Source organism: Gossypium raimondii, chromosome 9 (assembly GCF_025698545.1).
Source record: "Gossypium raimondii isolate GPD5lz chromosome 9, ASM2569854v1, whole genome shotgun sequence".
Taxonomy (NCBI): Eukaryota; Viridiplantae; Streptophyta; class Magnoliopsida; order Malvales; family Malvaceae; genus Gossypium; species Gossypium raimondii.
The window spans coordinates 46,264,660-46,404,724 of NC_068573.1; the positions used below are offsets into that span (position 1 = coordinate 46,264,660).

At 31.8% G+C, this 140,065-nt stretch overlaps 17 protein-coding genes across 33 annotated transcripts in view; 12 read left to right on the plus strand and 5 right to left on the minus strand.

Annotated features, from left to right (window-relative positions):
- Window positions 1-12,347: 12,347 nt before the first annotated feature.
- On the plus strand, window positions 12,348-21,708 carry LOC105800360 (uncharacterized). Its single transcript, XM_012631446.2, has 18 exons — window positions 12,348-12,976; window positions 13,877-13,987; window positions 14,112-14,168; window positions 14,316-14,392; window positions 14,475-14,574; window positions 15,082-15,155; window positions 15,369-15,469; window positions 15,549-15,652; window positions 15,824-15,877; window positions 15,986-16,041; window positions 16,124-16,162; window positions 17,367-17,508; window positions 17,710-17,894; window positions 18,331-18,398; window positions 18,567-18,639; window positions 19,257-19,318; window positions 19,485-20,748; window positions 21,116-21,708. The coding sequence occupies exons 1-18, from the start codon at window positions 12,896-12,898 to the stop codon at window positions 21,375-21,377; spliced, it is 2,910 nt and encodes a 969-aa protein (XP_012486900.1). The 5' UTR covers window positions 12,348-12,895; the 3' UTR covers window positions 21,378-21,708.
- A 2,677-nt stretch (window positions 21,709-24,385) lies between these two features.
- Window positions 24,386-29,020, minus strand: LOC105800361 (uncharacterized). 7 transcript variants are annotated; one of them, XR_008188950.1, is made up of 13 exons: window positions 28,852-29,020; window positions 28,656-28,739; window positions 28,111-28,206; window positions 27,932-28,007; window positions 27,741-27,836; window positions 27,547-27,620; window positions 27,331-27,438; window positions 27,058-27,195; window positions 26,605-26,710; window positions 26,048-26,256; window positions 25,402-25,500; window positions 25,156-25,274; window positions 24,386-24,708 (listed from the first exon to the last, which is right to left on the minus strand). XR_008188950.1 is itself a non-coding variant. In XM_012631448.2 (12 exons), exons 1-11 carry the CDS (start codon window positions 28,903-28,905, stop codon window positions 25,432-25,434), a joined length of 1,110 nt encoding a protein of 369 aa, XP_012486902.1. In that variant the 5' UTR covers window positions 28,906-29,020; the 3' UTR covers window positions 25,014-25,274; window positions 25,402-25,431. The 7 variants fall into 7 exon arrangements, 3 of the variants coding, with proteins under 3 accessions (XP_012486902.1, XP_012486901.1, XP_052477353.1); XR_008188953.1 differs by having other exon boundaries at window positions 24,386-24,717; XR_008188952.1 differs by having other exon boundaries at window positions 25,156-25,500.
- A 752-nt stretch (window positions 29,021-29,772) lies between these two features.
- On the plus strand, window positions 29,773-32,019 carry LOC105800362 (malate dehydrogenase, cytoplasmic). Of its 2 annotated transcripts, none has more exons than XM_052620721.1 (7): window positions 29,773-29,886; window positions 30,474-30,632; window positions 30,710-30,885; window positions 30,968-31,245; window positions 31,317-31,452; window positions 31,526-31,637; window positions 31,728-32,019. In XM_052620721.1, the coding sequence occupies exons 2-7, from the start codon at window positions 30,500-30,502 to the stop codon at window positions 31,826-31,828; spliced, it is 936 nt and encodes a 311-aa protein (XP_052476681.1). In that variant the 5' UTR covers window positions 29,773-29,886; window positions 30,474-30,499; the 3' UTR covers window positions 31,829-32,019. The 2 variants fall into 2 exon arrangements, with proteins under 2 accessions (XP_052476681.1, XP_012486903.1); XM_012631449.2 differs by lacking the exon at window positions 29,773-29,886 and adding an exon at window positions 30,045-30,343.
- A 4,840-nt stretch (window positions 32,020-36,859) lies between these two features.
- Window positions 36,860-41,676, plus strand: LOC105800363 (E3 ubiquitin-protein ligase PRT1). Of its 2 annotated transcripts, none has more exons than XM_012631450.2 (7): window positions 36,860-37,148; window positions 38,300-38,328; window positions 38,406-38,585; window positions 39,232-39,621; window positions 39,715-39,891; window positions 40,401-40,525; window positions 41,077-41,676. In XM_012631450.2, exons 1-7 carry the CDS (start codon window positions 37,000-37,002, stop codon window positions 41,521-41,523), a joined length of 1,497 nt encoding a protein of 498 aa, XP_012486904.1. In that variant the 5' UTR covers window positions 36,860-36,999; the 3' UTR covers window positions 41,524-41,676. The 2 variants fall into 2 exon arrangements, with proteins under 2 accessions (XP_012486904.1, XP_012486905.1); XM_012631451.2 differs by having other exon boundaries at window positions 36,961-37,148; window positions 38,241-38,328.
- Window positions 41,677-43,636: 1,960 nt separating this feature from the next.
- On the plus strand, window positions 43,637-46,115 carry LOC105800367 (2-hydroxy-palmitic acid dioxygenase MPO1). Of its 2 annotated transcripts, none has more exons than XM_052620390.1 (4): window positions 43,637-44,072; window positions 45,482-45,544; window positions 45,639-45,710; window positions 45,831-46,115. In XM_052620390.1, the coding sequence occupies exons 1-4, from the start codon at window positions 43,716-43,718 to the stop codon at window positions 45,900-45,902; spliced, it is 564 nt and encodes a 187-aa protein (XP_052476350.1). In that variant the 5' UTR covers window positions 43,637-43,715; the 3' UTR covers window positions 45,903-46,115. The 2 variants fall into 2 exon arrangements, with proteins under 2 accessions (XP_052476350.1, XP_012486909.1); XM_012631455.2 differs by having other exon boundaries at window positions 43,642-44,072; window positions 45,786-46,115.
- Window positions 46,116-54,214: 8,099 nt separating this feature from the next.
- Window positions 54,215-57,802, plus strand: LOC105800365 (cyclin-dependent kinase inhibitor 5). Its single transcript, XM_012631453.2, has 3 exons — window positions 54,215-54,854; window positions 57,049-57,252; window positions 57,335-57,802. The coding sequence occupies exons 1-3, from the start codon at window positions 54,343-54,345 to the stop codon at window positions 57,402-57,404; spliced, it is 786 nt and encodes a 261-aa protein (XP_012486907.1). The 5' UTR covers window positions 54,215-54,342; the 3' UTR covers window positions 57,405-57,802.
- A 5,134-nt stretch (window positions 57,803-62,936) lies between these two features.
- On the plus strand, window positions 62,937-67,154 carry LOC105800366 (cyclin-dependent kinase inhibitor 5). Its single transcript, XM_012631454.2, has 3 exons — window positions 62,937-63,566; window positions 65,960-66,163; window positions 66,287-67,154. Exons 1-3 carry the CDS (start codon window positions 63,064-63,066, stop codon window positions 66,354-66,356), a joined length of 777 nt encoding a protein of 258 aa, XP_012486908.1. The 5' UTR covers window positions 62,937-63,063; the 3' UTR covers window positions 66,357-67,154.
- Window positions 67,155-67,199: 45 nt separating this feature from the next.
- LOC105800369 (cytochrome b5) lies at window positions 67,200-69,105 on the minus strand. The gene is made up of 3 exons (XM_012631458.2): window positions 68,814-69,105; window positions 67,762-67,828; window positions 67,200-67,624 (listed from the first exon to the last, which is right to left on the minus strand). Exons 1-3 carry the CDS (start codon window positions 68,898-68,900, stop codon window positions 67,374-67,376), a joined length of 405 nt encoding a protein of 134 aa, XP_012486912.1. The 5' UTR covers window positions 68,901-69,105; the 3' UTR covers window positions 67,200-67,373.
- Window positions 69,106-70,408: 1,303 nt separating this feature from the next.
- Window positions 70,409-71,576, minus strand: LOC105800368 (cytochrome b5). The gene is given in 3 exon segments (XM_052620769.1): window positions 70,409-70,843; window positions 70,981-71,047; window positions 71,335-71,576. Coding segments are annotated over 3 exon segments (453 nt in total). The 5' UTR covers window positions 71,479-71,576; the 3' UTR covers window positions 70,409-70,601.
- A 1,670-nt stretch (window positions 71,577-73,246) lies between these two features.
- On the plus strand, window positions 73,247-79,538 carry LOC105800370 (26S proteasome non-ATPase regulatory subunit 1 homolog A). The gene is made up of 13 exons (XM_052620768.1): window positions 73,247-73,678; window positions 74,322-74,391; window positions 74,814-74,919; window positions 75,127-75,238; window positions 75,315-75,483; window positions 75,664-76,139; window positions 76,250-76,385; window positions 76,477-76,725; window positions 76,943-77,163; window positions 77,251-77,509; window positions 77,668-77,905; window positions 78,010-78,521; window positions 78,866-79,538. Exons 1-13 carry the CDS (start codon window positions 73,524-73,526, stop codon window positions 79,190-79,192), a joined length of 3,030 nt encoding a protein of 1,009 aa, XP_052476728.1. The 5' UTR covers window positions 73,247-73,523; the 3' UTR covers window positions 79,193-79,538.
- Window positions 79,539-80,288: 750 nt separating this feature from the next.
- LOC105800371 (60S ribosomal protein L13a-4) lies at window positions 80,289-82,386 on the plus strand. The gene is made up of 4 exons (XM_012631461.2): window positions 80,289-80,662; window positions 81,045-81,161; window positions 81,269-81,356; window positions 81,982-82,386. The coding sequence occupies exons 1-4, from the start codon at window positions 80,391-80,393 to the stop codon at window positions 82,123-82,125; spliced, it is 621 nt and encodes a 206-aa protein (XP_012486915.1). The 5' UTR covers window positions 80,289-80,390; the 3' UTR covers window positions 82,126-82,386.
- A 2,140-nt stretch (window positions 82,387-84,526) lies between these two features.
- Window positions 84,527-86,211, plus strand: LOC105797976 (probable pectinesterase 29). The gene is made up of 5 exons (XM_012627838.2): window positions 84,527-84,874; window positions 84,955-85,108; window positions 85,199-85,405; window positions 85,507-85,754; window positions 85,841-86,211. Exons 1-5 carry the CDS (start codon window positions 84,669-84,671, stop codon window positions 86,007-86,009), a joined length of 984 nt encoding a protein of 327 aa, XP_012483292.1. The 5' UTR covers window positions 84,527-84,668; the 3' UTR covers window positions 86,010-86,211.
- Window positions 86,212-88,445: 2,234 nt separating this feature from the next.
- On the plus strand, window positions 88,446-92,152 carry LOC105800372 (protein PHR1-LIKE 2). The gene is made up of 6 exons (XM_052621509.1): window positions 88,446-88,846; window positions 90,484-90,560; window positions 90,846-90,900; window positions 91,201-91,279; window positions 91,360-91,429; window positions 91,532-92,152. Exons 1-6 carry the CDS (start codon window positions 88,657-88,659, stop codon window positions 91,793-91,795), a joined length of 735 nt encoding a protein of 244 aa, XP_052477469.1. The 5' UTR covers window positions 88,446-88,656; the 3' UTR covers window positions 91,796-92,152.
- Window positions 92,153-93,398: 1,246 nt separating this feature from the next.
- On the plus strand, window positions 93,399-96,850 carry LOC105800373 (myosin-binding protein 7). The gene is made up of 4 exons (XM_012631463.2): window positions 93,399-94,241; window positions 94,743-96,064; window positions 96,316-96,497; window positions 96,641-96,850. The coding sequence occupies exons 1-3, from the start codon at window positions 93,617-93,619 to the stop codon at window positions 96,373-96,375; spliced, it is 2,007 nt and encodes a 668-aa protein (XP_012486917.1). The 5' UTR covers window positions 93,399-93,616; the 3' UTR covers window positions 96,376-96,497; window positions 96,641-96,850.
- A 986-nt stretch (window positions 96,851-97,836) lies between these two features.
- On the minus strand, window positions 97,837-98,961 carry LOC105800374 (ethylene-responsive transcription factor ERF062). Its single transcript, XM_012631466.2, has one exon. It carries the CDS (start codon window positions 98,923-98,925, stop codon window positions 97,978-97,980), a length of 948 nt encoding a protein of 315 aa, XP_012486920.1. The 5' UTR covers window positions 98,926-98,961; the 3' UTR covers window positions 97,837-97,977.
- An 8,196-nt stretch (window positions 98,962-107,157) lies between these two features.
- On the minus strand, window positions 107,158-112,496 carry LOC105800375 (purple acid phosphatase 15). 2 transcript variants are annotated; one of them, XM_052620433.1, is made up of 8 exons: window positions 111,955-112,496; window positions 111,561-111,752; window positions 110,844-111,174; window positions 110,121-110,281; window positions 109,735-109,925; window positions 108,775-109,059; window positions 108,072-108,189; window positions 107,158-107,564 (listed from the first exon to the last, which is right to left on the minus strand). In XM_052620433.1, the coding sequence occupies exons 1-7, from the start codon at window positions 112,226-112,228 to the stop codon at window positions 108,079-108,081; spliced, it is 1,545 nt and encodes a 514-aa protein (XP_052476393.1). In that variant the 5' UTR covers window positions 112,229-112,496; the 3' UTR covers window positions 107,158-107,564; window positions 108,072-108,078. The 2 variants fall into 2 exon arrangements, with proteins under 2 accessions (XP_052476393.1, XP_012486921.1); XM_012631467.2 differs by having other exon boundaries at window positions 110,070-110,281.
- A 17,907-nt stretch (window positions 112,497-130,403) lies between these two features.
- The window catches only part of LOC105800376 (ENHANCER OF AG-4 protein 2), a 15,936-nt gene continuing 6,274 nt past the window's right edge, over window positions 130,404-140,065 (plus strand). For 6 of the 7 annotated variants that reach the window (XM_052620842.1, XM_052620841.1, XM_052620840.1 and 3 more), the window contains exons 1-11: window positions 130,404-130,900; window positions 131,517-131,593; window positions 133,720-135,612; window positions 135,702-136,221; window positions 136,336-136,444; window positions 136,735-136,847; window positions 136,941-137,128; window positions 137,585-138,218; window positions 138,300-138,768; window positions 139,445-139,540; window positions 139,639-139,732. In XM_052620842.1, the coding sequence (XP_052476802.1) occupies window positions 130,793-130,900; window positions 131,517-131,593; window positions 133,720-135,612; window positions 135,702-136,221; window positions 136,336-136,444; window positions 136,735-136,847; window positions 136,941-137,128; window positions 137,585-138,218; window positions 138,300-138,768; window positions 139,445-139,540; window positions 139,639-139,715 (4,284 nt within the window). In that variant the 5' untranslated portion in view covers window positions 130,404-130,792 and the 3' untranslated portion in view covers window positions 139,716-139,732. The remainder of the gene's footprint in view (window positions 130,901-131,516; window positions 131,594-133,719; window positions 135,613-135,701; window positions 136,222-136,335; window positions 136,445-136,734; window positions 136,848-136,940; window positions 137,129-137,584; window positions 138,219-138,299; window positions 138,769-139,444; window positions 139,541-139,638; window positions 139,733-140,065) is intronic. The other variant, XM_012631473.2, reaches the window with a different exon arrangement.

Sequence of the window (140,065 nt, forward strand, 5' to 3'; positions counted from 1 at the left end):
TTTTGTCTCTTTTAGTCATTGAATTTGTATTTTTTGTAAAATCACATCAAAATAGATGGAAAATTTAACGTTTGTTATTGTTGATGTGGCATACATGTGATTGGCACATAAATGACATGTAAGCATATAATAAAATTTTAAAAATTTAAAATATTAAAAATATTTTCATGATTTTAAATTTTAAAACTAATTTTTATAATTTTTAATTTCAAAAATTAATTAAATGTGTATGTGTCATCCATATGGCAATCCACATGTATACAACGTAAGCAAAGTTAAAAGAATTAACTTTAACATTCATTTTGAGATGATGACAAAACATACAAGTTCAAGGATTAAAAGAGTTGAAAAATAAATAAATAACTAAAATGATTTTTTTTAAAAAGTTAAATGGTCAAATAAATCATTATGCCTTATATAAAATACATAAGCTCTCTTTGTAATTAATTTGTTTATTAGTGGAAATTGAGGATAACACCTGCTCGTGGGTCGGGCTACCCGGCTCGACCCGAAGGTCCGCTCAAAAAGTGAGAGGGTTTGGGTAAAAATATAGGTCCAAAAAATGGGTTTGGGAAAAAAATGCTTGTTTGGAAAACGGGTAGGGCTTCAGGTGAAGTTTTTTGCCTGGGCCCAACTTGGCCGAATATACAATTTTTTTTTCCTTTAGTTTTTTTTTGCTATTTTCTTGTTTTTTTTTTTACTATTTTGCTACTTATTTCACTATTATGTTGCTACTGCTTTGTTGTTATTGTATAACTCTTGTTTTATTGTTAAATTTGTTGCTATTTTAGAGATATTTGCTTGTTAAGTTGCACCTATTTTAGTTTTATTTAAGTATACATATTTTTTAAAAATTTATTTTCAATTTGTTAAGAAACATTTATTTTGATATTTTTTATTATTTATATATTATATTTAAAAATTTATATAAATAAATTAATACGGATCGGGCCAAAATTTTAACATCATTCGAGCCAAGTTTGAGTAAAACTTTAAACCCATTTTTCAAGTTGGGCCAGACTCGAACTTAACAAATTACCTAAAATTTTGGTTGGGGCAAGCGAATGAGAATACGCCTAATGTGATTAAAACAATGGGAAAGAAAATCCATATCATACTTCATCCAAGTGAGTGACAGCCATTTGGAGAAACAATGTCCATGTAATTGGCCTTACATTTATATCACAATAATTTACTTTTAATGATACAAAGATAAAGATAAGGTTATAAGTACTGGTCATATAATATATACACCTCATTTATGTCATTCATTGATTATATGCTAGAGCTAGAGTTAGGTTTATATTAAATATATATATATTGCTTAGCATATAATTTATTATTTCACCAAAAGTTTTATATAAAATTATTTGTCAATTATAGCAACACCAAAATTAAGTCAAAACTAGAAGCAAATTGTTTTTCCATACAATTATCCGTAACAAAATTAAGTCAAAATATTCCTTTACATGGTAACAACTAACAAATAGTATTTATATTTCATAAATTTATAATTTATCACTAAATTAAATCCTGCCTTATCATTAAATATATAAAAATTATATTAACTTTTAGGGACTGTAAATAGGAGTTTTTTTTATTAATTTAGTCATTCAAACTGGTTACTCCATTATAAATGATAATAGAATGTTAACTATGTATTAGTATTTTCATGTTAATCACTCTAAAATTAGTGTAAATTACTCTTTAACCACTTTAAAAAATGTTATTTTATTTTGGTCATCCTAAAATAATACGTGAAAATGCACTGTTACTATTACATTTAATGGAGTGATTAATTTAATCAATTTTTTAAGTGATTAAAGAAAAAATCTATTTAAAATAACTAACCGAATAACTTACTTTAATTTAAATTAAAATATTTTAATTATGTAAGAAGAATAAAAGATTTGATATCGAACATCATAACTTATTCACTATTGAACTCAAAAGTTGAGAATCATTGTTTACTAAAAAAACAAAATTGGTGTTTTGCTTTGAATTAGTGAAGTCAATTATGTAAGAAGGATTCTGCTTTTTTACCTAGCTAACTCAAATGAATTAATTATGTATGAAAATACCCAAGTTTGAACTTATTTATGTAAATGATATGTTATTTATAGCGATCGTCGATATCGCTTGACATATCGGTGGCACTGTCCCCTCATCAATAGTCAATCATGGGTTTTTTAAATAAAAAAAATTGCGTGTCACCATTATATCAGGTGGCACTATATGTATTTTGCAAAATACCTGTTAAATATAGGTATTCAGGGAGGGAAGAAAAGAAAAAAAATACTTTTTTAATAGGTATCGCCGGTTTGTCAAGCTGCACCAGGGAATTTTTAAAAAAATAGGTGTCACCAGTGTGTCAGGCAACATGATAGGAATTTTCAAAACAAATGTGAAATAGAAAAAATAAAAAGAAACAATTGAAATAGAAAAAATAAAGGGGAAGACCTGTGACTAATGTTTGCTTCATAGGTGGTTATTGTCTTTTTGATTTGTTAATGCCACCATAGTGGATGAAATATTATTTCAAAAAAATAATCTTAAATGAGAGAAAGATAAGGAGACGAGAGAGAGAGAGAAAGTCAAATACAATAAATGAAAGAGAATAACATATATGTAAAATAAAAACCCAAATATGAGGAAGGAAAGAGAATAACATATATGTAAAATGGAGATATTAAAGAGAATTAAATTTTTTATGGAAAATAGAAAATCAAATATGGGAAGAGAAAGAGAATAACATATATGAAAAATAGATATATGAATTTTCCATAAAATATTAAATTCCCTTTCATATATATGTTATTCTCTTTCCTTTCCCATATTTGATTCTCTATTTTTCATATATTCTCTTTTCTTCTCCCATTCAAATTTTCAATTGAAAGCATTAGTCGTCATACTCAATAACTACTGATGTTGCCGTTTATGGTGGCATTTTGTGCTGATTTCAATACCAAATAAGAGGTTTCCTCCTTCTGATTGACTTTTATGGTTCATACTCCCAATAGCCGTCTCCAAATCTTCTAAAACAATAACCAAAGCTTTGAACTACTTTTTTTTACAATATCTTTTTTAAACGTCATTGGTGCCACCTGACACAAAGATGAAACCTAAAAAAATATATTTTTTAAAATTTTAACAAGTGTCGCCAATATTTTTTTTCCTTTTCTTTTTCCTCCTGAATATCCGTATTTTTAATAAGTATTTTAAAAAATACATACTAGTGTCATCTGGCACAATAACGACACTCAAAAAAATTATTTAAAAAAATCGATGATTAGCTAATAATGAGAGGACAGTGCTGCTGGTGTGTTGGGCAATACCGACAATAATTGTGGAGAGCTAACCATTTTCGTACATAAAATTTGAGTTTAATTTTTTTAGTAAGTTAGATAAAAAAAAAAAACTCAACTCTAAACTCAATGAAAAAGACAAATAGAAGAGGGTATGATGTTAAAGAATCCACGAGGGTAATTAAAAGTTCAAAAATAATCTTATTTATAAATTTGCAAATAAACTAAATATATGAAAGAAGTCAAAGATTAAAAAAATAAAATTAAATGAAAAAAGAGAGGAAATGTTGGGTGTAGGTGTTTTGTTTTCAATTTTCAAATACGGGTTATGATTTTACAATTGATAGTAATTGACATCATTATTCAATTTTGCTCTTCTTTTTCTTTTTAGTGTGTTTTATTGACTTTTATTTCTTAAAAAGAAACCTTACACAATGGGGGTTTTTTACAAAATTATTATAAAAAAATAAAAAATAACCTAAATATTATAACTTTTTTTATTTACCAAAATATTATAAATTTTTTTATTTACCAAAATATACCAAAAAAAAAACCTGACAACAGCCTGATCAGGCCAATCACATTGGCGGCACCAATGGTGCTAAAGGACTAAAATGTTAGTTAAGAGTAGTTTCAAGGATCTGACATGTAAATTTATCATTTTAAATTTTGAAAGTGAATTGATGCTACTGTACGTGTGGGGCGCACTAAAATTGAAATGTGGCTAATTGCCTTCTAAGCCCTCCTTATTTATTATTTTCTTTTTATTCTCCTTTAACTCACTTTTTTATTTAATAAACAAGCCCTCAACTTATTTTTGTAGTTAAATAAGCTCTTAATCTATGATTTTTACTCATAAAAGCCCTTTATTTTATTATTAAATTAAATATATTTTACCTAAAATAAAGCTATTTAAAAAGTATAAACTAATTCGCATTTTATGTATTATTTTGATAATTTGATGAGAATAGTTTATTTAAAAATTTACTAAATAGAGTTATTAAGAGTATACAATATAATTATAATTTATTTTTCTATTTAGGTTACATTTATGGGTGATCAGTTTTATTATTACTTCGGTTTTTCAATAAGGCATGCCTGGTATTTCTATTAATTTTTAATTAAATCTAATATTAGTTAAGTGATAATTAAGATACTTAGAATTCTAATTAAGTAATAACTCTATTTTAATTTAATAAACTATTCTCATTTAATAACTCTATTTTCATTTAAAATATAAAATTTACTGAAATATAAAATTTGTAGCTTCATAATATCTTAAGAGACTATTTTAATTAAAATAGTCTAACATGTTTATGTTATAAGTCTATTAAGAATATATTAAATTTGTAAATAGATAAAATAGTTTATGTTTCCATTATTAATTTTCCTTTTGATTTAATATTAGTTAAGGGAATATATTAAATTTATAAAATTAAAATAGTTTAATTTAATTTTTAAATTAAAATAGAGTTAGTAAATGAGAATAGTTTATTACATTAAAATAGAGTTATTAAATTAAACTATTTTAATTTTATAAATTTAATATATTCCTTAACTAATATTAAATCAAAAGGAAAAAATAATGGAAACATAAACTATTTTATCTATAAACATAAACTATTAAATTTAATAAATTAAAATAGAGTTATTAAATAAAAAAGTGAGTTGAAGGGGAATAAAAAGAAAATAATAAATAAGGAGGGCTTAGAAGGCAATTAGCCATATTTCAATTTTAGTGCGCACAGGAGCAGGCGAGCAGCAATTAACTTTCAAAATTTAAAATGGTAAATTTGCATGTCAGGTCCTTGAAACTACCCTTAACTAACATTTTAGTACTTTGGCACCATTGGTGCCGCCAATCTCTTTGGCACCTTTGGTGCCGCCAATGTAATTGGCCTGATCAGGCTGTTGTCAGGTTTTTTTTTTGGTTTTTGTTTTTTTATATATATTTTAGTAAATAAAATCTTTTTTATAATATTTTGGTAAATAAAAAAAATTATAATATTTTGGTTATTTTTTATTTTTTTTATAATAATTTTATAAAAAACCCCAGAGGTCTAAATTTAGACCATCCATTAGAGGTGACTAAGAAAATGTCAAATTTTATAGCTATAATTTTGTTATTGACCCAATTTAACGAGATGTTCTCGTTTCAAGCTCTTAAATGAAGATAAAATATCAATTCAATCTTTACTTTCAAGTCTCCAAATAAATGTCATTTTCTTCAATTGTGTTATTAACTACAATCTTGAATATTAAACTAAGATGAATTTACTCTTTTATCAAAATTCATTTTTGGCATATAATAATTTTATTTTGATTTCTTAAAATATTTATAAAATTTGAAGTCTAATTATTTTACTTTATGAAGATTAAAAGGTTAATCATTTTATTTAATTTATTAGAATTTATTTTTTCTGAAATTAAAAATTAATCTAATTAGATACATGTTTAATCAATAATTCAACTAACTTCTTAAATAAAATTTATCAAGATAAAATTAAAAATAAGTACGGATTCTAAATTAATTAAAAAATAATATAATTGCTACAATAAAAACCCCAAAATATAAATTAAATAATTATTAAAATAATAGAATTAAAAAAAATGTTGAGGGTCGGTTTTGGGATATCTCTTATTTAGGTCCCTCGATTTGAACTTTATTTTAATTCATAGTTTTAATAAATTATTGATTTAGTCATTACTTTTAATTTTTTGAATTTAGTTTACAATCTTATATGGTTCTTTTTCTTAATTAACTTAGAACTCGTACTATTTTTTAACTTAGTTATTTCCGGCAAATTAAAATAAAAATTAAATTCTCAATTTTTATGAAATTCAGAATTAAATTTAGTAGGGCTAGATCTAATAATACCTGAATTTTTGTCTTTAGGGTTCAACTTTAAGAGTCCAAGTTGGGTGGCTGGCAGCATTGACAAAATTAAATTGGTGCGCTTTTTTGCTGTCAATGGCTTTTATAATTTTAAACATATTGAATAATTTATATTTGCATAATTGATACAAAACAAACTCACTTTTTAAAAGAAAAAAACAATTTGAAAGCTATCATTGGATCCAATAAAGAATTAACAAGTTTAGTTTGTAGGATCCCTTCATTTGGATGAATTCTTTCAAGTGTCGTCTTTAGGACGTCGTTCTGTCTCTCAATAATGGTAGGTAGTATCTTCCAATAAGGGTTTTGTCTCCCTCCGCAAAGAGTCATGTATAGTTCACCGAGAGGAGTGCCTCGACCGTACATGGACGTACAACCATCCACCAAGGGTGAGGCAACTTGAGCGCCTCGCCCTTGGTGGGATTCGAACCCCTGACCTATTGGATATAGGTTAATTGTTGCGGTATCTGGTACCACTTAGGTAATGATACTAGATACCTTCCATTGTTAAGGGACTAAATCGATGTCCCTGAGAACGACATTTCGAAGACTTTTCTTGCAGGAGTCGATCCCCCCTTAACAATAGGATTATTTTGTTTAATTGGATAAATTCATGTATGATAATATGCAAGGAATAATTATAAAAATTACATTAATATCCTTTAAGTAACTAAATAATATCTTATAATTTTATATAAACTTAAATATTGGAATTTAATCATAATATATAAAAATCAACTTTAATACAAACTTTTATAAATAATTTTTTTAAAATCTGTTATCTATAAATTTTGTATTAATTTATTCTTACGTTTAATATTAAATATATTTAATAGATTAAACTTAAGAAATTATTTGCAAGCATAATTGTACAGTATTTTTAAAATTTAAAAGAAAATTATATAATGAAAAAATTATATAATTTTCTTTTAATGTTTACCTTGTTGGCTTGGGTAACGTAATCCACACAACACGTTCTAGCAATGGCTTGGACTTATATTTTTAACTTTGGGTTAAATTCGCTTGCTCGTTTTATTGTTTAAAATAATAATAATAAATTAAAAATATTTTTATAATTAAATTTAAATATAAAATAATTTGTTATTATTTTAGTGAGATGGTCCATTTGACGAAAACAAACTCAAAGCTGGAAATTCTTTTAAAATTGGATCTCAGAGAGCTCGTTTCATCCATAAGCATCTCTAATGATATTAATGTTTCTCTAAAGTTTGAGCTTTCTGCTCAATATATATTAAATCATATTGGCTTAATGCATTGTTTGATACTTGAGTTTGACATTTTTTTTAATATAGTACTGTGTCATTTTTGGTCTTATAATGTAGTACTTGAAAATAACAATATTAACTTTTTAGTGTTTAGTTCGGGTTTTAGAGTTACTTTGATGAAAAGTCATAATTAGCCAATAATATTAGAAATTATTTTCATCAAATCCATCCTAAAACCCAATTAGATTACATCCATCGAACTATAGTTGACAAACTAAATAGATCCACAACTAGCACTAAATTTATTCTATTAATAAAATCATGAAAATTCAAACCTAATAATATTAGCTATTAAATTTCGTCAAATCAACTTTAAATTCCAAATCAAACACGAAAAAATTAACATTGTTATCATTGAGTACCAAATATATATAGCTTTTGTCAAATACATGTACTTGATTGGACAAAAAATAACATAGGTACCACATTAGAAAAATGTATCAACTTGGGCACCAAATGATAAATTAAACCAATCATATTTGAACAAATACTTTTAAATTTAATTCAGAATATTTATATATCAAAAGTACTTTTTGTCGACACATTTGAAGCAAGGAAAAATGTTGTGGTTGAAATAGGGACCACAACTTCAGGCACTGCTTTATTGTCGTACTTGCCTATTCTCAGAGATGGCGAGATTTAAAACAAAAGCATTGGGTTATCTATTTTGAAGAAATTTGGATAAGTTGAAGTCTAAAACATGAAGACCAATTGAGATAAAATTAAAGACTTGAAGGTTTGTTACTGGTGGATCAAGTTTGATTACTTGCGGAACAAATAAAATCACTTTCTATATTTGAAGACATTGAATTACACCGAGACTCTTATGTTGATTTTTAGCTTTACTTTATAGAAAAGTGATTAACTATGACTCTTATGTAATCAAAACTTAAGTAGTATATAAACTTGAGTTTTGACAAGGTTAAAGTGAACCGAGAGATCAAGAGAGTACAAATTTGTTTAAATTAGGGACTTTTATGTGTGCATTATTTTTGTAAGCAATCAAGAGAGTTCTCTTGCATTGCAAAACTAAGCTTTTGAGGGGGAAGTTTCGTAGGAAAATGATCTAGTCTTTTGTACAATGACGAGGTCGGTAAATTGGTGAGAGTTAGATCGGTGTTAGGACTTAAATCATTGGTGGTGCCGTGAGAAAGATATTGGATCGTTGCTCTGAGCCTGCATACATAGATTAAAATCGTTCTACGTAAACAATCTCTGTGTTCATCTTTAAATTAAAAAAAATTGACATATTTAAACTTAAGAAAAACTATCATTTTTATTTCATAAGAAAAGAGAAGATTTCTAGATTGAAACTTCTAAACAATTTAAATATTCTATGAATTAGGATGCTTTTAAAAAAAATTTATTTAGAATCAATAATATTATTTTCTATTGTTGCTAATCTTAAAAAATTCACATAAAACCAATTTTTTTCACTTTTTTTTCCTTTCCTTCTCCTTTTCCCTTTATTTCTTCACTATCGATTTGACTGGTCGATTCAGCCGATTTGTAAATCAACTGATTCAACTTCTTATTTCAGATTAATAACTTAACTGATTTTCAATTCAACCAATCCAACCATCAAACCCAATCCAATTTAAAAAACAGTGCTCCCCATACTCCACCAAATAGAAAAGAAAAAAACCCCAAAACATCTCCCATTTTACATATAGATAGATGTTTTTATATATATTTAAATTGACACCATAAAGTAAAACTTTTATTTGTTTTTATGTGATTTAGTTTTAGACGTTATAATTGAAATTTAAAATGTTTTTTATTTGTCTAATATTTATCCCGTCACTGTTACAAAGTCTTGAAATCACTCAATAAGAGGAAGATATTAAGCTATAATAATGTAATTAAGAAAACCAAACTAGCCTTTAAGTTTTGTCAACTATCCTTAATGTCCTATGTCTTACAAGAAGACTTATTTCTCTGTTTTTATATATTACTGCAAATTTAATCCATTTTATTTTTGTTTGCTTTGAAATGGTGTTTGTACTTTTTGAGTGGCCTATTTTTAGCCTTTAAGATAACCCCTTTTTTATAATTACACCTAAGGTCATTAAATTATTGAAAAATTTACATTTTGGTCACTCAACTTTAAAAAGTTACAAACTGGTCACTAAACTATTCGAAAGTTTCCATTTAAGTCACCGGGTTGTTAAAATCATTGTTATATAGTTTTATCTATTCTCATTTATGATTTAGGTTTTATTTTTCATGAATCAACTTTGAACGTCAAGAATCTTAGAACTAAAATCCAAACAACTTTCTTCTCTGATCTCCGATACTAACAGTCGGATTGACTTGTATATAAGGTATGGGTATTTATCTACTATACCAATTAACGAATTGTCGCTTGGAGCTCGCTAACTGGCTTAAAAAATAAATTTAAATGCCCAATAACTTAAATAAAAACTATAAAAAATATAATGTTATTAAATATTAAAAATATTAAATTTGATATAAACTTATAAAAATTATAAAAACTGATAAATATTATTAAAATATATATTTTATAATTTTTATAAGTTTATATTTTTAATAATATTTATATTTTTTTACAATTTTTTTATTATTTTTAAGAATTCTAATATTGTAACACCCCAAATTTTGGGGTTAGAAGTTTTGAGCTTTGGGGTTAAAGTCAGTGAGTAGGTTGTGCTATTGTTTTTAGTTGCGCATACAAGTGATAGAATGAGCCTACCGGTTAGGTGGTTGGTAGTGTGTTAGTGTGCTTTTGGGTTTTGAGTTCAAGTCTTCAGGAGTATTTTGAGAGACCATTTTTGTTTTGTTTTAAAGGTTTAGATAAGTATTTCCTTTATTTAGTGTCATATTATTATTTTTTTATTATTTATTTTTCTTAATGTTTATTTTATTTTTTATTTTGGTTATTTTATTTTTCTTCCTTGTTTCTTTCCTTTTCTTTTTGGCTTTCTTGCGTCTTTTGAAAAGAAAGAGAAGAGAACAGTTTTGTTTTTGGTTTCAAAAAGCTTCGGGTTCATATCGAGGTTATCAACGTCTGTTGATTAGTTTATAGCGTCTTGATTGTGAATCAGGTCTGGGTTCAAAAGCTTTTCCTTTTTGTTATTGACGAAATTCTGATTTGGTTCTGTGAATTTCGACATGGTTTGTTGGTTCTGTGGTATTTTTGTATGTTGTTGCTGGAGTCAGCACGTCGAAAGCCTCGGACAGCCATGTTTAGAATCAACTTTAAAAGTATTTTCATCAATTTTGCTTTTATAAATAAACGGTTTGAATTGTAAGTTTTATTTTGAATATTGTGGTATGAATTTTGAGTTATACGCACGTAAGCGACTTTTGGACTAAATTTATTGTAATATTGAGATTTTACAATGGAGAGTTTTATGTAACTTAAATACCGTATGTTTTCTAGCTGGTTAAACTCAAATTTTACCCACGATCATTTCGGTGATCAATGTAACCTCTGAGATTCGGTCTAAACTTCTAGGCTGAGTTTTGGGGTGTTACAAATACATTTTTAAAAATTTTAAATAAATTTTATTAAATTTATAGTTTTTTATAATATTTATAAGTTTATATTAATTTTAATATTTTTAATTTTCTAATTTATGGTAAAAATATTGTATTAAACTAGAAATCGTCCCCATTTGATTGATCCATTAATTTATTTTAATGGTCAATATGGTCAATGATGAAAATTATTAACGAAAAGGCTTAATTAATTATTGACAGAAATTTAGTTAGATACAAATTCAATAAAAAACTTAATTTAGTTAAAAGCTTTTTAAGCGTAAAATTAAAGTAGAAGAATATTTTGAATCATTCAAGTTGAAGTTATTTCTAGAAGAACTTGTTGAATGTTTTGGGTTGTCAACTTTTATTATATTTGCATTAAAAGTTAATATTAATAAGCATAAAATAAATAAACTTATTACTACAAAATCCAATGTCAAGTTTGGGTTCTGCCATTGGGAAGAGGTCAATAGAACATATGTTATTTTATTTAGACGAAGGATATTAAAATTTGTTACAGTCCTACATGCCAAATGAGATTCCACCCAACTTATGATTCAATTTTAATATTATAAAACTATTTAAATAATAAATAATAATTAAGTTGAGAGTTTATGGAGTTTGGTTTTTTATATTAATTACGTATTATATAATTTAATTATTATTTTTACAGGAATTTTAACTTTTATTATTTCTCACTATTCTATTGTACAGTGTCGACTTCGAATCTCCACCGCCACAAATTAAAATTAAATATATATATATATATTATATAAAAAAAAGCTACCCCACCGCCCCACCTCTTCTCTACCTCAAGGACCAAACCAAACGAAACAAAACACTTTTCTCTTCGCGATTTTAGAAAAATAAAATAAATATAAAAATTAATTCACATATTCATATTGTATTTTTATATTATGTAAATATATTAAGTATCAAAACTAAAATGACTTTTTAATTATATTGATATACATTTTAGTATGATTTAATTATTTAAATTTTGAAGTACGAATTTACTAATATTTATCATTATAAAATATATCAAGCTTAATTCAATTAGTCGGTGAAAACGTCATAAAAAGAGAGTGAATTTCACTAATATTTTACTTCCAACTTTGATTGTGGTTTGAATTGTTTTATTGTGATAATATTTTATTATCAAGTTATTTAATATATTTTCTTTATGTTTAATAATTTGAATAGTATTTTTAATTATAAAATAAAACATTATTGAATAAGATTTAAGAATAAACACATAAAATCAAACATATAAATTAGTATAAATAAATATAATAAAATTGTCCAATACAAAATACAAAGTATTCTATATATGATTGAATAGTTACGCCAAGAGCTTTTTTCTACGGTATCATTCCAACCTCAGAATTTTCTGTTTAAATTTTTCCCTGGAAAAATAAAACCTTCAAAATTTTTCCGGTATAATTGGTACCAGCTGGCGATCGAGGAGAGCGAGCTGCAGCCTTAACAAGCATTGACAAGCCTCCAAACGGCGCTTTCTGCAGTCGACACGCCCACGCCACGCCACAGCTCCGCCATCTACTATTTAATTTTCCTTTTTTTAAAAAAAAAAATTTCTTTATATCCAATCAAAACGCCACCCCTGCTTTACGCTGCTCTTCTTCTTCTTCTTTCATGAAAAATCTCAAGTCCTCGAGATCTCTGATCCCGCAGTTCTCTGATTAAGCATTTCGATTTATTTTTCGAGTTTGAAAAAAATAACTTAAGGAGATCTTTCAAGAATAAGAGGCAGTTTCTTCCTAGTTGTTTGCGTTATCTTCGGTGATCGTTTGTGCGTTGAGAGATTTATAGCTGAAAAAGAAGAAAAAGGAAAAAAAAGAGAAGAGTAAATTATTCGACTGGAAATTGAAATTTGATTAGTCGACATGGTTACTGGAAATATATTTCATTGCAGAAAGAATTCATGGCCGCCTGAGGAATATGTTAGCCGTCACACTTTACATTTGGTAATCCTTTTTATTTTTTATTTTTTATTTTGGTCCTCGTATATATATTGGCGGAGGAGAGAACTCTGTTGATCATTTTCTAAGTTGATTTTATTTATTCTGTTTGTTCAATCAGGGAAAAAAAAAGTGTAAAAGCAGAAGAAAGAAACTAGTGCTACTATAAAAAAATTTATCAGGATCAATGTTTGTTTTTCCTCGGAACTAGCTGCATCCTGATTGATAAGATTGGAAATTTATTTATCGAAAGATGGAAAATTTACTTACTTTTTTAGCTGTCTCCTGATATTGTAGATGGATACAAGACGTGCTTTAGCAAATATTTAGTTTACATTTTTTACTTTTAAATGTTGATTAAGGAATTTGGCTGTTTCTTTGTATTAGCTACTAATCAAAGCTTGATATCAGTCTTGCAACTAATCATAATTCAGGAAAAACTTCAGAAAAATTAGAAGCTTGACTGGTCTGTTGTAATTCCTGTTTTCGATATGAATGGTTGATTTTAACAGCTAGTGTCTGATCAAATCCTATAAATTTTGAAAAAACAGTTGAAAAAGAAGTTTTGAACTTGATGGTTATGTCACATGATAAAGTTTTAAGTCTCAAATGTAGGGAAGAGACTGATCATGTCCGGTAACATCTCGAATTAATAGGAGTTTGTTCTTCCTGATATTTTTTCATATTTGACGATCTTAAATTCAGTAATTATGCCATATGGAGTGAGTGTTTATTGCTGAGTAGGAGGATAAAGGATGACGTCTTTGTTTGATTAGATTTTCTTATTAAAATGGCACATCGATTCTATCTAAAACTATTTTTTGACATGATAGTTTTAGGTTTAGTTCGAGATGAACTTCTAGCATTCTGCTATACTAATTCTGCTGGTTTTATACTCCTATATAGTTTGATTTTGATAGTGCTGGTCCACCAAAACATGCTTGGAGAAGGCGATTAAACAGCCATGCTAATATTCTAAAAGAATTCAGTATTACGTTTATGGAAGCAATAAAGATGGTAAGCGATGGAAAACCCTATTTGGCTGATTTAAGATACAGATAATTAACTTTTGTAGCAAGTGTGCATGCTATCCCCTTTCCTGGTTACCTCTTCTAATTGATCTTGGAATTTGAAACCTTAGGTGCGATTAGGTATACGACTATGGTCCTACGTTAGGGAAGAGGCATCTCATGGCAGGGTAATTCTTTGTTCTATTTAGTTTGCAGCTATTTGCTTCTTTTTTCTTTTTCAAATTTTGGAAGCAGGCAATTTTTGTGGATATCACAACTGCAGGATAAAGAATTTTTCTGAGTAATTTTTTATGTTGTGGCATGGTTATGTGCAGAAAGCACCTATTGACCCTTTCACCCGTGAAAGTTGCAAGCCATCTGCATCTCAAGGAGTTCCATTGGGAGGAATGGGGTATTTATGTGGTTCAGCTAAATGGTTTGGTTTGTACTGCTGGAAGGTTTTATGCATCTGATTGTGGCAATTTGTGTTGCAGGAGTGGGAGTATATCCAGGGGTTTCAGAGGCGAGTTCAGACAATGGCAAATTGTTCCTGGAACTTGCGACTCTTCACCTGTTATGGCTAATCAATTCTCTGTAAAGCTCAGCTCTTCAACTTGTTTACTTGTTGACGCCCTCTTCTTAGTATTATTTTAATTCTAGGAATAATCCAAATAAAAAAGTATGCATGCAAAATAAGATTGCTGTACTTATGGTTTCAGGGTTGCCATTTGAACATATGAAATATGCATTGAACTTGAATATATGTTCCTGTAAAGACAAATTGACAAATTTTCTTTAAAAGAATTTTCAAGTTATCATTTAGATTTAATAATGTGATTTTCGTTTTTCAAGGTATCATTTGGATTTAATAAAGTTATTTTCATTTTCTCTTTCTAATCTAGCACCATCAAATATGGTTTCTGTGGAAAATTGAATTTTGAATATGATCTTAGTAGCAGATTATAGGTGCTCCAAGCTAATTTCTTGAAAAGTCTGAAAGTCTCTCTCCCCAACCCCCCTCCCCCCAGTTGAGGGCAAAAAAGAAACATCAAACCGGCTTTTTCTTTCTCATAATGGTTTTATTCTTTTTCTATGCTGCAGATATTTGTATCTCGTGATAGTGGGAATAAGAAGTATGCATCGGTTTTGGCTCCAGGACGACATGAAGGATTAGGGTAAGAAGGAAAATCTCTTAAGTTCTAATACAGTTATTCTAAAAGCTGCTGGTATAAATATGCATGTTGCAAAAGAAATAGATTTGAAGAAGAAAGATTAATTTGAGATTCCTGTGACTTGTGGCTTGCCTAGATTGAAGAAGATTATCTTGCTTTCGTCATAATTTTGAAGTTTGGTATGGAACAAGTCTAATTTCAGTTTCATGCTTTCAGGAAAGCTAGAGATGAGGGTATTTCATCATGGGGTTGGAATCTGAGTGGCCAGCATTCTACATATCATGCTTTGTTTCCTAGAGCATGGACAATATATGATGGTATCATTCAAGCTTTCTTTGTTATACATATCAGTTTATTTTTCTCTGGATCGTGTTTTATAAGGGTCTTTTTTTTCAGGTGAACCAGATCCTGAACTAAAAGTGTCTTGTCGTCAGATATCACCTTTCATACCCCACAATTATAAGGATACCAGTCTTCCGACAGCTGTTTTTGTCTACACAGTATGTTTACTAAGATCTAATGTCAGGAACTTAAGTGACTCGTTACACTTAGCCCTTTTTGGTCTCTTCTGCTATTTCAGAATTAATTTATAATTGGTTATTTACAAGACTATTTTATAGCTTTTTGTTTGTTTTTTTTTTCTTACAAGGCCATTATGTGTTCTATTGCAGTTGGTGAATACTGGAAGAGAAAGGGCAAAAGTCAGCCTACTCTTCACATGGGCGGTAAGTTAATTTCTGGGTTCAAGCTTGTTTAATTTTGCATTTAATTTTACACTATCAATAAAAAGACTGGTTCTTGCATTTTTCAGTAATCGATGTTTGTTTCTGCAGAATTCAATTGGTGGAGTTTCACACTTATCCGGAGATCATGTGAACGAACCATTCATGTGAGTATATTTATTGTATGTTCTTTCTATTTCGACTATGTGCATTGGACACTTATTGACTTCCTTCTCTTTTATTTGATAGAGGCGAAGATGGAGTCTCTGGTGTACTTCTTCATCACAAGCAAGTCATGAAACCTTAATAGCTATATATATGACGGTTGGTTTGCAGTTTTCACCTGTTTATTTCACTGTTAGAAGAAGTGAAAGGGAACACAATGTATTAAGCACCTTTATTGCTTCGTCTAATCCTGAGCCCCTTTCTTAATAGACACAAGCTCAAAAATAAGTAGGGCTAAAAGAAATGGAAAAAAAAGAAGACGCAAAAGTTAAAGCTGGATTCTGACATAAGCCACTTAATCATGCATCACTAAAAACTTCAAAAAAGAAAAAAAGATAAGAGGTTTTTCCCTCATGAAACTCAGTAGCTTAATTAAGATACATCATTTACTAAAAGAAAGAATGAGCAATGCATTTTTTGTTATGAGACTGTACTTCTGTTGCTAGCAGAAGTTGTTAGAGTGGTTTGGCATTTTTCTCAGGGATAAAAAGCTCCTAGAACTCACTCAATTTACATTGTCTTGTGGCAAACCTGCATTTACTCTCAGTTTACTGACAATTTTAACTACTGGATAGAATATTATAAAAAGCGGGATGGGGCTCTTTTTCTTTTTTGTTACAAATGGGGGGACATAATTTCATTCCTAGGTAATGTGATGAGAAATCACGAGGGATATGTCTGATTATTGCATTTTTCTGAAGCATAGACGAGAGATAATGAGTATGCCTGATTTGTTAGATGTGAAAAGGCATAAATCATTCAGTTTACCTTGTCTTATGACACACCTGTTTTCCTTATAAACCTTCTAGGTCTTTTAGATGTTTGAAAGGTAATTTGGAGGCTTTCTGTAACAATCCAAAGTTCAAAATATTGGTACTATATTAGCGGGTTATTCTTTTACTTTTATATATATGATCAAGAAACTAGATTATTTCTTAAGAATTTTGTTAATATGCTTAATATATATTCTGAAAAATCTAGTTTGTCTTTTCCCTGAGACCTTGAATTCTGAAGATTGTTGGAATATTAAAAAGTTTGCTTTTGACCTCTATTATTAAGATTTTTTCTGAATTAGCACTGGAACTTTCCTCCGGTCCATGAGTTTCCTGGACTTTTTTTCATTGCTGCATTGTTATTGTTTGTATGTTCAGATGAATTATCATCCAGCTAGCCTGCTTGCATTCTGCTTTGGTGCATAAGTTATAAATATATTTCTAACACAACAAATGGATTCAAAATGTTCCTAAGAATTGCAATCATTTCTCAGGACTGCTAAAGGGAACCCCCCTGTTACTTTTGCCATAGCTGCATGTGAAACCCAGAATGTCAACGTGACAGTCCTACCATGTTTTGGTCTTACTGAAGGTCGGTCTGTAACAGCGAGGCAGATGTGGGATAAAATGATGCAGGTAAGTTGTAAACTTCCTACCTTTAATTTCAGCCATGGAACTTGTCAACCTTGGATATATATTCAATCTCAAATTTGTAATCTTACTGTACGGATTACTAATAGTGCTACAGTATCCTTTCCAAGTTTGTTAGAAATTATTGCCATGCTATGCCTTTTCCTGACCCATTTACGAATTACATTGTTGTTTTTGTGGCTAAAGGATGGACAATTTGATCGTCAAAATTTCAATAGTGGCCCAAGCATGCCTTCATCACCTGGAGAGACACTATGTGCAGCGGTCTCAGCCTCTGCCTGGGTGGAACCCCATGGAAAATGTACTATTGCATTTTCTCTTGCTTGGTCTTCTCCAAAAATAAAATTTTTAAAAGGGAGCTCATACCATAGGTATATTTACAATGCCCTTTTCCCTTTTTCCTATTAGTGAATGCCAACATGTTTAATTGCTGTGTTTTACCAGATCCTGGATTGGATTTTTGTGATGTTGCTTCTATTATGCGTCTTGCTTATAATCAATTCATAACAGATGAAAGGCCCCAACATGAATCTAATGCCACAAGAAATTTCACACTTCAGTGTTATAGGAAAACAGCAGTTATTAGTGTCTCTGGTTCCTGCTATCCTTACTATGTTTTCCTTGTTCAGTAGGATTGAAGGCTTGTAATTTGCTTACTTTTCATTTTATTTACCCCAGGAAAGCTGATTAACGTGTTGTTTTTATATCAAGGAATGCTGGCTTTGCTTGTTCTCAGTTACATCTTTATGTCAGGGTGGTATTACGATTAGATGATTATTTCTGAGAAGTTCTTTTCTTTTCTTACAGGAGATACACAAAATTCTATGGCACTTCTGAAAGAGCAGCTTTGAACTTGGCGCATGATGCACTGACAAGTATGCATTTGGCTTAAATATCTTCCATTTTCTGGCAGTATTTTATATCTCAAGTCATTGACTGTAGTCATGCTTTCCAATATGTCTTTTTCTTTCGGAGTTATATTGTTTAAGAGATTTCTATTATCTTCATTCATCTAAGACCTATAACATTTGGATTGTTCTTAGATTACAAGCGGTGGGAAGAAGAGATTGAAAAATGGCAAAGTCCTATCCTCAACGATCAAAGGCTGCCAGAATGGTAACATCCGCTGCAACCTTCTGCTTCTCTCCTCATCCTTGTCTTGCATTTTGTTCTGTATGCCCCTCTACTTTTAATTTACTGGTTTTGTGTCCAAAAAGAATTTTTCTTCCATGTAACAAGGCCTCCTCTTGGTCATGTGGAAGCTAGTATATAAGAGAAGTGGTATATGAATATGATGTGTTACTCTTTCTAAATGGCTTTCTAATTCCTGAATGCTTGCTTATGCTATGTCAGCGCTAAAATAGACTTGAAATGTATCCATGATCAGCACATATTTGTCTTTCCTTCTTGGCTAGAGACTAGAAAGAATGTGAATACGAAAGAGGGTATGGGGTGGATTTGAGACATCGGAGTCCATGCATCTTTGACTCTTTCCAGGGGCTCATGGAACTTTAGTGTATTTGGTTAATGCCTTCGAAACTCTGCATAACCATTGTTCAAAATATATCAGTCTCAGCAAATACAGCATTATTGTAGTTTATTTTTGGTTCTATACTGTCAGTTTGTGCTTATAAGCAATGACATTACCTCTGAAAAGGGAAGGGAGTATGTATTTAGTTGCATATTTCTTCATATTTCCTGGTAATTAGCAAACCCTCTTTATGTATTTTCAGGTATAAATTTACACTGTTTAACGAGCTCTACTTTTTGGTTGCTGGCGGAACTGTTTGGATAGGTACTTATGCAATGTGCCCTGCTCTTTTTACATCTTGGTTTAGCTTAAATTTATTTTGTGCACTGTTCTACGTTCTGCATCATTTACTTGTATCATCTTGTGTAGCAGTAACTTATAACATCTTAATCTTTCTAGCTTAAATACAAGTTACATAACCACTTTGCAGATTCTTCCTTGCCATCTACAAATGTGAAAAATGATCAAGATTCACCAGAAGATGCACAAAGGGTAGATGTAAAAGTAACTGAAGCTGAAGTGAACCGCAGGCATACTACCATTTCTGAGTACAGTACGACTAGTGGCTGTAACGGTTCTACTGGTGATGTGTTAAAAAATAACAGTGATCCAGCTGTTACTCAGAATAAAAGAAACAGCAATAATTTGTCAGAGCACTTCAAATGGCAGGATCAACTAGATGACTATGACGATGTTGGTAGGTTTCTGTACTTGGAAGGAGTGGAGTATATCATGTGGAACACTTATGACGTGCACTTCTATGCATCTTTTGCCCTTCTTGATCTTTTTCCCAAAATTGAACTTAATATTCAACGTGACTTCGCCAAAGCTGTTTTATCTGAGGATGGAAGGAGAGTGAAATTTCTAGCAGAAGGTAATTATGGAATTCGAAAAGTTAGGGGAGCTGTTCCTCATGATTTAGGGACTCATGATCCTTGGAATGAAATGAATGCATATAACATACATGATACAAGCAAATGGAAGGATTTGAATCCCAAGTTTGTGCTTCAAGTGTACAGAGATTTTGCTGCCACAGGAGATATGCAATTTGGAGTTGATGTTTGGCCTGCTGTTCGCACTGCAATGGAGTACATGGAACAATTTGATAGAGATGATGATGGCTTGATAGAAAATGATGGATTTCCAGATCAAACTTATGATGCTTGGACTGTCCATGGTGTAAGTGCTTACTGTGGTTGCTTATGGCTTGCAGCTCTCCAAGCTGCCGCTGCAATGGCTGAGCAGATAGGTGACAGGTTCTTTGCTGAAACATGCAAAACTAAATTTTGTACTGCGAAATCAGCATTCGAAAAGAAACTGTGGAACGGCTCTTATTTCAAGTATGACAGTGGATCAAGTAGTAATAGTAAGTCGATACAAGCGGACCAACTGGCAGGGCAATGGTACACAGCGTCTTCTGGCTTGGCTCCACTTTTTGATGAGTTCAAAATAAGAAGTGCTCTTCAGAAAATATATGATTTCAATGTGATGAAAGTTAAGGGAGGTCGGATGGGCGCGGTAAATGGGATGCATCTCAATGGAAAGGTGGATGAGACTTGCATGCAGTCGCGTGAAATATGGACTGGTGTTACCTATGCTGTAGCGGCAAATATGATTCTTGCTGGAATGGAGAAAGAGGCATTTGCTACAGCTGAAGGCATTTTCATTGCAGGCTGGTCAGAGGAGGGTTTCGGGTAAGTCTTTAATATGACTCCAATTCCTCATATTAGTTCATATGATTGACATTGTTGGTATTTATGCAAAAGAAACATGATAAGTAATTTCCTTGGCCATCAAAAACATTGGTTTGTATAGTTCAAGTGATCAACGAGATACTAAATGGCCTGTGCTATCTCCTTTGGTGATTGACAACCTGATTTTAGTCATCCTAGTGATACCGATAGCCGGACTCCTAAACTGCCCTTTATTTTTAGGATCGTGTACTTTCACCGAGATTAGCCTTCGAAACCTTCTTATAAGGGATATGAAAGTTAACTTCCTAGTTCCTACTTTTTGTGTCCTTTTCGATTTTATCTAAATCCCATTTTCTTTTTCAAACAGATACTGGTTCCAAACTCCGGAAGCATGGACAATGGACGGCCATTTCCGATCCCTTATATACATGAGGCCTCTTGCAATATGGGGTATGCAATGGGCACTCTCTATACCCAAAGCTATACTTGACGCCCCTAAAGTAAACATGATGGATAAAATCCTGATATCTCCGGCAACGTTTTCATTGTCTCTCACCGAGACCGGAGTTAGAAAGATTGCTAATAAAGCCAAGTGCTTTGGGAATTCGGTATTGCATTGTGCATGCTGATCATCATACTCATGCAGAACCCCGACATGTTAAATTAAGTTGTCATCGGCTTCCCCTTTAACCCCATTTTCAGCAGAAATTTGAAGCTGGTGCAGGTTAATAGGGAAGCTGGGAATAACATAACTGAGCAGCAAAAACGTGGCCTAGCAAACGAAAAATAGTGATCCATTCTGATAACTAGGACTTGTAGCACATTTTTTTCTTCTTCATATTCTTATTAAGAAAATGTGATTTTTCCATTGGTTGAGGTGTATCACTGAAAACCCGACCATTTACATATTCACTTGAAATTAGGCGATAATCCCAGTAACATCTGACCTTTTTCTGATTCCGACACCACGCATATATTATATTCGCTACCGGTAAAAAATTGGTATCCATTATCTGATGCTATTATCTTTACGCTTGTACTATATATATTTAATATAAAAACAATTTTAATTGTATAAGAAAAATCATCTATGTACTGGGCGTAAACTGCCAAAGATTTAGGATTCATACTTCCCTCACCGGATGTTTTAGTTGTTACCGTAAACTATATTTTTATTTTAGTTTTAAATTTTATCTTATTTATCCCATAAATTAGGAAGGAATTAAGACAATCTTAGATGGATTAGGTAAGAACTTCGATTGAGATATAACATCTGATTTCTGGTGAATATGTCGTTTTCGAGAGTACCAAGTCATTCCCAGGATTTTCTCTTTTTATGTGTTCCGTTACGTAGTACGTTCCCCTCATTTTGTATGAGAAATATCTACCATTCATCATGTAGTATAATAGGTGTACTATAAATTTTAGTATCGCCGTTTTTCATGTACTCGTATAGTCAATGGCGTTTATTTTATGCCTTAGTTAAGGAAATTCCTTATAAATAAGGATGAGTTTTTGCTGAAAGGGCTTCACTTATCTTTTTAAGACGCTCTGCAAGTGCTCTTGTAGAAAAAAGAAGTTTTTTAGACTTTTTACAATATTTCTTTTAGACTGAAATATGTATACATATAAGAAAAAATTCATGAGGTTTTTAAATTCTTGTTATTTCTTCAATTCTTAGTTATGGTTTTGTTTTATGTTCACTCAAACCAGCAATGACACAAGTCATACGCTTTGTCATTGCTATATCGGTAGATCCTATGTATAAGAAATCTTATGGTATTAGTTGACGACGACGAATTTGAAAATTGCAGCTAAGCATTGCAACGAAGTAAACTGTAAAAATAAATAAAAATATAATATAACGATTAATTCTTTCAATTTTAATCATCTAGAAAGAATTTGTCCCCAAAGCTGATTATTGTCGAAAGACGTGGTAAAATAAATAAATAGTAGATTAATTAATTCTTTCAATTTTAACCCTTAAAAGAAAACCTATCCTTCAAATTAAATTGCAAGGCTCATCCAACTAAGGCGAGCCCTCAAAAAATTGGAGCATTTGCCCGAGCAGACGGTACTCTTTAATCAAAGGAGAAAGGATAATTCGCTTTGTACTCACGGCGTGGCTGCTTGATTGAACACAGCGTGCAGCCCCCATTTTTAACAAAGATGGAGGAGCTTTATCATTACCCGCATTAAGTTGTGTGGGATCTGTAAGAGCGACCTGACGACGCCTCTGATGCGAGCAATGTGGAGCAAAGTCTTTACTTCAGATCCGAGCGATAATTATTTCACTTTTCTGAGCAACCGATAGATGAAGAGTGTGAATTTGACACTTCAGAGAAGGAATTCATGATGGTAGAAGCATGTTAATTCTGGCTTTCTTTCTAGCTTGGGTAATGGGGTTGTTAAGCGTTAGTGTATTTGAATTTTGGTTAAACTACATAGTGCTAGATTATGGATAAATTTTCGTTTTTATTTAAGTTATTAAACTGTTAAAACTGATGTTATAAGGCATTGTTTGTACTAATCGAATGTTTTTTTTTCTTCTCTTTTACAATTTAATTTTTTTTTTCATAAAATAACTTTGAACGTTATGAATTTATAAACCAAAATTCAAATAGTTTTTTTCTTGGATATTCGACACTAACTGTTAGATCGACATAAATCTAAGGTTTGTTCTTCTATTCATCGATAGGTACTATCCATTGTATTGATTGTTGAATCATCGATGATTCACTTACGAGTGATATCACTTGGAACTTGATGGTAGAATTTTTCTTTTAAAAAAAATTTTACGAGTCTAGTGATCTAAATAAAAAATTTTAAATTGTTTAGTGACAAAATGAAATTTTTGAATAGTTCGATGACTAAATTGTAACTTTTCTTAGTTAAGTGATCAAAACGAAAACTACTAAATTGTAACTTTTCTTAGTTAAGTGATCAAAACGAAAACTTACCCATAATTTAATGACTAATGGTGTAATTTACCCTTAAATTTTCAATTATTAAATATAACTTTGGGTAAACTACATTCAAGATCACTAAATTATTATTAAGTTATGTTTTGGTTACTCAACTTCAAATCGTTACAAAATTTTTATTTAAATCACTAAGCTATTAAAATTATTGTTGTATGGCTTTTTCCTTCATACCACCTATACCAACATAAAGCTCTTTCTCCTTCTCTTTTACAGTTTAGTTTTTTTCATGAAATAACTTTCATCGTCATAAATTTCCAAACCAAAATTTAAATATCTTTCTTTTCCAATATTTGACATTGACTATCAAATTGGTTTGGATTTAAGGTATATTTTACTCATCAATTGGTACTAATCCACCATATCGATCGTCGAATTATTGCTAAGAGCTCGCTAGTTGAAATTAAAAAAAAAAAACTAAAGTTCAAGTGACTTAAACAAAAACTTTTGAATAGTTCAGAGACCATTTTATAACTTTTGGATTAAGTGACCAAAATGTAAACTTATCAATAGTTTAGTGACATTAATTATTGTTTACTTTATAATTTTTTGGGTATGATTAAGGTATTCCTTATATCCATTTTTTTGGTCAAAATCAAGGTATCCACCGTTGATAGCAGTAATTAATCCCTCACTGCGAGTGCTCTCCAAAGAGATAAACAACTGATTATAAAATATATTTCATTCCCATGAGTGAAGATCGAACCCCGACATCATAGTTAAAGGATGAGATACTCTTTATATTCATTTTATAGTTTATGAAGATTAATTTATTTTTGAAGTCGGTGCCCTTCTCAACAAAAAATACACTATACCTTACCTTACTATTGCTGCATCGGAACTTCCTCATCGCAATTATTTCCATCTCCACCAAATAATTTGCTGCATTCATTTTATAAACGTCGATGGCATCCTACATTGTGATGTTGGAGGTAGCTACCGCGGTGGCAGCTGCTACTGCTGCATCATCCACCCTATGCTGTGGATACTAATAACCAGATGTCATGGATGTGGGATTAATCGAAGGGTTATAATTTAGGGCCGTAGAATGGAACCATCATGAAAATGGAATATTGTATTTTCATTTCTACTTAAATTTCTATATTCCGCTCATCATCAATGAAATATGCTTCATCTGACTTCCCGTATCATCAATGAATTATTTAACGCACTTTGTGTTAAAAAATTTAATTAAATACAAATTAATTCTTTAAACAATGAGTTTGAAATATTTATTTCCTAAACTACATTTCAAAACTAAAATTTTAAAACCCAAAAACTAAATTTAATTTTCAACGCTACATTATTTTTTTCTTTATTCGGAATTTCTGAAAATAATATTTACCAAAAACAAACATTTAAGAATTGAATACAAAAGGGCAAAAAACAAATCTACATAAAGTCAAATGGTTAAAGACAAGCTAACCTTGAAAAGCATATAGATACAATCATCATAAGGCTCAATCTTCCTGTCTCATCTGCAGTCTCTTAGCCATATGACACCCGAAAATAGCCAAATTTTATACTTGATGCAGCTACTAATTCCTAAAAAAAACCAACATTTTGTTCGCCGGATCAACCTATCCAACATCATTGAATGACCAATAAAGAAAACAGCTTCATAGATAAGAATATATCCCTTAGTTTCCCGGTAATAAAAGATAAATCATACCAGGCTGCTGCGAAACTGTCTTATTTCAGCTTAGTCGAGCTTGACATTAGAGTACAAAAGTGTGTCCCTTGTCAGTGGCATATTGAGAAGGAAGTAAACCTGCAGTAGTGAAAAGGAAAATGCAAATGAAAAAAGGATATATACATGTCACAGTTAAAAGAAATATAATCAATCGAATAAACGACTCTTACAGCCACACCCCAATAACTGAACAGTCATTAAAACTCCTCAATCAGTGAACAGTATAGAGGATGTGGATCAATATGGACAATGATGCAACAGACCAAAGCCTTTGCCAATGAAAACCTAGAGAAAGAATTTTCTTTTTCCCTTTTCCAGAGGGTCCCAATACTTTTTCTTGGATCCTATAGCCGGTCACTCTTTTGCACCCACTAAGTAAAACAAAGTCTTGCTTGAAATCAATCATCAGAATTCAAAGCAATATAAAAACCGATTTCTCTGAATTTTTAACTAGCTGGAAAAGCTGGGGTGAAAGAACTCCCAAAGTTCATTAAAGTACGATTATTTGGTTTTACGAAATTGGATTTAAGATGGAGCTCCAGTATTACAAGAAATGTTTAAAAACAAAAAACTCTAGGAACCACGCAAAAGCTGGAACCCAACTTATATTTAAAACAGATCTTACCCCCAGGAGAGTTGCGATGAGAAGAACAACTCCAGTTATCCATGCAAGGGTTCTTCGAACCAAAACTTGTGCAGCAAGGGTGGTATTAGTTGGAGTTTTTGTTTCTGCCAACCAACGTGGAGATGGACGAGAGGTAAACATCACATTTATCAATGGTTTTGATACTGGTTGAGATGCCCCATTAAAGACAAAAACTCCAACAATTTGACCTGCCCAATCAGCGGTTAGAGTTTTAAAAAAAAATCAGCAGCCAGGGATTGAGGGGGGCCGGAATAAATGCTGCCAACAACTCAAGAGAAGAAAAGCAATCACTCTAAATTTTGTGAATAATATCATCATCACAAATGTTCAAAGATTTCAACATAAATTGCTATGTCTAGTTTTACAAAGATATATAAATATATATATGTACATTACTGTGTTCTTTACCAAAAGTTGCCAGTATGTCTGCCTTTGCATTTGTATACACAGAGTATGTAATAAATGTAAATCTTAATCAAATGGTTTAACTGAAGACCTTTTTCATTCTATGGGAGTGTGTTCAATACTTTACCAACCTTCATATGCTGTCTGCAGTGAATCAAAGATCTTTGGAAGTGTGGCAAGCAGAAGCCTCATTCCTAGCTTATCAAAACCATCAGCATCCTGCTGCTCTTGCAAAGCCTGTATTATATATATTGTTGGAGACATTAAGAGGATTACCAAGTAGGCAAGTAATGAGGAAGCAAACATAAACAAAAGGCAATACAACTACAGACATTAAAATAACATGAAGATACATGACCAAATAGAAAAAAAAATAAGCATGTCCGATGCTTGAGGCCCATAATTAGAGAGAATCCAAGAGAGTTTTAATTGATATTAAACACCATCATGGAAAGTGAGATGAAAGGGATAAAAGAAACCTTCCCACTTAAACATGATGGTCTCCAAGTATATTTTCAGGCAAGACATCAATGCATGAAAATGAAATACTACTATTAGCCAAATGAAGTCCATATGTTTAGCACCTTAATCCCATCAAAAGAACCCACTATCAACTCAGCAGGTCTATGCAAAGCCTGTGACAGATCTTCATGCATTTGCATTGCTTTCCTTATATTGTGGAACAGAGCAAACAGTTTTGATGCAAATTCCCTGTGTACTTTCTGCAAAAAACCAAAATCAAAAGCACTCAATTGGGTAAATAAGAATTCAAGACAAAATATGACTACTACCATGAAACAGCGCCAGTCAAAAACAATTCATAGAACAGCAGCTAAATATTGGTTCCTGAATAAGACCTTTGACATTTGAAGGTCCACATCGTCACCATTTTCCAAGGGAATTGCCAATATTCCATGCAGTGGCTTAGTAGCATCAGGTACATATGATCCACCCAACCAAGATGCCTAAACACATTTAAAAACCAATGTCACATGTGTGACCCAGATAAACAATCAAAGGGAATATAAACAACCCAGAAATTAACTAAAGCAAGCCAAGAATAATAAACTAACAAAGTCATTGATCTCTTCTTCAGTGTAATCTCTTAGAGGCTCGTCCAAGGAAATAACAGATACTTGCTCTTCATCTACAAGAAAATTTATGCAGTGAACAAATACTATGAATGTATGCATTCAGGGAAAATCAAAAACACAAAAAAGTTATGACTACATCCACTAGTTTTATGTATTGATAAAAGGTCAGGTACCTGGAAGCTGAATGTCCACTTTACTTGAACCAAGACCAACACTACTCTTCAAGGCTTTGTGGAAGAGAGCATTCTTGGGTCCAACAACAAGAGGATCTGAAGACCAAAGAACATTTATTTAAGCAAAACACTTGAGAGTAGTAAGGGGAGAAGAATCAGAGGAAATGATCTTTTATGAAAAGAGAAGGTACCATCAACTCCACTAACTTCAAGCATAAAAACAGCACGAGGTCTATCGAATGGATTAGAAATGAGAACCTCATTCAGCTGCAAAAAAGCGTCGGATATCTTTGAATTAAAGCTTCTAAGAAAAGAAATAGGAAAACTAACAAATTTATTACTGAGAACTGGTAACACTAAAGAGCGTGACCTTAGATGAGCCAGCAGCTGAAAGTGTAATGGGTGGTGGAAAACCAAGCAAGATTGATGCAGTCGCACCAACTTCAGGTAACAACATTGGCTCTGACTGTTAAAAGAGACATGACAAAGGTTATTCCAATATCAATAAGCCGCATATATATACATATGGGCAAAGTAATTTCCCCTACTATCCAAAGTCCATCTAAGAAACACATTGAAAAACTTTATATCATATAAAAATGGCAGACTGGCAGAAAATGATAGTAACATCAAATTATCAATACAATCTTTAACATTAATCAATTTAAAACTAGTAATAATACGAAGAATAAGAAAGCTCTTATACATTGTAAAACATCTACATAAAACAAAATCACTAAATTAAAATACTACATAAGTTCCAGATGTTATTTTACAATTTTACATATTCTGGACAATTCAACTTAACTATCCACAATCTCTTAATACTTAAAATCTTCACCAAATTATAATTCTTGAAACCTAATTATAAATGAATGAATTAAATTAGAGTATAAATAAATAACTAAATAAAACCTGAGAGGCATCGTTAGAGGATGGAGCGCGAAGGAATTGATGAGTAGGACTGTCGATGAAGAAAACTGATCCAATAGATTCAGCCTACAGTAACAAAAATCAGAAAAAGAAAGAAAGAAACTGAATCAATTAAAAGAAATATTACAATCTGATATAATTATATGAAAATAAAACAAAAGATTTAGAGATAACAAACCCTAGAGATTGAGAAGAGAAGTGAAGAGATCAGGAAAAAATCTATAATCTTCATGGTAAGAAAAATGATTGATTAAGGGAAAGCGCGAGAGCGATCTGTGTTCTGGTCTTTTACCAATTTAATCTGTGTGGAAAAAAAAAATGGTTCGAAGAACCGTGTGGATTGATGTACGTATTTTACCTACAATTATTATAAGCAAAATTAAAATTGTTATCTAAAAATATTATAAGCAATTAATTAATTTTTAAAACTAAAAATATTTTTATAATCTTTATACTTTTAAATAATTTTAATTAATTAATTATTTTTAATTTTAAAAATTAATTAATTGTTTATGTAATCAGCAAAGTTAACAATTAAATTTTCTTCTTTTTTTTGAGTGATTCCACAAAAGTTTAAAAAATTAAATAGAATTAAAATAACTTTTGTAAACTTAAAGTTTAAATAAATTATTATGTCTATTTTTATAATATTAGTTTGCCTCTTGAATTTGTTCAGAAATTTCATACTTTTTTGACGTGATTAGCACTTTAACTTGTATTCCATCACCTAGGTTAGTACCTATAAACTAACACTATTCATTTTTGCTAATGTGAAATTGATAATTAATCTATTAGTGACACATGATAGTTATCAATATGCTACATGGAAAATATAAAAAAAACTTTAAAATATATAAATTAATAAAAAAGTTATAATTGTTTTCACATTAAGAATGTACCTAAATAAAATTTGTCTTATTCTTTTTATTCTTTTTTTAATTTATGCTTATCACATCGTATTCCGAAAAGCTGCCACATATTATCACTAGATTAATTACCAATATCATGTCAACACAAATTAATAGAGTTAGTGTAGAGGTATGATAGGTGATTGAATAAAAGTTCAAGTACCAATTAGATATTTTTGGATAAATTGAGGGGCAAATACATATTAACACTTTTAGTTACCAGTGCTGTCCGTACGTACTGTTCTTCTTCCTTAGCAAAGCTGATTGGTTCCCGTGAAGAAAACTTTCTGTATTTCAATTGGCCTGTAAGTATAGGAAAACCCATCATTGCACGTTTAGTTGTTAATGAAAGCAAGCTTCCATATACTGTTTTATTTATGTTCTTTGTCCTTCACCCATTTTCTTGACAATCATATGGAAGCTAGATTCTTTTCTTTATAGTAGAGAGCTCTTGATGGTTTTTTCTTTCATTCCTTGCACACTTCCTTTTAGCATCTGATTTCCTCATTGTGATCATCTCTGAGGATTCTTACACCAATGATATCATATACATACATATGTATATATAGTCATGAATTCAACAGAGGCCTTTATATCATCGTTTGATTTGGGAAAGCATGGAACAGGAGTATATTATTTTGCTTCAGAAAATCTTGGTAGTTCTATTTTCTGTAACTTTGTTCTGGAAGATAATCAAGCACATGTGTGGTCTATTGATCATAGAAAAAGAGCCTGTGACGGTACTCGTTACCGGCGCTGCAGGCAAGCTTGAAGCAATTCTTGTCTTTTCATCATCTTTTTTCCTTTATCAAATATGACAAATTGTGCACATAAATCATAAACAGTTTCATTTATGCTTATGTAGTTTCAAAAGTTTGATTTTCTTCAACAGGACAAATTGGCTATGCTCTTCTTCCCATGATTGCTAGGGGGGTCATGTTAGGCCCTGATCAGCCTGTAATTATTCACATGCTTGATATCGAACCCGCAGCTGAGGCCTTGAATGGAGTCAAAATGGAACTGATTGATGCAGCCTTTCCTCTGCTCAAAGGTATATATACGTCTCATGACTCCCATTTTCTTGGTTGAAAATTTCTTATGATTTCTCGTCATGTTGTTTCGAAAAAGATGTTGTTGCGACGACCGATGTTGTCGAAGCCTGTCAGGGCGTCAATATAGCTGTCATGGTTGGCGGATTCCCACGGAAAGAAGGTATGGAAAGGAAGGATGTGATGTCCAAGAACGTATCGATTTATAAAGCTCAAGCTTCGGCCTTGGAACAGCATGCTGCCCCTGACTGCAAGGTGAGAAAACCAGTCTAATTACCAATACAAATTGTCATGAAATTTGACATCAGATATATTAGTACCAGTTCTTATCATCCAGGTGCTAGTGGTTGCCAATCCAGCCAACACCAACGCACTTATCTTGAAAGAATTTGCACCTTCAATTCCGGAGAAAAACATCACTTGCCTTACTCGTCTCGATCATAACAGAGCATTAGGCCAAATCTCTGAGAAGCTAAACGTTCATGTTAGCGATGTGAGGAATGCTATCATATGGGGAAATCACTCGTCGACTCAATATCCAGACATTAATCATGCAACTGTCAAAACCACAAATGGAGAGGAATCTGTTAGAGATGCCATAGCAAATGATAATTGGTAACAAGAAACCCCTAGTCTATCTTGATGCTTTTTAATAAGTTTCCAATCATTCTAATAACTCTTCCTAGGTTGAACACCGAGTTCATTACCACGGTGCAGCAGAGAGGGGCCACCATTATCAAAGCTCGCAAGCTATCGAGTGCATTGTCAGCTGCAAGTGCTGCTTGTGATCATATACGTGATTGGGTTATTGGAACACCCAAGGTGGTTAATCTTTATTTTTACATTGCTTGCTGTATTGACAACTCCATTGTTTACTTTGGGTTCATTTGTTCAGGGAACATGGGTGTCCATGGGAGTGTACTCTGATGGGTCATATGGAATTCAGCCTGGCATCATTTACTCCTTCCCAGTTACATGTGAGAAAGGACAATGGTCAATTGTTAATGGTAAGTTGCATTCGCTTCGACCATGCCAAAATTGATGCATACTTGAGGCAATGATTTGCTTATTTGAGAATATTTCATTGCAAATGGCAGGGCTCAAGATAGATGAATTGTCGAGGGAAAAAATGGATGCAACGGCGAAAGAGCTGATGGAGGAGAAAACACTTGCCTATTCTTGCCTGATTGATGATTAAGTGAATGAATAGTTGGAGACTAATCAGTAACTAATGAACTCATGAAAATCATTATCATAATAATAATAAGGGAGATAAGGCATTTTGTTCTAACTTTGTGTTTATTTGCAGTGAACATCTGTCTTTATACATAAATTTGCAAAATTTCTCATTCACGTCAATACTACGTTAATTGAGGATTCCGAAATAAATATTGGATACCAATGTGTCAAATACGATAATTTTTTAAGTATTGAAAGATGAAATTATATATATTCTATAATAACAATTGACACAATTATGGTAATAAATAATTCTAGCCTAGTTAAACTTGTGTATCAAGAATTGGTCATAGTGGCAGTTGACCTGTTAACTGATTAAACTGGTTGAATCCATCAGTCAGCTCAGTTAGATTATTTTGTTTTGTTCTATTTTTAATAATTTATCTAATTAAATCGGTCTAATTGGTTTGACCATTTTTAGGATAGACTCTTTTCATTTAGTCGGTTAGTTTAATGTATAAAGTAACTTTTAATTCTTGAATTTGATAGTTTTTCATTTTGATACTTAAATTTTTTTTATATTAATCTCGAAACTTGACAATTTTTCTAGTTTAATCCATGAACTTGAATTTTATTTAGTTACATATGATTCCACATCATCACCCAATTTTTTAAAATATATATATATTTTTTTCTTTATAATTTGTAATTTTTTATTTTTTATTTTATATAATTTTTAAAAGATAGGTGATTATGTGACACAATCTTAAAGTGCCATGTTATCACTCTTGAATGAAATCTAAGTTCGAAGATCAAACTGGAAAAATTAACAAGTTCTAAGACTAATGTGAAAAAGTAAAAGACGAAGTCGAGAAAAATTATTAAATTTAAGAACTAAATGTTGTTTTATCTCTTATTAACACATTTACTAAAAGTGCCAAGTTGAAGCTTTTGGCTAGGGATGTAAATAAAGAAAGAGTTCGATGAATCAACATGAATAGTAGACTTTTGTTGATTTATATTCTTTTGTTAAGTTAAATACACAAAATTTCATCAATCTTTCCAATTTTCAATCCTTCAAATTTTCTTTAGACCCTACCATATTAAACTAATAGATAAGCATTAATGGTGAAAACTCATAAACTTTTGTTAGACTCGATATTTAGATTAATTCCACCATTTATTCTCTGATTTAAATTTTAAAATCATTAAAATATTAATATCATATCAATTAAATTTTTTATACACTAATCATTTAGTTTGTGAGATTAAATGTGAAATCAAATTTGTCAAAATACATTGATAACACTTGTTTCAAATAGTATATATAAACGCGTGCATAAAGTTGAAAAAACACGTGCATAAATAATTGTATGGACAATTTAAATTTAATATGTTGAAAATTAACTCTTAAAATATTTGATAGTTAAGCTCAGGGATGAATTTGATTAATATAATATTGATATTTTGAGGATTTAATTAAAATATTTTAAAATTTAAATATCAATTTAAAATTTTGATAATAGTTTGCAACATATCATGCAATTAAACCATCAATATTTATATAAGCTTCCTGGAATGCATAAAAAATTTGTCTTTTCAACTTTTCCCACCTTCCACCATTAATACATCTTGTTTTATTTCTTGTTCTCTTTTGCGTACCATAAACTAAAGACCAGACTCAGTGGTCCGCCTGCACCTCTTCTTCATTCATTCATGGATTACCATCCCTTCTCCATTACTGGGCGGGGGCTGCTTTCTGTTTCTTTTTCATAACAATTCCATGGCGGCTGCTTCTAACAAAACTTTCACTCCGCAAAGCAACTCAACGAACACACACTTTACCCTCCTCTTCATCCTTCTTCTCCTCCTCGTTTCGCCGGTCTTTGCTAGCCGGCCGCCGCCAGCCTGTCCCTCTTCCTGTTACGACCAACTTTTCTCATCATCATCATCATCATCTTCTTCTTCTTCTTCTTCTTCTTCTTCTTCTTCCCCAACGTCAGCTCAAAAACCGGCCTCGAATTCGCATCCGTTTCAGGCACCGACGATCGCCGCCGCCGAAGGCAGTCCTAGAGATCGACGGTTCAAAGGTGCTGCTCACGAGGTGCCTAGTGGACCGAATCCTGAATCCAACTAGTAAGCTCAAAAGGAAGCATCACATTTCACCACCACTACAAGCTGCTTCCATTGTCCTCGTTCTCAAATATTCCCCTTTTTTTCCTTCTCATTTTACACTTTCCTTTGATGTGTTACGCTGGTACATGTAATGTATGAAATTTTTGTTAAAGGATAGATAAAGATATATAAGGGTTTTATCCACTTCATTTTATTTTTTTAGTTAGTATGGCATGTTATGTTTTTCTCAATATGATTTTATTCGGAGTTAGTATTTATTCAATAATTAAAAAATTAATTATAAATATTAATATAAAATATTTTAAAGTTTTTAATATTATTTGAATAACGCTATGAGCTCTCATAAGTAATATCGATTTCAAACATGGTAAACGTTAGTTTATAAATTAAATTAAATTTCAAGTTGTTAGCTGTTATATGTTGGATTTTGATAATATGTAATTGGAGAGATTTGATTTTGTTTTCAATTATTGAGGTTAATTAGTAATCAATCTGTCCCGACCTCATTTCCAATTGCCCATTGAATGCCCCAAAAAGCATAGCCATGGCCTCTATAAGTATGATCTCCATAACCACACTACCCCTGTTAGACTGGCACCTAGCTACTAAGAGACCTCCATCGTGGTCCCGCAAAATAGCTCCATGGCCCATTAGTTGTCCATACTGCGCAGTGCTGGATTCAACATTAAAGTTTCAGATCAACTGACCCGTTCGCTAATCACTAGGACAAGCTATTTGAAGTCTCAAACAGCTAGACGTTGTGCACAATAAAAGTTGTGCATGTAATTACCAGTAAAGTCAATGAAGGGTCTCACTTTGGTAATAAAAGTTTACTTCTCATCCCCAAAATTTTCTAGCATCCAGGGAGCATCCTAGTCCAGTACGTAGTTCATTTTGTTCACAAAGCAAACACCAGAGTCCACAACACGTAGGCACGTGAAAGGCTTAGTAACTTCGCATGCATGAATGATCCTGGTAATGACTCATGTTCGTGCTCTTTAGATGTTTCTTCCAAAACAAAAAGCTTTACAGATTACCCAACTGATGGGGGATTCTCATGTCACGGCAGTTCCATGCCATAAGCGTCACTTAATCTTTGGTGTTAATCATATTGTGATCAATTGTCTTCTCACGGACTATACTCTTTTTCTCCATATCTATCGGCTTTGCCCCAAGTTGAGACTCATATAGCCCATCACATGAGTAAACGCATGTGAGATTTGGTTACCTATTTTCTTATCTATTAGCTTTGCCCCAAATTGAGAATCATATTCCATCTCCTGAGTTTAGTTTTGCTCGTATTCACCTCTATCTGACCCACATATTTACAGCCCAAAGGATGCTCAATGTAAATTTTAATATTTTGATACATGTATGTATGTTATAGTTTAATTATTTCATATAGTCAACCAAATCACTAGTTTAAGAGAAAACTTTTTCTTAATTTAAGGTTTTGGATGAAATTATATTCATAGTTTAAATTTCCACTACTCAATCTTCCCTTCATTGTAAAAAAAAAAACTCATATTATATTTATATTACATCTATATTATTATTTAAATTTTTAACTAAATTAGTGTCACGAGTTAATTGACTAACAATTTAATTAGAAAAGATTAATTTACCCTTCCTATTAAACAATTATTATTATTGTTTGATGACATTTTGCTTTTATTATTTTATATAAATTTAAATTAAATATAAATAAAATTATCATATACATTAATGATTGAACACATATTCAATATATAAACAAATTTTTATCATTACACTAATAATAATTAATAAATATTTTTATATAAATTATTTTCTTTTATCAATATAGTGTATATAAATAAGATTATTAATTAAATTATATCACAAATTAATTTAATATTTTAAATACGTAATCTTTACTAGTAGCAAACAAAGCAAACCGACAAATCTCTTCATAGGTTGAGAAAATTAATGAAAATACTTTATTGGAACAATACTTTAGTTTGAGACAGAGGTGCAGCAGCTACTCAGTTTGCTCTAGGCTAGACTTAGAAGTTAAAATTTTCAATACCAAACCAGCGTAGGCTCATTTACTGTTTAATATATAAAAATAATATTATATTTTTATAATTAAATTTAAATATTTTTTATTATCTTTAAGTAATAAAACAGGTGAATTGGGTGGCTGGGCATCCACCTACAGTCAAATGTAAATTTAATTCAATTCATCAACATTTCTAGTTTGAGAATTCATTTAAAATATTTTGAAATTGAAAGATTAATTTAAAATTTTGATTTATAGTTTAGGGAGGTATGATGAAATTAAACATTTTATTTCTATCTAATTTTAGTAAATTACACTGTCACTAAATTATTAGTAAATTTATATTTTAGTCACACAATTTTAAAAAGTTACAAAATGGTTACCGAACTATTCAAATGTTTTCATTTAAGTTATCATACTGTTAAAATCGCTATTATATGACCTTTGTTCTCACTGCTTGCTCCAATCTAAATCTTTTCTTCTCTTGTACAGTTCGGGTTTTTTTTTCATGAAACAACATCGAGGATCACAAATTTATGAACTAAAATCAAACAACTTTTTTATCCAATCCTCCGTGTTGAATGTTAGATCGACTTGGATCCAAAGTATATCGATGGGTATTAATCTACCGTACCAATCATCAAATCGTCACTTAAAACTTACTAGTCAAACTTTTTAACCTAATAATCTAATGACTTAAAAAATAATTTTCGAATAATTTAATATTTAAATGAAATTCTCCTTCTTCTTTTTTAATAAGTTACCAAAATCTAAACTTTGGGCTAGTTTGCACATCTAATTTTCACGGTCTTAACATTTTCTCCATGGATAACACATTTTTTTAATTTCATTTTCATAGTATAATACATAAACAGGGAAAAAAACATTAAAAAAAAAAATCTGTGGAAGCAGAGTGTGAAAATAGGTAGGTCCAAGTAGGGCAGAGCTCAGAAACGCAAAAGGCGTCTTCTCTTCCACCAACTTGTTGGCCTTCTTCTTTCCTTTCATCTTTCTTTCCTTTTCAGAAAAAAAAAATGGAAAAAGAGGAGAAAATCAATGTTAATATCGATGAAACCCTAACAGAAACAGAGAATGAAGAACATGTTGAAGATGAAAAAGAAAGACTTGATGCTAACCTTCCACCTGAGGAATTTCCAAACGAGTTCCAATGTTGCGTTTGCTTGTAAGTTCCTTTTCCATTCCCTCCTCCTCCTTTTCATTTTCATTTCCTTTAATTACAGCTTATATTATTGATTTTCTTTTCTCTTCTTCATGTGTATGTATTTATATATTGACGATTTATTTAGCATGATTGTTTCGAGTTTATCATCAAATTATGTGATCTCTGAGAATAATCTTATTCGAAGGATAGTTTAATTGTAAATTTTAGAATTTTAGGAATTATATTTATAACTGCAAACTCTAGGGTTATATATATCTGATTATATGTTGAATTTAGGTTTAGAAAGTAGGAATTGGAGCTATTAAGTTATCGAGGTTCGAAACATTGACTGTGCTATGTATTAAGTTGTTTTGTCCCTCTTTTTGTTAGATAAGTTTTAGAAGAAAAAGAACTTAAATAAAGCTCAATCTTAGCGGGTTTTTGGTGCCTCTAACTTTAATCTCAGCTTTATTTATTGGTTTAAGCATGTTGTGAATTCTTTGAAGGTTGAAAACTGGAGCTTTCTTTTAAGCGATGAATCTCAGTATAACGATAAGCTTGTCAAAACCAATATTCCACATCTGGCTGTCTTCTAACTGTAGCAACCTTATGGTTGTCTAATGGCTTATTTGTAATCATTTGCAGAAAGTGTGCCTATCCGGGAACTTGTGAAATTTGACAAAAATGTGGATAATGTCCTTTTCTATGGGAACTTGTTTGCTTCATTACTCTGTTCCTTTATTTCTTGTAATACCAACATATATAAATCATAATTCGCATTATGCTTGTCAATTCTTTTCAAGTCAAGTTTTTGGGTAGTTTATGAGCAAATAAGAATCATAATACCCATCAGTGATCCGAAGTTAATAGCTACATTGTTCTGGTTCTTCATTTTTCTCAAAGTACCGTATCTGACATCTGTGTCTGACGAATATTTGGACATGAGTATGGGATATGACCCTTCTAGGACCCTCCAAATAAATGAAAAATCTTAGAAAATTTTTAACATATTTTGTCTGACGCTCACATCTAGTAACTTAGGTTAATAGTTTAGTCACAAATCCTATATGGTATATGACTTCTTACAATTTGTGTGTACTTTGTGGTTATTAGTTTGTTGGAGCTCTATTTCCTTGGATACCTTCTCAAGGTGATTTCCTTTTGTGTTCCAGGGAACTCCTTTACAAGCCTGTTGTATTAGGTAAGAAGGCAAAATGCTCGACTAACTTCTGATAAGTAATTTTACCTGTAAGCCACCTTTACTTTCCATATTTGCAGCCTGTGGCCACATGTCATGCTTCTGGTGTGTCTATAATGCAATGAATCATGTTTATCAGTCAAATTGCCCCATTTGTCGGTGCCCATTCAATCATTTCCCAAGTGTCTGCCAATTGCTGCACTTTTTGCTTCTGAAGTTGTATCCTATAGCCTATAAGAGAAGGGAAAGGCAAGTCCAAGGTACCGTTGTTTCTTCTTTCTCATTTTCTTTAAATTCTCAAAAATCTGTTAACAAATTATAAGTTTGGCGGAAAAAGGTTTGTTTCTATCATCTTTTAGTCAATGACCCAACTCTTCTGAAAATTTTATTGAAGTTCTTAATTCTCAGATGGTGGAGAAGTGTTTAGTTTTCTTATGAAATTGATCTCTTCTACTAATGGTAAATATTAACACTGGTGAAATCCAACTTTGCTTTAGAATACCAAAGATACTTATGCTTTCAATTATGCGAATTATGAACTAGTTGCATAATACTAATATGCTCCAGTAAGATCTGAGGAAATCTGTAAGATGCTTGGAAGAAAAACTTTTAATCGTGTTGCTGAGTTCCACTGAAAGATTTGTGATAAAGAAATTCACATATTAGAATGACTTTGCTACCAAAAACCAGGGAGAAGATATTAGCATGCTGACTAAAGATTTTTATTATTATAAGATGGGAAAACTTTTCTTCACAGATGTTGTGATCAGTTTCATTAATTACTTTGGTGCTTGCTCATTTGAACCCCCCCTCCCCCCAAGAAAGAAACTTCCCCACGTTGGAAAATGATGATGCTTTGTGTTTTCTTTATTTTTTTTTATGTCCTTTTCTTGTTTCCTTGTGCAGAAGAAGAGAATGAAGCTGGCCGATTCTCACTTCAATTTGATAAAAATTTAGTTGAACCAATGCCTTGTGAGAATTCAGATATTTTCGGGAATAACCAAAACCAGCCTCATCTTGAAATGGACATTCATTCAGAAAGTTGTTCTAAGGATCAGGAATCTTCCTCATCCAGAGATTCACTAAAAATGACCATGCAGGATGAAAATGGTATAGCAAATAAACCAACGACATCTTCAAAGGACCCTGAAGTTTCTAGAAATGAACCCAACGAAGGAAAGAGTTGGATCCAAAATGAGTTTGAGCATAAAGATCAAAAGGTTTCTATTGCCGATTTACTCTGTGCTGCATGCAAGAGGCTGCTTTTGCGACCAGTTGTTCTCAATTGTGGCCATGGTAGTATATATTCATTTTATCTGTTGTCCCAAAAGCCAAAGGGTTAGAGGATATTGTTGTTGATCATTTACTTTAGTTTCTTCTTTGTTGCAGTATATTGTGAATCTTGTTTTCTTATTCCAAAAGATGAAAACCTTAGGTGTCAAGTCTGTAAAAGCTTGCAACCAAATGGATTTCCTAGTGTTTGTTTAATTCTGGAGCAATTCTTGGAGGAGCACTTTCCTGAAGAATATACAGAAAGACAGAGGACTTTACTCAAAGAACACAGTTGTGAGCATCTTACTCTCAGAATCATTGATGATGTTTATCTCATTTATTTTGACCATCAATTGAATTAGGCTATTTGGATCATTTTCACTTTGCTTTCATGTCCTGTGAAAAGATAGAATTTAAACCCTATATTCTTTTCTCTTGGTTTCTTTTGGGGACTTTATCAAGAGCTAAATAATTATAAGAAAATGGGGTGGAAAAGCTAAATATTTAATTAACACCTGAAGCTGCTTGGGTTGTTCTTGGCTTTCTCTCTCCCCTCAAATGCTTATGCATCTGCAGACACTCAAAATACTCTTATGCTTTAATTGAATCTTTCTTGATGAAAAAAAAAATTGTCTTCTGTTTCATGCATTGTTAACCTGACAAGACAACTATGTGTGTTTTAAAGTACTTCCTCTGTTGGTGACACTCCCCACAGGCTTGAGCTTCATAGATCATTTTGATTAATTAAGTTTTACCACCTTGTTTTCAATTTAACTCATTTCTGCCATTAAACTTGGGCTCAGGTTCAATACAAGCTCAACGAGATGCAAAGCGGTCAGCAGCATCAATGTCCATGGATTTCTACTCATCATGGTTTCTTGGCAATGGGCCAAAAGTTCATATCGGAGTGGGCTGTGATTATTGTGGGGTAAGTTTTCAGTAATTAGTACTAAATTAGCGTAATAGGCTTTCCAATATTGTATTCCTTTTATTTAGTTCATTATTGATATGATAACTACAGCATCTCTTTTTGGCTTTTGCACCAAAAAAAGTAAAAATAATAATAATAACCTTTTGTTAGAAATTTATTTCATCATACTACTAGAGTATGCGAAACATACTATAACTGATTTTTGAGAAAGGAAAAGAAAATCCCTATGTCCCCTTTCTCCCTCTACTTACATGCTTGATATTGTAATTACAGGTTGAGATCTAGAAATGGTTATTATTATCATAGCCTATGGTTTTATTAGCATTTATATTCCTATCATGCTCACCAATTTAAAGCTAAAGCTCTTTTAGGTTAAGTCCTTGTTTGTTTGTTTTATATCCCGCGGTTGGAGAAATTTCTTCTGTCATTTTCGATGCCACCACAAAGTGGATGGTGGGTGATGCTTCGATTTGTAATCGCACACTGTTATGTCCTGTTGTTGGCAGACACGTTTAATGAATATGCCAATTTCTTACAATTTGTTGCAGATGACTCCAATAATAGGGGAGAGATACAGATGCAAAGACTGCGTGGAGAAAATAGGTTTTGACCTATGCGAATCATGCTACAAAGCTCCGGCTAAGATCCCTGGTCGATTTAATCAGCAGCATAAACCCGAGCATCAATTAGAAATTGAACAGCCTTTAAGCCTAAGTGAATTTATATCCAGGCTGACCTCGGAACAATCCGATGATGATATCTCAGATGCACCTGGACATACCGATGATGCTTCACATATGCCTATGTTGTCAGCCAGTGTTCAACAAGATGAAGGTGATGGTTCTCAAGACCCTGAAGATGTTTCTCCTTCTCTGATTTTATCAGTTGATGTGTCATTGGATCAAGAGGATGACTCTGATGATCCAAATGATAATATTTCATCAGATACGATAAATCAAGGGTTTAATCCTGTTAATTCATGCAATTACTCTTAGAGAGTATGCATAAAAAAAGTTTAGGGCTGGAATTTATGTATTTATAATTTCTTCCCCCCCCCCCTTCCTTTTTTTCCTAACCACAGAAAAAACAGTTGTGTAATTCATAATCCGTAATGGTGATAAAATTATTGCTTAGATTTTATACTTCAATACTTTGAAAAGCATGATTTTACTTTTATCTATATCACTTTTTCATATTGGTATTCAAGGTTTATTTTTATAATTTTGAAGTCCCATATCATCGGATTTAAACTAAATTTATTGCTGACGATTTAATTATTTAATTATAATTATTGATATAAATTCAATACCCAATACCATTTTTCGAATGCAACACACATGGAAGGAAAACGAATTGGATAGCATTATACATTAATCTTTAAAAATACAATATTTTTCATTTAATTAAGGTGTTAAAAAATAAAGTTTAAATCATTAATATTTTTGAGGTGCTAAGATTAAAATATTATCGTTTTTTTAAATCCAAAAGTTAAAATATTACCATCTAAGAAAAGCTTCATATATTATTTTTTTCAACAAACAAAATAATTGCCTTGCTAGCTCAATTGGTTGCAACTTTTTGTTACTAACACAAAGGCGAACCTGCCGGACAAATAAGTTATTATTTATTTTTTTATCTGTAAGTTGCACGCAAATGTTACCGCGTGATTTCCAAAACAAACGTCGTTAATTCCTAGGCGTCTAATGGGGTAATTTCAAAATAGTCACCTTTGTTTGCTTCAAATTACATTTTAGTCACTTATGTTTGAAATGTTACATTTTAGTCATTTACGTTATCGTTTTTGTTACAAAATAGTCACTGAATTGTTAACGACTATTAATGGTGTAGCGGCAATCTGATATGACCCATTATTTCATCATATCAGACTAAAATTTTAGATCAAATCACACAACTAATCCCTATATTTTTATTTTTAAAACAATTTAAATTTTTTTCTTTTATTTCTTTACTCTTTACTCCTTTGATTTTTTCTCTTCTCATATTCTTCACTACATAATATGTGTCTAAAAGTTGGAGGTTAAATGTTAAAATTAAAATTTTAATCAAATGTCAATTCATCACTGCAAAATAATTTTTATTTTATTCAAAGTAAGAAAATTTAATAAAGCTATTTGATTTTCCTCTTTTTTTCGTCCTCTTCCCCCTTTATTCCTTTTTTTTTCCTTTGAATCTTACAATTCATGTCTTCTCACCTCATAATCCCTCGTTTTTCCTTTTAGTTTCTTAGAAATTTTTGTAGGGTTTTCCTTAGTTGGGCATGTAAGGATATGTTACTTACAACTTTTTTTTTTCATTCTTTTTCTTGTTTGAATCTTGTGTTATCTCATCTTTATTCATCAAATTAGTGTCATATAAAACATTAATTTGATCTTACCAGATGCTTAGCTTTCCCAGCGTAGATTTTATAGTTTTTGTAGTCTTAGCATTTAATCTAGATTCATGTTATTGCTTGCTTACTTATTTCTCTTATTTCAACTTTGAGTTTTTATTACTGTTCAAGATTAACTTAAGAATTTTTGTTGTGTGTAATTATTAATTTCACTCTAAATTTTCTTTAGCCCCAAAACATGGGGTCTAGTACACCAATTAAATTTAAAATCTGTTAAATTTTAACATGATTCATTCAACTGTAGAAAAAAATGAGTACATATCTCAACACCCCCAAAACTGAAAATTTGTCTGAAGATGGTGAGGATGATGGGGTTAAAATTTTAATTTTAACCTTTTAACATTTAGACACAATATTCTGCAATGAAGAGTATTAGAAGAGAGAAAAATAAAGGAGAAAAAATAAATAAAAAGAGAAATTTAAATTGTTCAAAAAAATAAAAGTATAGGGACTAGTTGTATAATTTAATCTAAAATTTTAATTTGATATGATGAAATAACGGGCTACGTCAGATTGCGGTTACACCATTAACAGCCGTTAACAACTCAGTGACTATTTCATAACAAAACGATAGCGTAAGTAACTAAAACATAACATTTCAAACATAAGTGACTAAAATGTAACCTGAAGTAAATAAAAGTGACTATTTCGGTAGTTTACCCGTCTAAAACCCACTTCAAATTTAACCCTACCAAAACAAAAACCGGTTTCTTCTATTTCACACTCTTGATTTTTTCCCGAGAAAATAAAAACAAACAGAAAATAACTCTTTTCCAGATGGGAAAGCCACGATTGTTGGATCTTGAGAACCATTTTGCGTTTTATGGGGCATATCACAGTAACCCAATTAACATTTTGATACATACTTTATTTGTCTGGCCGATATTTTTCACATCTCTTATACTTTCCTACTTCACCCCAGCTTTCTGTGATCTTTCTCAATCTGGGATTTTTCCTTCTGGATTTAATTATGCTTTGGTTCTCAATTATGGATCTGCTTTTTCTATTTTCCTAGGCTTGTTTTATGTAGTTTTGGATAAGAAAGCTGGGTCTTTGGCCGCTTTGCTGTGCTTAGCTTGCTGGGTTGGAGCTAGTTTCATCGCTGCAAAACTTGGCTATTCTCTGGCCTGGAAGGTAAATTTTTGTTCTTTTGTTGTAAAGTATCAGCCTTGGTTTGATTCAATGATTGGAATTTTCTGAATGAATTGTCATTGTGGTAGATTGATTTCTTGGGTTTTGCATATTAAGTTCCGTGTTGGAATCTTTGTACTTGTCGGAAACCTTTTCTTATGGAAATTAGAGAGAGACATTACCGAACTGTTGAGTACGACACTTCGAAGATTTCTCTCGAATGAGTCTGCACCTTGAGCTAACCTGCTCTTTGAAACCCCTCACTTCACTCACCGAGGTATATGTCCCTTAGTTTCCAACAAAATCAGCATGTTTCGGGCCAATTCCAAACCTCAATGCTCTCGAGCTCCCTATTTCTTTATCGCAGAATGAGTTCACCGATGAGTTCCTTTAAGTTCAGCCATCGACTCTACGATTTTGATTTATTGTTTAATGACTTCCTTGGTGAAATTCTCGTTAATAGTAAACCGGTTGGCACATTTGTTATAGTCACCAAAATCCCCATTAACCTAAAATATTGAGGCTTTGTTTAGCTTGAATGCAGCTTTGTTTCTCTCATTGGAGAAACGTAAGAGCATTTCCATGGTGCTGTTAATGTCATGTTGATACCCAACTATTGAAGCTACAACCCCAACCTCATTGCACTGTTAACAGAAACCCGATCAAACCCCAAATTTTCAACGCTATTGATCAACCAAAATAAGCCCATTATCTTCAATAGAAAACGTTTTAGGTGAAGTTTCTGTTCTCACTTTGGTTTCTTAAGGGCTTATTCATTCTTCTGAGTCTGTGCCTGCTACAAACTTATAATTAAGGAACCCAAATTTTCTTGCATTTTGCTTCACTTTCTGGCTAGCCAAACAACCTACAAAACAAAATTCCACCCCTTTCCTTTTCTTAGCCCTCCCCCATGATAAAAATAACAAAAAAAATTTTCACCTCAAATCTTTATTCACAAAAAATATTGGAAGCACATGGCTCGAGGCCTGCAAAATCTGCTTGTGCACAAGTGAATCACACTCAGGTTTTGCTTAAATGGAAATAGCAAAGAAAGGAAAGTGGAGACTTTGAGTGGGAAATGAAGCGTTTAACAAAATTTGGAGAAGCTGAAAGAAGAGAAATCGAGTTGAAGAATTAGAAATGCTTCATCGAGGGATGGATTGGTTGTGGGTGGTGGTGGAAGGCGAAGAAAACATGGATTATACTCAAATCAAAACAGCTAATCGAAGAGTAACTTTTCGTACAAAAGGAATAGTTACTTGTTATGTTGAAGAACTTGTCTATATTGCTTCTCGGATTGCAAACATAATTTTAACCTTTTATGTTTTCAGTTATGTACATTCGGTTATCCACTTTTGCCAAACATGGTTTTCCTTTCATTTCAAATCGTAACTCCATACTTTTCTGTTCAGGTTGTGCTGGTATCTCAATTGCTTTGTTGGACAGGACAGTTTCTTGGCCATGGAATTTTTGAGGTGAGCAATGTTGTAACCTGTACAATTTTTTTTTTTTTTGCTTTAATCATCTTTTCTCGACTCTTTTAAAACCACTTGCTTATATTCGTCATAGAAACGAGCACCCGCGCTGTTGGACAATCTTGTTCAAGCTTTACTAATGGCTCCTTTCTTTGTTTTGCTCGAGGTAGGGCGAAGTACCTTTCATGTTCCTTCATGCAAAGTTATAAACAGTGAGATTTGAGCTTTTGATTTGGTACAGGTTCTTCAATCATTATTCGGATACGAACCATATCCTGGTTTTCAGATGCGCGTAAATGCAAAGATCAAAGCCGAAATCGAGGAGTGGCAGGACAAGAAACAGAAAAAGGTTTCTTAGGTTACATTGTTGTAAGCTGTATGTTTGGTAACGAGTAAATTTAGGTTTAAGTATAATGTACTGTTGTGGTATAAGTGTTGTAAGGCAACATTGCATGGATTTTAATTATCCGTGAAAGCATTGCTATGAATTGAACAATATTTTGGTGTCTGGAGTAGGACCAGAGATGTAGTATATAATTATAATGCATTTATGTAGGTAATTTTAAATATCCATTCTAGACTGAGTTTGTGTTCTGAGTCATTTGGATAGACATTAACTTTTTTCTTTCACGTCGAGTGTGTGTGTGTGAGTGTCCTATTCTAATACAGATGATGACAGTATCATAAATAATTTATGGATCTTGAAAAAATGGAAGATCCAATGAGTTCAATTTTCAATCCAATTTCTTAAATTTTTTTTAATTAGTACTTACGTGACCCCAAATATATATCAACTTCAATCATAATAGGGAGGTTTTACACTCTGGATCGTAAACCCAAATTCGATCAAATTTATACAACATTTTGCTTTGATGCAAGTAGGTTGAGTTAGGTTAGGTGAAATGGGTTTGATTTTAAAAAGTGGGTGTTAGTTCAAATTGATTTTATTTTAAAATGTTCAAGTCTAAGCCCGAACTCAATTCAAAAAAATTTATTTAAATTTAACTATAAAAGTATATAAATATAATCTTATTTTATATTTTTATTATTATTTCTAAATAGTAAATTGTCCAAACTAGATCGGAAATATAAACTCAAATCTGATTCAAAGTGGGTAAATTTGATTAATAAATATCTCTAGATACAATTTAGGTCAAATGTTTGCTATTAGGCATGTACTTTGCATAAGTTGTGGATTTAATATGCGCACTTTAATTTGATCAATTTTAGTCTTTGTATTTCTCAAATTTTGACAATTTAACCTGACAAAACAGTAGCAGTTAAATACTTTAGGTTAAAAATTACTATAGTCATGTATTATGTGTAGAGTTAGAGATTTAGTTCATGTTCTCTAACAGGATCATTCTTAGTCATTATATATTTTTTTTTCGGATTTCAAAATTTTAGTCTTATGTAAACGAAGAAAGTTAAATCTATTGACTGGACTTTCTGTAAATAATATGCGGATATGACAAGCTGACATGGCATTACACATTTGATAATATGTTTGACGCATCAAATTTTAAAAACAATAAAACTTAACTTGATGAATTTAATAATTGCCGTTTGGTTAGGACTAAAATTTAAAGATTCTAAAAATACAGGGATTAAAAATAACTAAATTAAAATACAAATACTAAATCCATGACTTATCCAAAGTACAGGGTCTACTAGCATAATTGACCTGCAGTTATGGCTACTCTACTCTAATTTCTTGAACATTATGTAATTGCTATTGGGATTATTGTCGGTGCTTGTTTATAAGGACACGGTGAGAAATTAACATACGACCAAATCCAACACATGGAAAAACATTTTTTATTTTATTTATTAGATTAATAAATTCAACCATTTAAAATTAAAGTTTGGTTTGGTGGTTAACAAAATGGGGAAAGATGGATTAGGTTGTAAAATTAATAAATCAAAAGGAATGATAAATACAATTAAACCTTTTAAATATGATAACCCTGTATTTATTTCTAAATAATTTACATTATACTTATTTTATGATATTTTAGAAATTCGCAAGTACTGGAGAAGTGGTTTGTGTATATGATCAAGTCAGGTAGGAGAATATAAGAAACTTGATCCACTTGCACTCCAGCTTTAACCCAAGGAACCCTAATTGTCATATTCAATCATGTTTTTTCACTCTCCCCCCAACTGGGTTCAACTAATGATTCCTTTGCTTTTAGTGCATGATGGTGATGGATATAAATTTTCAATTGAGATAATTAATTTCTTAAAGTAAAAACCCATTATTATTATTATTAAGACAATTGACAAGGTTTAGGGAAATGATGTTTCTTTAATTGCAGTTCTATTATATTATATTTATAAGTCAATTGGGATTAGTGAAAAGCTTCAAAACAAAGCAAAAACTTGGCGTCTTCACGTGCGCCCCTGTTTCAAATTTAATGTCAATTTCTATTTTGCAGATTTAGCACTTATATTTTAATTTCATCAACTTTTGTCTTTGTATTTTGTCGATTTTGAAAATTTAGTCCATGGTTTTCGACCGAATCATTTTTAGTTGTTATATTTTTTGAATTTCAAAATTTTAGTTTTAATATAAACTACATTCGTTAAATCTATTAAATTTTTTTAGTAATATGTGAAGATGACAATCCGACATGGCATTACACGATAATATGTTTGACACGTCAAATTTTGAAAATAATAAAACTTAACTTAATGAATCTAATAGTATCCATTTAGTTTGGACTAAATTTTAAAATTCTAAAAGTACATGGATTGAAAATGACTAAATTAAAATATAGGTACTAAATCGATAACTTATTCAAAGTACAGGGCCTAATTATAGGATTTGACCTAAAATTAAATTTGATTATTTTGAAGACAACAATATTATTTAGTCTAACTTATTTGCATTTTGCTGCTTTATTATCATTTGTCAATAAAATATTGTAACTTTTATGAAAATTTTGTAATATGAGATATAAAAGAGATTTAAATATGTTTCTTCTCCTTTATTCATTTTCTCCCTTCCAACAATTTTCTCCTTTTTTTTTCTTTTATTCACTTCACTTTAGTTTGCATGTCTATTTTGTGAATATTATTGGTATCTTCATGGGTTGTAATGGACAAACATCAATACTTATCACCATCGAACCTACACTGATCACCAACATTTTCTCTTGAAAAGTGCATTGGTCGTAGATACTTAAATAGCGACTCTTTGTTGTCTTATTAATTTATTTTTGTTTTGAGGGTATTTTAGAATAATAAATTATTTCACAAATCTATTTTGACCCGTCTAATCTTTAAGTTTAATGTGTTTTGTGTTATTTCCCATCGATTGACAAATCTTCCCATTTTCTTATAAAAAATGGCGGAAGCTTTTTGTCTTGTCCTGTACAAGTTTTAGTCTTTGTTTATGTAAGTAATCTTGCTTTTGCAATTATTTTAGTGATAAATTTGTTGACATCCTCTCCAATTTGTTAGATGTTCGATTCTTTTGTTAATTTTGCTGTCGCTTTGGACCCTCTGAGATTGGTTAGCGTGACTTAAACTCAAGCTACACTTAAGGCAGTAAACACCTTTAACCATCAGGCTATCACACGAGATTTAGGAATTGTTACCAACACTTTTGTTATTATGGATGTTAGAAGTATAACACATATGATTCGCTCATGTAGTTTTTAGTTTCATATTTCTTTGTTAGTAAATATGATAAAATATCATTAATTTAATGTTTAAATTATAAACTAAAAAATAATTACAACTAATTTAGTGGTTAAAACATGTTAAAAATTACATATTATTTAGGGTTAAATTATTATTTGGGCCTTGAATTATAATTATTTTTACATTGGGACTTGAACTTTTTATTGATTCAAGTTAGGTCTTAAATTTGACAATTATTCTCATATTAGGACCTGAACTAGCAATTGTTCTCACATTAAGGCTTTAACTTTTTTTTGTCCAAGTTAGTTTCTGATATTGGTAATTGTTCCCATGTTAAGGCCTAAGCTTGACGATTGTTCCCACATTGAGGTATGAACTTTAGGATTTTCAAGGAAATATCAATGATTAATTTGGATGAAAAAAAGTTCAAGCCTCAATGTGGGAATAATTATTAAGTTCAGTGTCTAACTTGAACAAAAAAAAAATTAGGCCTCAGTGTGGAAACGATTGCCAAGTTTAGAGTCTAACTTGAACCCCAAAAAAGTTCAAACCCTAATATGAGAATAATTGTCAAGTTCAAGTCCTAAAAAATGATTGAACCCTATTTTTATTTTAAAAATAAAATAACATTATTATTTAATGAACTTATAATATAACTACTCTATTTACATTCCCTCTTCATATATCAAAACAATAAAGATAAAAAAAAAATATGAACTTGCATTTTGCTCATCCTTTAAATATTATACAAATACAATTTTTTAGAATGTTATATCTATTTTATTTAGGTAAACTACATTTATGGTCACTTTTATTTCCTCATATTACATTTTAGTCACTTATGTTTGAGATATTACGTTTTAGTCACTTACGTTATCGTGTTGTAATATTTTAGTCACTGAATAATTAATTACCATTAAATATGTAACGTTAAACTGATGTGGCACGTTAAATTATTATTTAAAATAAAAATTTTAAATTAAATTATTAAATTGATTCCAATATTTGTTTCGTTTTCATTAATTTAATTTTTTTGTACAAATGTTTGACCTATCAACTTATGGGTGTGAGTTGCACGCGCTCCACAAAAAGGGCGTGGAGTGTGTGGGAATTAGGAGTCCTCGTTGTCATAATTTTGGGGCTTTGGGCTTTTGAAATTTTTTTAATAATTATGAACGAAAAGAAAAGAAAAAAAGTTGAAAGTAGCGCGTGAAGGAAAGATTTTGGACTTGGGATGGGGACAGAATCCCGTGAAAGAGAGGGAACGACCATTATTGCTTCACTGATTTTAATTGTTTTTTACCATATCACACGTCTGGGTTAATTGATATGAATTAATTAAATTATTATATTATTTTTATCATTTTTAATTATTTATTTAATTAGCTCAAACTAATTAAGAATTAGTGATTTTGGTGGTTTGATGGCTGATTTAGTTCTAAAAATATTAATTTTTTATTTACTCTCTAATTATTTATGGTTAATTTTTTTACATCAAATGTCGAATTTAAAATAACTTGAACTTAATTCAAATATCCCAGATTGAACCTACTCAAACCCGCTCGATTGTTACCTCTATTATTAATCATACAATCATTAGTTATACAAATTTAATCAAATGAATTATAATTAATTTTACATTCAATGATCCAATTGAGTCGTTTCCTACAAGTGTAATGACAATATGTGCATTTGCATTTACCTAATTATGAACGTAACCGAATGATTTATACTATTAATCATATAATAATTAATTATACTATTAATAAAAATAAACTTTGTTGGTTCAATTCCTTAAACATTTGCGTGAAGATTGTGAGGGTGACCTCCAAAAGACCACTAACACGTGATTGAGCCTTGCAAAAATTATTTTAAATGCCAAAAAAATTAGAAAGAAAAAGAAAATAATAAAGCAATATCTATACATAATTTTGAATTTTTATTCAATTTTCAAGCAAGAAAAAAATCAATGGAAAAAATATGTCATTAAAGTTTCTCTGCATGGTTCATTGCTCAAGCAATTTAACGTATAGTATGATAACATGTTATCTCAAGTTTGAAGTTCATAAAATAAATGTTTTAGATTTATTTTAAAATCCAAAAATCACACCGTAATCGACACCCAAAATTAAAGGACAAAATGCACTTTTTTTTACATTACTCGGGGTTTTTTAGTTACTTTATGAAAATTTTTGTATTAAAAGTTTAATTGTATTCAACTCTATTTATTTAAAAAAGATAAATTAGTCATTATATATTAGATCAAAGAGTAAATTGATTATTTCTATTAAAATTTTCATCTATATTTTACTATTAAAACTTGACATGGCTGATAAAAATAACCAAATAGTTTCACATGGCATGCCACGTGTTCCTCATTTTGATGTATAACGACTAATTTTTAACAATAGAATTTGATGAAATTTTTAATAGAAAGACAAATTTGCTCTTTGATCTAACGTATAAGGATAAATTTAATCCTTTTTTTATACAGGGGGCAAAATGCAATATGATTCTTAGTGCAAAGACCTCTATGGTACTTTTACCGTCTTTTTGGTCTTATTGTAATTTTATTTATTTACTTATACAATGTACAGGGTAATTTTATCCAGAAGAATGATAATTATAATTATGATTATAGATTGTATAATTCAAATAATTACAATAAAAGTCAAAAGTTACAATACTAATAATAACAATATTGATATACCTCCTTTGGCCTAAGCCACACGGCATTGTAAGCCGCCTGTGGAGCACCCACGAACACCCTTTTGCTCACCACTAACTGGCTAGTCACCAGGAGACCAGTAGCATGAAAGGCTTGATTCCGACTAACCTCCCATTTTCCTGAAATGGATCCTGGTTGATCATAAACCTCTGGTTTTCCCCGAATGGATTCTTTCGAGCATCCAACTATTCATTTTGGAAGGATCTCGGCCACTAGTCCCTCAGGACATCCACCCTTTTATTGAAAATGTGATTCTTTAAGCCACCACAACTCAAAATGAATGACAGAATATGTCTTATTATAGACATCCTTCCCGTGCATTCCACAATAATGATCTAATAACAAGACCGCCATGTTACCACTACCAAGCACAGGACCTCCCTTATACATATATACCTATTGACACGATGAAGAGGGGGATTGACTCTCCAAAATTCTAGCCTCCACATTGTCCTTTGCATCCTTAGCTTCCTTGCTCACTTATCACCTCTAGCTCTCATTTTTCGACACTATCACATTCACCTCCATAATTCCTCCCTTGTTGATTCCCTAATATCAACAAATATATTTCCCATACAATAACAATATATTTAAACTTAAACCAAAATGTATTTATAATCATAGTAAATAATTTACATAAGTCCAAATTTCAAACTTAACAATACCTTTCTTTTTCTTTTTTCTTTTTTCTTTTTTTTTAATGAAAAATTAGATCAAAGCTCATTTTTCCCTTATCAATATCATTAAGCAATACTTCATTAAAAATATTTTTATTTTAACATTTTTAAGAGAAATATTATATTTAGTTTTATTTAAAATGATAATAATTTTAGAAACACATCTAATACAAAGAAACATCCTATGTAACATATCTAATAAATTGCCATTTGTTATCGTATAAAATTGACATGTATAATTATTAATTAATTAAAAATAATTAAGGATTTAGAATCAATTAATTTAAAAATACTAAATATTCATCATACATTAATTATCTAATAAACATATCTTTTAATAATACTATATTTTCTTTCTTCTCCGACCAAAATTTTTTTATGACAATTATATTTTAAAACGTATTAAAAGACAATTTAGTTTTCCATATTAATTATGGTCTACATCATAATTTAAAAAGACATTTTAATTATGACCTACGGTCTTTTGAAGATAAGCTTAGAAAATTAAGCTATCACTAATCTTAATGAAAATTATCATCAATCACTAGTGACGATCTAGCATCTTCTTCAAGCCAGCATCTCACATAATGCGAAGAATCTTCCAGAATAATCAGTTTTTAAATTATATGATTTATTTCTTCAAATTCATATTATTCCCAAAATTTAATCCCTAATATACATATTTAACCAAAATAAGTAAAAATCGTGATTTTAAAAATAAAATTATTCTATCACATACAATTATAATTTTAGTAAATTATTTTTCAAGACATAATCTTAATGAATTTTATGTATATAAAGTGTGTTCAATTGAACGCACTTTCACTTTCTCTATTCTAAAAACAGTCTATTTCTCTAATTAAAATTTAAAATGACCTAAAGTCTTAATAAAAAAATTAGCATATTCTACTAATTTAACCCAATAAAATACAAAAATCTTTATTAATCTTAAGTGAATATTTGAAAAGAAAAATAAAATCAAAATGTACTTTCCACGTGGCCACTGAAAAAAGGTATCCAAAGCTTAATGTTCTTCACGCATCTCGCGAGATGATGAGATATAGGTTTTCATTTGTAAAATAAAACTACAGTCTAACTCCAGATTATTTCTCGGCATAATTTGTAATATTAAAACCTAAAAATAACTATGGAAAATAAAATTCAAAATTGTTGCTTTTTTAATAAAGATAATTTTTTGAAAAAAAAACAAATTTACATATGTGCTAACGTGATAATTTTAACAATTCCAAACTTTTATACTTTTACTAGTAAAAGGTAAAAATTTCACTAATAAATTATTAAATAATTATTATATTAATTTTATTAAATATTAAAAGTTATTTTTATAATGTGCTAAATAATTTATTTAATATACTAAAATTTCAATATTATAAACGACGTCAGGTGTTTTATTTATTTAATTGGTGTATCAAATAATAATCTTAATCAAATTTATTAAATATTTCAAATGAGTGATTATGTGTTAAATTAAATACATAATTTAGATCATATTTAAATTAGTTCACAAAATTTTAAATTTATCTAAATAAAAAATAAATAAATGACCTTTTTTTTTTAAAAAAAATTTTATAACAAACAACTGTTTACCCATTTTCTTTATTTGTTTTTTCTTTTTTCGTTTCCCTCTTCTCTCTCTGGCTTTGAGAAATCTCAAGTTTTCAGCTTCCTTTCCTTCAAAAACCCAAAACCCTTGAAGCGAAATTTTCAAACCCCAAAATCCCAAAATGGGGAAGTACATTAGGAAGGCCAAAACGGCAGGGGGAGTTGCCGTAATGGATGTCTCGCAGGCTTCCCTCGGTGTTCGGACCCGAGCCAAAACCCTCGCACTTCAACGCCAGAAATCGTCGACTTCTCCGGCTACGGTTGCTTCGGCTCCGGCTTCAGGAGACGGCTCGTATCTACAGCTTCGGAGTCGACGGTTAGAGAAGCCGCCGCTTGTGGTGCACCACCATGATTCGAAGAGGCACAAGCAGCAGCAACAGCAACAACAGGGGTGTAAGAAGGATAACTTTGGACAGAATCCTAACCCTAGCTCGAATTCTAGGGTTCGAGTGGGTAGCGAAAAGAAAAAGAAAGGTGAAGTTGGAAGCCAAGACACTGTGCAAGAAGACAATGGAAATGATAATATTATTAACTACAGCAATCTTAACAACGATAATAATAATGAAAGCAATGATTTTGGTGGTGTTGAAACTTCTTTTGGAGAAAATGTTTTGGATATTGAAGCTAGAGAGAGGTTGGTTCATTTCTTCTCTCTTTTTATTTCTTTTTTATTATTTTTCGCATTGGATTTGGAATTTTGGGTTTTAATTTTTTCTATTGGAGCTTTCATTTTAATTGCTTATTCCTTTTAAGGAAAAACCTCTCGTGGCTGTTCGATTTTCTTTTATTGGGAAACAATACAGAGTTTTGATGTGAACAACACTTAATTTTATTTTATTTTTTTTAATTTTAGAACCCAGGAAAAGTAGAAACTTTTACTTCAACTGAGTTCTTGAGTATGTAGTTTTAGGAAGAATTTTAAGTATTTTGGACTATATTTCATGTATTTTTGTTAGACCATGCATTTACCCCCTTGCCTTTGATGGCTTGGACACTTAGGTTCCCCACAAAACATGAAAAAAATTAAAAAGAAACCTTAATTCATGTAGGGATTCTGCTATAATAAAATATATTCTAACTAATAGGATTTCTTGCTTTGCTACTATGGGTTTTTTTTGAGTCATTCCAACTTCTTTTTGTTTATAGGCTGATTGAGCTCTGGGTTCTAATTTAGTTCTATTTTCCCCCCAAGTTTTTTGCAGTGCTTTTTTCTAGCAAGGTTTAGAAATTATCTTTATGATATAAGATTCCCTTGAATCAATTGCTTAGAAGAAGTATTCTTTGTTTGTGTGAAATTGTTGCAATTTTATCTCTGATCTGTTTCTGTAGTCTTTCCCTTGCAGAGAAATTAAGTCACTCGACTTATATCCTTTATTGCCTCACAAGCAAAACTTGGCTATTAATTGTTCTTGCTGTTTTGGGTGCTTCTGCATTTTGATATTTTGAATTTGATGGAAGCAAGTAGTTGTATTGTGGTAGAAACCCTTGTTTCTGAAATAAAATTATGCCATTACCAGCTATGTTACTGGGACTTGGTGTAAGTGTCGGATATGAATTAATTTATGTGCATTGTATATATATTTGTTCAATTTATTCTTAGCTTTTTCATGTATTTGGAAAATCATATCTTCGTATCTTATAGACCCATATCCATATGTTGGACAAGGGTGTCATACAAAAGTATTTCAAGAAAAATGAAGAGCCTGAAGAATATAGATTACCAGCCTTCCCTTGTCACTCGCAACTTTTTCTGTTTTGTTAATATAATTGATTCCTGCCCCATTTTTTTCCCTTTCATTTAAACTTATTATGCTTTTAAAAACTTGGGTTTGTCTAATTCTGTGGTGATATATATTAAATATCTTTAGGCCCTTCCATTTAGGTATTTGTAGGCATCTATGCTGCTAAATTATTCTAATGGAAAGAAACAAAACTATTTCGTGTTTGCCAACTGAGTATTAACTGGAGTTGCGGGTTTGATGTAACGTTCCTCCAATTTAATTAGTTAGGGTTTTTTTTTTTTGGGGGGCATGGGTAGTTTAGGAAATGTACAAAAAAAAAAACCATTTTGTGTTTGTTTTCTTTTTTTCATAGGGATAAATGTTCAATTTGAGCTTATCTCTTTGGAAGGTGTCTAATTTACCTTAATTTTCCAAACTTGAGCATAGGATATTCTGACAAGAGCCTTTAGTTAGTGGATGTCAAATCTGATCATGTGGAGATTCTAATAACCAGAAGATTTGTTTTTGTGACTCTTCTTTGCTTGATACTTTTCAAGTTTGCTGCTTTGCTTTTGCTTTTTACTATTTGCTTGATTAAGCCAAATTACTATGATAAATTTTATTTAGTTTCAGTTGTCACCCCTCTTCACCCCCCCCCACATTTTTTTTTCCAGAAAGGGCTCTGTCGGTTAAATTTGACTCCATGTGTATCGAATGAAGTGAACTCCATGTATTTGTAAAGCCTTTTCTGCTGAAATACTGGTAAATGAAGCATGTCCATGTAGAAACAAAATACAAAACAAAATGAAAATGGTGGAAAATCTTTCATTTCACCCCCTTTGGTTGCAGAGCCATTTTGCTTGAATGTTTGACAGAAAGAGTCTCTTGTTTTTATCGTACACTGAAATGCTTAAACATTTTGAGCTTTATTCTTCAGATGATTGGTATGGTCTGGCTGTCCATTCTAGGTTGTTTCTTTTTTCGGGAGGGGGGTATTGTAAAACTGAAAAAGGGAAAAGTTAATTCCTTTTGTACTGGCATCCTGGAAATGAGTGTTTTTGTGTAGATTCTCTCTCTTTTCATTAACTGATAGCTATTGTGGTGCAGGGGCACTAGGGAATCAACTCCATGCAGCTTGATAAGGGACCCAGACAGTATAAGAACCCCGGGTTCAACTACTAGGCCAACCAGATCAGCCGAGACTAACCAAAGAGTACAGAATTCAACGCGGCGACACATCCCAACATCACATGAAATGGATGAGTTCTTTACTCTTGCAGAAGTAGACCAGCAAAGACAATTCATCGAGAAGTATGGTTGTTGGAAACTTCTGCAGAAACTCTTTAGTATACTGTGGTTTATGATCTGATTAAAGATGTGGGGTTATTTGCAGGTACAACTTTGATCCAGTTAAAGATAAGCCACTTCCAGGACGTTATCAGTGGGAGAAAGTGGACCCCTAGACACCATTAGTGTTCCATCAGCACTTAAATATTTCCTACTAAATTATCAGTTGATCTTTAAGTTAGGTAGTTTTAGCTAGTAGGAATTAGCCTTAGTTGTAAAGGTGACGGTTTTATTTCCATTTTCCATCACCCTTAACTGTTAAAAAGAAAAAAAAATGTGTCGACTAATGGTCTGTAACATAACGGTAACGAGTTACAAGAAAGAAAAAAAAAGAGTCTAACAGATCATCTTGAGAAGGGAAGGGAAGGAAGGTGTGGGTTTAGAGTTTAGGAAGTTTTAGGGTCAGTTGATCTGGTACAGAATTTCTTTGTATTTTCCTCCCCTTGTTTGTCTATACTTGTAATGATGGAACTTTGAGACACTCTTTGGACTAAACATGATCCCTTTCCTCCTATCTTTTTGTCTTCTTTTTCTTTTTTGCACTTTAGTCGTTTCATGAACTCAAAGATGATGATGATGCAGCCCGTAGGGAACAATGTTGTTTCATTGAGGCGTGACTGACTGCTTCCATGGGGTAATCTTTCCTTTTAAATGGCTTTAACCCATTTCAGGTACATGCTTCTATGGGAGAATTGGTTAATTAAAGAAGCTCAAAAATGGAGGACAAAGGTTACACGATTCAAAGGGGTATGTTTTAATCTTTTCTTATTTGCTATGCTCTATTTTAATCATCAATAATCATTGCCATAGTTAAATTTGCACATTTAGACGGATTAATAAGATATCCATTTACTTATTTTATTATTAATAAATTTGAGTATTTATATTTATTTACATAAAATTGTTAAAAATGATCCCTTTAACTGAAATCACATTTTATTAAGATCATTGCACAAAAGACCCTTTATCGGATTAAACACAAATTAATAAAATCAGTCAAATTTATGTCGAAGAAAATGTCGATTATGTCGCAAATGGAGGAAGAAAGGGTAATGGTTTTTATTTAATTAAAAGAAATCAAATGAAGACAAATTTCAAAATATTTAATTCAAAGAAATTATGAGGAGTTAATGGGGGGTTGAGGGTGATAGTGGAGGTGGGTGTTATTGCTGAAGTCTCATTGGATCAAACTGAAAGAATATTCAATTCCCAATGATTTTATTTTCCATTGTTTCCAAAGTAATTAAATGAAGAGGGTGGGCTTTTCATCTTTAAAATTCACAACTTTCCACTGGAAATTGATTGTCACTGCCAACGTAAAACAAAAACAAAGCTTCCTTCCACGTGTAATAGGAATTCAACACCGACACTCACTTCACGATGTAAATTATATTTATAAAAAAATATTATTCAATTTTTAAATAGTCCTTATAAAACCAGATAAAAACAAAAACATCATTATAATATTTATTATCTTTTATTTTTTTTTTTAACTTTTTCTTGCTTGATAGAATATAATTTCAAACTCATATAACCCAACCCGTAGATCAAATCTTGGTATTGAGTATGAATGAACTTACTTTAACCAATAGTATAAATTAATTATATTTATAATATTATTTTTATTTATGTAATATGTATCAAATTTTCATATAATAATCCAAATTATGGTTTTCATCTAAAATTCTTTGATTAAATTCAAAGTTTTATTTAAAAATATCAAATGGTTGACCTATGAAATGTAAAAGAATTTTAGATGTTTATTGATATTGGGAAAGGTTTGGGTCATTGGATTTAATATTTGTTGGACTTTTACTTGTAACTGTCAACAGTAAAATCCTTCAAAATAAATTACAGAGAATCGAAAGTAGCTTTAATGGAGCCTCTGCCACACATTTGCATAACTCTGCCATTTTCTCACACATAAAAGCATTCTAATCATTTCTTGAAATAAATATGAATATATTACCACATAACAAAAAATAATCTTCAAATTACAATGTAGTATGGAGAGGTGAATCTTGAGGACCAAACCTGTATATTGTATTTTCCACTCTAATTTTTTTTAAATATTTATGTTTGACTTTATATATATATATATATATGTGAGTATAAATATTAAACGCATGCTTATATTTGTCACTCATATTTTAATATAGTAAGTAGCAATCGAAAATAGACTTAATATTTGCACTCAAAACAAATATTCTATCTCCGTTATGGTCGTGTTTGAAATGTTAATATTGTTAAAATAGGTGGTTGCTAATTACCAAGTATAGTAGATTGTTTAAATAGAAGTGATGATTACTCACTATGATAAAGCAATAATACAGAGGATTGTTTACACAGTTCGGTTTTCCTTTGTTTGTGGAGCCTAACTCAGTGAGTAAAACTACTATCTTTAATCCCAACACAACAATTTATTTAAGTTTTATCACACCTGCAGCATTGTTTTTGTATCCGAAGATCTAGATCAATCACCTCTAAGTTCTCAACTTAGGCAATAAACAAAACTTGTTTACTCTCTCAAATGTACTCTCAAGATACGTTCCACTATGAATAGATAAGTGCTCTCAATACTAAGTTTTGAAACTTATATAAGTCTCGAATATATAGAAGTTCAAGACTTACTAACATACTAGAGATTAATTTTAATCCAATCTCCTATAAAATGGTAGCTAAAATAGCAAGATACGATATATTAATAAAGACCAATATAGAGTGGAATGTTGGAGATATGTCTTCAATGGGATCTCAATTCAATCTCTACAATTTAAGGAATCTGATTGCTTGATCCCATTCAATTTAATCTTCAAGATAAGGTTCTTCAAATAAATTGATCTTCATAATTGGGTTTATTTGAAGCTCAAATATTTTATTTCAAAAATTGACAACTTCAAATATGACAAGTCACAACATGTCTCAATGTTAGGTATAATAGCCACTTCTGTTGGCACTTTGACAGCCACATCAAATTCACTTGCTTCAACAAGCTTTAATTTTTTTTTAACAAAAATCAACTCTTGTTGAATCGAGTGGTAAAACATTCGAGACAATGCAGAATCCCAATTTTAGCATAAAAGAGTAATTTTGTTCATTCAATCTCTTAAAACCAAGGTCACCATTAATAAGTAGCTAACAACAAGTATCTCACTTAACAAGAGCAGTTTTATGATTACCATCATTCAAACCTCACACAAAATTTCTTTCACGTTAACTGGATCGAGAGAATATTGTCTGAAATAGCTAAAGGAATACTGTATCACAACCATTGAGTTTCTTTCCAATTTTATTAATTTATGAACTGATAAATATCTTTAACGACTCTAACGAAATAAATGAACTATTTGAAAAAAAAATAAAGTCTTTTAAGAGTTTATTTTATACTTTGAGTAGTAACTGAACTAATCGATAACCCTATCAACCAATTTTACTTTGTCCAAATCGACCTTACAAAAAAGAATTAAACCATGTGCGGAAAAGAGAGGAGAGATCAAATGTCCTCTTCTTGAAATATTATGCAGTGCCGCTTTACTACTACTATTTTCCAACCTCACCAAGCCGGAGTAAGCAAGGTGAGAGAGGATTCCCTTATCGAATGCCTTTGCTTGTCTTGAACCCCTCTATAAATGATTGGTCACTTGAATCAGTCGTTGTGGTATCCCCAACTTCTTGCAAAGTATCTTCCAAAAAGTCACGCCTTACACGATCATAGGTCTTCTCCACCAAATCCATCTTAATAGCTATCTACCTTATTTTGCCATTTTGAGTTCTTTTAAAGTGAATCACTTCTTGGGATGGTTTCTTACATGTTTATCAAACACAAGTTATCCAAAAGGACAACTGTTTATAGGGGTGTAAATAAGACACTGATGCTATTAAGTGATTTGTGTTTGACTCAAAAAAATTGGAACTTAATTTGGTAATTATCGAGTCAAGTTTGAGTAGCTCAAGCTATCAGTCAAGTTGAATTCAAGCATAGTAATATTTGACTCGACCAGCTCGCAAACATTACTAAGCTTTTCATATTTTTATTTTATTAAATTACGACATTACCCTTAAAGTATATTATTAACACTAAGCTTAATCATTGAGCCAAGTTCGAGCTTGAGTACAAAAATTGATAAACAAACTTATTATATCTTGAACTGAACTTGAACTTAAAAACAGATATTCGATCGAGCTCGAGTTGAACATCGAACTCCAAATTTCAAATCGAGTTCAAAATTGACAATATTCAAACTCGACTCGACTCAATTACACCCTAATTATTTACCTTCACCACAAATCCTATGTCTTATAAAATACCTAAATCTCTATAAACCAAAGTTTTGACCTAAATTCCTTCATCTTCGTAATCCAATAATAAATTTAACCATTCACATCATTACATTTTAAAGGAATAGCTAAAATCATATCATTCTCATTGTAAAAAAATTATTACATTGTCCTTATAATTATATTTTTTAGGTTAAAGGAAAATAATTCAAACCTTTGATTAAAAAATTCACTTCTATAATTTTAGAAAATAACCATTTATCTGTAAAATATGATAAAAAATACACTAATCCCTCATATTTCTTTATTAAATATTTGCAAATAAATGGGTAACTTTACCCTATATTAATTTATCATTTTATATTTATTTTATCGTCTTCAATCTTTACATTTAATAGTTTTCAATTAAAAATAATAAAATATAAGTAATCATAAAATAAATAAATTATTATTAAATTAAACTATAAATTGCATTATATTCTAATATAATCATATATTAAACATTATATTTCTCAATTATAATTACAAAAACGCATTCAAAATTGAATTGATAATAATAATATCTAGAGACTTACATCATGTTTGGTTGGGGAAATGGAATAGCCTTCCTCATTATTTATTGAATGATAAATCATTTCTTTGTTTGGTTGAACCTAATACTCATTCAATGAAATGTCCATTACTTCCTTATCACTTGTCTTTTTGTAATAGTTATTTTTTGGTATCACTAAAGAATGACTATTTCATGCAACATCGAACAACAAAATAAAATTAATTTCCAAATTAGTCCTTTAAAACTTGGACTTAGAAAATATAAAAACAAAATATTTGAAATATTTTAATATAATTTAATATAAAATATTTAATTTCAAAATATAATTTTAAAAATAATTATATTAAAAATATTATTAAATTATATATGGTTATTTTATTAAATTATATTTAATAATTATTATATTAAAAGATGACTAATTTATTTATTATTTATTATTAAATTATTTTTAATAATAATCTTATTAAAATTTAATAACAATAATAATAATCGTTCACCTAAAAAAAATCTACTAAGGGTACTCTAATCATTTCAATTTTTTTTTATGATGTTACAACTCTATTCCATTATAATGAAATAAAAGTGTATAAATAAATAATAAGAATGGTGTACAGATCTCAAGAGAGTTTTACGAGAAAATTTTAAAATGGTATATTATTTCTAGGGTTCGCATACTCTCCGTTATGTTACAAAATGTAAAATATCACGAGATATTGAAAAGGGCAGTGGAGCAGTAAAAACTCGTAGCCACCTGAAAATCTCCCCGTCCACCCTTTTTAAAAAAAAAATACTATTTTTATTTATTTATTTATTTATTTCTTCTCTCTCTCATAAGAGAGCTTGAGCCTTGAGCCTTGAGCCTTGAGCCTTAAGCTTTAAGCTTCTTTCTTCGAAAACCAAAACCCAAAACCCTTGAAACAAAATTTCAAACCCCAAAATCCCAAATGGGTAAGTACATTAGGAAGGCCAGAACGGCAGGGGAGGTTGCCGTAATGGAACTCTCCCAGGCTTCTCTCGGGGTTCGGACCAGAGCCAAAACCCTCGCCCTTCAACGCCTACAGCAATCCTCCACTTCTTCTCCGCCTACGGTTGTTTCGGCTCCGGCTACAGGAGACGGCTCGTTTCTCCAGCTGCGGAGTCGACGGTTAGAGAAACCGCCGCTTGTGGTGCACCACCATGTTTCGAAGAGGCACAAGCAGCAGCAACAGGGGAGTAAGAAGGATAGCTGTGTGCAGAATCCTAACCCTAATTCGTATTCTAGGGTTCGACCGTGTGGCGGCTCGAATTCGGAAAAGAAAAAAGGTGAAGACATTGTGCAAGAAGATAATGGAAATGATAATATTATTAACTACAGCAATCTTAACAACAATCATAATGAAAGCAATGATTTTGGTGGTGTTGAAGCTTCTTTTGGGGAAAATATTTTGGACATGGAAGCTAGAGAGAGGTTGGTTTTCTTTTTCTTTTTTCATCTTTATTTTTTTTATTTATTCCATTGGAAGTTCGGGTTATTGTTATTTATTGCTTATTCTTATTAGTGAAAAATTATTGTGGGTGTTTGATGCTTTAATTGGGGAAAAATACAATTTTTATATGAAATACATTGCTTATTTATTTATCTCTTTTAGAACCCAGAAAAGTAGAAACTTTTACTTCAGCTGAGTTCTTGAGTTTTGTAGTTTTAGGATTTTAAATTATTTGGACATTTATTTCATCTATTTTTGTTATACCATGCATTTTTTTCACTTAGCATGTATTTGGGTATGCTGGGTAGAGTGGAAAAGTGAAAGAATAGAAAGAAAAGAAAAGTAGAAAATGAAAAGAAAATTAATTCTAAATGTGGTTGATATGAATGAGAAGTGATGAAAACAAAATACAATATATGATTTTTTTCATGCTCGTGAATAAAATGACTTATTCTAATTTGTAATGATTAAGTAGAGTAATAAGACGCAAGGGATGCAAGTTAAGGATATAAAATTATATTTTTTTAAATTTTAAATTTTAAATTTTTCTCATTTTTCTTTTCATTGATTGTAAGGAAAAATATCAATTTTCTATTTCCTCCCAAGCCAATTAATTAAAAGAAAAAATTTTCTATCTTATTTAACTTTTTATTTCTTAATTTTTACCCTTTTACTTTTCTTTACACCTTATCAAGCAAAACCATCTTGAGCCAAATATACATACACATTGTGTCAAAAATATATACACACATATGTTTGTGTATATGAACCTTTTTCCTGTCGAGCTTCTGCTGTAATAAAATATCTGTTGACTAATGGGATTTCTTTTCACTTCCATTTTCACATTATTTCCATATTTCTTATTTGGTTGAAGAAAGAGTAATTCACCCTTAAAATAGAGTTCCTCTATGGGTGTTATTGAGTTATTCCAACTTCTTTTTGTTTATTAGGTTTTTGTTTATTAGGTTTGATTGAACTCTGATAAATGATGAAAAATCATCTCTTAGCTTTGGTTTTTATTATATTTTATGTTTTCTTTCTAATGCCTTTGTGCTAGGAAAGGTTTAGAAATTATTTTTATGACATAAGGAGTAGTGTTCTTTATTTGTCTGAAGATGTTGCAATTTTATCTCATCTACCCTTGCCGAGAAATTAAATCTAGTCTGCTTATGTCCTTTTGTTGCTTCACAAGCTAAAGTTAGCTATTATTGATTCTTACAGTTTTTAACTACTTCTGAATTTTACTGTCTGATTTTGATGGAAGTAGATCTGACAACTTGTGTACCCGTCTTGTGTTCATTCGTTTTTCTCATGATGTAGTCATGTTTAAATTATTTTATATTTTTATAAATTTTGATACATAAATAATATGCATTATATACAATATGCAATATTTCTGTTTTCATGTTATAATTATGTTATTTGCTTGTATCATGGCATAATATAGCAAGTAGCCGTATCATGGCAGATACCCTTGGTTCTGAAATAGAACTGTCATTACCAGCTTTTCCTTGTCATTCATCACTTCTTCTCTGTTAATATAATTGATTTCTGCCCCCCCCCCCCTTTTTTTTGTTTTCCATTTAAACTTAGAATGTGTTTAAAACTTGGGTTTGACTAATTATGTGGCTATATATATAAAAATATGAATATATTTTCCTTTGTTAGGTATGTTAGGCATCTTTGCTGCTACATGATTCTAATGGAAAGAAACAAACCATGTTGTTTTGCATGTGGTGGATGCCTGATTTTTTTAAGATCAAAATTTACGCAAGACATTTTTCTGTTTGTTTCCTTTTTTTTTCTTGGGGATTAATATGCTAATTGAGCTTTTACACCTTTGGAAGATACAGTTCTAAGTTACATTTATTTCCATGCTTTGAGCATAGGATTCTGACACGAGGATTATGGTTGTTAATCTGATTGTTCTTAGATTTGAATAACCAGAATGTCACTCTTTGCATGATATTGTCCGAGTTGTTTTATTTTGCTTCTTTTTTTTCTCGTCTTTTTACTATATGCTTGGTTAAGCCGAATTGCAATGATAGATTTTATCTCATATCAGTTGTAATCAGACCCCTTCCATATATTTTTTAATTCTTTTCATTGCGGACCCTTTTTGCTTAAAAGTTGACACAAAGAACCTCTTATGTCTATTGTACACTAAGGAAGTCTTAAACATTTTGAGCTTTTTTCTTCAAATGATTGATATGGTGTGCTTCTCCATGCAATGTTGTTCTTCTTTTTCTTAAAAAAGGGGGGGGGGGTGTGCTTTGGGGCGAATATTTAATCTTTTTAAACCAGCTTTGTAGAATTGAGTGTTTGCCTGTAGATTTTACTTTTGATTTACTTATAGCTAATTGTTTTTATGCAGGGGCACTAGGGAATCAACTCCTTGCAGCTTGATAAGGGACTCGGAGAGTATAAGAACCCCAGGTTCTGCTACTAGGCCTCCCAACTCAGCAGATACTAACCAGAGAGTACAGAATTCAACGTGGCGACATACACCAACATCACATGAAATGGATGAGTTCTTTTCTCTCACAGAAGAAGACCAGCAAAGACAATTCATTGAGAAGTATACTATATCTCTTTCACCCTGTTTCTCACTTTTGTGATTGTTTGAATTTTTTGCACAACTCTTTCTTGAATCACTATATTGTGGTTATGATCTGATAAAAGATGTGGGGGTTATTTGCAGGTACAACTTTGATCCAGTGAAAGATAAGCCACTTCCCGGGCGTTATCAATGGGAGAAAATGGACCCCTAAACGATCATTAACATTCCATCAGGACCCATATTTCCTGCTAGAATCTCAGTTGATCTTAAAATTAGGTATTTTCAGCTAGCAGGATTTAGTACTAGTTGTAAAGTTGTAAAGGCTGACGGTGTTAGTTCCATGTTCCATCTCCCTTATTTTACTTGTAAAAAAAGTAGGACCTTTGAAGAAATGTGTCGACTAACTGTTTGTAACAAAACAACGGTAACGATTTACATATACACAAAAAAATACGAATCGAATCCTTTGTTTAACAGATCATCTGAGAAGGGAAGGGAATGAGGGTGTAGGTTAGAGTTTAGGAGCTTTAGGGTCTGTTGATTTGTTAGAGTTTCGTCCTTGTTTGTTTATACTTGTACTGATGGAACTTTGAAACACTCTTTGGACTAAACATGATCCCTTTCTTTTTATCTCCATGCGAGACACTGGTTACTTTGGCCATTTCATGTCCATGCGAGACACTGGTTACTTTGGCCATTTCATGAACTCAATGATGATGATGCATCCCGTGACAATGAGCAGATGCTGTTGTTTTATCGAGTCATAACTGACTGCTTCCATTAAACCTCTCATGTATAAAATGGTTGATGGTATTTCAGGTACTGGTGGGGATAAGCTTTCCTATTGGTAATGCATTGGAAGGTTCTTGTATTTCATTATCATGTCCATTTTGTTACTTTAATTTTGTTTCTTGGGAGAATTGTCAATTTAAACAGGCTAAAGATGCTCAAAAATGGAGGATAGAGATTATTACATGATACAAAGGGGTATGTTTTAATCTTTTTCTTATTTGCTATGCTTTATTCTAAGCATCAATATTTTCAGCTTTATGGATTGTTCATACTCAAAACAGAATGGACTTCAATTATTGTATTTAAAATCAGGGTTACAAAAATGCAGGTCCTTAAAATTATACCAACCAAACTTAAGCTATTTGAGCCTTTTCATAGAAGATAAGCATAAATGAAACCCAAGTTTTTTCCGTCATTGTAACACAATCTACTCTTTTTAAGACGATTTGGTGTAGTGATGAATACCAAGGGCTAAACACAAGATGGCAAGGGGAACTAAGAACTGAAGGAGCTTGATGATGAACTCGGATGTCTTGTCTTGATTATAGTGTGGCTGGTTTGGGGGTTTATATGTCGTCTTCTTAGGGATAGTTGAGATGTCGATCTCTCCGACATAGTATTGATCCATCATGTCTCGTGCACTATCACTGTGTCCAACATCCTCAAAATCATCAGTGGCATCCTTCCCTGTAACATACACAGGCAGTAAAACCATATCAACCTCTTTGCACAATACTACATTGCTCCGACACGTCATCCACGTATCATAGGCAGTATACATAATGATAACGGAAGTTGGATGAAAATAGACCCAAAGTTTGTACCTGTTGCTGATAACAACACTTCATCGCCACCGGGATGGTCTTCCAAAAATTTTGTCACATCGTAAACCTGTTGCTCGAATGAGATTGACACTAACATGAATAAATCGTGCTCTTCAAACATGTGAAATCTATTACTATAGACACGAAGTACGGAAGTTTGTCGCTTTGGATTGAACTCATCTTTGATTGCAGCAGATAAGGGTCTTGTTTTCTTTTAAAGATACTAAAACCCGAGGTCAAGTTTTACAACATAGGTGCATATACGGAGAAGAGCTTTTGGTTTTGGAGAGATCATAATTGCATAATCAACACCACAAGAGGCATGAGGAAAAGCCCTACCCTGAGACACCTAGGTTCAAAGTTACCCTCTTCCTAGTTTGGTTCTAGAGGCTATCCGGAACGAACCCTTTATGACCACTATATTGATGGTAACAGCAAATGCCTAGGTTTACTTGGTGTGTGTTGGATATGGATATGTATCTGACATGGGTATGGTTAGTTTTTCTAAGTTTTTCCATGAAGGATACTTGAAGGTCATATCTTTGTATTCGTGTGTGAGACACAAGTGTTGGATACAGATACTCCATGAAAAATGAAGCATCGAGCAACATAGTTGAAAAGTTCTCGAACCTTGATGTTCTCACAAACAGAGGGATACTGATAATTTTAAATCCTGGGTATACTAAAATTCTCAAACTAGGCACTACCACAACTCGTTAAGCACAACAGCATAAGGCCTTGCATCATGGCTTAGATGATGATGAGCGTGTGTCGAATACAGATTTTAACTAGAACAGCTTAGTTCAATTGCAATGTAAACAATTCAAATCCCACATCGATTAGGAGATTAAACTCCCACATTCAAAAAGCTGCTCCTAATGGGTTTCATGGGATGAATAAAAAATGCCATGAAAATTTTAAAAAAGAAATTAAAAAATGAAAGCTTGAAAAAGTTGAAAAATACCCAACGCCAACATGCAAAATCCTTTAATTTGACATTAGAACGAACACATTAAGCCATTGTAATGAAAAACAGGGAGAGAAAAAAAGACCTTGCCGTTGATGATGAGCCAACAATCTTTGGGGGTCTTGTGCTCAGAGACTTGAGCCAAAGTGAACACCTTTCCATCACCAACCATTTTTCCTTTTGCTTCTTTTTGGGTTTAACTTTAACCCCTCTTTCTCTCTCAATATCTCAGGTTTGTATAAGCAAGAGCAAATATATATGTAATGAAGGAGTGAAAAATACTGGAAAAGAGGGATCTGAGAGAGAAAAAGTGGGCAGTTTTTAAAATATTTATTGAAGCAGTTAAATTTCTGTGGGCTAACCAACTAATCCATAGGCTTTTCCACTGGTTGAATTTATAATAAATGTGGGAGAAACAAACAGGGCAGGACAAGTCATATTTGCAATAATTTGCTAATGAAACCGACGCATCTTTATTGTGGTTGGATTTCTTTCCTTTTTTTTTTTAAATTCCCATTTTGAGTGATCACAAAATAAAATTAAATTGTACCAAGAAATAAATGATTGAAAATTAAACCTCTAAATGCGTAATTGCACGTAATAAAACTAAAGATTCATACGCTTGTAATTATACATGATGAATTTCATTGAAAACGTGATGTGTTGGATTTAAATTTTATGAAAAGAAATTATAATATATATTCTATATAAAAATAAACATGCTTATAAATATAATAATTTGAAATTTTAACAGAATTTAATCTCTACCAATTGAAGTTCACTTTTTCTTTATGTATATTGATACTTCTATGTTCTTAATAACTCGTTTAAATGGTATATTTTACAAATTGTTGAACATAAAACCTTTTACATAGATATATCTTGAACAACCGTCAAGTTTTTCGATCAAAAACTTCAAACATTAACATTTCTTTATAATAAACAAATTTATTAATATCTTTTAATTAAAGATAATACTCAAAATAACATTAATCGAGTTAATTGAGCTTGTTGTCTTTCATTCAAAATATAATTCAATAAAATCTAACATTTTTAAGTAGTTTTAAGGATTTGTATGAAAATAAATGTATATACTCTTTTTTTGAATGTGTACAATTGAAAACAACAGTAACGATTTTTGCATACACAAAAAATATGAATCGAAGTACTCTATTTAACGGATCGTCTAGAAGGGAAGGGAATGAGGGTGTAGGTTAGAGTTTAGGAACTTTAGGGTCTGTTGATTTGTTGGAGTTTCGTCCTTGTTTGTTTATACTTGTACTGATGGAACTTTGAAACACTCTTTGGACTAAACATGATCCTTTCTTTTTATCTCCATGCGAGACACTGATAACTTTGGCCATTTCATGAACTCGATGATGATGATGCAGCCCGTGACTATGAGCAGAATGATGTTTCATCGAGTCATGACTGACTGCTTCCATTAAACCTCTCATGTATAAAATGGTTGATGGTATTTCTGGTACTGGTGGGGATAAGCTTTTCTTATTGGTAATGCATTGGAAGGTTCTTGTATTTCATTATCATGTCCATTCTGCACTTTTTAACTTTGTTTCTTGGGAGAATTGTCAATTTAAACAGGTTATAGATGCTCAAAAATGGAGGACAGATATTGTTACATGATACAAAGGGGTATGTTTTAATCTTTTTCCTATTTGCTATGCTCTATTGTAAGCATCAATATTTTCAGCTTTATGGATTGTTCATACTCAACAGAATGGACTTCAATTATTGTCTTTAAAATCAGGGTTACAAACATGCAGGTCCATAAAATTATACAACCAAATTTAAGATTATTTGAGCCTTTTCATAGAAGATAAGCATAAATGAAACCCGAGTTTTTCCAGACTTTTTAAGACGATTGGGGGTAGAGATGAATACCGACGGCTAAACACAAGATGGCAAGGGGAACTAAGAACTGAAGGAGCTTGATGATGAACTCGGACTACTTGTCTTGATTACTGTTCGGGGGTTTATATGTCGTCTTCGTAGGGATGGTTGAGATGTCGATCTCTCCGACATAGTATTGATCCAGCATGTCTCGTGCGCTATCACTGTGTCCAACATCCTCAAAATCATCAGTGGCATCCTTCCCTGTAACATATACAGGCAGTAAAACCATATCAACCTCTTTGCACAATACTACATTGCTCCGACACGTCATCCAAGTATCGTAGGCAGTATACATAATGATAGCGAAAGTCGGATGAAAATAGACCCAAAGTTTGTACCTGTTGCTGATAACAACACTTCGTCGCCACCAGGATGGTCTTTCAAATACTTTGTCACATCGTAAACCTGTTGCACGAATGAGGCCGACACTAATATGAATAAATCGTGCTCTTCAAACATATTGTGAAATCTATTACTATAGACAAAAGTATGGAAGTTTGTCACTTTGGATTGAGGTCATCTTTGATTGCAGCAGATAAGGGTCTTGTTTTCTTTTAAAGACACTAAAACCTGAGGTCAAGTTTCACGACATAGGTGCATATACAGAGAAGAGCTTTTGGTTTTGGAGATCATAATTGCATGATCAAACACATTAAGCCATCATAATGAAAAACAGGGAGAGAAAAGAAGACCTTGTCATTGATGATGAGCCAACAATCTTTGGGGGTGTTGTGCTCAGAGACTTGAGCCAAAGTGAACACCTTTCCATCACCACCCATTTTTCTTTTTGCTTCTTTTGCGGTTGAATACTTTAACCCCTCTTTCTCTCTCAACATCGCAGGTTTATAAGCAAGAGCAAATATATATGTAATAAAGGAGTGAAAAATACTGGGAAAGAGAGATTTGAGAGAGAACAAGTGGGCAGTTTTTAGTAGTGACCTGGTAATAATAAATGTGGGAGAACAAACAGGGCAGGACAAGTCATATTTGCAATAATTTGCGAATGAAACCGACGCAATTTTATTGTGGTTGGATTTTTTTTCCATGTGATTAATTACAAAATAAAATTAAATTCTACAAATAAAGGAAGATTAGAGATTCGAATGTGTGTAATTGTACGTGATGGGTTTCATTGAAGATGTAGTGTCGAGTTAGATACCGAAAATTTAAATTTAAATAATCTTTTGTGTATGAAAAAATTATGTACCATAAATATCTATGAATGATATTATATAATTTTAAATAATTTTTATATAAAATAGATATGCAATTTTAAATAAAAACATAATAGAATTTTGATGTCTACCATTGAAAGAAAGTTCACTCTTTATTTTTATTCGACGTCTATTGGTGCTTCTATATTTTTAATAACCCGCTTAGATGATATATTTCCCAAATTCTTGAGCATAATTTTTTTAAATATATATATATATATAGAACAACTATAAAGTTCTTCAACTAAAAACTTCGGACACTAATATTTCTTTATAATAAGCAAATTTATTAATACAAAACTTATAATTGAACATTATATCTTTTATTCAAAGCACAATTCAATGAAACTCGACATTTTTAAGTAGATTTTAAGGATTTAAAAAGCTTGGATGGGCTTTCTATTAATGGCAAAATTTAAAGATTAATACCTTTCCAATTATGAAGCAAATTAATGATTGGAGTGACTAAGATTCAACATTATTTTCTATATCTTACAATGCATTTTGTTTCATCAACGATTGTCCACTGCAACTTAAAATATAAACTCTATATTTATTGTAGGTCTCATTATGTTTGTTATTCTTAAGATTAACGTGCATGGAGAGAACAACGTTCAATTAGACATTGTCTGTGCTACATAGTCGTTAAAGCTCATTAACATGTCTTTTGTTAAAGGATCAGTAATCATTAATTCGATGTTAATGTAATCAATTATCACTTTGTTTTTTTCACCACTTTCATTATTTCTAGTAAAAAAATAATAATAACTAAATCATCGCAATATTTGTAGTTGATGGCTTAGACAGAATTAAGAAACCCTAATATATATATAAAAACACGCTTCAACTGTACTTTGTTTAAGATGGTCTCAAAGCAATAAATAAACTTGACTTCCATAATAGAAGTACTCATCAAAGTCTATTTTGCACTCCATACTTGTGTTGTATGTATACCATATCGCATATGAGGAAGGTAAGAATAATTGAGTTGATTTTACATTCCTCAAATTTACCAGAAAAAGGAACAAGATTAGCGTTGTTGATTGGAAACAAGCAAAACACATAATTAATGTATTAAGTGGGAGTATGACTTCTTCAACAATAAAAATATTGTCTCAATTTTATCGTGAGTTTTTTCTGTCTATTCTTATTGAAAACATTTGTTATGCTGAAAATATAAGCAAAAATATCCGTCAAGCACAACATTTGATTGCCAAAAGCCTCGTACAATAGGCCATGCTTGTTAGACTGACAACTGGCCATTGTGTAAAAGGACTTAATTTACAAAGGACTTAATTGTGTAAAAAGAAAAACTTCCGATGCTAATGTTTAAAACTTAAAAGTTGCAAAAATCGATTTCTTTTCCTTCAAGACAAATGTGTATTCTTATTTCCCTCTTCGATCAGATTCAGGGGAAAAAAATTGCTCCTAAAATATCCAGTTTTTTCTTCCTAAACCTAAGCGAGTATTTTCCATTGCTTTCTTTCTCCGTCATCGCTTCATCCTCGGCGTTCGTCTCCGAATCGTCGCCGGCTCTCTTCTACTGACGAGATACGAAAGCTAAACTCTCCAATTTACCCCTTCTTTTTATTCTTTTATTGGCGGAACCCCTCCAAAAAAAAAAAAATAGAAAGTTAGGGTTTTTTTTATTTTGTGGAAGGATAAAAATGGCGGCTGCTGCGGCGACGATGGTTAGTTCAGCTGGAGGGTTGCTGGCGATGCTTAACGAGAGCCACCCTCAGTTAAAATATCATGCCCTTTCTAATTTGATTAGCTTCGTTGACCAATTTTGGCCTGAGATCTCCACCAGCGTTCCTATCATGTAAGTCTCGAGTTTTTTTCTGCTGTATTTTTCTTTGTTTAGCTAGGGTTTAGGCTTTGGTTGTTTTGATCTGATTGTTAGGTGGGAAAATTGAATGAACAGAAGTGAAGAAAGTTCTTTTTGATGTTTTGATTTAGTTACTCTAGAAAAGACCGAAATTTAGTTTGAATTTAGTAAGTTAAGTTGGTAAAATTCAATTTTTGATTGAGCTTGGGTTGGTTTACTTGTTTGTGGAGATTTCGCATGTTTAATTTTTTTGGTTTAGCTGGAAAAGGTGAAATTTGGATTCAACTAAATTGTGGCCTTTCTGGGCATTTAGTAATCCATTGCTTTAGTCAAGCTATATGTTCTGCACAAGTAAGTTCAAATTAGGAAGAATTGAATGCAACTATTTTGCAATGTGGGTAATAGTTTGATCACTTAGGACATTGAACTTTTGAGTGAATACAAACAATGGGGACGATGATTTTTGAAAATTTCCACTGGATTATGAGTCATTTGTTCACTTTATTTGGAAAATTCCATTCATAGTTTTGTAGAAGTTATGTTGCCTGCATTCTGCAATGGGAGTGTTTCTGGTTCAAAAATAGTGCACTTTATGAGTTTTGGATGTGAATACTGATCATATTCCCGTGTTTTTCAGAGAAAGCTTGTATGAAGATGAGGAATTTGGCCAGCATCAGAGACAACTTGCTGCTTTGCTTGTCTCGAAGGTCTTTCTCTTGTCTATCTGTCTGTATGCATGTTCATGTTGGTGACCAAATGCTTGTCGTAGCATGATTTCTGGAAATTAAACCACTTGGGTTCTTCTAGTAAAGGGGAAAAATCTGCACTCCTTGATTTACATCTTTTGCTTTTCCTGGACAAGTTTTCCTACTCAACGTTGCTGATTTTGCAAATATTAGTGACCCCCAAAAAATGTTCCACTTCTGTAAACTAACAGAAAAAAGTGGTATAATGTTAATATATAATTGTCAAAACAACGCTGCGGTTATATTTGTGGAACATTATTAGCATTGCTTTTAAATTTGTAGATGAGAAGTAATAGAAGTTTATGCTTTCTCTCTTATTTTTTTATTTGATTTTGACTTTGTTGACTTTTCACATATTTAAGGTATATTCTAATTTTCTTCAGGTCTTTTATTACTTGGGTGAACTCAATGATTCATTGTCTTATGCTCTTGGAGCCGGTCCCCTTTTTGATGTTTCCGAGGATTCTGATTATATTCATACTCTTCTTTGTAAGAACTTCAATTCATTTGCTATATCTTGTGATCACTAACAGCAGGTTGATTAACTGAAATTTGTTAGCATGTTGGTTGTGGTTGTATTTCACTGCATTTTATTTATCTGGCTAGTCTCAACATTCATTTAGTGTTGATTATATTTATTTCATTTGTTTTAAATTGGGTATTCCAAGCAGCTGATTTTTGTGCTCTTAATTTTAGCCAAGGCAATAGATGAGTATGTCAGCCTTCGGTCAAAGGCAGCAGAATCAAGTAATGAAGCAGCAATGGTTGACCCTAGGTTGGAGGCAATTGTAGAGAGAATGCTGGATAAGTATGTAGAGCTTTCTTTCTTATCCGATGACATATTTTGGAGTTAGTTTTGCTGTCTTACTATTTTTTTCATTTAGGTGTATCATGGATGGAAAATACCAACAAGCCATGGGAATTGCAATTGAGTGCCGGAGACTGGATAAACTTGAGGAAGCAATAACAAGGAGTGACAATGTTCATGGGACCTTAGCATATTCCATTAATGTCTCTCATTCGTTTGTGTATCGCCGAGAATATCGACAAGAGGTAAGAAGTTTAGTAGTTCATAACATCTGTAGTTTGTATAAATTGCATAGCCACCTTTTTCTTTTGACAATATTATTAGAACAATTAATATTGCCTTATTAGTTGCTCTTTTCTTGGAATTTGGTGCAACCTAGCAAATTCTGCAAGATCCTTAATGCCTGTATTCTTTGATTCATGCAGGTGCTTCGGCTTCTTGTTAAAGTTTATGAAAAGCTTCCTTCTCCCGATTATTTGAGCATTTGTCAGTGCCTCATGTTCTTGGATGAACCTGGAGGTGTTGCAAACATATTGGAGAGACTTCTTCGTTCTGAAAATAAGGAGGATGCTCTTTTGGCTTTCCAAATTGCGTTTGATCTTGTGGAGAATGAGCACCAGGCTTTTCTCTTAAATGTAAGAGATCGCCTTTCAGCTCTCAAATCTCTGCCTTCAGAATCCGTACAGCCAGACTACAGTGATCCTGCTACTGCTCAAAATGAAAATTCTACTGCTCCAGAGGATGTTCAGATGACAGATGAATCTTCTGCTGTTACAAAAAGTGTTCATGAGGCAGATCCTAAAGAAGTTATGTATGCTGAGAGGCTGACAAAAATCAAAGGAATTTTGTCTGGAGAGACATCCATACAATTGACTCTGCAGTTTTTGTTCAGTTATAACAAGTGAGGCATCAATGTTTTTTGTGCTATCTTCCAGTGGAACTAAATTATCACGTTTCTTTTTTATATTTACATTACAAGCTATTGAATAGTTTGCATTTGTCTCGTCTTAGATCTGATCTACTGATTTTGAAGACAATAAAGCAATCTGTTGAAATGAGGAATAGCGTTTGTCACAGTGCCACAATCTATGCTAATGCGATAATGCATGCTGGAACAACTGTTGATACTTTCCTGAGGGACAATTTGGTAAGGCGTTTTTCTGGCCTCATCTTTTCTTTCACTCTTTTAGACTATTGTATGTATTGGGTGTACTTAACCTTGAGGCTCTGATCAACAGGACTGGCTGAGTAGAGCCACCAATTGGGCTAAATTCAGTGCAACTGCTGGGCTTGGTGTTATTCACAGAGGACATCTGCAGCAGGGGAGGTCTCTGATGGCTCCCTACCTGCCCCAAGGTGGGGCTGGTGGTGGTGGTAGTCCATACTCTGAAGGTGGGGCTTTATACGCTTTAGGTCTCATTCATGCCAACCATGGTGAGGGCATTAAGCAATTCCTTCGTGATAGCTTACGCGGCACGAATGTTGAGGTATATGATTCTCTTGGTCTCTAATAGCTTCTCTTTTTATTACCCATAGATCTTTAAGTAAAGAGAAAATTTTAAGTGCCAACTTTCCATCTACTCACAAGAGTACATGCTTGTCAATTTATTAAGCTCGATCCCATTGTAGTTGGACCGTCCAATTGTTGGACAAAATAGCATTACCCTTGAGTAAGTCTGAAGTCAATATGGGGTACTTATGCAGGTTATCCAACATGGAGCATGCTTAGGTCTTGGTTTGGCAGCTCTGGGGACTGCTGACGAAGAAATATACGATGACATCAAAACTGTGCTTTATACTGACAGTGCTGTCGCTGGTGAAGCTGCTGGCATCAGTATGGGTTTGCTTATGGTTGGAACTGCAAGTGAGAAGGCAAGCGAGATGCTTGCTTATGCACATGAAACACAACATGAGAAAATTATCAGGTAAGGTTAGACTTTTGTGCTCTTGGTATTGAGGTGGATTTTATTGTGCTAGCGGTCTTTACATGTGTTGTTCCAATACGCTCTCAGGGGTTTAGCATTAGGGATAGCTCTTACAGTTTATGGAAGGGAAGAAGAAGCGGATACATTAATTGAGCAGATGACTCGGGATCAAGATCCTATACTACGTTATGGTGGTATGTATGCACTAGCATTGGCCTATAGGGGAACTGCTAACAACAAGGCCATTCGTCAGCTGCTGCACTTCGCTGTATCAGATGTGAGTGATGATGTTAGGAGAACTGCTGTTTTAGCTCTGGGGTTTGTCCTTTACTCGGAGCCAGAGCAGGTATGTGCTGCTTTACCTCATTTGTGTTGGTGTGGTATGATCGATATTTATTTCCCCTTTTACCCCATGTTTTTCTAACTCTAGTGTATCTTTGCAATTTGTCATTGGGCTATAAGAATTTCTGAAGATCTCATTGTTTTGCATGTTTAATTCTGCAGACTCCTCGAATTGTCTCCTTACTATCTGAATCATACAACCCACATGTTAGATATGGTGCGGCACTTGCAGTGGGCATTTCATGTGCTGGCACAGGATTGAGTGAGGCCATATCATTGCTAGAACCCTTAACATCAGATGTTGTTGATTTTGTTCGCCAAGGTGCCCTCGTTGCAATGGCTATGGTCATGGTCCAGACCAATGAAGCCAGTGATTCTCGTGTCGGAACATTCAGGCATGCTGTTATTCTATCTTGTTATTTTTCTTCCTGCCTTCTCGATGTGCAACTATTGTACGTATATGTGTGTTATCTGACTTCTTTTCATCTCCTTAATCTAGGCGACAATTAGAAAAGATAATACTTGATAAACACGAAGACACAATGAGCAAGATGGGAGCAATCCTAGCCTCTGGGATCCTTGATGCTGGTGGGAGGAATGTAACCATAAGATTGCTTTCCAAGACAAAGCATGACAAAGTCACTGCAGTTGTTGGTCTTGCAGTTTTTAGCCAATTTTGGTATTGGTATCCTCTCATTTATTTTGTGAGCTTGTCATTTTCACCTACGGCTTTTATTGGACTGAACTATGACCTGAAGGTTCCAAAATTTGAGTTCTTATCACATGCAAAACCTTCGCTTTTTGAGTATCCAAAACCAACTACTGTGCCCACCACCACATCTGCTGTTAAACTTCCAACTGCTGTCCTATCAACTTCGGCTAAGGCTAAAGCTAGGGCTAAGAAAGAGGCAGAACAGAAGGCAAATGCTGAGAAATCAACTGGAGCAGAGTCTTCTGCTGCTGCTAATACTGGAAAAGGGAAATCATCTAGTGAGAAGGATGGAGAAGCCATGCAGGTAAGATTTGTGAAGTTATCCTTAATTCTGTGGCTATATCTATACTATCCATTTGAGACTTTTTAAATCTTTCGTCTCGTATGATTTTTATATTATAGACTGGCCATCATTTCAGTTACTTGGGGATTTAATTTATAGTTTCAGAATATTAGGATTTACTGTAACTCGTAATTAGATTCTGTTGCAGTTGGACCTAAATTTCGTTACAACTCTAAGAACAAGGGACGAAATATGAAGTGCATTGTTGCTAATATTATGATGCTAGTTTGATATCAGACCAGGTGACAATAAACCGAAACTTCTGTATGCTAACCTTCTGTCATTGATTCTTTAATATTGGACAGGTTGACAGCCCTCCAGAGAAGAAATCCGAGCCTGAGCCATCATTTGAGATTTTGACCAACCCAGCAAGAGTGGTTCCTGCTCAGGAGAAGTTCATCAAGTTTTTAGAAGACAGTCGATATGTGCCTGTGAAGTTGGCACCATCCGGATTCGTTCTTCTCAGAGACCTGTGCCCTAATGAACCGGAGGTGCTCTCTCTAACAGATGCACCCACATCCACGGCATCCCCGGCAGGTGGATCAACAGCAGCTGCAGGACAACAGAGTTCATCAGCCATGGCCGTTGATGATGAACCTCAGCCTCCTCAGCCATTCGAGTACTCATCCTGATTTTACCCAATCCTGGAACTGAAACAGGGCCAAGAATACTTTTATACTTGAGCAGTGCCTTTTGACATCATAGCTGTTCAACCTAGAGTGAAACTAGGAGAACTGATGCTCGATTCCCATCCTCAACTTAGGGAGATTCTGAGTTTAGATTACATCATTCTTAATTCCACGAGGATATGTTTTACTTGGATTAGGGTTGAACTTAATTTCCCTTTTCAGGCATGAGTGTGCGTTTTAAAGGATGTTGGTCCCATTGTTGATTGTTCCCTTTTTATCTTGTGTTTTTATTCCTTTGGAAAGATAGTTGTATACATTTATACATGTTCAACCGTTATTCCCTTTTCAAGGTTTGGTTTCAGCAATCATTTTAGGGTTTAGCTGCAAAAAACTAAGATTTGCTCCCTCGGTTCATCAAACGATGTCTGATTTTATTATTTTCATAGTCGTTGAAACCGAATCACTGGGTCATGTTGGTCTGAACAGAGATTAAATTGGTTGGACCGTGAAGAGTTATGGATCGGAATAAAAATAAAGAAGGTTAAATCAATTGAATTGGATTTTATAATTTTTTAATGTATAAAATTTTCATTTTTATAAACTTTTAATAACTTGTTTAATTGAAAATATATGAGTGGATTGGTTTGGTTTTAAAACCTTAATCATCTGTGCTTAAATTGGAATTGGGTTTTTCTAATTATAAAATTATATATATTATAAATAAAAAGTCTAATTAGGTTCCCTAAGTTTTCGATGGCATTAAAATATTTGAATTTCGACTTTCTACTTTTTGCTTTGATTGGACTATTTGGAGTTGATAATTACTAAATTAAATTCAAAGGTTTTTTATATTTATGAGTAATGGTCATTTTTCATATTCGATTATTTGTAAGATTTATCCTAAAATATAAAGCTTCCAAAAATAAAATAAAATAAAAACAGAAAGAAAAAGAAAAGGATTGTTTTTCTAAGTTGAAAATGGTTTGTAAAATTGAGTAAATGGGCCCTGAAATTATGATTTTGGATTTAAGCCATTTTATATAAATAAAAACCTAAAACCCAACCCAATCTAAGATAAAAAATGAAAACCGAACCCTAAAAACCCTAGTCAGGAATCGATATATTTTTGTTAGAATAGCATCAGCATCAGCATCAGCAGCAGCAGGCCTAAGCGATCAACCAACCAAAAAAGATAAACAAGATGGTTTCAGGGTCAGGGATCTGCGCCAAGAGAGTGGTTGTGGATGCAAGGCATCACATGCTAGGAAGGTTGGCTTCCATTTTGGCCAAGGAGTTGTTGAATGGCCAAAAAGTAGTGGTTGTTCGATGCGAAGAGATTTGTATGTCGGGTGGTTTAGTGAGGCAGAAGATGAAGTACATGAGGTTCTTGAGGAAGCGGATGAACACTAAGCCTTCTCATGGCCCCATCCATTTTCGTGCTCCTGCTAAGATCCTCTGGCGCACCATTCGTGGGTAATTTCTCTTTTTAACTCCCTTCTCTCTTTTGGGTTTCTTTAATGAAGGTTTTATTGTGAAGATTAGTTCTATTATTTGGTCATTGGATTTTTTTCATTGTACAGTTTTGGATGAATTTTCTGTGTTCTCGTTGTTGTTTGGTTCTTGGGAAAATATAGGAAAGAAAGGAAAAAGAACTTATGAGTTTTGCTTGAGAATATGATTGCTGAATTTAGTGAATACTATAAGCTACAAGTATCTATGAATTTTATGCTGCTGAAGAAGGGTATTTTGCTTTTAATATGTACGGTTTATAAAGTATAAACACTGCTTTGCTTTGACTTGAATTATAGTGAACTTTAACTTTCCTTTTGATTATTGATATCTGTTTTGGTTAAAGCATGATTCCCCACAAGACCAAGCGTGGGGCAGCTGCTCTTGCTCGATTGAAGGCTTATGAAGGGATTCCAGCTCCATATGATAAGACAAAGAGGATGGTTATTCCTGATGCTCTCAAGTCAGTTTTGAAGCCGTCGTTTACTTCTTTCACATAGTTTAGAATTTAATTGCTTCAATGGCCAGTTATGTTTAATGTTTTTGTTCCTCTTTTGGTTTTTAAATTAGGGTTTTGAGGCTTCAGAAAGGACACAAGTACTGCTTGTTGGGCAAGCTTTCCTCTGAGGTTGGATGGAACCATTATGACACCATCAAGGTGAAGATTAGTTACCCTGTTCAAATACAACTTGTCTTTCAATGCTTTTTGCTTGACTTTTACTTTGGAACTATTTATATATTCATGCACGTGTGTGTGCATGTGTGCATATATATATTCATTTATGATCAGTTCTTCCTTACTTTCCTTATATGCAAGGCATTGAATATTGATGTTGGCTTGTTTTTGTTTAAAATTTATCAGTGCTTGAAGCTTATTTTTAGTGTGGTGCCAATAGAATAATTTTCTGATTAGTAAAACTCGGAAAAAGTTTTTAAACAAAATTCTTACATGGAAAGAAAAGAAAACATCATTTTTATGTTTTGTACTCTCAGCCTATGTTGCTCAGGTTCTAGTATGAAATGTCTTACTCTAACATGCGTATCTGACAGGCTGGCATTGGCCAACTTTTTCTAGGATATTTTTCTTATATTTTCACTGTCATATCCTCAAGTTCATGTCATTATTTCCATAAATGTTATTTGCTTGGATGAATTAGGCTTGTTATTTGTTGTGTGATTTTGAACTGTTTTAACCTTTTTGGTAATATATACAAGTATCTACACCCTGGGCCTTTGAGTTTATAACATCTTGTTACTCACGGCTGACCTATTCTTCTCTCCAGGAGCTCGAGAGGAAGAGGAAGGAAAGAGCTCAAGTGGCATATGAGAGAAGAAAGCAACTCACTAAACTTAGGGTTAAAGCCGAGAAGGTTGCTGAGGAGAAGCTTGGTGCCCAGTTGGAAGTTATTGCTCCTATCAAATATTGATTCAAAGATGATTGAAACATATTGGTTACGTTTCAGTGCACTTCCATAATGTGTTTTTGAGTTGCTCATAATTTTATTCCCCCAATCGTTTCAGGTAGATGCCATGCTATATATGTTCGTATGTTATCTCGGTGTTTTTCCTTCTTTGCTTGAGAAACATTTCTGTTTTCTAGTTTCTGTTTTTTGATATTTAACGTTTTTCGGGATTTGATCATGATTTTACTAGAACTAAGAGTCCAATAGTTTTATCATTTGAGCAAACGACTATTAGCCTTTTACATTTTTTTGCGTACACCCTTTTCAGGTTGGTCATTTTGGCATCCGATTTCAACTGCATGATATAATGTGTTGTTTGCCGTTATACCGTTAATGCCTGTCAGAGAATGTCCGGTAATTTACCAATTTGACCAAACGGCTTATCCGTTGAATACTCCTGTCATTGGTTTCCTATCTTCGCATCTGATTGCAACACGGTTGACGTTACATGCATGTTAGGTTATTTTCAGCCATGGATCAGTCTTTAGTTCTTATTTATAAGGTGGGAATTATGCCATCAAATTGTAGATATGCTTGATGGGTTTTGCCAAAGTCATAATGGTGATCGAAGTGTTGAATCTCAATTCAGTCAATGTGCTCAGAAAATTAACATCTCTAATGGACTTCATCTGAAATTTACTTAGCTCGGAACTTAGGATCTATTTGATCTTATGAAAAAATAGAAAATTGAAAGTATGAAAGCAGATTTATATTTGGTTTTAAGAATTATGATTCTTTTAATTTGTTAAAAGAAAACCAATTCTCCGAGATCAACAACTAAAATAAGGTTATGTGATTTTACTTTATAATATAAATAATACATTGACAAATAATTATATTAATCTGGTATGAAAATAAATGTATACAATTATTTCTTTAATTGTATGCAACTGAACTAAAATCAAAGTTTTATGTATACATATTAATTTAAATTTAAAATTCATGTGTATAATTGTATCAAATCAAGATTAATATATTGGACCAAAATTTATGTGTAAATTAAATATTTATTCTGAATGAAATAATAAATTAGAAACATGGGAATACCAATAAAAGAGGTGACCATTTTTCTTTTCCGAGTAGAAAATTTAAATTGAAGTACAATTTAATACATGGTATGAATGGTTGAGACCATACCCGCTGTAGAGTAAAACGTAAGAAAGAGTGGAACCCAAACATTTGACATCAATGGGAATGGGCATTAGTCATTAAGCTAATACGTAAGGGAATGGGTGTTGGTCATTAGGCTTTCACTAGCTGATGCGTGAGATTAGAACCAAATATAAACCATGTGCACTTACTATATTTTGTAACCCTAATTATAGCTTTTGTAAATTAAAAGGAAACAAGGAAATGTGATCATTTCGTAATTTGTATTTGTCAGGAGAAATTGGGAGAGAAAAACAACTGGTATTATGGTGGACCTAACCTAAACTAATAGGAGCATGTAAGCTCAAGGATGGTGGAAAAGTCAAATAAAATAAAGGATAGATAGAATTGTTGGGGTTAAGACTTTATCCATACTTGGTTATATTAGTTGAGGAATTTGAGAGAAAAATTAATTATAGTAGGTGAAATTATTCACATCTTTCATTCCTAAATCCAACTTTTTCTAAAATGAAACATAAATTTGAAGGCCATGTATAGACATGGTAATTTTAGATTGAAAACGTGATATAATAAAATCTATATAAATTTAAAATATTAATCTCGTTCTTACCATACTTGCTCTTTTGATACAATATTTAAAATTATTCATAGTCCCTCATTAACCCTTAAATAGGAGTATAATGCGTTTCAATACTCGAACCTTAACAACAATATCAATGCTAATCAAACTAATACTCAATCGATTTAAAAATAATACTGAATTTAACATGGAAAAATAATAATAAAAGAAATTGAACATAGGAATGGGTCAAAATTGGTATACAATAAATTATTGATGTATAAACTAGATTTCCTAACACTTGCAAATGCATGCGGTTGTTTTTTAATGAAGAAAATTAAGCTCAAACTCAAGAAGAAAAACAAGAATTAAGCAAATTGATTGGAGATAGCATTCCCTATGGATTATTATTATTAAAAGGACAACATTAAAATTAAAATTAATATAAAAAGGTATCCTTTTTCATTTTAAATAGGTTCACGTTTTATAAAATTTCCTTCAATTACACCATTCTTAATATTTTTAAAACTATCGTCTCAAAAGAAATTCAAATCCAGACAACAAATCTTAAGAAAATAAGAAGAAGAAGAAACCACTAGAAAAAAATGGAAGTGAAAGGGAAGTAAAGAGAAAATTAAGGGTTAATTGAAATGAAATGAAAGAGAAAAAATTAGGGAAGAAATAAAAGGAAACTAAATCATATACATAGTTATCACTGATACTTTCCCGTAATTGACTTTCAAGTTTCCCTCCAAACTATTTGACAGTTTCTCCTTTAAAAACTTTTCTAATTTCATTTCTAAAATCCCACTTTTTACATAAGTTTGATCTTCACAAGATGACACTCAGTTACTGCTTCTTTTACACTCTAACCATTGCTTGTTTACTGTGTTTTCAACACAGACCAGCAGAAGCACAATGCAAAACATTATTTGTGGATCAAAAAGGGCGTGGTAATTATTCCAAAATTCAATCAGCTATAAACTCCATTCCATCAAATAATCTGTACTGGTTTTGCATCACTGTTAGTGCTGGTACTTACAGGTAATTCAATTATTTACTTATATATTTTCATTTCTTAATTCATTTTTCTGTTTATTTACTTGAAAATATTATGTGTATAGGGAGAAGGTAAACATTCCATATGATAAGCCATATATAATTCTTAAAGGAGCTGGAAAAAGAAAAACTATGGTGGTTTGGAATGAGCCATATCTAGTTTCTCCAACTTTCTCATCTTCTGCTGATAATATTGTTGTCCAATCCATTAGTTTTGTGGTACGAATTTAATCTTTTTTTCTTTTCTTTTTTATATAATATAAAAAATACTTATTTTTCTCTTCTTTTTGTTTGTATATGAATATGAAGAATTCATACAACAGTCCAAGTAGTAAAAACCCTAGGGTGCCAGCAGTTGCTGCAATGCTTAGTGGAGACAAATGTGTGTTCCACAAATGTGGATTCTCAAGTGTTCAAGATACTTTGTGGGATGCTGCTGGTCGCCATTACTTCAAGGATTGTGTCATTGAAGGAGCTGTCGATTTCATCTTTGGTAATGCACAGTCTCTCTATGAGGTAATCCATGCAAACTTAAAATTCCAGCTCATGCAAATTCGAAGAAAATGAAATGATGATTGCAATGCGATAAGGGCATGAGAATTCGTTACTATTTGTAGGGTAGCTCGATACGTTTTCTTGGTGAACTATTGGAGCCAGGGATAGCAGGTTTCATCACAGCACAAGGAAGAGAAAACCCAAATGACTCAAATGGATTTGTGTTCAAGAACTGCAATGTGTACGGCAAAGGCACAACCTATTTGGGCAGACCATGGAGAGGATTTTCAAGGGTCTTGTTCTATAATTGCCAATTTTCAAACATTATCCATCCTAGTGGTTGGGATTCTTGGAACTTCGTTGGCAAAGAGTAAGTTTGAATTCATTTTTATGAGCTAGATGACATCTAATAAGTTTGGAGTTTGAATCTTAACATGTAACTGAAATGGTGTGTAGGCAACTTATAACATATGCAGAGCATGGAAACAATGGACCTGGATCAGATACTTCAAAGAGGGTGAAGTGGGAGAAGAAGCTGGATGATGGAACTGTGTCTAAGTTTACAAGCATGTCTTACATTAACAGTGATGGCTGGTTACAAACCATGCCTACTAAGTATTTCTAGTCCTTGCTTCTTATCCAAAGCTCGTTTTGGTAGCTTTTTGTAATATCAAAACTATTCTACAATTTTTATCCTTTGTCTTTTTCTTTTTTAGTCCTTAATGCTTTTCGACTTTCTAAAAATTAGTTCGATTGAAATCTTTATTAATAGTATTATGTTATGTTTTAATATTTATCTATTGAATTTTAGTAGTTTTAGTGTGAAATGTGATTTTGAAATAGGATTATGGTGAGAAGTTTTACATTGAATTGTGCAATAATAAGTTTAAAAAGTAATGAACTTCTTAAAATAAAATAGTTATCTTGATTAGCTTTTTAATTTTTATAATTTTTTTATTTCCTTTCGTATTTATTTTTGATATAATATCTAAAAAGATGTGAAATGTTGGGGTGAACTAAAAAAGTTCGCATAGAGTTGGATTTATAGTTAAGTGTTCTATAGTAAGAGTATTTATGAACCTTGTAGACCATTTCTATGGGGGTGATGAAGGGTAGATTTCAATTGGTAGAATAAAGCCAGCAACCCCCTAAGGTCATCCTCCATTTGGAAGAAGTAAAAAATGAATAAATATAGTGATAATTTGATTCTATGTCGCTAACGTAAATAGGAGAGATTATTTCTTTATTTGTCTTTAGACAAAAAAAAAAATCCCTCCCCAACTTTTAAATAAAAGGATAATGTGCTTCAATGTAATTGAACCCACATCCTCATGTATTAGCAATAGTATCGATATAAATTGAGCTAAGACTTAAATCAATAATTTTTATAATTGTTAAATAGTTGTGATTGGTAGAATGATTTTTCAACTCGTATTTGTTTCTAAAAATGCTAGTAATTTAATGAAAAGCCTTAACTATCTTTTGGGATGTCGAATCTTATCTTAATTTCGTAAACTGGGCCCACTTTTAGGGGAAGAAATTATGGGAAAGAAAGGTGGATAAGATATAATTTGTTTCTTACAAGTTACAACTTTTCACCAACTACGGTTTGGAAGAAAAGGAAAATAACAAAGAGCTTCAACAACTGAATCCAATTACTTGATTAAAATATCAAATTATATTGTTTTAAAATAGTTATTTATTTTTTATAAAGAGGTAGGCAATGACTATAAAATAAAAATATTAATTTTTAAACAATTCAACAAATTAGCATATTTGCACTTTAATCCTTCTAAATTGGCTTCACCCCAGTAAATGTTGGTGTTTGCTTTGGTCTTGATTCCTGTCGATGATCAAAATCTAGCCGTTTGAACTATTGTTGGCTCCACTCTTGTTTGTGCAATAGACTAAAACCCTTTGAGCTTGGTTTTGTTGGATTCGATTGAGGTTCAACTTTATTAAGATCAATGAGTAGGTTAGTTAAAATAATAACAACCCATCAAAAGCTAGTGATCGATACACAATGAGTGAGACAAGCCTAAAAACCTTTTAAAGGACTTTTCCTTACATACCACAAATCCTTCAACCATCTTCTCAATCCAGCCCTCAAAAATTGACATCAACGGGCCTCAATGCCCTTTGTTTTTATTATTCCGGGTTGGGCTTGCCAACCATTTTTGTAGGAGTTCCATCACCTCTATCCACTTTGAATTTCTGTGCATATCTTTTTGTCAAAACATGAAAGCTTTCACTGTTAAACAGAGGCCCCAACGTTGTTAACATTTCCAAGTAATAAATGCAAAAAGCTCAAACAGTAATGTGTGATGTCATTTCATAGGACTGCTGTGGCAATGCAATCAAAGCAAAAAAAGAAATACAAGGAAAGGTTGTCATTGTCAACAAAACAAAACAACACAAAATATTTCTTTTAAAAAAAGAAAGAAAAAAAAACAAAGCAACCCCACTGTTACACTTTTCCCATGTAATATTGAAACTTCATCATCATTATCAGCAGCGGAACCAGCGTGGTTGCCATTACCGGTTTTGTCCCAATTGACACGGACGGATCTCGGGTCGGAGTTCCGACAGCGGTAATCAAATCCACCGGAGGAAAGGAAAGAGACAATGGTGAAGGTGGGGAGGAGGGCGAAGATGAGGAAAGGAAAGGGACGGGGTGGGGTGGGGTGGGGAGAGTTTTTTTATTTTATTCAATATTAAATTTAAATTATTATTATATTTTTAAAAAAATATTTATGTTGTTTTATATATTTTTTACATAAAAATTTAATAATTAAATGATTATACGTAAAATAAAACAAGCCAACTAGACTGCACATGATTCCTTCAATCTTACAAATACATTATACATAGACATACATATAAAATAAATAAAAAAGAGTACTCTTTTTGTCAAAAAGGGCGAAATGAAAAGGAAAAAATAGTTCAAATATTTTATATGAATTAAAAATTCATTAATTTAGCATAATAAAATACTAATAAAATGAATTAAAAAAAAAAAAGAGGAGAAAAAAGAAGAAGAGGGAATTGAAAGTGAGACAAAGACATCGCTGTCTTAACCTCTGCAACGCTTCTAAAGTCACTCACTTCGCTTTTGTAATTCTCTCTCTGTGTCTCAAATTCCGGGGCTCCGTGCCCCGAATACGAAACCGAGCAAAACCCAACTCTGATTTACTCCTAATTGGTACTGGCCGGGTATTTTCCATCACTTTCCTGGGAAAAAAAAAGCATAAAAGGAAAAAGTTTCAGGAGAAATGTACTCAGCTATTCGGTCGTTACCGTTGGATGGAAGTGTAGGAGATTATGAAGGGTCGTTTGATGGAACCAACTTGCCTAGCGATGCTTGTTTGGTTTTAACAACGGATCCCAAGCCTCGACTCCGTTGGACAGCTGAGCTCCATGAACGTTTCGTCGATGCTGTTACTCAACTTGGTGGCCCTGACAGTGAGTTTTTATTTTTTGCTTTCAACTCCAGAGATGTGATTTTTTTCCCCTTTTTGTTTAATATATATATTTTTTCCCATTCGATTGGATAATAATGATTTATCTTAATGTTAATTGAGGTTTTCCATGTTTTTTTAGTGAAATTTTGAATGATGGGTCAATTTTAACTCTCTAAAGCTTTTAGTTCTTAAAATGTAGGTTGCCCTTTCTTAACTTTTTTCTTCTTCTTGTTGCTTTAGATCTTTGGTTGATGTGATATAATAGTGATGAGATTTGGTCATTGGGGTTCTTTGGGGTTGATTGTTGTACGTTGGTTTCTTTGTGTTAGCCTTGCATTTGAGGCTTTAGCTTCCTTTTATACTTTTATGTGGTTGAAACTTTTGGGTTTTAAAGTTTATGCCTTTTTGTTGTCAATTTGTGTTGCCATGGATCAAAGTCCCTAATTTTTTTTGTTTTGTTTTTTTAACTCATGGTATTTTGCCCTTTTAAAAAAAAATTATTGTTGAACTAATTGGGGATGTCTGATATATAGTTGTTTTATAGGCGTAATTGAAGTGATTAAAAAGAGTGTTCTTTGCCCTTTTCTGAATGTAGAAGACATGTTTTTTAATATCAACATTGACTTAATTTCCAGCCACAATTGTTTTCACTGTAACCATTGTTCTGATTTAGAATCATGTTCTGTTTTTGATACCATTAACATCATTTGATAATCAATGGCGACATCTAGGATAAAAATACAATCAAAATTCAAAAGGACAAATCCTTGTTTAGGAGCCATTATGTTCAATAATTTTGGTACACGGTACTTTTGTTGGAAGACAAACTAGAGTAACTGAGGTACTGTTGCCTGGTCTGGAAAGAATATTCTTGGTATTAGTATCGGGCAAAATAACCGGGTTTGTGCAGAATGTTATTTACGTTGTTTAAGTATAGCTTGTAAGAAACAATTGTGCAAGCATCATACAACTAGGTTTTTTCCTTCTTTCGGAAATATGCAACATTCATTTTTTAATGCTATGCTCAAGCAACTGGGATTTAAATGGATTTCTAGCTCCATTTTTGGTGTGGAATTGTGACGATACTGCTGACCTAAATAAACCATATGCTGTAGTTGTAATAATGATGCTTGTGGGCTTGAGTTCACAAAATGAAGGGAAAGAGTACGAAAGTAGTTTCTTTTGTGAGTGGCTTGGGTCAAGTGTCAATGTCCTAAATAGAACAAGTTATAAAATTACGAGTGCTTTTATGATGGCCAAATGGCAACCACCTAACCCTTAGGCATCCTTTTGGTTGATTGAGGCTTACCACTGCTGAGGCAAAAGCTTATCAAGCTTCTTATGCTCTGAATCAGAAGTTGGGACATTATTTCCGGGTCTATGCTTGGCTTATATTCAACCAAAGATGTAGATGATTTATGCCCTAACTTCTCGAACAATAATAGTTGTGTCATGGTTTAATATTGTCCCTTAGACAGGGTGATCATATGTGCTTGTCTGTTTGAATTTTGGAATGATCTTTCTTGAACCAAACATAGCTGATCGACAAAGATATTAAAAGTCAACATCGTGTAGCCTTCTGTTATATTGAATAAATCTCGATCTTGCTTACTTGTTTTGTCTTGATATGCATTGCAGAAGCAACCCCAAAGACTATTATGAGAACAATGGGAGTAAAAGGCCTTACCCTCTATCACTTAAAATCACACCTTCAGGTTTGTAACAATTGCCATATCTTTAATGGTCATTAGCTCTAGTTGTTCCCTACTTTAACTGGTGCTGACATGTCTTAAGCCCCTCTCATTCTATGTCAACTGTGGATCTTTTTAAGAAAAACAAAGAGTTGGAGCAACATAGATCAGAATTACTAAGCTTATTGCGTGTTTACCGTGCGCAATTAATATATGCATGTGTTTGAAGTAGGGAGCTTTGCCACCCATGCTACTTGAAATTCTAACCATTTGTATTTTCTACTTTTACTTGTCTACCTTTATATGCAGAAATACCGGCTGGGGAAACAATCTTGCAAGGAATCAACTGATAATTCTAAGGATGGTATGTGCATTATGTAGTCTTGGACCTTTGATGTACTTATGAATCATGACCGAGTACCAAATTACCAAATTTTTTTGTGGACATATATACCTCTTTGGTTTTTGATAAAATTACCAAGTTTTTCTATCTTTATTTGCATTTAACCTCTTTGCAAGTGCTTTCCTTTCTGCCACGAGAATGTATTATTATATGCAGTTTTGATGGTGGTCCTGCAAATTCTTGTGTCAACTAATAGATGCTTAGATAGTAATTATCATGCTCTTAATCGACTGATAACAGGATGTTTCGTTCGTGTTTCAGCTTCTTGTGTTGCAGAGAGTCAGGACACTGGTTCGTCTACAACATCATCATCGAAACTGGTAGCGCAAGATTTGAATGAGTATGTTATTTCTTCTCTGTTTCACAATCTTGTTACTTTCTCGGGCTTTGTATGAATGCTGAACTTCATCTTCCAAACAGTGGTTACCAGGTTACTGAAGCTCTTAGAGTACAGATGGAAGTGCAACGAAGACTACATGAACAATTAGAGGTTGGTTATATTGTACTTTTCAGTAACATTGGCTTTTTCCTGATATTTTTACGGTTAATCTCGGGCATGTACATGCCAACCTAATCGTTTTTCACTTTGCAGGTACAGCGTCGTCTTCAACTTCGGATTGAAGCACAAAGTAAATACCTACAAACAATACTTGAGAAAGCCTGTAAAGCTTTGAGCGATCATGTGGCTGCTTCTGCTGGTCTCGAAGCTGCCAGAGAAGAGCTTTCCGAACTGGGAATCAAAATTTCTAACGATTTTCAAGGGATGGTCCCTTTCGATAACATAAAATTGCCTTCCTTACCCGAACTTCCTGCAGCTTTAGAGAACAAAGCTACTACTACCGGTATGCCAGCCTGACTCGGTGACTGCTCTGTTGATAGCTGCTTGACTTCTACTGAAAGTCCTGTTTCACAGACTGGTATTACGAGGAAGAGACACAGGCCCTTGTTTGGTAATGGTGACCCTTTGCCTTTAGATGACAATTTAAGGAAAGAAGTAGAGTGGGTGATGCCTAATATTAGTTAATTGGCAGAACATTTCCATCTTAGAAATGCTACCTCGTTTCTCTTATTATTATTAATTATTATTTTGTCACACTCTAAATATATTTTTCTCTTTTATCACCTGCATCATGAATGGTGTGTATATACTAAAAGCAGATCCTTTTGAATATAGGGTTAAATCTAAAACTTCCAATTGCCTTCTCTAAGAAAACCAGTTCAATTGCTAATTCATTTGATTTTTAGTTTGGTTCAATTGATTCCGAGCGGTTTGCTGGTTTATAAGGTTAACCCCTCTTTTTGAATTGATACCCTAAGTGGTTTTTGGTCCAATCAGTCTATACGGTTTAATTTAAATAGCATTGTTTTTCTTTGCTTTAGTGTTGAAAAAATCGGATCAAAATCTCGAAAGTATAGTTTCAAGATTGGTTTCATCGGCCGGCAAAAAACCGGATTAAACCGATTTTCGTTAATTTTATTATTTTTATTAATATTTTTAGTTCACTATTCACATATACCATTATCAAGGATAAACACCCTTAACGAATGACCCAACGTTGGGTTCTATTTTTAATAAATGATGAAATTTGAATGATTAGCTCTTTAAGTATAATTGTTATGGAATCACTAACCTAAAGCATATAAGCCCCATATGTGATATGTTATTTTATTTTACAAAATTCAAGTTTGACTATTTTCATTTTATAATGTATTATATTTTTTATATAATTTAGTTTTTTAAGGAATATAATGTAATTTATAACCCTTAAAATTAAATATATAATATTATATCTAAAAATAATTAAATTACTTGTGTTTAAAAAACCAGAAAAATGTATATATTTGAAATAATTTAATGAAAAGGATTTAAGTTAATTATGATAGTTAAAAACCCATATTTTTTTTTCTTGAAAGGGAAAATTAATTCAATTACTCAATAAATGAGGCCATGCAATATGGGTAAAGAAAAAAATAACAAATATTCGTCATCAACGGTGAAAGATAAATTTCGTCAATAGGGCAAAAATTTTGGTCTCAAGTGCGTTGACAAATCAACTTTGTCACACTTCAAACATCATATATTTGGGTGACTGCAAGCACCTATCATGATAAAAGAAACAATCTCGAGAGCCCGAAATAGTAAGAAGAATCAGCAAAAGAAACGAACATACATATGCAAAGCAAAGTTAAAATTTATATAAGAGTTCATAAAAAATATTTATTAAGCAATGAAAAAGAATAAAAAAAAACAGATAAAAATTAGAGAATACGACATATTTTAAATAAAATCCAACTTAAAACAAATGCGAGTGCCGTTGATACATAAATAGAGTCGAAATCGACCCGGCTTACAAAATAAAACGACGACGTGGAGTCCACGTCGGAATCGTAACCGAACCTTTAAATAACGAATTCTCAAAATCGGGAAAACATTTAAACATCAATCAAATGGACTCAAAAATAGGAACTTGACAAAATAAACAACAAAAGCTATATCTTTCTCTTTCCAATTTCTTCTTCGATCCTTCCCCGACTCAATGATCAACCCCCTGTGGCGTTTTCTCGATCGCCATCATCATTGAGTCAGTCAATAAAACCAACTCGGGGGTGAGTTTACCCGCATTGAAAAAGCCTTTCTTTTTTCAATTTGAAAAAATTCCGTCCTATCTTTTTATCGATGGCATGCGAGGTTATAAATTCATGGACATTCAATGGCCTAGCGGGTGCTTTCCTTGATCTTTTCATTGCTTATATATTGCTTTGTGGATCATCTATTGCTTATTTGGCTTCAAAACTTCTGGGTTTATTTGGACTGTCCTTGCCTTGTCCTTGTAATGGATTGTTTGGGTACCCAAACAAGAACATTTGTGTCCAAGCCATGTTAGTTAATGACCCATCATTTAAAATCTCTTCTGTTCAATATTCTGCAATGAAAAAGCTCCCTTTTGATTCAATCTGGAACAGCTTTTACGATGGAGAAGATTATGGCGATGAACGCAATGACAGCCAATCGAATTCTGAGAAATGGCAAAACGGGAACGTTGAAATGGCAGGGGAAGCTTCATGTAGTTCATGGCATGAGAAGAAGGAGATTGTTGGAGCTAAAAAAGAAAGCTTTGGGTCAATTCCTAAAAGGCCTGGGAGGCCTAGACTTGGTTTTAGGAGGCGTAAGAGAGCTGCTAGTGATGGTGGTGGAAAGACCTTTCCAGCATTGTACGATCCTTTGGTTTGTTTGAGCTCTTCTGCTAGTGTTGGTGCTAAACTTGGGACTCCAGCCAGCATCACTTCTGCTAATTCTGAAGGTAATGTTCTTTTTTGGATATGTTGGAATTTCATAATAAGGATTGTTTGGATGATTGAAATATGTTGATTATGATTAATTCACTCATTTAATAATGCTTTGATATCTATTTGGTGACACCTGTTTGACTAGCAATGCCTGTAAGGCTAACCCCATGTTTAGGATTTGCTTCAGATAATTGAGAATTATTAGATTCTTAGAACGCTTTGAATGTAATCTGATGGAGTAATGATGATTTTATACTATCGAGTTTTGTGTATGTCCAAGTGGCAAATCCATTTGTGTTTGCACTTGCAATCGGCTATGTTGCTCCGACTATTCATTTTTCTTGAAATCCCAATATCCAATGCTTATTTGGACTTTTATATGGAATATGACCCTCCAACAATCCTCACATCCGAGTCTGAGTAACATAGGCAGCAAGTGTGCCTTTGCTTTTTAACTTGCGTTCCCTTTTCATGTGCTAATACCACATCTAATGCGCATGGTTATGTTTATTTAGATGGAAAGGGAAGCTCAAAAGGAATTGGATTGCTTAAACAAGGTTCTCATGGTTTTGAAACGGATGATGATCCTTTTGCTGTGGCTAAGAAGGAATTAGCAGTAGTTGAGTCCAAGTGCGGCGGTGACAAAAATTCAATTAGAGTCTTAGAACAAGCTCTAGATGAAGAGCATGCTGGCCGTACTGCTTTGTACCTTGAGCTTGAGAAGGAGAGAATTGCTGCTTCTACTGCTGCGGATGAGGCTATGGCAATGATATTACGTTTGCAAGAGGAGAAGGCAGCCATTGAGATGGAAGCTAAGCAGTACCAGAGGATGATAGAGGAAAAAACCGCGTTTGATGCTGAAGAAATGAACATTCTCAAAGAAATTTTATTAAGGAGAGAAAGGGAAAAGCTTTTCTTGGAGAAGGAAGTCGAAGCTTACAAGCAAATGTTTTTCGATAAAGATCAATTCGATATCGATATGTTTGACGTGGCATCCATGCAGGAACAAAAGACTTTGAATGAGGAGCCAGTGCTAATGTCGCCTCAGTCTGTTGGGGAGAAGTTTGAGATCACATCTTTTGAGTCGCCAAATCAATCTTTTGATTTCGGGAAAGAGTGCCCAATTCCCAGACTCAATGAAGGTGCTGGTTTGAGTTCTAGCATTGAAAAGAAACAAGCATATCCATCAAGAAGTGACCATGAGTCGACTACTCCTTGGGAATCTGATTGGCACGAGAAATCTGGTGAAATCAGTTCACACCAACATTCGATAGCAAAAGCAACTGAGGCTAATATAGTTTCCTCATTTAATAATGAAAGAATGGCGAAGCGTGCAGAGGACTTACATGGTTCAGATTCCAGTATTGTTCGTCATATTCTCGATGTTCATGTCATTAATCAAGAGAGAGGAAACAAAAAGGACAACAGATCAATAACTGTTACCACAAACTTGCCTAAAACATGTGATAATCCAACCACTGGTGGGTTAGAAATTGAGCCTGCGAGGAAAAGAAACAGTTTAGAAAGACCTGGTGGGTTACCGCCAATTGGTCCTTCACGAGTCAAATCTTCACCTTCCATTTCTCGTAGAAATTCCACGTCTGCTTTAGATTATGAAAAGTTTAAAATCGATAATGAAGTCGGTTTACTTAGAGAAAGGCTAAGGATTGTACAGCAAGGAAGAGAAAAGCTCAACGTACCTGCAGGGCGCAAGGAAAGAGAACAAGTTCAAATGCAAATAATGGAAAATCTTGCAAATCAACTTCGAGAGATACGACAGTTATCAGAACCCGGGAAGGCTTTGCAACAGGCCTCTTTGCCACCTCCATCCTCTAAGGTGCTGTATTACTCTTTGCATCATCAAATCTATATTGCACTTTGTTTTGCGTGATTCGTTCTTCTAGAATATTACAGTTTCTACTTTCGTATACAGTAGTTACAAAAAATCCACACCGAACTAATACTTTGAACTATATTTTTACCTTGGTAGAAACTAGAAAGAGACCCATGAATCTATGCATTAATTCCCTTTTTTTGGAGCTAGCCCAGTAACAACTTAATTGCTTGCTGGAGCTTGTATAATTTCAGGTCAAGTCAAAGAAAAGATTTCGACAAGGTGCTCCTTTAGGAGCAATGAGAAGCATTTAAGAGAGATGATGGTACTTTTGAATTTCGATAAACAAGATGAGCTACATAATTTGATTCATTGGCTTCGTTTGGTGTCAGCTGATATCTTTCAAAGGCTTCAATTGCAACTTCCGACTTCACAAGTAAGTTATCTGCTGAAACTTTTACATGTTACGGAAATATTACTTGAAAAGAGATATATACACTCATACATACATATATATATACATGTTAGTTTCATTTTATTCTTGTAGAATCCATTTTTGACTACTTGGTAGCTCTTTAGGTTCCTCAAAGAAATGAGCTTCTGTTGATCACACTCTCTGTAACTACCACTTGGACTTACAGATTACGGGTTTTGAGTGCATTTGAATGGCATTCGCTGAGGTTATTATATGTAGTAATATCTTCAAGGGGGAATGTATTAGAAAACGTATTAGAAACAATGAAAGAAGTTGTCAACTATTGTATTGAATACATTGTTATTATTACTATAAATAATACACTGTCACCATATTTTGACTGCATCTGTTGGTTTTGTAGTTGAAAACTACTCAAGTTCTTTTCCTTTTCCTTGTTCAACTTATATTAAAATTTGGTTTATAGCTCCTCCTTAGCTATGTTACTTGGCTCGGGTGTGTGAAATAAGGGTATGGTCACATTTTCTATGTTTCTTCATGTATTTAGAAGATCTTTGAAGGTTATATCTATGTATTCATGTATCAGACATAGGTACTTTCAAGAAAAATAAAGTCGAAACAACGTAGATCCATAATGTTCAAGATCAAGTCTTTTTTATTAGTTGGTTGATTTATAACGGATGTCGATAAAAATGTGTATATATACATAATTGTTATGGTGCTATTTTTTTTTTCTTAGCTAGAATTCGAATCCTGAACTTGCTGATTACCATGTTACAAGAGGGGTTATATCAACAAATTATATTATGTCTCGGTTCATGTATCCCAATTATTTTCTACAACAGATTGAAGTTCATGTGTGTATATATAAATGAATTATTGTATTTCATGTTTTATTCATATAGATATGATGAAGATTAGGTTTGGCATTGTTAAGAAATTGTTTGTATTATAAGGGGAGGCCAAAATATATACATAAAAAGATTCCTTAATTTTACTTTTGGTTTATTTGTTAATCAAATTCTTAAAAGTGGAAACATACTGGGCCCTTAAAAGCATTCAACCTTTTATAGCCTTTTTATCATTTAAACTGGGCTCATGAACCTTGCAATATTAGACAAATGAAAAAATATATACAATATAATACTAAAAAATAATATGAATATAATACAACTAAACCAATATTTTAAAATTTATATAGTTGAATTTGTTAATATATATATATATATATAAATATTTATGTAACACAACAAAATACACAATAGCATAAATTAATGAAGCTCATTAAAATTTTAATATATTAAAAACAAGAAATGAATAAAAACAATTTACGATGAACATGTTCGGAATTCAAACCTTGACATTTGCATTTCTTAAAACAGTTTTCTTCGTATACAGAAAGTTAGAAAAAAAACATACCTGAGCATATATGAAAAATTATCAATTTTTCTTTTTCTTTTTTCATTCAAATGAAAGGAAAATTTCATGAATCAGAGACCAAAAGAGCATCCCATATGATATCCATGTCCAAGGAAGGCAACCTACTCAGCTGTACACCATCAACATCCGATGATAAAGCCTCCATATTTTTTGTCGTATTTCGGTTCAAACCCGAAACTCCCTCCTCGGCCGGCATAGTTGTCGTTGTGTCGAGATCGGACTTCTTGTTAACCGTACTGCCTTGCGATATGGCCTGCAACTTAGCTTCAAGAATTGCAGCGGTGTTCCCATTCAAAGAGTTGGCCATAACTTGATCCTTAAGGTCCGGAAAATTCAACTGTGCATATTCACCACGCAATATGTAAGCTGCTGTGTCGTATGCCATGGCGGCTGCTTCTGCTGTGTCGAAAGTACCTAACCAAACCCGAGTTCGATTCCTGGGCAACCTTATTTCAGCCACCCATTTACCCCAATGCCTTTGCCTTACCCCTCTAAACAGTTTCCCAGGCGATGAATAACCCTTCTGGTGCTGGTTTTGAAACCTTCGTCCACTGTATTTCATGGGGTGAGTCTTGGTAGTGCTAAGCCAATAATCACTAAAACCTTTGGATTGATCATTTGTGAAGCTCTGGTTGATTCTAAGCCATTGTTGAGGCGTCTGCAATGGTGGGTTTTCGTTGATGGGATCAATGACTGGTTTTGATGGACCAAACAGGGAAGTTAAATCTGGGAATTGTGACATGGTGGTCGCCATTGAAGGAGAAGGTTGAGCTTGGTTTATTGGATTAAAACCATGGTTAATGTCCTGGTTTATGAATCCAGGGACATTTTTTAACAAATTGGATCCTGGTGTTTCCTCTGATGATGAAGAAGCCCATATGATTGGATTGTTGAAAAATGTTGAACCTGTTGTTGCCATTCCATAACTAAAAGATGGCCAATCCTTGTTCATAAAAGTTTCCATTTTTGGAAACTTATCTTCCAAGCTCATAAATTTTGGCCTAAAATCACAACAACAACAACAAAAATTAAGAAAGGGGATAAGAAATAACGCAAACCAAAAGCACGTTCCTTTATATAAAGTTTAAGCCATAGTAATTGATTAAATTATTAGTAATTTTATGTTTTGGTCATTAAATTTTAAAAAGTTATAAATTAGTTATTGAATTATTTAAAAATTTTTATTTAACTCACTGAACTATTCAAAAAAATTTATTTAATCCATTGGGCTATTATGATTTTTTTTTTAACCTTGACTAATAAGCTTCAAGTGACGATTCAACAATCAGTATGGTAAATTAGTATCCATCGATAAGTAGAAGAACATAACTTAGATCCAAGTTGAACTAACGATCAGTGTTGGAGATTAGAGAATAAAATTGTTTAGATTTTAATTTGTAGATTTGTGACGTTTAAAGTTGTTTCATGGAGAAAAATTGAACTATAGAAGAGAAGAGGAATGTGAACTTTCGATTGGTGCAAACAGTATAAACAAATAAGACCATACAACAATAATTTTAATAGTCTAGTGACTTAAATGAAAATTTCTGAATAATTTATGAAAATTTTTGTAACTTCAAATATAATTTATCTATAAAAAAAACTTGGGTTATTTTCAAGTTTTGGTTGACATTAAAATTTTAACCTTTTTTTTTTCTGTTCGTAATAAATTTTATTTTCCGAAACCTCATATATTATAAGTTAATGTGTGGGTCAAAGTTTGTGGAATTTCAAAATCCCTGCACATTCATACTTTGCCATAGTCATCTAGGGTTCTTAAGATGCTGTATACGTAATCTGCAATGAAATTGACCACATCTTCAAATTCCTTTACTTTCCATGCCACAATTAATATTAATATTATTATCAGTGCATGAGAATGTGAAACGCATTATACTCCTATTTAAATATTATTTTATCATATCTACTCTTTTTAATACAAAATTTAAAATTATCTATAACTCCTTCCCAACTCTTAAATAGGAGAATAATGCGCTTAAACGCATTCAAACCCACATCCTCCTTCATTTGCAGCAATATTAATGATAACCAAACTAAAACTCAATCGATAAAAGATTATTCACTTATAAATCCCATTTGGATTCAAATTTTCTAAAGTAATATTCAAAGAATAGTATAAAAATAATCTATTGTTATTTTTTTTATTTGATGTATATATAGAATAAATAAATAAATAAAAACTAAAGGTCCAAATCTTATAACCTATGATATAATAATATCCTAAAGAGAAAAAACTTAAAATTGATTTTTTTTAATTTTGTTTGCAAAATATATGTAAATTATATAGACCGGATTGAATAAGGCCTTCAAATGTTGACACAATCGATGGATCTGATCCATGGCTGTGTCACTGAGCTTCATTATCAATATTATCATAAACATATAATAATTAACTTCAAATAATTGAACAAGACTTGCTTAAATAAGTAATTAATTAAATTAATTTTGTATTTCCATGAGTTAGTCATGGCTGCTTTCTATAGATCCGATCCAACCCATTATTTTTGTTTTCTTATTTTACATTTTGGTTAAAAATAAAAATTAATTTTTTATTATCTTATCCAAATATATTAATTTTATTTTCCAATTTTATTATTTTTATAATTGATTTTTGTCGATTTGATTTTCATTTATAAAGAAAGAATCGAAAAAAAGTAAATTGAATGTGTAATCATTCAAACCAATAAACTCGATTTGTTTTCCATTTTATTATACAAGTTAATTTTAAATATTTAATTTAATTTGTGTTTAAAAATAAATTTATATTAATATTAATACTAATACTAATACTTATTTTTATAATTAAATTTAAAGAAATTATTTTAATTGAATGTGTAATAATTTAAACCAATAAATTCGATCTAATCTAAATAAAAAATAATTTAATTCTTAAATAAGTATAAATATATTGTGGAGCAACAATTTTTTGATGAAAAAAAAAAACCAAATAATTCTGTTTTGGGTGAGATATAAATTAGAGAAATGGGTGCAGTTGATTTCTGAAATATAAAAAGAGAAGTGGCAGCACATGGCTCTTGGCCTAACTTAAAACGCTTGTTATGGTTATGCCTTTCTAATAATAGTTTGATTAACTTTTTTGCCCTTTTTTCTTTCCTATCACATGTAATTACTAAAAAGTACGTCAATTTTCATCAATTGCAAACAAAATTTTAAAATTTCAATTTAACCCTTAATTTTATATCTTTTATTATTTTGGTCCTTATTTTTAATAAAATTTGATTATTTATCTTTTTAAAAATAAATTGTTTGTTTAATAAAATACTGATTAAAATATTATTTTTAACGATTTAGCATGACAACTTACGTGATAATTACTGAATACTTCAGGCTAGCATTTGATTTTTTATTCATTAAAAATTACATTAAATTACATTAATTTAAAATTTTAATGACTAGCATGATGTATGAGAGAGAAGAGAGGATGATAGCAATCTCTTCATCATTGTATGGTGCAACTACTCCTACCATTTTTGACTTAAATAACTTCCCTTTTTTGCTTTTTCTTTATTTATTTGATTAATTTACCCTTCTATTTTCGTGTGCTTTTTTCTTCTTCAAAATTCTTCCCCTAAAATCTCTCTTTTAATCGTGTTAAAACTGCGAACAGATCACAATGCTAAAAAATTTACTACAATAAGGTGAAAACATGAAACCCTTATATCCATCTACAAAAACCATTCACCACCATCATCATTATCACGAGCGAAGTCAGAAAATTATTTTTAAGAGGATTAAAATTAAATTATATATTTTTATTATCATAAAAATATAATTTTATCATTTTAATAATTTATATCTTTATCATATTTAAATCATTAAGTTAAATTTTTATTATTTTAAAAGATCAAAGTGTAATTTTACCATTATTAATTTAAAATTTTATGAATTATAAAAGGCTTAAATGAATTTTTTTTCCATTTTAGGGGGGTCGGCCTCTGCCAGCCCCTTCACTCTGCCCTTGATCATTATCATTTTTTTAATTGTGTTAAATTATTCTATTTGGTCCAAACTTTTTAAAATATTTCTATTTTAGCTCAAATAAAAAACATATGAAACTGTATTTTATTTTTCACATGGACCAACTCATTTTAACATTGTAAAGCAAGAAAAGAAAAGAAAAACCTTCAATATGGATAAGTTAAAATGCTTATAACCAGGGGTGAAGTCAGAAAATGTTTGAAGAGGGCCGAAATTAAATTGTATTTTTCTATGATTGTAAAAATGTAATTTTATCATTTTAATAGCATATATTTTTATAATTTTTAAAAGATTAAATCAAATTTTTATTATTTTGGGGATCAAAGTATAATTTTATTATTACAAATTTAAAATTTTAAAATCTCTAAAGGGAAACTTTCCATTTTAGGGGGGTCGGGGACCCTGCCAACCCTCCTGGATTCGCCACTGCTTATAACCTGAGATAATAGCAGGGTTATCAAAGTCTAAAGTATTAAAAATGTGAGTGTTTAAGTTTGAGTTTTATCATGCATAAATGTTATGTGTGAGTTTTTTTTTTTAATTATTTCGAGTTTATGTCGCATCATATATGCCTTGTTTGGATATATTCCGATTTTAAGTTTTTTGTGTTTTGTATTGAGTGTAGTTCTAGTTGATCGAGCATATCTTATTTATGTTATGTACGATAATTATATTTATAAACTCTTAAAAACTTTACCTATAACCAAAGGCGGAGCCAAGGGTTGACAGGGGCCCCAGTCCCACTAAAATGGAAAATTTCAACTTTAGTTCTTTTATAATTTATAAAATTTTAAATTAGTATAGGGTAAAATTGCATTTTACCCCCAAATGAAAAAATTTTGATTTAGTCCTTTAAAATTATAAAGATATAGGTTATTAAAATCAGAAAATTTCATCTTTATTATTGTCAAAATATACAACTTAATTCGACTCCTCAAAAAATTTCGACTTCGTCCTTGCCTATAACTCTCATTTTCATTATTATTTCATGAATGTTCAATATACATAAAAAATTGACATAAGCATAAATTGAACTCTCTTTTTTACGTATCCTATCTATGTTATTTTTATGTAAATTGAATTTAGCTCTTGTATTTTTATTTCTAAAATTTAGTCTCTTTAATTTTTAGATTTTAAAATTTAAGTCAAACAGTTAATACTATTAAGATTATTATTTTAAATATTTTAAAAATAACATTGTTAACAATTGAACCTAAATTTTAAAATCAAAAATAAAAGAACTAAATTCTTGGAATAAAAATATAGCAACTAAATTTTAAATTTGTGAAAATACATGAACCTATATCGTATTTTAACCTACTTTTATTACAATAACATTTAAATTATATATTAATGTAAAATTTAAAAATTAATAATACAATAATAAAAAACCTTATCTTGTACAACTTACTTGCCTATATAATATATGTAACGATCATGACCTTTCACCAATACAAGAAACCTAAAAAGAAATGAAATATTAGGATTGGGATTGCACTTTTTGTGCTTTATTTTAGGAATTATAATTATTATTTTGATTAGTTTAATGATGTCCAATGGAATCTATGAGACTACATTAGATGGATGAAAAGGACAAGCGCCACACCAATTATTCCCTTCCACGTGTCAAAAAGTTTGTGGTGGTGAATTGTTGACCACAAATTTTATTTTTATTTTTATTTTTATAAAATGTTAGATGTGACTCTCTCTTTTAAGCAATTCATTTTTTAATCATTTAATCAAGTCATAAATATTGGATTTATCCAACAAAAGAAAATATTGGATTTGGTTTTGGATTAAAAATTATTATCTACACTACATAGTTTTTCTTTTTAAATTCATAAGGTTAAAAAATTATCGTATGTTACATTTTTAGAAAATAAAAAAATTTAAAAGTAAGTATTGTTATTAATAATCTTATTATAGGTTCTGATTATATCTGCTATATTTGGTACAATGTTTCGAATTGCTTATAGATTCAACGCACTTGAACCCACGATTCTCCTGCATTAGCAACAATGTTCATGTCAATTGAGTTAATACTGTGATTTTTTTTAAAAATTATTTGTAGAGTTAAATAAAAATACAAAACTAGTGAAGAAATGAAAACAATAAGTTATATGTGAAGAAATTGTATTATCATATTAAACAATATATATGAACTTAAATATGTAATGTATTTATTGATTGAATTATAAGTGGAGTGATAAAGAATTTATCTAAATTACCTCTTATAAAAATGAAAATTATTAAAAAAATTTCATCCCTTAGGGCATATATGAAAACCCTAGGATAAGTTTGGTAAAATCAACCTTGTTTATATTCAAATGACAAATATATATGTATGAACTTTCCTTTTAAATATTCACAATAAGCAACCCCTCAACAACTCCATTAAAAGTGATGTGTTTTAAATTTTAAAACTTTCTTTTTATGTCATTGACTTGTTTTTTTTTTTTTCCTAATTTTGATCTGTCTTTGTTTGTTAGTAAAAAAAATTGGGTGGGGCAAGCCAAAAGTGAACTTGAAAATAATTAAAATTGTTATGATTGTATTTTAGGGTTGGCTAAAATTTAAATTTTAATATAGAAATATTGTTCTATCTATTATTAATTACCAAAAGCAAATTTATTCAATTTTTAAAAAATATGGATTCGACTTTGGGGATATACTCTAAAAATTGGAGTGTGTCCGATATTTGAGGTGGAGTTCTGGGGAGCATTGGTGGGCATTGGGATTGCATGGGAGAAAGGTTTAAAGAAAGTTATCTTGGAATTGGATTGCTTAGAAGCTGTTAATAACCTCAATGGTCGGGATCTAGATCAAGGTCTGTGGAGCTTGAAGGCTAAGGAAATTATGCAAGGGATGGAGGGTGTTGGAGAGCAACATGTTGGGCGACAGAGGAATCAGGTAGTGGATGGTATGGCGGCCTTAGCAATAAGGATACCGATTGACTGAAAAGTGTTTGAAGAGCCTTATTTTGTTTTATTTGATTTAATGCTAGGAAAAAACCAGCATATGCTTGCTGGTGTTATGCATTAGTCGTAATTGGTTTAGTTCTGTTCTATTATCTATTCAATCCAACCTTATTATTTGAATATATAATAAATTAATATTAGATGGATAGAAATTTTGAAGAACATACTGCCAAAAAGAGAAGGGAAAGTGTGGGCGGAGAATGAAAGGGCGCAAAGCGATAAAGTTAGGGTTTTGATTATATTAGAAATATAATAACGTGTTTAGAAAGTAGCGTGGGTGGCACGTCATGTTGAACATCTTCATCACTTACACCATTGCCTTTTCACTTAACCGAAATTAATTGCTTTCTTTTTTATTTAATTTTCTTTATTAAGCCAAAACCAACCTTCTCTCATTCCAAAAGCCATAACTCCAATGCTTTAATTGTTTTTTATATATTTTGAAAATAGTAAGTTAAAAATATTAAAATTTGGATTTTAACATGTTTTTTAAATTAATTAAATGAATAATACTTTAATAAAGTTCATGAGAGGAAAAGTAACTAAAGGAAGGTCTCTTCGTAAAATATATGCCTATATGCTATATATATATATTTCCTTTTTATTTTATTGAAAAGGCTAGCATGTAGCATATATATATATATATGTATATATCTTTGGACTGAAGCCAAAGCTTCCCAACCCTAAAATTCTCATTTATAGAATAATACAGTCTAGACAGTTCTAGACTTGAGATGAAGCCACTTACAAACAACAATAGGCTGTTAATAATAATAATGATAGATGTATGGGTAGTAGCTATTTTAGCGAATTAAGACTTCTCAATCTCAATAGCTAACTTTCGATTTTAATGAATGTTGTATATGAGTATGTGTTTAGTGTATAAATATATTTAATTTTTTTTTAAAAATTATTTTTATATATTTGAATATATGTGGGATGCAAATATTGACAAGTAACTTAGGGAAAGATGTTAATTTCGTTTCCTTCTTTTTGGTATTTTTTCGGTAAGTTAGTGCAAACAAACAGCTATAAGATTATGAACATAACATGGATTAAAATTAAACTTTAAACCCCTAATGTAGTAATCTTCCTGGAATCCATATAAATTGTGTACTATCAGAAGAAATGGTAGGGTACACATAAGCCTTTTTTTTTTTTTGCTGAATTTTTTGAAAATTGCACCTCAGAATGAAACTGGGACTTTTACACCTCATATAGATACACACCCTATAAATAATAAGAAAGAAAAATGTTGGGGAAGAGACAGACTTATATCACTTGGACTCAAGCGTTGCTCAACATGGGTGTCTTCGTTATTTTCTCAAATTTTCTATGTGGTCAAAGGCTCGATTGGACATATAATGGGTAGTCCAAGAAATATAAAAAGTCAGAGCAACATAGAGGCAAATCGAAGAGGTCATAGCCTCAGAATAAAGGAAGGGATCTTAAATGCTGAGATTCGGTTTCCAGCCTTTTAGACGCCAACTCTTAAGGGTGTTGCATAGACCAACTCAGTTAAGCCTTTGGTTCAATTAAAACATCCTCATAGAGTTATAAGTTAATACCTATATTCAGTTGTTTGTGCAGCAAGTTATGCCTCCTGCCTTGTAGACCTGCACATTAGATGTACTGTTGTTGAGGATTCCAACTTGCGCGTATAATGGTTTGTTTCAGGCATGTTTGTGGATATTGGTATCTGTATGGAAACTGTATTGCCGCTAAACTAACAGCTTGTTCTCACAGATATTAGTTTATGAAGTTTACTTCTGTCTGTAGGGACATTGGAGAATTTATTAAAGTTTGTTGATGAAGTTGAAGACGAGCACATGAGGAAGGTAGAATCAGCTTAGGACGAACACAACATGAATATGTGCATGCTACTAAAAGATTGTTTTATAGATAATCTCAGATATGATATATACAAGTTATCTGAGAATTAGACTGGGGCCAATTGCATTAGCACAGGTCAAAGACTTGGTTATTTTTTATTTTCTTTAGTTTCTAGGTGTGATCACCAACTGTTTATCGGCAATGGTAGATCTCAAGATGATGTTCTTATGATACTAACATGGCTGCTTGCAATCTTGGACTTGAGGAGGATATGTGTACGGTACGAATATACTTAATTTTTTAAAAAGTTTTAATATAATTAGAGGGGCTTTATTCGGCCATACCTCATAGCAGAGCCGAATGCATCAAGTGAGAAAAAATGAAGAGTCAAATGCCACAAATTAGCCCACTTTAGAAACCAAAAACTCTTTTCTCGTCGTCTCATAAATTGAAAGTAAATATAATTTAAGCAAATGCCATTAGAAGAAGTGATGCCAGTAACGCTGTTCTATAGCTGCCTAACTCTACAAATAAGCTCTTATAAGAATATAAGCTTAACATAGATGAAATGAAACCCTAATGTAACAATCTCCTGGAATCCATACGTATGATTGGACCCTAAAGAACAAAGATTGATTTCTAGCCATATAAATTGTGTAACCCGGAGAAAAGACTTGTAGAGTCAGTCATATACATGGTGGTACCATAAGCCTTTTTCTGAATATTTTGAAGTTGCACTGAGGTCTCATCTTTCCTTTTAGTGAATGTGGTACTTCTACACATGAGAAAGAAACACGCCCTGTAAACAAAAAGAAGAGCAAACTTATGTTACACGGGCTCAAGAATGAGTGTCATATACGGACATGTTTCCAACATGGGTATCTTCATTATTTTCTCAATTTTTCTATGTACTTGGAGGTTCGATTGGTCATAATATAGGTAGTCCAAGAAAAAAAAAAGCAACATTGGGGCAAATCGAAGAGGTCATAGCCTCATAATAGAGGAAAGGATTTTAAATGTTAAAGATTCGGATTCCAATCCTTTAGATGCCAACTCTTAAGGGTGGTTACGTGGACCAACTCAGTTAAGCATAAAACATTAACATTGTTTAATACTCATACTAGATTAACTAAACATCATCATGAAGTTGTGAGTTAAACACAATTCACTCGTCATAATGGCAGGTTCTTTTCATGGTTTTCAAAAAGTTAACAGATTACCTATATTCAGTTGTTTATGCAGCAAGTCATTACTCCTGTCTTGGTTTTTTCTTATGGAATTGACCTTAAATTAAAAGTTTAATCACCTTTGGCTCAACTGGGGCAACGATCTGGCTGCCGTACAATGTAAATTCCATCCATACCAACTGAGTAGCGGTCCTGATTGCGGTACCACATCCACAAGGCATGTGTCTGGTTTTTCACCTGTAAGCCACAAAAGTGCTACTCATCAGAAAACAAGTACCTACTTACAGATGCTTCAACTTATTCGAATTTATACTAAATATAGCTAATTCCTTGGTATATTTTGAAGGCTAGCTAGATTTCAATTTGATACATGAAACTCTGCTAGTAGGTCACAAAATAAGAAATTCTTAGTGTCCAGTAAAAATGTAGTGATACAAACTGAAACTTCAATGCTGGTGCTCCAAAGAAAAAAAAGGGCAAAACACTTCTTATTCGAAGATCATGCAGACTTTTTCGACTGAAGGTGGATGTTTAAAAGTTCCATTGATATTTTCATATTCAGATCCTTGTGGCCTTTTCCCAAGAGTGCAGAGCATGCAACGTGTGCTTGCAAACATGTAATCTAGTTTAATGTGCATTTGATGCATATCCAACACATATTTGGATGTAAGGATAAAAAACTTAGAAAAAATTGAATATATTCCTGTCAGACACATACTCACAATCAGAACCGACACTCAAGTGCAAGTAAGATAGCATGTGTGTGTGTGTGTGTGTGTGAGAGAGAGAGAGAGAGAGAGAGAGAGGAAGTGTATGTTGTACCTCAAGAATCCCATAGCCAAAGCTACTTTCTCTATATGCACTATATTCAGGCTGTTCATTCCAGCAGAAATTACCAGCTGCCGGACCGGATGTAAAATTGAATCCACAGGAGCCACCCATGAATCCGTCCGGGGTGTTAGAGGGATCTGGACAATTTCCAGGCTCATCAGCATGCTCAAGTGTCAAGTTCATTTCATTTCCACCACTACCGACTGTGATATGAACTGGACCACATGGATCCAGTGTGTAGTTGTATACTCGGTTTGACCTCTCATAGGCATTAACCTGATTCATCATGAGCATATTTCTTCTCAATTCATTTTATTTGCAATGCAACAACATTTAAAGCATAAAGGGGTTAGAACTAGGCAATACTGAAACCTACATATCTATCTAGCAAAATCTCCCATGTCTTTAAAGAATCCTTGGGAGGATACCCTCATATTTTATTTGCAATATCATGGATTTCAATCAACATTAGCAGAAAGCTTGTTGTTTCCTCCCATGTGTTCAGCTGGGAAGGAATGTTTTAATTGGAAACTCAAAGTGACCGATTAAACACTCCATTAACATCAATGGTTTCATCTCTTGTGTGAATACATGTCCACTCTACCACTATATGTGCATTACTTCTAAGTTTTAACTCTGATTTGGTAAGTGAAGAACATGTATATGTTGAAGTTAGTAGCAGTTCGAGTTCGGAAAATGAATTTCCATTTTGTTTTAGTGCCCCTAATATGCTAAATCAAATAAACATAATTTTCTGCAAAACAATGCAAAATTACTGTCTGTAACATCTTTTTGAGGCATAAACCCAGGGCGTCCCCAGCCACATTGGACTTGAGACTAATCCACCCTTATGGGGCGAGACCACTGCCAACTCAGCCAACATCTCATTGGTAGTTTGCATGGAACATTTATATATGCGGGATTACCAAAGACAAGTTAAACTGCCCTTACATGTCCATTGAAAACAATGTCAACTCCGTGTTTATATAGCAATTCTTCCATCTCCACTCTCATGCACTCTGCCTCTCTATAATGATCCTTGTAGGTGCTGTACCAGGGAGGATGCCAAGCAGCTACCAACCATGGTGTCACACTTCTGTTCACATTAAAGAGGTCTCGTTCCAGCCATTTATACTGATCAGCTGCAATCAACAGAACAAGGTGCTCTCATTACGAGGAAAGTAAACATGATCGGTGGATGGGAAAAGAAGAAAAGAAAAGAAACGACCATATATAAAGAAAATAAGAAGGGACAATACGGAAATGGGGTCGATAGATGACTTTACATGATTTATCATAGGGCACATATGCACCGAGCATCACAAAATGTATTCCACCTGCATTGAAAGAGTAGTACAATGTTGACCCACTTTCATCGGATGGAAATGCAAACCGATAATTGTAAGCAGTGAATGTCAGATCATCAGCTTGTTTTTCAATCTCATGGTCCCCTTCTATCACCATTGTTGGAACAGTAGCTGTTAGAATCTGCATAAACCTGCAAATAAATAACCAGCCTTCATCGCTGAATTGATCTCTAAATACAATAGAGAAGCTTTAGAAAGAACCTGACAAAAGCATCATATTCCTAGGTTTAGTTAAATAAAATCATAAGATTATATTGTGGACACTAACTCCCAACAAGGTTTTGGCCTTTTTGCATTTGTAAATTCATAGAGAATCACAGAATCAGAAAAGTCCATCAGAACTACCAAAGAGGCAGGTTCTCTAAGTTTAAGTTCCACGCCTACCACACGTTTCCATATCGAGCTTAAAGCAGTTTCACCTTAAAGTATGGTAATTTAGTGTCTCCTTTAGAGTAGGGACCACGTGTTCTCAACACAACAATATGAGAGAGTTGAAGAAACAGCTTTGAAATTGAGTTAAATTTCAATCCTTTTAATAATGTGTAAGATTACTTAAATTTCAATCCTTTTAATAATGTGTAAGATTACCATTCATTTTGACTATCATACAATCATTTCATCTACTACTACAAAGTTTTCATTCAATGGAGTGAAGAAACTAGTAGCTAATCAAGCAAGATATCGAAATTTTACCTTCCCCAATGGTCCCAACGAGGCTGATATGTTTCTTGCAGGGGAGATTGTGGAAATGAGCAATTTTGAAAGTCACATAAAGTTCCATTTGTACAATACAAGTCTGCAAAACTTAAATCCCCAACCAACAGAGCAAGATCTGGATGATTGGCTGCCATGTGACTAATTGTTGTGCTACTATTATAAGTAAGACTGAGGCCTCCAACCACCGCTACTCTGCTCGGATAGTCCTTGGGTGGGGAAGGCATTGTTCTAAAATAATGAACATCACTCATTGCTGGTATAGAAGGATCTCCACATTGATATTCATACATAGTATCAGGATCCAACCCTGCAGAAAGACATAACAATGAATCTAATGCATACATCTCCATCCCCTTCATACATGAAGGACAACATTATGTTAAAAACTGCTTGTCTAGTCATGCCTATATTTTCTTTCAGGTCAGCAGTTCTTGCCATAACTTGTCTTTGAGAATACTACATATTGTTACTTTGACTCTGGTTTGAGTGTAGGATAAAGGTATATATCCTCATATTCATGTCCGGATATGAAATGGATATGAATATTTCAAGAAAAAAGCAAAGTTAGCATTGATACCACATCAAGCCTTAGCCAAAGTGTGCATAAATATCTTGCAATGCAATTCAAACACTTAAAAAGCATAAAAAAGTGTCTAGTTCTAGTACCAATAAGAAGGATTAATGTATATATACCGGTGACAAGAACACGATGTATAATCCCAGAAGTGTAGTTATTGGGGTCTTCATTGGGATATTGTTGACTGTAAATGAATGAACTGCCAGCTGCTAGATTATTCCTGCCTGATTTATAGACTCCATATTGAACAACACTGGCTACACTTTGAGGATCCAATGGCTCTATATCATCACCAATTTGATATTCCCCTGAAATTCATAGTTCATAAAAGGAAACCAAATGCCATAAGCAAATTTGGGAAAGACAAAGTGGGCAAATTGAACTCCTTAGAGAAAAAGGTATATAAAACAAAACCCAAATCCCTCAACAGTACATCAGCTGGGACCATAAATAGCAAAACATTACTAAATGTAGAGATTACATAAAGGAATGTATGAACTAAGCAAATACCTGTAATCCAAGACACCCAAACTGAGCTCAAGTCTGAAGAGAGAGAAAGAAAAATTTGTTGAGGCTGAAACTCAATCTCTGGGCTTAACGGAGGATTATCATTAACTGGCAAGCTAGTAACTTGTCCAATAATGCTATAATTTACAGGCACAGTCACCGGCTTGAAGGGTCCTTCAAGGGTTGTTGGAAATTGCCCATTAACTACAAATAGCAAGCTTATTAACAGAATCCAACAATGTAATAGCCTGTTTAAAGACTCCATAGCCAAAACCATTATTGGGTTTTTTCTTGCATGGAAAAGAAGCTAGTTACAAGGATTAAAAACAAAATTCATTGAGAAATAAACGGAGAAAAATCTGAAAGCAAAGCTGAAACAACTGTGTGTATATATATATATATATTGTTTATAAATAAACGACAACCATGATTCTAAAATTTTAACTTGGATTAGCAAGGGAAATGATTAAACAGTGTTTCAAAGAAAGAAAGTTTAAGCGTGGGGAGTTGGAGTGATTGTAGGACTCATTTTATTCCACTATCGCCACACCCGTGAGTCTTTGGCTCCATGCATTTATATTTTTTATATATAATTATTCAAGCTAAAATATATTTTTCTTTTTTTAATTTATTTTATGGGTCAAATTCTGGATTTGGTCTCTATACTATCCTAAAATTAGGAATTTAGTTTATATACTTTAATTTCACATATTTTTATCCTCTACTCATAAATTAGGTCAATAATTTACACCTTGATTATTTTGATTAAAATACTAAAATGGGGTTTTTATTTTAAGGAAAAAAACACTTCTTCCTTACTCGCCACAAATTTGGATTAACTAATAATATTATAAAAGTAGAGGGTTCAGGAATATTTTTCATGTTTATCATTTAAATTTAATTTAAATAGTTTATCATTTAAATTTAATTTAAATACATATTTAAAACATTAAAAAATTCAAAATATTATTTGTATTTTAATATATTTATTTTGTCATTTAAAAGAGTGAGAAACTTTTACCAGCAAAGTAAAATTAATTAGATGGGCAAAAAAAAGTAAAATCAATTATAGTCAACATTATCTAAGTAATATGTGGACTAAAGTTATAAGCTATAAAGCATAAATTAAACTATTAATTTCTAAGAGGACCACAAATGCAATTTATCCATTTTATTCAAATGGATTTACCCTTTTGGTTAAAAATTCGTTGTAACTTGTAACTAGGGATAAAATAAAAATATGTGAATATTAATATTCAAATTTTAAATTTTCCTTTTCTATTTCAGTTTCCTTCAACTGGGAGATAAAAGAAGAATGTGGATATATTAATATTTGAATTTCAAAATTTTAAATATTTACATCAAATATCTTCCAATTATAACTTTCATTTTAAATTTGTCCTTAAATTTTAAAACGTTCTAATTACATCCCAAACTAGCAATGTTATATCAATTAAGTCATTAAATTGTTGAAACTAAACCATTAAATGATACATAAAATATTATATTACATAATTTAAAATAAAAAATTTAAAAGATAAATATTATTACATAACTTTTAAAATTAAAACTAAAAAAAAAGAGTGTGAACAATAGTTTCTATAAAAGTTTTGAAAACCTCAAAACTAAAAATTTTACAGCATCCATTCTTACAATATTTATTTTTCGTTAAAATTTAAATTATATCATATAAAATCTATCCTCTCAATTAACGGTTAAATTGATGATTTTAATAATGGAAGGGCCTTATTGATATGACATAAATAGTTTGAGAATGTAAATAGAATATTGTAAAATTTGAATACCAATTTAAAATAAAGACCATAGTTTAATGATGTTACGTGCAATTAATTCCATATTTAATAAATTGTTAGACTATAAATTTATAAACTCAGGGCTAAGCTAGAAATTTTGTTTAGGAGGTCGAAATTAATTTGTAATTTTATGATAGTAAAATGTAACTTTTAAAAGATTAAATCAAAATTTTATTATTTTTAAGAGGGCAAAGTGTAATTTTACATTTACTAATTTAAAATTTTAAAATTTTAAAAGACTAAAATGGAAAGTTTTCCATTTTAGGCCCCAACTGAATGATGTGATATTATAGATTAAAAGATTTAATTACTTGTTAAAAATCAATTATCTATTTATGAAATTTCAATGAAAAAGTGTGTAATTTAGTGTATCAATTATCAACTATAAGCTTAAAAAATAATTAATGAGCTGCATTGTATAGCCCTAATTGTTAAAAACTTAACTTTAATGTGTTGCATTCAAATGATCCTACACCTTTTATAACTTTAATGCGTTGACAAAAATGCAAGTAAAGGATACCAAATATTATTGGAGTGTATTTTGTCATTTTATTAAAAAATAGATAAATTAATTATTATATATTAGTATGAGGTACATGTGACACTTTTAATAGTACAAATGATGAAATTTTTAATAGAAATAATCAAATTACACAGTAACTAATTTATTTATTTTTAAGAATATATATAATCGAACGTCTAGTACAAAATGCTTAATAATTTTACCTCCATCCCTGTCATTAAGATTTACCTTTCTTATCAATTCATGTAGCGTCACATGGTAACATAATAAGTTGGGAAAGCTATAATTGCATACATATCCAAATTTAATTGTGGTCATTCATTAAAGCAATATGAATTCAAAAATTATAATTTTATTTCTTTACAACGTTTTTTAAATATAGACAATGTTTTATAATAAATAAAAGTTATAATTTTTAAATTAAAATATATTAATAGCCTCGTGTGGAAAAAGTAAAGCTTAAGAGTGTAAAAAGCTCTTAAACTTAAAAAAAAAAAAACAATTAAACCCCTCTTTTTTTTACACTCAATCGAGCACTTGAACTTTCAAAATGCATCAAAAACTTTTTTTTTCACTCAATTGAGTACTTAAACTTTCAAAATGCATCAAAAATACCCTCAAAATTTTAGAAAAGCAACTAAGCCCTGCTCTTATTAAAAATTATAAAAGATAAAATTTAGAAAATTTATTAAATTTTAATAAAAATATAAAAATTTAAATATATTAAAAGATAGAATTTTTTTATAAAAATCGTAAAAATAAAAAATTGTAAAATTTTATAAAAATCATAAAAAATTAACGACCCTAGTTTTTTTTCAATTAAAGTCATAACGTGTCACAACACAATGTGACATGTGGTGAAAAATGACAAAAAATCAATAAAATTTATAAAAAATTATAAAATGCTTCTTTTGGTACGATAGTTTTATAAAAAATTTTTACAAATTTTATAAAAAAATTTTACAAAATTTATACTTCTTTACATTTTTATAATTTTCTTTAATTTATAAAATTTTATAATTTTTACGATTTTTATAAAATTTTACAATATTTTAATTTTTTTACAATTTTATATTTTTCTAATTTTTAATAAATTATTAATATTTTAATATTTTATTAAAATTTAATAATATTTATAGTTTTTATTGATTTTAATTTTTATATTCTTTTCTAAATTTTAGTAAAAGCATGAGCTTAATTGCATTTTTTAAAAAGTTTGAGCATCTTTTGATTCATTTTGAAAGTTCAAGTACCTAATTGAGTGTAAAAGAAAAAGTAGGAGCTTAATTGCTTTCTTTGAAAAGGTTTGAGGACCTTTTTGATGTATTTTAAAATTTTAAGTACTCAAATGAGTGGAAAAAAAAAACTTAAATACTTTTTTTAAAAAAATTAGAGCACTTTTTGCACCCTGAAACCAAAAAGTTAACACCATTTGATATTTACCCTATATTTACTGTCATAAGCAAATATAACTACTTAATTTGACCAAAAATAAAATTGGGTACTAAAGTCCAACCTCGAGTGTCAAAAGATACCTTTACCTATGTTTAGCTAAACGCTTTATTAGTAAATTAGTCCATAAACTATGCATCAATTCTCATGCAGTTTTTAAAGTTCTTTTTCCGTTCAGAAGTAATAAATAAGATATCAATTTTATCTTTTATCCAAAAAAAAAAATGTATATACTCCAATAAGAATCTGGCACACGTCACCTTCTTTTTTATGCTTTTAGATTTTCTTTGAATTATTTTAAAATTATTGTTAAATTTTTTAAAAGTATTAAAATAATATTATAGTATTAAAACAAGTGCAATAGCAACCGCAAGAAGTGTACCTGACATGTCCATGGAGGTCGGAATTTGCTGTGGTTGAGCTTGAAGACAGACAAGTTTATATTGGTTTAGAGCTTAAGACAGACAAGGAAAACGGGCAACAAACGTTCAATTGTGGATATCCAACCCCATCCCCTACCTAAATATTGTATCCAAAAAGTAATGGAAATGATATATTATATATTTTCTCTGGTTTCATATACCTGGATTTGGTAAAGACGTGGCATAAATTATGTGTGTGTAAATTTATTTTCGCTTCATCATGTTAGATTTAATTGCATTAGATATCCTTAAACTATAATCTTCATTTTAATTAATTCTTAAACTTCAAAACGTTCTAATTAAATCTCCGAATTATCAATGTTAAATAAATCATGCCTTATAAAATCTCATATGTCATTTTTAAAGAGAAGTAAAATGTTCACGTAACTTTTAAAAATTAAAAACTAAAAATAAAGTAAAATTGATAAAAAAAGTGAACGATAATTTTGTAAAACTTCAATAACCTCAAAATCAACGATTTTAATAATAGAAGGACTTTATTAATATAACATATATAGTTTGAATACATAATTAAAATATCTTAAAATTTAAAATTAGGCTCATAATTTAAAAATATTTATTGCAATTAACTCATCATATTAATTACATTTGTTTGCCAGGTAGAGAAGGTCAAATAATTTATTGCATGACTAAAATATTCAATAAATCTGGCTTCTCTTAAAGAAGAGAATTGATTGTATGAAACAGAGGCACCGTGCTATCTTGTATCAAGGACTGTATGAAACAGAGGCACTGTGCTATCTTGTATCAAGGACTGTATGAAACAGAGGCACTGTGCTATCTTGTATCTCTTTCCAATTATTTCATAACATTTCAGTAATTTTTTCTATGTCATTGATACATATTTTTTTATATTTTTTTAATATGGACCTTGAATTATGAACTCGAAATCTTGAACCCCGAATCTAAACTCAAATCCAAATCTTAAACACTAAACCCTAAACATGATTCAAAGTTTGGGGTTCATAGTTCGAGTTCAAGATTTCAAGTTTATGATTCATGATTCATGATTCATGATTCAAGATTCAAGATTCAAGGTTCAGGGTAAAAGAATTGCTAAAATTATGTATCATTTACATGGACAATTTGTTAAAATGTCGTTATTGAAAAGAGATACATTATGTCATGGCGCCCTTATTTAATACAATATTTTATCATTAAAGAAAATGTCAAACACTTTCAGGTCATTATATTTGACATGATGACCTTTTTGGTCTTCCAACTTTAGAAATTAAGTTATTTTAACTCATTATTTATTTTTCGTCTCTTTTTGTCCTTGAGCTTTCGTTTTTTTGTTAAATTATCCCAAAATGGATGAATTTGTTAACTTTACTGGCATGACTTAACTTAAACTATTAATTAATTAATTAAAATAAATTTTAAAAAATCTACATGTTTGCTATTCGAATTTAATTACGTAATTAACTAATAAGAAGAACTTACACACTTACAAGTATAAGACTCGAAGATAATATTTTAAAATTCCAAAATTTGGAAAAATACATTTAAAAAGTCATCAGTCCCCCCAAAAAAAAAAAGTTCTAAAGTTAAGCCTAACAGCTCACATCTTGTTTTTAGCCCTTCTTGTCCATGTCAAGGCTTCAAAGAAGAAAACAAGTGCAACAGCAACTGCAAGAAGTATACCTGCCAAGTCCATGGTGGTCGGAATTTGCTGTGATTGAGCTTGAAGACAGACAAGTAAAACAGGTAACAAACGTTCAATAATCAATATCCATTTGATTGTCAATCTTATAATTACCTTAATTAATTACTTTTTTTGGTAATATCCTAATTAATTATTCAGGGCATATAGGTTTTCAAATGACGTATAATAAATGTAACTTTTTTCAATTATTCTCGCATCAAATTAGCGATGTTTTAATTTGTGTGTCCGTCTAGCTATTAGTAATGAAAATAATATCTTCATTTTTATAAAGAGGTAGTTTTATTAAATATTTATTTAATACGGTTCAAATAATATAATTTTAAATTAATTTTTAAATTATAATTTTATTTTAAATTGATTCCTAAATTTTAAAACGTTTTGATTACATTTCGAACTATAGATGTTAAATAAATCATGCCCTATAAAATCTTGTATTACATAATTTAAAAGGAATAATTTTAAAGAGAAGTCAAATGTTCACGTAACTTTAAAAATTAAAACTAGAAATAAAGTAAAAAAAAAGTGAATAAAATTTTGTAGAAGTTCAAATTTTCAAAATCAACAATTTAAATAACAAAGGAACTTTATTAATATAACATAAATATTTTGAAGATATAATTAAAATATCTTAAAATTGAAAAACTAATTTAAAATGAGATTCATAATTTAAAAATATTTATTACAATTAACCCATCATATTTATTACATTTGTTTGTCTATTAGAAAAGTCAAAGAATTTATTGCATGACTAAAATATTCAATAAATCTGGTTTCTATTAAAGAAGAGAAATGATTGTATGAAATAGGCGACATGTCATCTCGTATCTCTTTTCAATTATTTAATGATATTTTAATAATTTTTTTCATGTCATTTATACATAATTTTAGTATTTTTTATCTTGAACTCTGAACCCTAAACTTGAACTCGAAACCTTTAACCCCGAATCCTAAACTTGGCACTTTAATTTAGGGTTCAAGGCTTGGGTTTATGGATCCAAATTCAAGTTCAGGGTTTAAGTTCAATGTCTAAGGTTTGGGGTTCAAGATTCAAGTTTAGGGTTACCAAAATTATGCATTAATGACATTGAAGTGTCATTAAATAATTGAAAAATGATATAAGATGACGTGACGCCCCTGTTTCATACAATCCATTCTCATTAGAGAAAATGTCACACTTTAAGGTCATTTTACTTTGGCATGATGACCTTTTTGGTCCTCCAACTTTACAAAATAAGTTATTTTAGCTCATTATTTATTTTCATCTGTAACAGCCCGATTTTGGGTCTAGGTGGAACAGTGGTTCGGGACCACAAATCCGACGAGGAAATTTTATTTTAAAATTATGACATGGGTTGCATTATGATAAGAAGGTTGCATGAAAATATTGATATGAAAATTTTATCGAATTAGTGATTAATTAAGGAAATGACCTATTTGTATAAAATGTAGAATTTGAATTCTAGAAGCTAGAAGGGTTAACTAGCTATGAAATTGTAATATCCCAAAAATTTCTATAGTAAGAAAGTAAGATAATATCCCGATATGGTAAATTAAGGAAATAAAGTGATAAAAGAGTAATTGAGTTATGTCAACATTGGAAAGTATATTATGACATATTAATTCAAGAAAGGATTAAATTGCAAAAGTGAGAAAAGTTTTGTTGCCTAAGAGTAAATACTCAAAAATTAAGGGGCTAAAGTATAAATATGAAAAAGTTGAAGAACCAATGGTGTAAATATTTTAAGGGTGGAATGATCTAGAAACTAAGGAAAATGGATGGATTAGGACCAAATTGAAAAAGGTGAAGAATTTTGAGGGACTAAATTGCAATTTTACCAAATTAAGTGATGACTCAAGGATGGAATTTTAAAAGATCGTGAAGGGCAAAATGGTCAATTAGAAGAGAGAGAAATCTAGAAGATAATGATGATGTTGGAGATATTTTATATTAATTAATTAAATATTAGTTTATTAGTATTTTAATTTAATTTTTAAATGATATTTTATTATTTTAGTATTATTCGATTTAGTATATATATATATGGAAGGAAAGATGAAGAATCATCATCTTCCCCATGCATTCCAACGTATGAAGAGAAGAAAAAGAAAGAAACTTTCTTTTCTTTACAATTTGGTCCTTCCACCAAAAATCTACCATTTCCACCTAGAAATCAAAAGAATTTCTATAGTCATCAAGAGAGAAAGATAACAAGGAGACTATGGGGAGATAGAATATCAAGTTAGATTCAAGAAATAGAAGCTGGAGGAGAGAGAAAATCAAGTTAAAGATTGAAATCAATTGAGCAAGGTAAGAACATCAAGATTTCAAAATATTTTTGAGTTTGATATTATTGAAAAGGTATGAAATTGATGTTAATGTAGAGTTTTATTATATAAGGTTTTATGTTCTTGGTATGTTAGTGAAGAGAAAATAAGAGAAAGTGATGAGAAATAGTGTAGAGAAAGAAAATAAGAGTGTTATAAACTTAGTAATCAATATTTTGCACTAAAACAGTTTGGACAGCAGCAGAAGGTCAACTTTGAAAAATCACCAAAAATTGTGGGAATTGAATTAGAAGATTAATAAAGTATGAAATTAAATATTATTGAGTCTAGTTTCTCATAGAAGAAACGGTGTAAGCAATATAATTGTAAATCATGAGATATAATAGGTTTTGTGAGTTAAGGTCAGAATGATTTCGGGTTCCCCTGTACTGAATTTGGAAAATCATCAAAATTGGAGAAAAATAATTAGAGGCTTAAATTTATGTTTTAAATCCTTAATGAGTCTATTTTCAATAGAAACAAACGGTAACATCATTCGAATTCTGTACAAAGAGATAATTAATTGTTAGTGAAGAAGGGTCGGAACTGTCAGACAGCAGAACAGGGATGACTTTAAAGAATAAACTGTATTTATTCGCTAAACCAAAAATTATGAAAATTTTATGGCAAGAAGATATGTGAGTCTAGTTTCAGGAAAATTAACGGATCTTAATTTGGATTTCTGTAGCTCAAGATATAAATGATTTAGTGACTATGACTCAAATGGACAGCTTTGAATAAATTTACAAGAAAATAGTGAAATTATAGATAATGTTATTTATAGCATGTTATGTAAATTAAGGATGTGGAATGGAGAGGAGGAGGAGGAAAATAAATGTATGAATATTATGTTAGCATGGATTTGCATTTCAAATGGTTAATTTGCATGATTTGGGCTCAAGGACTAAATTGAACAAATGTGAAACTTTAAGGGTAAATTTGTAAAATGTCAAAGTGACCAAATTGTTCATGAATTATTTTATTATTTAAATTAGTAAATTGAATGAAATATTAATTTAGATCAAGATTGGGTGGAAATTGAGAAAATAGAAAATTACCAAAATGTCCCTAAATTTTGGTATTTCTACAATTTAGCCGGTAAGTTCGTATGAACTATATTTTGTATAATTTTAATTGGAGAGAATGCTATTTGGTAATGAATATTATATAGATATGTGATTTATTATTGTAATTGAATTATTATTGGTAATATGACAATTATTAGATGTATTGAAATGATTATCGGAATCTTGATTGTGTTGGTAGGAAATGTTGCATTATTTATATTGTGAAGAACTATAAAAGCATGTTAATAATTTGAAAGTTTTTAATAATTAATGAAATTTTATTACTCGATTTAATATGTTTACAAGTGTATGTTTCAGTAATGCCTCGTACCCTAATCCAGCGTCGAATACGGGTAAGGGGTGTTACATCATCTCTTTGAGCCTTTGAGTTTTTATTTTTTATTTTTGTCAAATCACTCCAAAATAGATGGAAAAGCTAACGTTTGTTGACATGACATACACGTGGATTGTCACGTGGATGAAATGTCAACATTTAATTAATTATTCAAATTTTAAAATATATTAAAAATATTTTTATAACGTTTTAATAATTTTAATGATTTTAATTTTTATAATATTTTTGAATTTTTAAAATTTAAAATGCATTTAAATACTTATGTGTCATTCACGTGTATGCTAGCAAAGTTAAAAAGTTATTTTTCTATTTATTTTGGGTGATTTGACAAAAAAGTTTAAAATTTTAAAAAATTAAATGGAGAACTAAAATGACTTTTTATAATATTAGAGAGCCAAAAAATCATAATACCTTTCACTTCATGTCATTTTACAAAATTCAACTTTTATTAAAATTATCAAACACTTTAAGGTCATATTTTACGTGTCATTTTACTTTTAAGTTTCTTTTGATCTCAATTTCAATGATAATTGTAACTATACAAACTAATGGTGGTTACGTCTTTTATTTAAAACTTCAATTATGAAGATTAAATAGTCCAATTTATAATTAACTCGACTTAAACTGTTAATTAATTAATTAATTGAAATAATTTTAAAAAGAATCTACATGTTTATACCTAATAAGATTCGAACTTAATTACGTAATTAATTAATAAAATAAATTTAAAAAGAACTTACACATTTACAAGAATAAGAGTTTAACATAATATTTTAAAATTCCAAAATTGGAAAAATGTAACAATTTGTTTTCAATGAAATTGGAGCAGTGGTTTCGGGACCAAAAATCCGAGTTCGGAAGGAAAATTATTTTAATATTATTTCATGATCTGCATTATGATAGGAATATCGTATAAAAATTAGTAAAGAAATTTTACCGATTACATGATTAATTTAATATAAAGGACCAAATTACATAATGTGCAAAAGTTGTATTCGAGTAGCTATAGGTATCAAATAGCTATAGAATTCAAAATTTGAGGTCTTTATATGGCAAATAGACCATTAAGTGGAGTTAGTAGATAAACATGATTAGTCATCATTGGAAAATCTAATAAAGAAAAGGACTAAATTGGAAAGTGGAAGTAACAAAAGATGATAAATGATTAAATAACAAAATGTTATCTTTTTCATCATCTTTCCCAAATTATTCTACATGGAAACTCTAGTTAGAAGAGCTTGAAGGTAGCAAGCTTATTTGGCTCAATTAGGTGAGTATTCAAGTCTCGTTTTTAGTAATTTTTATGTTTTCGAGATCGTAATAGCTTAATTTAACTATCTCAGGAATTAATTTGTAAAGTTATCAAAGTATTAGGGTTTTTCCATGGATGAATATAGTTGAACTATGAAGTTTTATGGTAGAAAATGGAAGGTTGTTGGTAGATAAACAACTTTTGAAAATGGAATTTTGATGAAATTATGATTTAGGGACTAAATTGAAAAGTTGTAAAATTCATGGAAAAAATTTGAATTTTATGAAATACATGGGTTGCTATTGTTACATGTAAAAATTGGCTAGGCTTGGAATAAGGATTAAATTGCATGAATTTTATTTTTCAAGCCTAATGATGAAATTGGAATTAATTAAAAGTATAGGGGAAAATGGTAATTTTGCCTAAGATGTGAAATGGACTGAATTGAATATGAATTGTATTGAATTGATGTTAAATTCATTCGTATAGATCCAGATAGATCAAAAACGGAGTTAGATCGTGGAAAAGAAAAAGTGTCGGATTAGTAGATTTTGCATACACGAACAATTATCGAGGTAAGTTTGTGTAACTAAGTTATATATCTATATATTTGAATTGAATGTTGTGTATGTGAATTGTGTAATTGACATGTATGAAAATTAGTCACATATCCGACAATGTCCGATAAATGTTAAGTCCCGTTTGAATAGATGAAATTCGATAGATACAGGGTTCCCGATTGGTTGTGATCCTACATGTGTTGCGGATACACCATAGCTCGAAAGAGTGTCCCATTATATGGTTCCTGCGAGCTTCTCGTTAATATGGCTTCGGATAGCCATATATCAGGAAGCTCCCGATATATGGCTCTTTGTGAGCTTCCCGATTAAAGGCTCTTTGTGAGCTTCCTGATTAATGGCTCTCCGAAGCTTCCTGATATGACTCGCTTGAACTTCCCGATATATGGCTATCTGAAGCTTCTTGATTAATGGCTCTTTAGAGCTACCCGTTATTGGCTTACATGAGCTTCCTGAATATGGCTCTTATGAGCTTCCTGTTATATAACCCGGATAAGCTTTCCGTTACATGGCACACATGAGATTCTCGTTATATGGCTGGAGAGAAAGCTTCCTGTTTATTTGCTCGTATAAGCATTCCTGAATATGGATTGACGATTTACAGCTTTGTACACTTCAAGTGTACTACCTTTGTATCCATCGATATTTTAAATGATTTAACGGGTAAAGTTCCGATATGAGATGATATGAATTCAAGATGAATTATTATGAGAAATACTTGAAATACAAAGATATGATATGTACATATCAACATTCATATAAATTTGACATAATAAAACTAATTAAACATAAGACAAACACTAATCACCGGTCCGATTAAAGGCCGCCTCTAGTTTGATGAAACATGCAATCAATTTGAGATTGATCCTCCAAATTTAGCTAAAGAATTGACATTTTTGACAGTTAGAAAAAGCCATAAAATCACCATTGCAGGAATGTCCATAAGGTAACATCAATTGCTCAATAATGATCAAACAAACTTCATAAGGCACTTGGTTTCGGATATAAACATGCGGATAACTCGAGGTTAAGTTAGCTAAAGCTTGAATTAATTCGACATCAATTTTATTATTTATTTTTATGTTACTTAAATTCAAGTATGAGTATCGATAAAATATCATTTTTAAAACTTTTAACATAGCATACCATTCATTTCCACAAACCTTTAAGCACTAAAATCTTAGTATTCTACACATTTTATTGCAATTTAGATAAAGCCAGCTTCAATCCTATCTTGAATGTTGAAATACGTGTATCCAACACTCATATCCGATACATGGTACAAAAATACGAACTCCAAACACAGGAAAACAAAACTTGGAAAAATATAACCAAATATATTCTGCATAACATAACTTTGAGCCATCAGTCGGGTAGAAACTCGGAATGAATATACGGATAACAGTTTCAGTGAAAGAAAAAGTCCTTGTAACAGATGGGGGAGCATGGAAAAGAAGTGAAAAAGGTACCGTAGCAGCTGTATATTTGCCTAGAAGACGACGACCTTCATGAAAAAACCTAGCGGTCCGGAGATCATATTGCTTCATTTGGCAGTATTCACGAAACAGTTTGCTTAGTTTGAGATTGGGCGTAATTTTAAATGCCAACCTATTCCCGTCCTAAACAAACATAAACACAAACAATTAAAATGCAGCCAATAGGACAACACCAAATGACAACATTTACATATACAAATGAAGTTCTTTAATACAGTTTCAACTAGGATTCCCAGAAGAAAAATACCAACAGACCCCACTTGACTCTGTATGTGAATGGTTATTCTTTTCCTCTTAGGTCGACCAACAAGGTTATCGACTAGATTACTTCCACCGCTACTACCACTGTCATTTTCAGCCATTTTTGTAAGACTCTCAGGCGTTAAGGTACAGAAAAAAGAAGAAAATGTAAAAGCCAAAGAAAGAGTAGGTAGTGGGAGTGTTTTGAGTTTTGAAAAACTAAAAAGATAAGGATGATCATATTTTCCCAACTTTGTGAACAAAAGATATGGAACCCGTAACACCCAAAAGCAAAGCTCAAAGGTATCAAAGTTTCAGTTTCAGATAATCCGAACTTTCCCGGAGTAAGGGTGTCTGTCATTGTCTCTGTTTTTTGTTCACTGTCATACTGATATGAACTAAAAATAGAAAATATGATTTAATTGAAATTACTAATTTAAGGGTAAACTACATCAACAATCCTTAAATTTTATTTAACATTATATTAAGATCACTCGATATTCAAAACTTACATATTCAAAGGGTTAATAACAAAATTAACCCTAAACTATAACTAAAGTATTATTTTAATACATTTAAATTTTTCCTAACAACAATTCTAAAAATTTAAAATAATCTTAAAACATCACCGGTTTAAGTCTACTTTAAGATTTTCTAATAATTTTTGAGTATTGAGATTTTTAGGCTTTTATTATTTTTATGACTTTTTGAGATTTTTAATGATTTTTAGTTTTATTATATTTTAAAAAATTACGTGAACTTTTATTAGTTTTATTATATCATTAATTGGTTTAATTGTTTTTAAGAAAAATTTGGATTAGGGTAAGGGATTACAAAATTAAAGTCAATGAACCAAATTAATAACAAAAATAAACTGATAAAAATAATATAAGTACCAAAGCGATAATTTACTCATACTATGGTGTTCAAAAGAGGGCCTGATTGCAATGTGTTGAATTATATGAATCCACGCTGGACGAGAAAAAAGAAAACAAAAGCTTATCGTGTGTTTTATAACTTAGAAAAATTTAAATATTGAATTTTTATAGCTAAATTTTTAAATGATGAATTTATATTAAAAATTATTTGGTAATTTAGTAAATATAAGTATAAGATATAATTGTGTTAATTAATAAAAGTAAATATTGATTTTTAAAATTATTTATTTTAATTTTAATGTTATTAATATAATATAATATATTATTTTGAATAATTTTAGATGAAAGATAAATATGTTAATTTGAATATAAATTTTTTAAAGATAAGTTATTTTAAATTTTAATAATAAAATCAATTTAATATTTTATACATTAAATGATGAGTAACTACATATCTACTTATCTTATTCAACATTTTTTTATTGAAAATTTTATATTAAATAAAAAATTAAAATGAAAACCAAACATATTAAATAAAAAATTTCCAATGGTTTATGAAACACACCATTAGTTAGTCTATACATAACTAATGAAGATCCAATACTCCACCCATGGACATTTGGAATCTGTTCACAAGTGGTGCATTTAGTTTAATCAAGATTTTTAAGACCTGACCATTGGTCGAATCAATTTGGTCACCGATCCGGTTGATTTAATCAGTTTGATTAAATAAATGGAGATTGATATTAAGCCATTTAACCTATGACATGGCATGTCGGACGCTAATGTAGTGTGATAAATTTAGAAGTATTTCATTGCTAATGCGACACATGTAATTTTAAAAAATTATGAAAAATAATTTAAAATTTAAAACATTTCTAAAGGTTATGGACAAAATAAAATATTATTTTTTGGAAACTACGTGTTTGGAACATAATATGTATTTAAAAAATAACATATAATAAATAATAAAACTTATGGTTTGAAAAATTAATAACACACATGAAATGTGTATGACATTAATATAAAAACATTTGATAAAATTAAATACATTAGATTAAGAATACTAAATGAATACGATTGTTTGTCATGTTGTTGTCATCATCAGTGTCGAGTTAATTTGTGACGTCAACTCAATTGACAATATTGTTAATATATACAACTGATGGAGGTAATAAAGTATGCATAATAAAATTAAAATAAAGTTTTTGTTGAGTGGTAAATTTAAGATTTTACTAATACAACTAATATGGTCCCAAATCCTATCATATGTATGTTTTTCTATATTTTTCTAATAAAAATACTAAAGTACATTCGAATAATATAACTTGTTTTAAATACGAAATGACATTTTAATAATATCCTTAATTGAGTTGGTGTTCGGTTGATTCATGACGTCAACTTAGCAAAGGGTTAACCAAGTACAAACTCAATTGGAAAAAGACTAATATATAATTTCTATTAAATGATTATTTTTATGGCATTTTATCTTTTGATTCTTTTACATGACATTTAAATAAAATAACTAAAATTAACATGCTGATAGATCAAATATATGTTTAATGGATTTATAAACAAGTTCTTTATCCCTAGACTAATAATCAGTATTGAGTAAGTCTAAAGAAAAAATTAACAATTTTTGTATAAAATATAATTTCACGCCCACATCCCGTATATAGATAAATTTGTTGTTTAAATTGGTGTCACAAGTTAACTCGATACCAATTCAAGTAAAATGACAATACTACGATAAACAATTGAAATACATTTAATATATTTAATATGATGTGTCTACCTATCTAAATTTTTTTCACAATTTAAACTATTTTTTCATTTTAATTTCATACATATTGCATATGTATTCAAACTATACGTTTTATTATTTGTTGCATGTTACATTTTGTACCAAATTGTAAATAATTCAAATTTCATCAAACATACTCAAAATCATAATTAAGATATATAAAAATTAAATACAATTCATACCATATGAACTTATTTGAAAAATCAGCAATTAAGTTGGAACTTCAAGGACTATTCAACAATTTTGTCTTTTCCCCAATTATTTTCGATTTGATCTAATTTTTATCTATACAATTATTCAGTTCAATTTATTAATTTCAAATATTTCATAACATCTTATTATAAGTATGAATCAGATCAAATTTCATTTTTTGAATACCCTAAAATTTTACACTTTAATCAATTTAGTCCTTAAAACCGAAATTTCAATATCTTTCAAATTTGAGCTTCGATTTGAAATCGATCTCAATTGCATCCTTCTATGCACCCTTTAATATCTATAATTATGATATTTTCACGTTAATTTTGAAATTTAAACACTTTAGTCATTATGTTAAAAACTAGAAAATATACTTTACAATCTAATTTTTCACATCTAAGCTTGAAATCTAACCATTTAACACTAATTTCATAAAATAATTCATCAATAACAACTTTTAGAAACTTTAACAATTTTACAAATTGGTATATGAGCTAATTAAATCAAACTCTCACGATCTAGAAAAACATAAAAATTACAAAAAAAAAAAGCCTTTATTGAACTTACAAATTGTTGGTCAAAAGCTTGAAGGACTCAAAAATGGCTTTTAGGTTTTCCTTTAGATGTTTTCGGTGGAAGAAAGTAAAATAAAGATGATAGTTAATAAATTTTCTTTTATACCTTGATTAAATTTTCATTAACTTTAATTAACCAAAATTAATTAAACTTTATTTAATAAACTATAAGCTTAATTAACTAATGTTAGTGGATTATAACAACATCCACCACCGTTTGGAACTTTTAGAATGTTCTAATTGCTCAATTGGTCCTAAGTTTAATTAAAATCTATAGCAATAAATTTTTATAATTTAGTCTTTTTACTTAAATTAACTATTTATTTGACAAAATTAAGAGACCAAACTTCAATTAACATTTATACTAACCTCATAAATATTAAATTATAATATCTACGGACTCGAACATCGAAAATGAAATTCTGAAACCGCTATTTCGGACATCACCGAAAAACCAACTGTTACACAGTTTAAGTAAAATAAGATAAAATTAACAGTTTACTACTTCTAAATGGAAAAACCTAAAGAAATAATACAAAAATTGAGATATACTTTAGGGGACAATTTACCAATAAAGTGTTCGGTTATATATATAGTAAATATACATTTTGGTATCAAAGTTTACATTCAATGTGAAATTTAATACCCGGTTTTTTTTTTCAATTAAGTACTCATATTTGGTTCTTGTTATTGGAATTGGTACTCGTTATCTTAACGTTTTCCATGTAAGGTAATTAATATGTTTTATTTTTATATTAAAATATAATTATATATTTATTGTTTTAGGGTTTAGAGTTTAAGCACCAAATTAATTTCCTATTTCACGGTGTCGTGATTGGGTGAGGGGTGTCATCTTAGGTCATTGTTTGAGTGGGACTAGACGAGACCCTTCTCATGCTTTGATGCGATGGATTGACGAATGTGTCAAAAACCCATCCCAACATATCTTTTGCAAATTGTGTTGGCCCGCTTGGTGTGACATAATGTTTAAGTGAAGCATATTGCTTTCCTAATAAGGCCACGAGGTTGAGCCTTCGCCATGTATGAGGCTATGTGTCTTCAGGTTTCTATAATAATTGAATAATTTGGTGAGGGGGTTTAAGGTAAGGGTATAATATGAAAATAATAAGTTAATAGAACATTACATATATAATAATATATCAGATGCATATGATTTCGAAAATAACATAATTTAACAACTATTGAGAAATTGGCCAAACTACCAACCTCAAAGACATAAGGCACTTACATGTAAGTGAGGTACCACTTGAGCTCACATGTAGGTTATTTACATAATCAATATTATGCACTATACTGAAGCTTATTACATAAACTTTATGAGTTATATTTTTACCAATTAAGGCGTTTTCTTTCCATGAACCCTTCAAAACTCTCAGCGGACGTGAGAGACAAAATCCTACCGAAGACAAATACTTACAATTGTTAAGGATTTGCCCGACTAATTAATAGACGACACTTCGAAGATTCTTTTCGATAGAATCGTAAACTCCTTCGACAACTAACAATTAATCAAAATTAAAATTTCAATTAAAAAACTAAATCCATAAATATAATATAAAGTTATCAGTAGAGTTTCTAACTATTCAATGATGACATGGATGAAGTCACTCCAAATATCAACTCTCACAAGGGGAATTGCAAACAAAATTTAAAAAGAAAAAAAGGAAAGGAGAAAAGATCCTTAACGAAAAAACGCCGACAACATCAAAACGCAAAACTTGGCCTTTATTCCCCCCCCCCCCCCGGCTCATCACTCACATCACGCGCTCCAAATTAAAAAAAAAAATCTCCCTTTCAACTCATCTTCACCCGGCCCCTATCAATAATCAAAATAACAATCCCCTCTCTTTAGCTCTTCGCCCACTTCCTCCACCGTCTTCCTTATTTCTCTCTCTCTCTCTCTCTCTCTCTCTCTCTCTTGTTTTCTCTCGATGCCCTAATCACTCGTCCTCGCCGGAATTTCGCACGGCGCGTTGTCGCCGCCGGCGATATCCGTGGTACCAAACTTCCTAGTCTTTTTTTTCTATCTCTAGGTTTTTTTTTTGGGTTTTGGATTGGAATCTGGAATCGTATTTGGATTTGATTGCGGAAGGAAAGAATAACAACGACGACGTACAAGCACGGCGTCGAAGGATCTGTTAGGGTTTTAATCTTATGGCTGGAGGTCGTAAAAAAGGAGGGAACAAAGCAAAAGTTAAGAATTTAAGTTTGGGTGATCTTGTTCTTGCCAAAGTCAAGGGTTTCCCCGCTTGGCCTGCCAAGGTCTCTCTTCTTTTTTTTTTTTCTCTTTCCTTTTTATTTTATCATTTTCAGTTGTAGTTTTATTAGCTTGAATCCCGAGACTTGCAATTTGATGGTTATGTTTTTAATTTTTTATATGCTCACCTGTACTTATGAATTTGAATAAATCCATGATGAGTTTGGGGGATTTTCTTTTGAAGAAAGTTTTGTTTGATGTTGGTAAGGTTATTTTATGCTTACATTTTCTTACTTTGTAGTATATTTGTTGGTTTATATTCAATTTGTTTATTTTTTAAAGCAAGTTTTGTTATTTTGCGGGAGTCTTAGTTTTGGATTCAGTGTTCTCCATGCTTATGTTAGCTGATTGTGTTTTCAGTGTTTCAGATTTCGTACTTTGTTTTGTTTCTGAATTGGTTACTTAATGCAACTATGCAATTTTAATTTTGGGACTGAAAGAAATAGGACAGAACACAAATATATGTTTTTTTTTTTGTTGAATGATCTTACCAAGTTCATCAAAAAATTATTCAGGGGTTCTGATTTCTTTTATATTATTTTGTTGCTCAGAACTCGGTTATTTTGTGGTTTTGGTTTACCGTTGGTTATTGAGGTGGATTCTGTGGGTTATGAATTTCAGATTAGCCGGCCTGAAGATTGGGAGCGAGAACCTGACCCTAAGAAATATTTTGTCCAATTCTTTGGAACAGAAGAAATGTAAGTATTTCACATTTTACTCTCTATTTATCTGTTGAATGATTGAGATGTCAACATGGTGACTGAAGAGAGGCGATGCGTCTGTTTTAGGTTTTGCAATTTTGTTTATGGGTAGGAGGGAAAACACATTTTACCATAAGATGGAACATGAGATAAACACATGAAAGGTGTTACTGCCGAATTTCCTTCCAAAAATATTTATTGTGTTGTATAGTTCTATCCTAAATAAGGCGTTGAATATGCTGAATGCCAATCCTTGTTGCCAAGGCGTGTGCCTAGGCATCAGGACGCAGTGCCTGAATCTGTTAGCACCTCAAGAGCCTCTAAGAAAAGTCCCTTTTATGAGGTGAGGACTTTTATGAGGTGAGGACTTTTGGTGTGTAGGTGTGCTTGTAGCCAAATTTTAAGGTGCAAAAAAGGCATGTCTGAGTAGAATACCTATTGGCTTGTTTCTCTTTAAAAATTGTTATTTTTTTATTTTTAAAATAGAGAAGACTCACCCTTAATCTTCCCAAATAAATAAAAGGAAAATCTCTTATCTACTTTAGAAAACTAAAGTTGGCAAAACATGGATTTGGAACTTTTTTATCTTTTATAACCAATGGAATGAGCTTGTAATAGCTAACAGTGAAGCTCCAAATCAATGTTTCTGCTTGTTGAGGGCGATAGGTATATATATAACTAAAAATTATTTAACACAGCAAAGGACCTATTTTATAAAATTTTATTTGTTATTATGATTGTTTTGAATGCTATATTTCAACAATGCTTTGGTTCTTAATATAAATGCATTTGTAGGTTGCAGAGAATGTCAGTCATATTTTTCTAGAAAGCAGTACTATTTAGCTTAATTAGAGTCATTATCATTTCTTTTATTACTTAATTGCACTGTGCTGAGTTTGAATGTTGGTGTAGCTTATTTGGTATTGAATTGAACGGCATTGCAATTTTCCATTTTTTATTATTATTGACATTAAATAGATTTGTGAGTTAGATTCTTTGTATGCCGTGTTACATTTTATTTCACATTTTTATTACATATAGTTTTAGAAATATTTTCTGCTAATGACCCATCTTTATGGAGGGAGGGTTTATTCATAATTTATTGCTGTACTATTTAGGGTGCAATAAAGGATCCTTATTTTGTATAATGAAACTTTCTTTATCTGCTTTTCTTCTTGAATGTTGGATGGGCTGATTTTACAAATATCTTGAGACGAAAAATGTTTGAATGTATGGTTTCCAATTTTACTATCGTGTTATGGTTTGTCTTGAATAAGTAACTTAAATTGTGTCCAAATAGCTTCCCAACTTCTGACCATGAATTAGAGAAGCATCTCTGGTTTGATCATATTGTTTATTGTTATAATTTAGCAGTTTGAGATTTTAGCTGAAGTTTGTTAAGTGTCAACATACGGTGGTATGGTATAGCTGCAGGCCTTCAAGTAAAGGCATTTTAAATGCCCTAATAATAAGTTCAGCTGGAGTTATCCTTAGTAGCATTGGCATAAATGGTTTATTCATGTGTAAAATTAAAGGAGCTGTGTGAATATGTGGTTTGGTTTTTGGAAATGTTTCATCTGTTAAGGGTTTGTATTGTGATTTTTTTCTTTTAAATTTTTATCATGTCTTTGCATCCATATTTGCATATCTATAATCATGCTTAAGCAGTGAGGCTTAAATCTTAAACCTTGAATGGGAAACTTTATTCCTCTTTGGATTATAATGGTTCGATGATGATGCTTCTGCTCCTAAATTTTGTTTCAGACATCTGAAAATTTGTTGAAAATCAGAACCTGGTCTTTCTGTCTCTTGTTTTCTTCTTAATACTTGGCGGTGTATTCATTTTCCTTCAGTAAGTCATGTTCTTGCACATCTGAGCGAGTTGTAGGTTGAATATCTCCATTGTTTTTTTTTCCCTCTTAAAGCCAGTATTTGTGTAATTGGGATTTTCATACTTCATTGTTGAAGTTTTTGACGATGCCTTTTGTATAATGAGGAGCAATACTTTTCCTTCCTGGTAAAGATATGCATGCATCATTATTTTCTCGAGTGCTTTTTGAAGGTTGACTCATGTTCCAGTTGCTTACACGCCCCCGCCCCCTGTTGTGTTTCTTCTTTTGCAGAGCTTTTGTTGCCCCTGTTGATATTCAAGCTTTTACTAGTGAGACAAAGAGTAAATTGTCTGCCAAGAGTCAAGTTGTTAAAACTAGGTACTTTGTCCAAGCGGTTAAGGAAATTTGTGTGGCATTCGATGAGTTACATAAAGAGAAGTCCAGTGAATTGAGAGATGAAACTGATAAGTCAACACCTGGCTTTGAGGCTTCATCTGCTGATGGGGTTGAGGATGGTGGTGCAGAGGCCGACTTAAAGAATGGAAAAAGTGCAGTAGCACCTGGTGAAGAAACCACTAGTGTAGGAAAAGGTGAGAATAATAGTGAACATATAAAGCCATTAATTTCAGGTCATGCAGATGATAGCTCATCTCCACATATGTCTTCTGAGGGTAATGATAAAATTTCAAATGGTGAACAAGCTAAAAAGGAGGTGTTTTCTCCAGCATCTTTAGACGAACCTTCTCCTATAAAGGAGGAATTCTCTGATGATAAAATTGCTATAGCCAATTGCACTAAGAAAACATTGAGGGATGATCAGATGTCAAAGAAGATGGCTCCTGGGTCAAAGAAAAGAAATGTGCAAGGGCAGAAAAGCAGCAGTTCAGCTGCAACAACATTGAGGGATAATAAATCTAGTGGTTGTCTCGATCTGCCTGATTCTGAGGAGCAGCTGAAAGATAGAGTAAAAGGCAAAGTATGTAGTGGCTCTGTTAGAAAATTCTCATCAGATACTCTCAAATCAGATTCTAATTACACTGGTGGTAAGAAGGCAAAGGAATTGCTGAAAAGCAAAAGCAACTTGAAGGCTACTGATAATGTACTAGACGCTGCAGCCAATCCAAAAGGTGAGACTACTGGCAAGAAAAAAAGGGGTGAACCTGGACTTGGAAAGCTAAACTTCGGTGCAGATGAAGTTTTACATCCTGCCAAAAAGTCAAAGGTTGTAGATATGAAAAATGATGCTTCCAAGGGATCTATTGTCAAAAAAACGAAAGGTAATTCTCCAAGCTCTAACAATGTCAACAGCAAAGCTGCTAAACATTCAGAGTCTAAAAAATCCACATCTCATGTTTTAGCATTGAGAGCTCCAGTGTCCATGATTTCTGATGTTTCCGGTGATGAAGCTGTGCTGCCTGTATCAAAGCGCCATCGGCGGGCCCTGGAGGCAATGTTTGATTCAGGCTCTAGTAATTCTGACAATAAAATTGGAAAAAATCCTGTTGAATTGAAGAATTACAATTCAAGTTCTAGTCATGTGAAAATTCCAGGTACCCAATTGTCCAGAAGGCGTAGGGCTGTTTGCCTTTTTGATGATGATGATGAAGAAGATCCCAAAACTCCACTTCATGGAGGATCTATCCGGGATGTTAAAGTAACTTCTGTTGTTTCAGATGCTTCAAAAAGCAGTGATGTAAATCATTCAAGTGCTGCCAATGCTCAACGTAGTGTTGAAGAATCCAACCAACATGAGAACAATGGTCCTAAGGAGGCTTCTTCAAAATTAATGAACGATGTTGTGTCACCTACTCGACCACGAACTGTTACTCATGCCTCCATCACTCCTGAAAGATCTGAATCAGAACAATTGTCTTCAAAGGAGGCCAAACCAGACTTGATTTCCCTAAGGAAGTCTCCTCATCTGGTTTCTGCCACAAAACAAGTAGAACAACACAGAACTACTAAAGCTGCTGCCAAGGTTTCTGGTAATGGAACTCAGAAAAAGGCTCCATCTGTCTCTGTTAAGGGATTGGGTGTGACTTCTGAAGGTTTGAAGTCTTCTCAACAAATTCAGGTTTTGAGTCAAAGAAATAGACAAGCTTCTTCCGTAGAGAGACTGAAATCTACTCCAAAAGCAATTTCGCGAGGAAATGACACCACTTTTGTCACTGAAACTTCAATGGAGTATGGCTCTGCGTTACTCTTGTTATTTTTTATTACATTCAGTTAATATTTTTTGAGGTATTATATTACTTTTCATTGCGATTGTATAGATTCGATATCTTTAGAGAAGATAGAAGTGGTTCGTTGATTGATTCCAAAAATTCAGATTCTGCTATGTCAATGAAGCATCTTATTGCCGCTGCGCAAGCAAAAAGAAGACTAGCTCACTCTCAACAATATTGTCTGGGAAATCCTAGTTCTGCTTTTCTGTCAATGTCTGAGGCTCAGGGAGCGAGCCTCAGTCCTGCAGTTCAGCCTTTTCCCTCTGTGACCAACAATGAAGTGCAGGGTGATGGGCAGGGATTTGCTCATCGAACAAGTATAACTTCTCCATCAACCCTTGGTCACCTGTCAGGATCCCAAAATCAACAGGATACTGAAGAGACCGAAGAGAGAAGAGCTAGTTCTGGGCACATGGCAGCTGGAGGCTCTCTCAGTGGTGGTACCGAGGCGTCTGTTGCTCGAGATGCTTTTGAAGGAATGATAGAGACTCTATCGAGGACTAAGGAAAGTATCGGACGTGCAACTCGCCTTGCTATTGATTGTGCCAAGTATGGCATTGCAAATGAAGTAAGTTAAATATTATGCTTATTTATATGTGGTGCAAGATGAGCTTGCATCTGATGTTGTCCTTTTAAAGACTACTTTTTGGAAGGAGTTTTAGATTGCATAATCTGTGTGCAGGTTGTTGAACTTCTTATTCGGAAGCTGGAAAGTGAGCCCAGTTTTCATCGCAAAGTTGACCTGTTCTTTCTTGTTGATTCAATCACCCAGTGTTCACATAATCAGAAAGGTTGGTTCTCCTTGATTAGGAATGTGTTCAATTACTCCAATCCTGAATTTATGTGGTGCTGGCAGTTAATAAAATATGATTAGTTGTGCTTGTATAGCATTATTTTTCTTATTTGTTATGATATGGTGTACTTGTACTAGGTCACATCTTTAGACTTTTGAAGGATTGCTTCTTCATTTTAACAAGAACACTCCTTTAACTGCTTTTCTACTTGCATAATCACACACTGAAATAGTCAAATGTGATATATTAATGAAGCAATTAATAGGTTGTGGTTAATGTTTATTTAGGCATCGCTGGTGCTTCATATATCCCTACTGTTCAAACAGCATTGCCCCGTCTCCTTGGTGCAGCTGCTCCACCTGGAGCAAGTGCTCGTGAAAATCGTCGTCAATGTCTCAAGGTATACTATTATTATCATTGTAAGAAAGTATTCTTCTGTTCTTTCCAACAACTATCCCCTCTGGAGGATAAAGGAATCTTTTGTCTATACCAGGTTTTACGATTGTGGCTTGAGAGGAAAATTTTACCTGAATCGATTCTGCGGCGTTACATGGATGACATTGGAGTTTCAAATGATGATGCACTCTCAGGGTTTTCCCTAAGACGCCCATCTCGAGCTGAACGTGCTATAGATGATCCTATAAGAGAAATGGAAGGCATGCTTGTGGACGAGTATGGAAGGTCTGAAAGCTCTATCAACCATCTAAACCAAATTACTGTAATGATAATAAATAATATTATCCACTATATCCTATTGAATGGGTTTTATTTTGGTCTGGTTTGAGATATATTTGAAGCCAAACTAAGACCATAATTTACTTATCAGTTTGATTTACAGACCAAAGTAAAACCTTTTGTTTTTCAAACCGACCTGGATACCTTAAGCTGATTTTCAGCTTAGACCAAATTATCAGGTCTCCATTTCCCTAGGTCACCGTCATTGATCTGATTGGAATATTCTGCTCAGCTACTGCTTTTTGAGTTAATCTAACATTGTAGTTCTCTGAAATTACTAATTTTGAAGTATTTTGTGGTGGGTTTTCTAGCATTTGTGTCCCATCCTTTACATCCTAGTATTTGTCTCTTGAGATGAACATTAACTTCCTGACACATCCATTTTGTTGGTTTTGTAACCAGTAATGCTACATTTCAGCTGCCTGGCCTTTTGTCTTCTAATGCATTTGATGATGATGAGGAAGAGCTTTTGGACAGTCCTTGCGGAGAAGCTGCTGACGCATCACCTTTAGAAACAGCTCAGGCTTTAGTAGAGCTAGAAGCGTGTACAGTTACTCCAAGTGATAGGCGTCATTGCATCTTAGAAGACGTGGATGGTGAGCTTGAAATGGAGGATGTTTCTGCACACCAGAAGGATGACCGGCCATCATTCACTAATGATAGTCTTGAAAAGGACATGCAGCAGCAGGGCAATGATAGGATCATGGAACCAGCTTCAAGTAGTCCCAACGGATTCCCTCCTTTACCCGAGGGTTCCCCGCCATTACCCCCAGATTCTCCTCCACCACCACCACCTTTGCCACCTTCACCACCTCCGCCCCCACCTCCATCATCTCCTTCACCACCTCCTCCTCCACCACCTCTACCAACACTACCACCTCCTCTCCCTGCACCGCCTGCATGCCCTCCTCCAGCTTTCGTGCCCCAACCACCATTGCCCACTCAACCTATGCTACCTCCTCAGTCATCAATGCAGTCTTCACCTCAGTTGGCATATCAAGCACCTGTACCTCATGACTATCGGGGCACGCCAAATGTAAGCATTCTAGATGGTTCTTTGCTTGTTCTGGAGTATGTTAATACTTTTAAATTATAAAACCTATGCCTTCGTGTGCAGGGTAATCAGATGGTTCAAATTAGTGGAAGTGCTCCTCATGGGGGTCACATAGATGCTGCTGTGAAAAATGAATTGTTTCTGCAGCAGTCCCCTTGCTTTCCTACAGGAGCCCGAAATTCCCGAGAGGCTTCTGGATACAATTCTTCAAGGCAATTAGAATATGGGCATAATGAAATGTATTTAAATGCCCCATCCTCTCAACCAAGTCAACAGTTTCAACCTGGTAATACAGCTTTTGTGCAAAGGCCTTTACCCCCTAGCCTGCCGCAAACTTCGTCTAGCCATTTCTCATTCACAAAGCCTTCAATGCCACTGCATCCTCAGCATTCATACCCTCCACAATACTCACTGCCATCGCAACATGATGGCCGCAGGCCATTTGTTTCTGATGAACAGTGGAGAATGCCTGCAGGAGAATATATAGCAGGAAGAAATCCTCCATCTGCTGGTCCATTGTTTGTCCAAGAAGGTTTGAATTACCTTGTCTCTAACCACCATGAAGCTTCCATGATTGAAAGATGGATGTTTAGGGGCATTAATTTATGTTTTTGATCTGATCATATTGTTCTTACCTGCAAATTGAACATACGCGCCTCAATGGTTGTGGCAGTTGGACTTCTAACTGTTGCATGTTGTTATGGATGCTCTATTAAACTAAAAGAGAAAATTCCAAAAAATGTAGAACGTGTCAACATATAAATATGAAAGGCCTGTATCTGTAGGTTTTCAGTGGAACTGGTAGCATCACTTATAATCTATAAATAATGTTAGTGCAATAGTTCTGTTGAAGAGTACCTGTGTCTAGTAAACGAACTACTTATTTAACTTTATAAGAGCACCCACAAAGTTAGTGTACCAGATTGTAAATCCTGCTTTGGACTCTTGCCATACAAGCTGTTACATTTGGTGATGCTTTGCCAGTATCTAAACTCCTTTAAGAGCTCAGGTTTAAGTCCATGAATTTGTATTTGAGATGTTATTTTGATTTTACTTCATGCACATTTCATGTGCACAGCTTCTTCATTCCTTTGTGGAGGACTTATGCTTATAAGATGTATCTATGGAAGTGTTATACTCTTTCCTTTGTTGAAAATTTGACCTGTAGTCTCTACTTTTTTATGACACTTCTATTATTTTTTTGGCAGCTTACTTTAGACCACCTGGTGAAAGAACGCCTTCAAATAATTTGGCTTTTCCGATTGCTTCCACCAATACTTTACCAGCTGGAGCTCCAAATTCGGGTATTGCCATTTTGTTTTGTCTTGGTTTGCTTGTAATTCCATTTAAATAATCAAGCACCTATTAAACGAGAGAATGATGTCATGGTTGTATCTTTCAGGTCATGGTGTTTCACCCATGTTGCCGTGTCGACCAGATGTGTCTACCATTAATTGTTGGAGACCAGCTCGAGAATAAGGAAATAGTCTTATTAGGTACTTAGTCCATAATTGTATATTCATGTTTGTTAATGGATCTTAGCCCAGAAGTTTTTATCTTTATTACTATTATGGTAGAACATTTCTTCTTTGTTATTGAAGTGAAAATAAAATTTTCTGTTGTAGAATTTGTTCACATTTTTGTTTATTTTTCTTTTGAAATATTTTGCCCCTTTTGTTGCAACAATGGAGAGTGTATGTTGTTGTTTTTTTTTGTTTACATGTAATCTCCTTGCTTATGTGTATAATTTTTTCCCCTTTCATCTCTATTTTCTGCTAAAAAATAGGGGAAGTTTATTCTTCAGTGTAGGAGGAATCTAAAACTAAAAC

What these genes read in the sequence shown, in the direction of transcription:
- LOC105800370 (XM_052620768.1), top strand. Translation starts at nt 73,524, where the DNA reads ATGGCGGCTGCTGCGGCGACGATGGTTAGTTCAGCTGGAGGGTTGCTG. An exon ending in TCCACCAGCGTTCCTATCAT is followed by an intron (nt 73,679 to 74,321) that starts GTAAGTCTCGAG and finishes CGTGTTTTTCAG; the next exon opens with AGAAAGCTTGTATGAAGATG. An exon ending in CAACATGAGAAAATTATCAG is followed by an intron (nt 77,164 to 77,250) that starts GTAAGGTTAGAC and finishes ATACGCTCTCAG; the next exon opens with GGGTTTAGCATTAGGGATAG.
- LOC105800374 (XM_012631466.2), bottom strand. Translation starts at nt 98,925, where the DNA reads ATGAGCTTGGAAGATAAGTTTCCAAAAATGGAAACTTTTATGAACAAG.
- LOC105800363 (XM_012631450.2), top strand. Translation starts at nt 37,000, where the DNA reads ATGGAAAAAGAGGAGAAAATCAATGTTAATATCGATGAAACCCTAACA. An exon ending in TGTTCTCAATTGTGGCCATG is followed by an intron (nt 39,622 to 39,714) that starts GTAGTATATATT and finishes TCTTTGTTGCAG; the next exon opens with TATATTGTGAATCTTGTTTT. An exon ending in TTTACTCAAAGAACACAGTT is followed by an intron (nt 39,892 to 40,400) that starts GTGAGCATCTTA and finishes ACTTGGGCTCAG; the next exon opens with GTTCAATACAAGCTCAACGA.
- LOC105800371 (XM_012631461.2), top strand. Translation starts at nt 80,391, where the DNA reads ATGGTTTCAGGGTCAGGGATCTGCGCCAAGAGAGTGGTTGTGGATGCA. An exon ending in GTTATTCCTGATGCTCTCAA is followed by an intron (nt 81,162 to 81,268) that starts GTCAGTTTTGAA and finishes TTTTTAAATTAG; the next exon opens with GGTTTTGAGGCTTCAGAAAG. An exon ending in ACCATTATGACACCATCAAG is followed by an intron (nt 81,357 to 81,981) that starts GTGAAGATTAGT and finishes TCTTCTCTCCAG; the next exon opens with GAGCTCGAGAGGAAGAGGAA.
- LOC105800372 (XM_052621509.1), top strand. Translation starts at nt 88,657, where the DNA reads ATGTACTCAGCTATTCGGTCGTTACCGTTGGATGGAAGTGTAGGAGAT. An exon ending in GTAGCGCAAGATTTGAATGA is followed by an intron (nt 91,280 to 91,359) that starts GTATGTTATTTC and finishes TCTTCCAAACAG; the next exon opens with TGGTTACCAGGTTACTGAAG. An exon ending in GACTACATGAACAATTAGAG is followed by an intron (nt 91,430 to 91,531) that starts GTTGGTTATATT and finishes TTCACTTTGCAG; the next exon opens with GTACAGCGTCGTCTTCAACT.
- LOC105800362 (XM_012631449.2), top strand. Translation starts at nt 30,199, where the DNA reads ATGGAACAGGAGTATATTATTTTGCTTCAGAAAATCTTGGTAGTTCTA. An exon ending in AGCCTTTCCTCTGCTCAAAG is followed by an intron (nt 30,633 to 30,709) that starts GTATATATACGT and finishes GTTTCGAAAAAG; the next exon opens with ATGTTGTTGCGACGACCGAT. An exon ending in GCCATAGCAAATGATAATTG is followed by an intron (nt 31,246 to 31,316) that starts GTAACAAGAAAC and finishes AACTCTTCCTAG; the next exon opens with GTTGAACACCGAGTTCATTA.
- LOC105800367 (XM_012631455.2), top strand. Translation starts at nt 43,716, where the DNA reads ATGGGAAAGCCACGATTGTTGGATCTTGAGAACCATTTTGCGTTTTAT. An exon ending in GCTATTCTCTGGCCTGGAAG is followed by an intron (nt 44,073 to 45,481) that starts GTAAATTTTTGT and finishes TTTTCTGTTCAG; the next exon opens with GTTGTGCTGGTATCTCAATT. An exon ending in CTTTCTTTGTTTTGCTCGAG is followed by an intron (nt 45,711 to 45,785) that starts GTAGGGCGAAGT and finishes GATTTGGTACAG; the next exon opens with GTTCTTCAATCATTATTCGG.
- LOC105800369 (XM_012631458.2), bottom strand. Translation starts at nt 68,900, where the DNA reads ATGGTTGGTGATGGAAAGGTGTTCACTTTGGCTCAAGTCTCTGAGCAC. An exon ending in GGCTCATCATCAACGGCAAG is followed by an intron (nt 67,829 to 68,813) that starts GTCTTTTTTTCT and finishes TTCGAGCAACAG; the next exon opens with GTTTACGATGTGACAAAATT. An exon ending in AGTGTTGTTATCAGCAACAG is followed by an intron (nt 67,625 to 67,761) that starts GTACAAACTTTG and finishes TGTATGTTACAG; the next exon opens with GGAAGGATGCCACTGATGAT.
- LOC105797976 (XM_012627838.2), top strand. Translation starts at nt 84,669, where the DNA reads ATGACACTCAGTTACTGCTTCTTTTACACTCTAACCATTGCTTGTTTA. An exon ending in GTTAGTGCTGGTACTTACAG is followed by an intron (nt 84,875 to 84,954) that starts GTAATTCAATTA and finishes TTATGTGTATAG; the next exon opens with GGAGAAGGTAAACATTCCAT. An exon ending in TGGAACTTCGTTGGCAAAGA is followed by an intron (nt 85,755 to 85,840) that starts GTAAGTTTGAAT and finishes AATGGTGTGTAG; the next exon opens with GCAACTTATAACATATGCAG.
- LOC105800366 (XM_012631454.2), top strand. Translation starts at nt 63,064, where the DNA reads ATGGGTAAGTACATTAGGAAGGCCAGAACGGCAGGGGAGGTTGCCGTA. An exon ending in GACATGGAAGCTAGAGAGAG is followed by an intron (nt 63,567 to 65,959) that starts GTTGGTTTTCTT and finishes GTTTTTATGCAG; the next exon opens with GGGCACTAGGGAATCAACTC. An exon ending in CAAAGACAATTCATTGAGAA is followed by an intron (nt 66,164 to 66,286) that starts GTATACTATATC and finishes GGTTATTTGCAG; the next exon opens with GTACAACTTTGATCCAGTGA.
- LOC105800360 (XM_012631446.2), top strand. Translation starts at nt 12,896, where the DNA reads ATGGTTACTGGAAATATATTTCATTGCAGAAAGAATTCATGGCCGCCT. An exon ending in GCCTACTCTTCACATGGGCG is followed by an intron (nt 15,878 to 15,985) that starts GTAAGTTAATTT and finishes TTGTTTCTGCAG; the next exon opens with AATTCAATTGGTGGAGTTTC. An exon ending in AAAGGGAGCTCATACCATAG is followed by an intron (nt 17,895 to 18,330) that starts GTATATTTACAA and finishes CTTTTCTTACAG; the next exon opens with GAGATACACAAAATTCTATG.
- LOC105800373 (XM_012631463.2), top strand. Translation starts at nt 93,617, where the DNA reads ATGGCATGCGAGGTTATAAATTCATGGACATTCAATGGCCTAGCGGGT. An exon ending in CACTTCTGCTAATTCTGAAG is followed by an intron (nt 94,242 to 94,742) that starts GTAATGTTCTTT and finishes ATGTTTATTTAG; the next exon opens with ATGGAAAGGGAAGCTCAAAA. An exon ending in TGCCACCTCCATCCTCTAAG is followed by an intron (nt 96,065 to 96,315) that starts GTGCTGTATTAC and finishes GTATAATTTCAG; the next exon opens with GTCAAGTCAAAGAAAAGATT.
- LOC105800365 (XM_012631453.2), top strand. Translation starts at nt 54,343, where the DNA reads ATGGGGAAGTACATTAGGAAGGCCAAAACGGCAGGGGGAGTTGCCGTA. An exon ending in GATATTGAAGCTAGAGAGAG is followed by an intron (nt 54,855 to 57,048) that starts GTTGGTTCATTT and finishes ATTGTGGTGCAG; the next exon opens with GGGCACTAGGGAATCAACTC. An exon ending in CAAAGACAATTCATCGAGAA is followed by an intron (nt 57,253 to 57,334) that starts GTATGGTTGTTG and finishes GGTTATTTGCAG; the next exon opens with GTACAACTTTGATCCAGTTA.
- LOC105800375 (XM_012631467.2), bottom strand. Translation starts at nt 112,228, where the DNA reads ATGGTTTTGGCTATGGAGTCTTTAAACAGGCTATTACATTGTTGGATT. An exon ending in TGTGCCCTATGATAAATCAT is followed by an intron (nt 109,926 to 110,069) that starts GTAAAGTCATCT and finishes TGTTGATTGCAG; the next exon opens with CTGATCAGTATAAATGGCTG. An exon ending in ACATTGTTTTCAATGGACAT is followed by an intron (nt 109,060 to 109,734) that starts GTAAGGGCAGTT and finishes ATGATGAATCAG; the next exon opens with GTTAATGCCTATGAGAGGTC.
- LOC105800361 (XM_012631448.2), bottom strand. Translation starts at nt 28,905, where the DNA reads ATGAAGATTATAGATTTTTTCCTGATCTCTTCACTTCTCTTCTCAATC. An exon ending in AGTGGACATTCAGCTTCCAG is followed by an intron (nt 27,621 to 27,740) that starts GTACCTGACCTT and finishes ATTTTCTTGTAG; the next exon opens with ATGAAGAGCAAGTATCTGTT. An exon ending in TCATCGCAACTCTCCTGGGG is followed by an intron (nt 25,501 to 26,047) that starts GTAAGATCTGTT and finishes TCACTACTGCAG; the next exon opens with GTTTACTTCCTTCTCAATAT.